General features: G+C 47.0%; 4 protein-coding genes and 1 long non-coding RNA gene across 29 annotated transcripts; 4 read left to right on the top strand and 1 right to left on the bottom strand.

The window, feature by feature from the left end:
* Positions 1-15,090: 15,090 nt before the first annotated feature.
* Positions 15,091-75,218, bottom strand: LOC106026894 (spidroin-1-like). 7 transcript variants are annotated; one of them, XR_002790297.2, is made up of 3 exons: positions 20,790-21,043; positions 18,969-19,422; positions 15,091-16,675 (listed from the first exon to the last, which is right to left on the bottom strand). XR_002790297.2 is itself a non-coding variant. In XM_063239470.1 (2 exons), the coding sequence occupies exon 1, from the start codon at positions 75,156-75,158 to the stop codon at positions 74,304-74,306; it is 855 nt and encodes a 284-aa protein (XP_063095540.1). In that variant the 5' UTR covers positions 75,159-75,218; the 3' UTR covers positions 15,091-16,675; positions 73,819-74,303. The 7 variants fall into 7 exon arrangements, 3 of the variants coding, with proteins under 3 accessions (XP_063095540.1, XP_063095538.1, XP_063095539.1); XR_010044271.1 differs by lacking the exons at positions 15,091-16,675; positions 18,969-19,422; positions 20,790-21,043 and adding exons at positions 36,615-46,611; positions 47,774-64,248; positions 73,819-73,921; XR_010044272.1 differs by lacking the exons at positions 15,091-16,675; positions 18,969-19,422; positions 20,790-21,043 and adding exons at positions 36,615-47,930; positions 49,341-64,248; positions 73,819-73,921.
* On the top strand, positions 20,334-43,100 carry LOC100713873 (class I histocompatibility antigen, Gogo-OKO alpha chain-like). 13 transcript variants are annotated; one of them, XR_010044259.1, is made up of 11 exons: positions 20,334-20,491; positions 20,569-20,838; positions 21,074-21,349; positions 21,927-22,114; positions 30,659-30,746; positions 31,685-31,795; positions 32,191-32,223; positions 32,354-32,395; positions 34,959-35,395; positions 39,650-39,790; positions 40,291-43,100. XR_010044259.1 is itself a non-coding variant. In XM_063239450.1 (9 exons), the coding sequence occupies exons 1-9, from the start codon at positions 20,419-20,421 to the stop codon at positions 32,741-32,743; spliced, it is 1,086 nt and encodes a 361-aa protein (XP_063095520.1). In that variant the 5' UTR covers positions 20,334-20,418; the 3' UTR covers positions 32,744-33,095. The 13 variants fall into 13 exon arrangements, 3 of the variants coding, with proteins under 3 accessions (XP_063095520.1, XP_063095519.1, XP_063095521.1); XR_010044257.1 differs by having other exon boundaries at positions 39,650-43,100; XR_010044256.1 differs by lacking the exons at positions 39,650-39,790; positions 40,291-43,100 and adding an exon at positions 35,779-36,546.
* On the top strand, positions 33,796-34,807 carry LOC134473815 (uncharacterized). Its single transcript, XR_010044274.1, has 2 exons — positions 33,796-34,018; positions 34,632-34,807. It is a non-coding gene; the product is annotated as an uncharacterized LOC134473815 (long non-coding RNA).
* On the top strand, positions 74,526-88,161 carry LOC100734293 (E3 ubiquitin-protein ligase TRIM39). Of its 4 annotated transcripts, none has more exons than XM_063239438.1 (9): positions 74,526-74,665; positions 76,443-76,901; positions 78,212-78,307; positions 81,232-81,462; positions 82,518-82,540; positions 83,007-83,122; positions 83,785-86,918; positions 87,765-87,890; positions 88,019-88,161. In XM_063239438.1, exons 2-7 carry the CDS (start codon positions 76,449-76,451, stop codon positions 84,330-84,332), a joined length of 1,467 nt encoding a protein of 488 aa, XP_063095508.1. In that variant the 5' UTR covers positions 74,526-74,665; positions 76,443-76,448; the 3' UTR covers positions 84,333-86,918; positions 87,765-87,890; positions 88,019-88,161. The 4 variants fall into 4 exon arrangements, with proteins under 4 accessions (XP_063095508.1, XP_063095510.1, XP_003461189.1 ...); XM_003461141.5 differs by lacking the exon at positions 74,526-74,665 and adding an exon at positions 74,852-75,038; XM_063239439.1 differs by lacking the exon at positions 74,526-74,665 and adding an exon at positions 75,524-75,663.
* Rpp21 (ribonuclease P/MRP subunit p21) lies at positions 86,778-103,822 on the top strand. Of its 4 annotated transcripts, XR_010044266.1 has the most exons (7): positions 86,778-86,918; positions 86,989-87,089; positions 87,185-87,267; positions 87,765-87,890; positions 91,006-91,193; positions 96,485-96,604; positions 98,986-103,822. XR_010044266.1 is itself a non-coding variant. In XM_004999379.4 (5 exons), the coding sequence occupies exons 1-5, from the start codon at positions 86,862-86,864 to the stop codon at positions 88,135-88,137; spliced, it is 486 nt and encodes a 161-aa protein (XP_004999436.2). In that variant the 5' UTR covers positions 86,778-86,861; the 3' UTR covers positions 88,138-88,161. The 4 variants fall into 4 exon arrangements, 3 of the variants coding, with proteins under 3 accessions (XP_004999436.2, XP_063095531.1, XP_063095532.1); XM_004999379.4 differs by lacking the exons at positions 91,006-91,193; positions 96,485-96,604; positions 98,986-103,822 and adding an exon at positions 88,019-88,161; XM_063239461.1 differs by lacking the exons at positions 86,778-86,918; positions 86,989-87,089; positions 87,185-87,267; positions 87,765-87,890; positions 91,006-91,193 and having other exon boundaries at positions 96,482-96,604.
* The last annotated feature ends 17,709 nt before the right edge of the window (positions 103,823-121,531 follow it).

The raw sequence follows: 121,531 nt of genomic DNA, 5'->3' as shown, positions 1-121,531 counted from the left end.
TTCAGGATACATAAAAGTCTTTCTCATACTTGCTAAAGTTCTGTTACAGCAAATCATTTCAAGGACTACAACCAGGTTACAGCGACCCATGCCTAAATCAAAGTTGCTAGACTGCCATTCTGGTTTCACATCGCTCAGGCTAGGTGCCCTTCCAGCCCTAAATCTGATCATTCTGAGTGGTCATCTCATCTTCTGTCACCTACCCGTCTCCGTCTCACAAAGGCCTCACAGCCACAGTTAACAGGCTAAGTCATGTTTTGTTATCAACTTTGGTTCCTAATTTCTTACATTCTATTAATGATCATTTTTACAGCAGGACTCTTGACAGTCTTTCCTAAAGACTCCCACATCATGCGTAAGATAATCTTCATAATGTTCTATATGATAACAGTTGCAGTTCTTTCTACCCTCAGCTGTCTGGTTAAACGTGACATCCCTAAAAGCCTAAGCCCTTACCTTCCCTATACGGGTACAGCCAGTGCCTTCCCTGCTCCCCCTATTCTTTCCAGTTCAACTCCTGGACCGGAGACAAGTTTTATACACCTACCGTCTTAACTTTTATGTTTTCAGATGGGCGAGTAATCACCTCTCATAACTCCACGCCTCCTAACCCCACGTTTAATTCTCAGAATTCTGCCTTACTATGGAAATGTTTCTACCTCAACATGGTCCTGATAGAATGATATGTCTAAATCAAAGGCACCTTTCCTTCTACCTCACCTGGGTCCTTAATATGACAGTGCCATGTCTCCTCATAACATCTTGTCTCTTTGTTTTTCCAGTCTGACATACATGCATTCATCAGTGAAGTTGTCCTGGCTAAAACACCTGGCACCAGTGTCTACCTGGGCATCAACTTTCATCCCGTCAACTCCCCTAGGCTCCAGTACAGTGCCCTTTGCCAGCAGGAAGTAGTTAAAGAGAGAAATCTTCGCCCCTTTTCATAATAATAATCATAAGACGGGATATGAAAGGGTTTTGTTCCAGATAGGACACTGTAGCCAGGAAAGCCACAACCGGAAGCAGGAAGCTCCATCTCCCCTGCCCCTAGGAAGTTACCTGTGACGCCATCTTCCCGCCCCTGGGAATTTACATATGGCGCCAAACCTAGGACCAATGGGCTACCTGTGTATCCCTAATGCCCGCCTTAGGTTCCACCCCAAACTGAGGCTATTTACAGGCCCCCACGCCACGTGTCAGCCAGAGAGATTGCCGGATGCCAGCGGTGGGGGTGCCGGTCATTTCTCTCCGTGTTCTCAGAATAAAGGCCGCTTTTTATTTTATATTTCTCATCTTTTGTTAATATTTTTCATCTTTTGGAAATAACTCTATCAATCTTTCCACCAACACCTCATTGTCTCTTTCCTGGTGAGTGAAGGCTAAAAGGGAAACTTCACCTTCTTTCTCCTTTCTTCTGTCTCTCCTCCACAAAATAAACATTTATTTAATTTTTTAAATCCTGAAGCACTATTCGATACAAAGTATTTCCTTCTTGTTTACTCCTCTAGAGATTCTCTATGGGTGTGCAAACGTGATTATTGTTTGTGTCTGCACAGGAATAGGAATTAATAATACAATTACACAGCTAGATGTGATTGTGTGCACCTGTATCCCAGAACTCTGGGAAGCTGAGTCAGGAAGATCCTAAGTGTAGCCCAGCCTGGGCAGGTTAGCAAGATATGTCTCAAAAGTTAAAGCTAAATAAATAAATAAAAATGGACTGGAACTGTACCAAAACACAAAGAACCCATACCACAAACACATACACATATGCGTGCATATATGTGCATAATTATGCACTGTGTGTATATTTATGTATATGTCTATATAATCAATCTATGTATCATTTTCTTTCTGTTTAGACTCCTCAAAGACAAAAACACCTATTTTGCCACTAACATGGTGGAAACCAGAATCCTAAACTACTCTGATCCAGCCACACAGGAGGCAGAGTGGATGCTGCCTCGTGTTGCTGCTTCCGTGAAATACTCTCTGACGCAGAGACTGGAACTGTCTGAGGCCCAGCTGCCCCGAGGCTGAGTTGCTTCCCCCACTTCCCGCCCGGTTCTCCCTTTTCCATGTGGGGTGCCAGAGGGGATGGCGTCCTAGGACAGTTCTAGGCGCTGTGGCTGCGGCCTCAGGGACTTAATTATGTTTCAGGTAAGCCAGGTTTTCTCAGTTTGTTGTTGCCTCAAATAACGTAGCCTGCAGCTGGGCATTAAACACTCAATTACGAAAGTCAGATGTGATTTTCACTTACACTTTACAGTTTCGTGTCATTGTCTTACTGAATCACTTTTCTGAGTATTTTGTCACCTTAATCTCAGAGGCCACCTAAGCTCAACTCTCTCTCTTTTTGTTTGATTTCTTTTTGTTTTTTTGAGACAGGATGTCACTATGCAGTTCAGGCTCCCTTGAGCTCACATTGTAGCCCAGGCTGATCTTGAACTCTCCAGGATCCTCCTGCCTCAGCCTCCTGAGTGCTGGGATTACAGGCATGAGCCACCACGCCCGGCTTTTTTGTCTGATTTTTTTCTTTGTTTTCTTTTTTTCAGTGTCTCTGATCAAATGCAGGGCCTCTGACATGCCAGGCAGGCGCTACCCTGGAGCTACAACTCTACCTCAACTTGTGTATCTTCTGTATTTTTAACTGAAGGAATATTCAAAGTATCTTTATTCCTTCTTAGGCACATGGCTACAGTAGAAGCAGAATATAACAGGGCACCAGCCTCAGGCCGATCTTTAAATGGTGACATTGCAGTTTTCGGACTTCAAGCTGTCACTTATCTTAGTAACAAACATGGTCTATCGTGGATTCAGCCTAATCTATAAACATTGCCCGATGCCGCAGTCTTTCCTCTTCCGTGAGGGACTGTGGGAGCACGACCCCGTCTGATCTCGCCTTTCCCGTCCTCTGGCTCTTAACAGCTCAGCTCACTGGTAGTAAAATGCAGACCACCGTTGCTCTCATGAGAGACTGTTACGGCAATGCGGGGCTCACTTTGCTCTCATTCCCCAGGAGCTGGTAGCTTTTTTCTGGAAAGGTCCAAAGAGTAACGGTTTGGAGGGCTCTGCAGACCATACAGTCTCGGTCACAGCTGCTCAGCTGTGTCACCAGGATGTAAAAGCACCCACAGAAAATAAAGATGTGGACGAGGGCAGCTGTGTTCCAGTACAGCTGCTCCTAACAGCAAGAGGCAGCTGAACTTGGGTTGCTGACCCCTATTGTAAAATAAACATTTTCATTATCTAATATTTGAACTGCAAAGCAAGTCTTACTGCTTTCCCTGTTGATGCTCTTTGTTTATTAAAGAAAGACTATGAAAGCCAAAGGCGGGTCTTCTCCCGTGGGAGCTGCACAAGGGGCTCTGACACATCCACCCCAGCAGAACGTGCTCCCATCATGCTCTGTGATCCTTGTCGGCATTCCTGTCCTTTATTTGTGGTTACTTCACCGACTTCTCCAAAATGTCTTGGTCAGATATGGTGAGTCTCCAATGGAGAACAAGTTCCACTCCAGAAGAACGTTCACAAGTTGAATTTGTTTCCAGCGTCTGACACAGTGAGCCTTACACAGCGCCCCTGCAAAAGTTTCAACTCAAATGCTCGTAAACCAGAATGTCACTGTTTTCATTCAGAATTAGTCTCGGGTCTGAAGACTTCAGTCTTCCAAGGAGATTCCTCAGTTTACATTACTTTGTAAGCAGTGGATTAAGTGGGCTTACATTTCCATACTCTTTTGTTAACGTCAGAATTTTCAAAAATGTTTGAAATTATTATCCTGGCCATCCTGTCCCTGGTGTTTTAACACTGATCAGTTCTTTGTATTTGGCCTTCTGCTCAATCCAAAATTATTTTAGCATGTATGTCATTGAGTGGGTGTCTTTAAAGGAGAAAAGATTGACCTCAAAATAATTTTCAATAGTACTAACCTTTGTACACAGTTCTAGCACTAAATACATTTAGTGGTTGCATAATAATTTGTATTAAGTTTATTGATACATTTTAGACATACACAGGGATCACATTCATCCTGGGGCTTTGCACCTGTGCATGGTGCATCTTGATTCCTCCTTTATTCCCCATCCCCTGCCCTCTCTCCAGCCCTCTTCCTCTCCTTGTTTACAAAGCAGTGCATCACTTCAGGGGCGGTTTCTGGGTCTGGGAACAGTGACCCGGTGAAATTATCAATGGTTACCTGAGTTTCAGTAAAAATTTACTCCAGGAAATGGAATTTTCTTTTGCAATTCTTTACTTTTTAAAAACCATGAAGCAAACATTCAAGGTGGGTGTGGTGGATTGTACCTGTAGTCCTGGTTGCCTGTGAGGCTGAGGCAGGAGGAATTCCTGAGCCTAGAATGCAAGGAGGCCAGCCTGGGTTTTTAAGTACCTTGTTAATTTCAGTGAATCATTTCTGGATCCTGCTATAGGATCCCATGCTTTGTTTTCCAAAACAAAACCCCCAAAATTAATTGTCTTATTAATGGAAAAGCCAGTAATTTCAGCTCAGTAAAACAAATGAATTTTTAGTTCTTGAAAGATAAACATTCAGATATGTGCTCCCAAAAGACAGTTCATTAGATGATCTCATAAAGTCCTGTTAAAGTAATAGAAATAATGACACAAATAAATAATAATCTGTTTATACTAGTAGCAAAAGCTTCTTTGATTCTGGTGAATTATACTTGGGAATGGTTTTTATATTTTTATTTTGAAGTAATGATCTCCTAAATCATCTGATATTTATGCATAAGATTTTGTTTACCTGCCGGGCACAGTGATGCACTCCTGTAACACAGTACTCAGGAGGCTGAGGCAGAAGGGTGACCCTGCGTTCAAAGCCAACATGAGCTGCATAGTTCAAGGGTGGCCTGAACTACATGGTAAGCCTTGGCTAAAAGACCAACTGGTTTTGTTTGCCCATGTTAATAAGAAACACATGTAGATGTATCTGTATAATGTATGAATGGGTACAGAGAGTTCTGAATTAGTCCAGATGTTTAAGAGTTGGCCCAGCTTTGGACAGCACTGCCCTCCACTGCCCTGAACAGTGGTTCTCAGAGTGAAATAGCGAGGTGCACAGACTTGGGGGCTCTGTGTAATTACCCAGGATGGGAACTGGAGGAATTGTTGGAGGTTTTGCCCTTGGCACCTGGCCTTTTCAGACCTCAACCTCCTTCTGAATTTGCAAAGAAACAGCCCAGTCATTTCATTTAACTAATTCTAAAAGACAGGGGTGATGCTCACATCGCACTCCTGACCTGTTCTCTGAGGTCCTGCAGCAATTCCCCCTCTCCTAGACAGTGTATTCACCCACACACGAGCTCCCTTCCTGGCATGATCAGATCACGGGCCCAAAGTGCAGGAAGACCTCTCCTCAGAGCAGGGTTTCCCAGAGACTTAAAATCATGTGTTAAAAGAATAATAGGTTCCGGGAGAACATGGCAGACAAATAACAGCAGCCACGGAGGCTCTCTGAGATTACCAGTTTACAATCCAGGAGTGGTGCCGTGTGAGGAGTCCTATGTGAGGGGAGATGTACCCTGCCGACCCAGGAACGAACTAAGCTGAGAGAAACCAACCGGAGATGCAATCCTGATGCTATAACAGGAACAGATAAATCTCAGCACGGAAGCTGGATCCCGTGCCATTGGAAGCCGCGATTTGAATTTCCTGCTGCCAATACTGCATCCCAATCCGCACGGCAGGGAGAGAGATGCACAAAAGCTTTGAGAGCTGGAATCGGCGAACCAAACGGCATTGAGAACGGGACTGGCAGGGATCCCTGCATTGACCTGCGGAGAGTGAGAGAAATGGGGATCCTTTCATAGTCTAGGAGGCTCCAACAGAGGACATTCTGGGAACGAGCAGACTAGCTGGAACAGGGCCCTGCAGTGACTTTAGTCGCATATTCCCCTCTCAAGCGGGAGTGGCGGGGAGCGCTTGGCCTGGTGATGCTGCAGACTAAGATCCAGTAGGCTAGTGCAAATCAGGTCCCTGTACCTGGCAATGCACCCTAGCAGCAAAGCATTCAGTAGATTGACCTGGAGGGGCGGGCCCAGCAGAGGCTCCCCAGGTCTGTGTCTCCCTAGTACACTGCAGTGGGCGGGAACACCTAGCCGACGGATTCAAACAAACTGTAACAGACAAAGAGAAAAAAAAAAAAAAAACCGGCCTCCTACATACGCTTGTATGGAAGGAACAAAAAGTATGGGAAAAGGGAGCAACAAGAAAGGGTCCTCAGTCCCCAATCCTGAGAACACTGATACAGGAAAGGTAAATGCAAAAGAGCACGAAGACAGAAAACATGCAATATCAGACACGGCACGTATAGACATAAAGTGGTATCTCCGGAGCCTCATAGATGAGTTCAAAAATTAAGTATTTAGTGAAATAAAGCAAGAAATAAGTAGAATAGTTAGAGAAATGCTAAGCACCACCCAAGAAAAACAGATGGTGGAATGGAAGAACAGAAAAAAAGGGGAGAATTGTTTGATGGAGAAAATAGAGAAAACATAGAATACGTGAAGCAGGTTCAAAGAGATTACCAGGAAACTAAAAACTCTATTGAAAGCTGACATAACAGCTTGAAAGAAACTAAGGATAGATTATCAGAATTGGAGGACAGATTTGTAAGGTGGGAGCATGAAATGAAAAACTTCTTAAAAATAAGAAAACAAACAGCACTAACACAAAGACTAGGAAATGATAAGAGGATCTATAACTTAAGAGTTAAGAACATGAAAGAAGAAATAGGGATTGAAACAAATGAACTACAAAAGCTATTCACAGAAATAATCCAGGAGAATTTCCCTAATTTAGCAAAAGGTAAAGATACTCAGATGTATGAGGCGTACTGGACCCCAGCCACCTACAACCCAAACAGAGCTACACCCAGGCATATAATAATCAAAATTCCAGAAACCCAATATAAGAACAGAATATTAAAAGCCATCAGAGACAAGAAACAGATCACTTACTAGGGAACACCCATCAGAATTACAGCAGACTTCTCAGCACAAACCATCAAATCACGAAGAGCATGGGGGGAAATAATTCAAGCTTTGAAAGATAATAACCTCCAGCCAAGATTGATATATCCTGCACAACTGTCCCTAGAAACTGATGGAAAAAGAAGGTGCTTCCAGGATAAAGAGGAACTAGGGGAATTTGCAACCACCAATTCAACTGTACAGAGATTACTGCAGGATATTCTAAAAATGAAAAATACCAAGATTCCAGAAACAGTGGCAGAGAGGCCACAATGAATGGAGCAGAAAGCGAAATGAAGAGGACAAACTGACAACTAATGACAGAAAAAGAGCTCAAAAGAAATGAGGCAGAGAAGGTTGGATGGTAGGAACAGCCATTTTGGAGAAAACAGGACATCATAATAGGTAGTGCTGATTTAATATCCTCTTGTTGTGAAATTCCATCAAGCTTTTGTTCTTCTGTCTCCACCGGTTTTAACATGTTGTATTTTATTGGATTTTATTATATGTGGTAATATAAACAAAAACTTTTATAGACAAGGAGATTATATAGAAACCATTGTTCATTTTCTGTTAGTTGATTCTAAATACCCCGTAATACTGTCATTCTCTTGAACGGTTTTACATTGTCTTGATATCTTTGATGCTACAGTATATGAAGTTATACCCAAAGATTTTAAGGTAAGAGACAATATGGTAACTACTATTATGTCAAGATTATCTTGTGGTGAAACATTATTTTGCTTAAATGGCTATGTTTTGACCTGCACTGTTTTGTTGTTATGCCCTCTTTTTTTTTTATCTCAATCTCCTTTTTATTATCTACTTTTTCATTTTGCCCTTTTAATTAAGGGAAATATAAATTAAAAAATAGCAGGATATATTATACTAACCCACTTTGATTTCCTATTAACTTGATTTGAAACTCTGTATTGCTCTCACCATCTTGTTTTGACTGATTTTTCTCTATTCTGTTATGCTTGATAGTACCAAGTTTGAAAGTATAGGCAACAACTATGAAGACAATAAGATTCATTGTGATGCCCATTCTGGTTGACTATTATCTTCTTTTGAAGATAATAGTTTTGGTTTTATTTACTCCAATGTTTTGGTTTTATTGGTCTTATTCTTTACTGTTTTGTTCAGTTTTATTATAACTGATGATTTAGGCAATTCTTTTTAAGATAGCAAGAGGCATTATGGTAACCATTGTTGATCACCTTGTATTTTGTTTTTACTTTATGTATTATGTCCATCCTTTTGATTTGACTGATTCTGTCCTGGTATGTCACATTTGGTCTTACTTTCTTCAAAAAAAAAAGTAATAAGAACTGTGGGAGTAATAAAACTGAAAATGTGTAATTGTCATTGTACAAAAGAAAGGAAAAGAAAGTTCTCTAAAAGATATAACTGCATATATATTTAAGTGTACAAGATAGATAACCATATTACTGTTTTGTTGGATCATTGAACAAAACTGTTTGCATTCTCACTGTTTGAAAGTCCCCTCTATATGCTTTAATTTTGTAACTTGAACAACTATTTCTAAGATGACAATATGTTCTGATCCCGCAGCTCCTCGCTGACCTGTCACCTCCCTCCTGGACAGAGCCCAGCTCTGCAGCCCAGGCTGCCTGGAACCAGGTGTGGGCAGCACCGTGCACAGCTCAGTGTCCTTCTCTGTGAACCTCGCCATCCTGGAAAGTGGTAAGCAACAGCTCATGATGTTTTCCTTCCCCCCAGGGGTGAAGTTTTTTTGTATTCTGTTTTGTTTGTGTTTGAAATGTGATCTCACCGTGTTGCCCCAGCTGGCATTGAAGTCTTGGGGTCAGGTGTTTCTCCTGCCTCAGCCTCCCAGCGAGCCTGGACTCCTAGGTGGGCCCCGCCCTGTCTGGCCTCATACTGGCTTTGATTTCTGTTTTCATGATGGTTAATGATGCCAGGTGTTTTTCCACGGCTTTAATGGACATTTGTGTATCTTGTTTGGAGAAATGTCTACTTACATCTTTTGCCAGCATTTAAACTGTGCTGTCTTTTATTGAATGTAATAGTTCAATAATAATTATTTTAGGAATAATTCTTTTATCAGATTTTCATTTACCAAAAACATAACAAGTGTTATATTAATCAGTTTATCTTTTCGTGCCTATGTAGTTCATATTTTTTTCTTGTCAAGACCAAATCTCTGTGTGTTGCCCAGGCTGCCTTGAATCCCTGCACTCAAGTGATCCTTCTGCCTCAGCTCCGGGTAGCTGGGACCACAGGGAAACGCTCCTGCACCTGTGTGTCCACCACCCAGGGCCTCCCCAGGCTGAGCCAGGTCTCTGGCACTGGATCACGTCCACCCTCAGACCTTTTTATCTTCTGAGGCAGGATCTAAGTTGCCCAGGTTGGCACTGAGCTCATGATCCTCCTTCTGAGCCTCCTGAGCAGCTGGGATTCCAGATGTGCTCCACATGCTCAGCTGTACCGATCAGATGTCACAGCAAGCCATTTCCTGAGCTAAGGTCACCAAATTCTATTCTCCTGTGGTTTCTAAGAAATTTTAGTATTTTACCCTGATATTTAGATGTTTGATCCATTTTGCATGAATTTTTACAATACCATGTAAGGTATAGGTCCAGCTTTTCCCTCTGCATGTAGCTGTGCTGTGTCCCATGACCAGTTGTTGAATATAAAAAACACTTTTTGCTTCCTTAAGGAGTGAAGTGAATGATTTGAATAATTTGCTAGTCTGGGCAGAAAAATAAAACTCAATATTTACAGAAACAGCTTGAAGCTAAGCGGAGGTAGGAGCTGCTGGAGCAGGGCTTGAGGGAGGAGAAGCGGGAGATTCAAACTCAAGGACAGAAGACCCTGCCTGGGGGAGGCTGCAGGGCGCTGATTCCACTGCAGGGCAAGAACAGGGAAGCACAGACGCTGCGGTGCTGGCGGGAGACGGAGAGAGCTGAGGACACAGAAGCAGGAGTCGGGTTCTCTTTGGGTAATGGGGTCCTGGGGGAGTGGTCATCCAGGATGTCTTTATTAGAAGCATCACTAGGACACCTCAGTGATGGGCTGGAGTCATGTGTGAAGTCACACCCCCAGCAGTTTGCCTGTAAATTCAGAAACCTGCCACCCTGTCCCCAGGCAGAATGGACAGGACTGTATTTTGCCATTTGAGTTAAGAGAATAAGTCATAAACTGCTGTGCTACCCACAGCGCCAAGCCTTGTGACCTCAGTGACCACTGGGCACATTGGTACGCGCTTACATTCTCACCTACTTGACAGGCTGAGGCAGGAGGTTTGAATGTTCAAGTGCAGCCCAAGGAAATTTCTAAGATCATGCCACAAATTAAAAAATTATAAGGGTTGTAGGACTACTCAGGGATATAACACTTCTGCACTCAATGTGTAATAATAAACTCAAAAGAAAACAGTAACAAAACACACACAGAAGCTCTCAAATTATTTGAAAAATCTCCCTTTGTTTTAGACCACGAAATAGAATAAGTTGACGTAATGCACCAGTTTGGTTGTGTGAGGAGCTTGGTCAGAACAGGGAAGTGGATTCTTAGTGAAAGCATCAAAAACTGCAGTCTTTCCACCAGTAAAACTCTTTGATTCTCCAAAAAAATACTTTAATTCTCATTTCTCATTGTGCTTAGCCAGCCTGGATGAATTTACAAGAGACCCTGCCAGGGGGACAGTCTGGGCAGAACAGGGTAAAGTCACAGGTGCGTCTGAAGGCATCTGTGGGATGTGACACTACTAGATTACACTTTTTTATTAAGGTATTAGAAATTCATACCTTTCTCTACTTTAAATGACATAATTATTCACTGATGTTAACTTGGGAAAACTTTTTTTGCCCATTGAGACAGTGTAGTGAAACTGGTACAAAACTTCACAGCAGGTTACCAGGACAGCAGCAACAGGTACCACAGTGTATCTCGTTATCTTCACAATAGTTGTTCTTTCAATCACATGTAGCAAAATAAAATGAAGTACAGAACATTATAGAACTTATCAAAGCAGAATATTGAATAGACCAGTATCAGTCAGAATAAAGCAAAACAGTATTAAAAATGTTTGCCTTCAAAAAGATGCTAGAAGGAAATCCCCCTTATTTGCTATGTTCAGCCTCCCAAGAGATGCTCAGATCTCCGGTTCCCATTTGCTAAAGGGGGCAGAGGAAGTGGGATGTTTGACCCTAAGCCCGTGCACTGGTAGGCTCACTACCGCTTAACAGGGAGCCAGGCTGCTTGTTTGGTTTCCCAGCATCCTAAGTTCCAATATGGCTCGAATTTCAGGGGAAGCTGGTGGTTCTCCCCCTTGGGCGGCCGCAACCCATGTAGTGTTGCTAAGGCTCTGTCCATGCTGTAGCGCCTGTCTGTGCTTCCCTCCTTTTTTATGGCATAATACTATTCCACTCATGGATCTACCACCTTGTGGTCTCCAACACTTGGTGCACATTTAGGGTGTCATCACTTTTTGGCTGTTATCAGTAAGGCTGCTCTGAGCATTCCTGTAACAAGATTTTGTATGGAGATGATTTAACTTCTCCAGGGTATGTACCTAGAAAAAGAATTGCTAGATCATGTGCTGACTCTGTTTTAACCTTGCAGTGGGGAGCCAGGCTGTTTCTCACGGTGGCTGCACCCCTTTAGATTCCCACCAGCAGTGCATCAGGGCTCCACGTCCTCACCGCACTTTATAACCATTTTAGCGGGTTCATATGTGTCCTGTCATAAGACTTATTTTTGTTTAATAGAGTAACGTGTGAACCTCTTACCAGGCACCGCGGCATCTGTCTGCAGACCCAGCTCATCACCCGGGCCAGGCACTTGAGGCCTCATCCAGGGAGGAAAATCACGGAGAGAGGGACCCTTCAGTTAGCCTGCTTTCATTAGTCCACCTGCTTTCATAGAAAATTAGCCTGAGGTTAGTTTTTGCCCTTTCCAACTTCTAACTGTAAATGTGACATCTTTTAAAAACTACAACATTGATCATCCTCAAAATCACATTAAACAGGCAGATCAACCAAATGTCTTTAAAAGTTTATTTTCCTGGGCCAAGGGTTTAGCTCAGCGGCACAAACACCTGCCTGGCAAGTGCAAGGTTTTAAGTTTCATCCTGGTACCAAAAAACAAAGTTTATTGTCCTGTATATTATGACTTTTAAATCACAGCTATGTGACTTCATAGAATGACATTAACAATGAGTGAAACGATGTTTTGTTCTCTCCTGTGTGCCTGACTCTTTGGCACAAAGATCCCGTGGTATGTCCAGCTAGGTATGTCCAGTTAACATGAGAATGTGAGACCTGAGAGGACCGGAGGTGTCCACAGGGGAGGAATTGCAGGGAGGCCTCCAGGTATTTCTACACTGTGAGAGAGGGGTCCAGTGAGGTTTCCTCACGCTGAGTTGCTTGAATCATTGTTTGGGTCTGTAAAAAGTGATCTGCAAGCTGCAACAACGCAAAGCAATTTAATAATCAATGGAAGAAACTGTGATTGTTCTGTGACCTTTAACATTCTTTTTCAAAATATGAAGAACTGTCAAGAGCCAGGCTTGGTGGTGGATGCCTGTCATCCTAGCGCTCAGGAGGCTGAAGCAGGAGGGTTGAGTTGGAGGCCAGACTGGGCTTCATAGTGAGCCCCTGTCTCAGTCAGACAGAACAAACCTCTGTGAGTACAAATGTACACGCTAATGGAAAACATGTGACACCACCACGGATTAAGGGAATGATTTTGTTTTTCATTCCCCGGGTGGCCGACCTGACAGATGGCCACTATGATTAGTAGGCTTTTAAAAATAATTCAGTTGTGAGCATTCAAGTTTTTTTTTAACGAATATTTATATTTCTTTAGGTTTATACTCTTGAGTGGATTTGCTGGCTCATACAGAAACTGTGTGTTTAACATTCAAAGAGCTGCCTAGGTGTCTGTGCCACTTTATGATCCAGCAGCTACACCCGAGGGTTCCAGGTTCACTGCAACCTCCTTGACACTGGTAATTACCAGGTTTTGTTTTTAGTCTCGCTGTTCTAGTGAGGTTGGAGTTCTGTGTCAGTTTTCATTTGCATAATTCTCGTGTCTGAGGATTTTATTTGCAGATTTATCACTTCTACATCTTTTTTGAAAAAGAAGTATTCAAAAATAAGTCATTTTCAATTGGAGTTTGTGTCTCCCTGTTAGCTGTAAGTGTTCTCTATGTAGTCTCGGTGCTGGACCCTTGCTGGGTAAATGATCTGAAACACAGGCTCCCACTGCGGGAACTGTCTTTCCCCTCCTGATGACATCCAGGGGCAAAAGCTTGTTAGTGTTTGTTCAGTCAGATTTTCTTGGTACCAGAGACGATACACAGTGATCAGGTTCATCGTGGAGAATCTGCACCTACACATGACTCTGGGTTCCCCCCACATTCCCCACCCACCCTCCCTCCTCCTCCCCCACATTCACAGAAGCTCTGTTTCCCTTTTTCCTTCTCTCCTCACTTGTTTTTACTTTCCTTGCTTTTCTAACCCCTCTCCTGTTCCCTGCTCCCATTTCCATCCGAGCACTTTCTTCCTATGTCACAATTCCTATTTTACGTTTGTTCCTTATTCACACTGTGAGTTTCTCACAGCAGAGAAGCAATGTGGTGTTTACACGTGTGTGTCTGATTTATCTCACGTAAGTGTGTGGTCCCGAGGTGCATCTGCTTACCTAGGAAGGTCTTTATGCCTGAGTAGCCTCCACTGTACTAAAAACCACATCTTCTTTATACATTCACCAGCAGGTGGGCATTTGGGCTGTTTATGAGACTCAGCTGTCACAATCTGTGCTGCTATAAACTTGGGTGTTCATCTGTCACTATGCCATGATGCTTTTAATTGCTTAAGGGAAATACCAAGAAGGGTAATTAGAGGTCCAGTGTTACCTCCCATCCTAGATGTTGAGGAAGCTCCACACTGATCTCCACAGTGGCTGCACAGTCTGTACTCCCACCAACAGTGGAGAAGGGCTCCTTTTCCCCACAGTCCTGCCAGCCTTCGTTATTGGCTGATTTCTTGATAATGCTGCTCTTTCTGGGGTGAGATGGAATCTCAGTGTCATTTTAATTTGCATCTCTCGAATGACCAGTGAATATTTTTTCATATATTTGTCAATTGTACTTCTTCATCTGAGGAGTGTGCATTCACCTCAGATGCCCGTTATGAATTGGGTTTTTTAATTTGGATGGTCAACCCCCGGATCCGAATACCTCTGCAAAAGAACCCTGAAGAGCCTACACTGCAAGGCCAAAGACTCCACGCCAGAAGGCTGCAGAGACCCAGGTGGGAACAAAATAGTCTGCACCAGACGCCAGGTGAGGAAGACCCACCTGAAGAGGAAGACCCGAGCAAGCCCAGCCCTGAAAATACAGAGGCTCAAAACAAGCCATGAAAACAAGCTGTTCCAGCACCAGGAGGGCCAGGGGCCAGGCCAGCCAGCAAACAGGTTGCCAGGCAGCAGGGTTGAAATGGACATTCTTCTTGGGAGTGTGTGGGGTGCAGGAGTTTATAAAGAAATGTGCTGCAGTGGTTGAGGGGTTCCTTTCTGCCCATCAGGAGGACAAGGGCTCCCCCTGACCCCAGCTTTGTCTCTATTTTCTCCTTCTCTCACAGTCCTTCACCCCAATAACCTCAAGAACTGCATGGGTTTCAGCATGTGGCACCTGAACATGGACAGGGGAAGAGATGGAGGCTGAGGGGACATTTCCCATTTGCTCACAACAATGCGAGAAGTCATTGGTACAGGTCAGGGGTCATCCCGGGAGTGTGTGATATTGATATTGGCTGCATCAGATATGAATGGGGCGTTTAAACAATCCCTTATTCTCTAGGACCAGTTATAAACAGGCTTGTGAGAAACCCTTCCCTGCAAAAAGAAAGAAAAAGAAACAAAAGAAAAATAAAAGAGTTATATTGACTATATCAGCTGCCTCACTCTGGGACAAACAAATTCTAAATGATTGCAAGTGTAAGTGGAACTGTGTGTTGTATGCTTGATTCTAGAATTTTCATTGTTTTGGTGGATCTGCATTAGACATGGTCTTAATAATCATCAACTTCTTGAGACAACCATAATGGAATTGGTTTCAGAAACTATTTTATTTTATTTAGAGAAAAAACAAAACAAAAAAGGGTAGAAATAATACAGAATTTTAAAAAGCAGTAAGAAATCACTAGTTAATAAATTACATAGTGTTCTCTTTGAAATAGTTGCTCAAGTCACAAAATCAAAGCATAAACATTGGACAATCAAAGAATGACAGTGCAAACAAATCTGATGACTAAAAAAAACTTAGTAGTACGGTTATCTGTCTTCCACACTTATACATGGAATTATATTCTTTACAGCAGTTTCTTTCCCTGTCATATCACAATATCTGTTATACTTTTTGGGTGTTATTACTTTTTCAGTTTTTTGTTACTATTTTTATACCAGAGAGACAATACGATATTTACACACGTGAGTGTGATTTATTTCACTTATGCGGATAGACTGAAGTTGCCTCCATTTACCTATAAAAGCCTCAAGAACATCCCTTTTCATAGCTGAGTAATATTCCATTGGGCAAAAATGCCACACCTTTTTCATCCATTCTGTGGTTGATGGGCATTTTGGTTGTTTCCAAGATTTAGCTAGTACAAATTGTGCTGCTATAAACCTGGGTGCACATATATCACTGAGACATGACCTTTTCAATTTTTCTGGGAAAATACGCAGGAGGGGAATAGATGGATTGAATGGAACTTGTAATCCTATGTTGTTGAGGAATCTCCATACTGATTTCCATCATAGCTGCACCGGTCTGCTCTCCCACCAATATTGGAGCAGTGTTCCGTTTTCCCGCAGTCTTGCCAACATTTGTCATCAATTGATTTTTTTCTTGTTTTGCTTTAATTTTGTCTTTTGCTTTTTATCAGTACCAGGGATCAAACTCTTGACCACACACTTGCAAGGCAGGCGCTTATGCCGCTGAGCTAAATCCCCAGCCATTATTAGTTGATTTCTTGATGGCAGGTATTCTTTCTGGAATGAGATGAAATCTCAACGCTGTTTTAAATTGCATTTCTTGAATGACCAGTAATGGTGAACATTTCTTCATGTATTTATTTGCCATTTGAATATCGTCCTCTGAGAACTGTGTGTTCATGTTGATGCCCATTTTTGGAGAGGGTGTTTGAATTTGGGGGCTTGATGATTTTGAATACTTTGTATGTTCCGGATATAAGTGCTTTGACTAAAGTACTTATAGCCAGGGGTTGCTGGCTGTCTTTCCCATTCTGTGGGTTTTCATTTCATTTCATTTGTTGTTGATTTGTTTTGACACACAAAAACTCTTTAAAAGAGTAGGTCCCCCAGGCACTATTTTAAAATCAAGTCCCAAGCAGGAAAAAGATGGTGGAATGACAGCCAGCTCAGTAACCTTAACTGAGCCACAATCAGCCATCTCCACCTTCTCAGCTCAGAGAAATTTTGCTGCATCACGGGTTGAAACTTTCGCCTCTAGGGAGCAGAGCGGTTTTCTCTGTCTCCCTTGCAACTGATGCTGAAAGAAGCCAGATGGGCGGGAGTGCGGGGAGGGTTTCCTCATGTCTACCCGGTTACTAAACTTCCGATCCCCGATAGTCCTGGACAAATTATAATCACTCAGGCCGTCAGGTCACAGCCTAAAGGAAAAAGAAAGAAGAAAGGTGTTTGTCTTCAATGTGGAGGGGAGGGCACATGTTGCCAGTAGCTGTGCTGCTGCACCTGTGGGGACAGCACAGCCACCATCTGTCCCTTCAACACAACCTGCTGCCCTCCGTCCACAGTGTAGATCGTGGTCTCGTTGGGCCACTTGATGTAAATGAAAAACTGACGTGGAAGGCCTTCCTGTTCCAGAAGAAACACTTCCAGGGGGGCCTGCAGCAGCTTAGGGGTGCTCGGGCTCGGACAGCTTCCCTGAGATGGACAGCCAGGATCCTCCTGGTGGTGGTGGTGGGGGGGGGGTAATGTGGTCCTGATTGGTGGTTTGCTGATTTTTATTTACCAAATATTCTCACAAAAGACAATTTCAAATAACCAATACAACAACCAGCATAAGAAACTTCTAAAAATCCAATAATTGGCTTTCACAGGCTGGCGAGAGGCTGCCTCCTGCATGTCACTGGCTCACTAAGGCTTTGCAGTGAGCCTCAGCATCTCATAGTGTAAATCCCAATAAGGGTACTTGCTTCAAAGTCACGATTAATATAATTCTACATTTATTTAGTTCTTTTTTGCTTTCTTGTCTCAACTTTCATTTCCAGCGCACTGGCACCAGACAGCTTGCTAACTTTCTTGAGTTTGTTTCCAAAGGAAGGAATTCTAAGTTTACATACATGGGAGGAAACGGGAAAACGGCTTGGAAAACGGCTTAGAGCACGGCTGATGAGAAAATGAGCAAACGTAAGTCTCCCTGGGCCTCCACAGACTTTAAAACTATTGTTTAACAGGAGAAACGGGCTGTCTGCTCCTTTCACCACTTCTCACAGCCCCCAGGCAGGGGAGGGACCCAAAGAGCTCCAGGAGCCTGGGGCTTGGCCCAGACATGGAGGGGAGAAACAATGTTGCCTGTGTCAGCTGTAAGGGAGAAATGTTGTGGTTCTAATGTAACATAATGTTGGAAGACTTAATATTGGTTCTTCAATCTGTGCTAAGTTGTTGAAGTTGTAAAACGTTAAAAATAAACATGCTAGCTACAAACTGATTGAAAGCAATGTGTCAGGCGCAGTGTTGGCTGGTAATGGCTGATACACTGTGTCAACCTGAAGTTTGGAAGCTGGCTGAGTGACTCCTGGAGGGACCCGGTTCTTCTGCTTCCCCTCCTGTGCTCTTGCTACCTTTGCTGTCTTCCCTGCCATGACCTGTTACTCTCTCAGACTCGTTCAACAGGCCTCTGTTTCCCCTGCCATGTTCCACAAAAACGCTTCTGCCTTATGCAAACAATTCCATTTAACCTGCATAAAGGCTCAAAATTGTTAAACTTGCTCAAAATTACTTACAAAAACAAAAGAGGACAGTTTTACCTAGACTTCATTGGGCAGTATGTACAGTTACAGTTTAAATCCTGCTAAGGAGGGAACCACAGCAGCAGCAAGACAATCAGTCAGGTAAATGGAAGAAGCCAGGAAGGGTCCTTCAGAGAGAGCTTCATCCTGGACAGTGCGAATTTGGGGTGGAGGGTGTGCTTCTGTTTTTCCAGGAAATGCTAAATGGGTGCCAGAGCATACTGCCTGGCTGTATCATGGACCCAAACCCAGAGAAGGAGGTGATTCCACCTCTCACAAAGCTGATGCTCAGTCCTGTGACAGTGATGCCTCAGAGACCACGCAAAAGCCCATAGAATAGCGTGAAGCTAGAACCAGCCTTAACTGACCCAGGATGCTCAGGAATGGTAACCAAAAATAAAACCAAAGGTCTAAATTTATGATAGGAGTGTATGCTCAGTGCTACATCAAAAATAGATGTGAATTATAGATAAGATTTTGTCCTTTCCAAATTCTTTTACAAGAGAGCTCTGCTAATTGACTTACCACAAATCTGACAAGCCTATTAATAGTTACAAATTCTACAATTGTAAAAGGCTAATGTGATTCAGTTTGGCTAACAGATATTTGAGTACCCTGTGATTGTGTAAGATGTCTGTCAGTCTGCCTGTGTATCTGTTTGTCCATTCTGTTAAGCTGTTGTTGGGAGTCCACTGAGCTAGTGATTGTTCACCCATGTAGAGCCAAGAGCACAAGTGCCCCTACAGGAGTGCTCACGGGCACAGAGTGCCTGAGAAGCTCCCTGAGGGCATGGGGTGCTGGAGGACACAGGGTGTAAGAAGCGAGCTAGTTCAGCACTAGGGCAGGATACAAGTGTGTATCAGCCCCTCCCCGGGAACTTATTTATAACACTGAGAAACTTGTTTCTATGTGTGTTCAAATCTGTACAGACCCTCTGTTCATGTTTGTCCATTTGTCCATCATATAAACAAGCTATTCGAGCACCAGGAACGCAATGGGCCCAGGCTAGCCAGGTAAACAACTTGCTAGGCAGCAGGCTGAAACTGATCTTCATCTTTGGAGTTGTATGGAGGGTATAAATAAAGGTGCTGCAGTGGTTGAGTGGTTCCTTTCCGCCCATCAGGACGATGAGGGCTCCACCTGACCCCAGCTTTTTCTGTTATTCATGTTGTCATTCCCTGGGGTCTCCCCCAACCAAGAACCTCAAGAGCCCCATGGGTCGCTGCCACAAGTCATCAACCATTCCAAGTGTCTATGATTAAAAGCAACTGAAGGCAGCACAAGGGTGACATTTCAGCCAGTAGAGAGGGACTGTCCCGTTCTCAGTTGCAAGGACTGAGCCAGTGTTCACATGCAGGGTCCAGTGACTGAAGAGCTGTCCATGCCTGTAGGAAGAAGATCCCAGAGACGATATCACAAATGCCCTATGTTCAGGGACCCCACAGCCACACCCTCAGGAGACCACACTGGGAAGGAGGAATTGGCAGGATGCTGAGGGTGGTGTGTGTGAGTTCACGTGGACACCTGATCCCCACAGCACCGCCCTGTCTCCCCCAACACAGTCGGCCAGGGGAGAACCTGGAAGGGGTCTGGGTCACCTTCAGTCTGCACACTGACCTCGGCTCATTTCTGACATGCACAGGGGGCAGTGACGACCTGGCAGGTGGAGGATACCACCCCAGACCCCCAGGGTACACAGAAAGGGCCTGGCTGTGCTGAAGGACAAAGGGAGCCTGCTGACCCCACCCCGTCCTGCCCTGTCATAAGGGATCCTCCCTCCTGTGTCCTGGACAAGAAAAACTGCTGGGAATTGCCACCCACGACCCCCTCCTTATAATAAATCTGAGAATGAAGATTTATTCACCCTTCTTAGGCTTGGCATGTGTTAGAGTTCTCTGTCAGAACCACACAGAAAACCCACTATTTGCGGAGGTCACAATGAATCACTGAAGCCTGTGAGTCCAGGCGTAGCTTTTCTGCATAACGGAATAAAAGCTAAGCGCGCTCCCAGCATGGGCTCCTGTGCACCTATTAGCTACACACGGTTATTTACACAGGTTTATGGCACAGACCTTCACCGTCCAGGGCACTTGCCACCTGTGCACGAGAAGGGTGAGCAAGGTCCGCGTTCTGGGCCTTGGCGGGCTGATGTGAAGCCCAAGGCAGCGCCCAGGGTGCACACAGCCCGCCCAGCTCAGGACTCCTCTGGTTTCACTTCTCCCTCTGCCAACCCGTGTCTGGCCCTTCTGCCTGGACACTGGTGACGCGAGGCCGCTTCTCACCCGCATTGGTTGGCGGCTCCTAACGCAGCCAATGAGAGTCGCCGAAGGTCCTTTTATAAGTCCTCACAGAGGGCCAGGAGCTCAGTCCTCTACCCCCGGATGGCGGAGGTGGCCCCCCGAACCCTCCTCCTGCTGCTGTCGGGGGCCCTGGTCCTGACCGAGACCCGGGCGGGTGAGTGCGGGCGCAGGGAGGCAGGAGCGGCGGGGCCGGCCGGGAGGAGGTCGCGGTCTCACCGCCCCGCCCCGCAGGCTCGCACTCCCTGCGCTACGTCTACACCGCGGTGTCCCGGCCCGGACGCGGGGACTCGCGCTTCTTCACTGTGGGCTACGTGGACGACACGCAGTTCGTGCGCTTCGACAGCGACGCCGAGAATCCCCGCGAGGAGCCGCGGGCGCCGTGGATGGAGCGGGAGGGTCAGGAGTATTGGGACGGACAGACACAGATCGCCAAGGACAGCGCACAGACTTACCGAGTGGACTTAAGGACTCTGCGCGGCTACTACAACCAGAGCGGGGACGGTGAGTGACCCCGGCCGGGTCAGGGGTGTGCCCGCCCCACAGAGAGTCCCAGTGGTCCCGGGTGTCCACGTCCGAGGTTCGTGCGGACACCCCGGCCTCGGGAAGCGCGGGGACCGCGACTCGGTTTCATTTTCAGTTTGGAAGGAAAATCCCGGGTGGGGGCGGGGCTGACGGCGGGGGCGGGGCTGACGGCGGGCTGACGGCGGGGGCGGGGCTGACGGCGGGGGCGGGGCAGCTTCTCACACCTTCCAGAGGATGTACGGCTGCGAGGTGGGGCCAGACGGGCGCTTCCTCAGCGAATACATGCAGGACGCCTACGACGGGAAAGATTACATCGCCCTGGCCGAGGACCTGAGCACCTGGGTGGCGGCGGACACTGCGGCTCAGATCACACAGCGCAAGTGGGTGCAGGCCGGTGAGGCAGAGCGATACAGGGCCTACCTGCAGGGGAAGTGCGTGGAGTGGCTCCTCAGATACCTGGAGCACGGGAAGGAGAAGCTGCAACGCGCAGGTACCGGCCCAGAGGACCTCCCCATCTGCGCTCTGGCTGGGCCGGTGTCTCCTGGGGATGAAACTGGACCCTTCCCCAGTACTGCTGCCCTCTCCTGTCCTGGGGAACAGCACCCCTGGGATTGCACAGCGGATAGCAGATTGCTTCTCTGAGCCCCCTTCTCTCAGGAGAGGAAGAGTCTGTCCCTCATGGGAGGGAAAGATCTCTGAGGTGTGCTCACCCTGTCCTTCAGGAGGCTGTGAACCTGAACTCTCTCAGGCTTGTGCTGTGCCCCACACCCAGTGTCTGTGGAGCTCTGACTATGCTTATTCTGGCCTCTCAATCTCCACCCACTCAGGACAAAGGTCCCCTTCCCTCCCCCAGAGACCTACAGCCTCCTCCCAAGGCCAACTCACCCTGATTCTAGAATTGTCTGACTAATAAATCATCCCAACCGCCACTGTCCAGCATGGTGTCCTAGGTTTGCAGCCACCCCAAGTACACTTGTCCTGTCTATTCTCAGGATGGTCACAGGACTGCTGCCTGGAGTGGCCCAGGAAGTATGCAAAGAGCCTGAATTTTCCTTTCTTACCCTCAGACCCTCCAGAGGCACACGTGACCCGCCACCCCACCTCCAAGGAACAGGTCACCCTACGGTGCTGGGCCCTGGGTTTCTACCCTGAGGAGATCTCCGTGACCTGGCAGCGGGATGGGCAGAAGCTGACCCAGGAGATGGAGCTGGTGGAGACCAGGCCTGATGGGGATGGAAACTTCCAGAAGTGGGTGTTGGGAGCCGCCGACACCGGTCCCCTTACTTGGCGGACGTAGGGCCTGTGGGTGGGGGCGGAGCCTGAGCTAGATTGCCCCTCCCATTGAGTGAGTCAAGTTGGCGCCTGCTTCCTGCCCCCTGATTGTGCTGGCGACTTAAACAACCCGCTCTGTAAGATAGTCTGCCTAGCAACAGCTGATGTTAGCCAGTCAGCCCGCATCGCGCGCTTTGAACTGATTGGCTACTGTTGCCCTATAAAAGTGAATGCCTTTCCCGCCACGAGAGGAAGCACAAAGAGAGATAGAGAAAGTCCACCGGCGAGAAAGGGCTGGTGACAGAGAGGAGGCCTCGCGGGGCCCACGTGGAGACAAATAAAGGCAAGGTTGCACACTGTCAGAATCTGTCGCGTGTTCTTCCTGCAGGCCAGGAGCGACATCGACATTTGGTGGCCCGCACGGGGACTGATCAACCCCGAGACACGGCGGTGGTGTGCAACGCTCCAGCGTGGTGCTGCCGGACAGGTGAGTTGGGGATAAGCCTGGGCTCTGGGTGGCGCGCACCTACAGGGCTTTTAGACTCCCCTCAGGCTCACGCGTAGGTGACGGGTTCTTTAAGTCACACGCGGTGAGTTACAGCCCTTAGAGGTTAGAGATGGGTAATTTACGGAGCGCGGAGGCGCGGCCCTTGGTAAAGGCCCTTAGAAAGCTTTTAAAAGCTAGAGACCTCAGGGTAGGTCAAAAAACACTGGAACTATTCATAGCAGAGGTAGATAGGGTAGCTCCCTGGTTTTTACCCACGGGGCATTTAAACCTGCCGTCATGGGAGAAGTTAGGCGGGGACCTCGCCTCGGCGGAACTGGAAGGGGATATTTCGCCGGCTATTCGCCCCCTGTGGGAAATGATACATGCGTGCCTTGAAGGGGAGGGGAAGGGGTTCCCGTCAGCAGTTAGAGACGCGGAAATCATAGACGCACGCAAGGCTTTTGAGCAGGCAAAGTCGGAATGCTCTCGGGAGGGATCTGTCCAGGGGGAAAAAATCCAGGGAAAGATAGAGGACACCCAAGCTCTAGAGTCCTCCGACTTAGATAGCGAGGAGGAACCAGAAGGTGGGGCAGGAAGCCGAGAGGCCAAAAACCCCTATGCCGAGTTGCGTCGTGAATTGGAATTGTGTGCGTGCGCCGCCCGGGAAAAGCAGAGAGAGGAGAAAGGGCCCCTGAGCGCTCTCTGGCGGGGAGGAGACAGAGAGCCATCCGCCCCGCCCTGGAGCTCTTTTCCAGAAGCGGCTCCCCGCCGAGAGGCCGCTACAGGGAACCCTCCCTTCTCTCAGCCGGCACAGGAAGTGACGCCCCGTTCCACTCTGTCGCGACCGCCGTCTTATGACGCTGCGCCGCGGGTCGGACGATATTTTCATGGGCGGTTATGGAGGGGTGAACGATGGCCCGGAGGGGATCCACCGATGCAAGGAATGGATTACGGTCTTTATGGAGTATATCCTGTGCAAATGGCCCCAGGCCAAGGGCGCAATGTTTGGGAACCGTTTGAAATAAAACAGATTAGAGAATTAAAAAGCGCTGTCACAACCTTCGGGCCCACAGCTCCTTATACTATAGCTATGCTAGAGAATCTTGCCTCTCAGCCTCTTACACCAGGTGATTGGATGCAGCTGGCCAAGGCATGCCTTCCTTCGGGTAGTTATCTTGATTGGCGAGCCTGGTATGCCAAGTTTGCCATCGAGCAAGCAGAAAAGAATGTTAGCAGGGGGCATGCAAGGTGGAACGAAGATATGCTCCAGGGCTCAGGTAAATATAGGGATGACCAAACTCAGTTCCCCAATGAGGTGTATGACCAAATCTCTAATATTGGGCTCTGCGCATGGAAACAGGTGAACGGTGCGGGGGCGGCCTCATTATGCCTTTCAAAGATAGTGCAGGGTGCCACAGAGCCATTTGTTGATTTCGTGGCTAGGATGCAAGACGCGGGCGATAAAGTTTTTTCAGACCAAGAGGTGGCAAAGCCCCTGATCAAACAACTCATTTTTGAACAATGCACAACAGAGTGCAAAGCGGCTCTTGCCCCGCATAAAAACAAGGATCTCAATGCTTGGATTAGGATTTGTAGGGAGATTGGAGGGCAGATGACTGCAGCAAAGCTTGCGGCGGCCTTTGTAGCCGCGACAGCACAAGCTAAGGATGCTTCTGGACCTAAGCGAGATCGTAAGCCCAAAGGATGTTTTGGCTGCGGGGAACCAGGGCATATTAGGAGAGACTGTCCGCACAGTGTTAATACACGGGAAGGGCCAATAGGCGTGTGCGAACGATGCAGGAAGGGAACACACAAAGCGAAAGATTGCAGATCAGTTTTTGATGCCCAGGGAAACCGTATTAGTGGCAGGGGGATTCAGGAGCCAAAAAACGGCCAGAGGGGGCCCTCCTTACGGACGGGCCCCCGCCCCCTAGACAGGACAACACAAGGTGGCAGCCCTCCACAAGGGCTACCCCTGGGTCAGCAGGCGTGGACCTCTGTGTCGCCTCCAGACTCCTATTAGCGCCCGATATGGGCGTTCAGGTGGTCGGGACCACCTTCAAAGGACCGCTACCTGAAAAGTCAGTTGGTTTAGTGATTGGACGGTCCTCCACAGCCCTCCGGGGCCTTACCGTGCTCCCTGGGGTTATAGACTCAGACTACACAGGAAACATTAAGATTATGGTCCAATCTCATGTAGGGACCATGGTGATTAATGAGGGGGATAAGATAGCACAACTTTTATTGCTCCCCAGTCTCCATGAGAGATTCCAGTCTAGACAACGGGTTAGAGGGGATCAGGGTTTTGGCTCCTCTGGAGAAATTTTTGAAGGACTTCATATGACTCTTGATAAAAGACCCATGCTCTCGCTCAGGGTTAATGGTAGAAATATAACAGGACTCCTGGATACAGGGGCAGACCGCTCCATTGTCTCCAAGAGGGACTGGCCTTCTAGCTGGCCCACCAATACAGCTGATAACACACTCCAAGGGTTGGGGATGGTGGCTGCCCCCCAGGTTAGTGCCGTGACCCTGCCTTGGTGTGATGAGGAGGGTCACCAAGGACATTTTCAACCTTTTGTTCTACAGCTGCCGGTATCTTTGTGGGGAAGAGACATCCTCACTCAGATGGATGTCACTCTTACATCCACCTGCTCTCCCCAAGCCAAGGGTATACTTAAGAATCAGGGATATGTCCCCGGCAAGGGCCTGGGCTCTGCCCTGCAGGGCCGGACATCTCCCGTACCTGTAGAAAAAAGGGAAGGTAGACACGGGCTGGGTTTTTCCTAGGGGCCGCTGAGGAAGTTCTCCTGCCTACTCCAATTAAGATCACTTGGAAGTCCCTGAATCCGGTTTGGGTACCTCAGTGGCCCCTACCCAAGGAGAAGCTTTTAGCATTAACCGAGATAGTCAAAACCCAGCTTCAGGCAGGGCACATAAAGCCATCAACCTCCCCTTGGAATACCCCTGTTTTTGTTATTAGAAAGAAATCAGGTAAGTGGAGGCTGCTCCATGATCTAAGGGCGGTCAACGCGCAGATGCAGCCCCTGGGGGCGGTCCAGAGGGGGCTGCCAGCTCTCTCAGCCATCCCTCAGTCCTGGCCAGTTTATGTTATAGATCTTAGAGACTGTTTCTTCTCAATCCCCCTGCATCCAGAGGACACCCATAGGTTCGCCTTTACCTTACCCACCATTAACCAAGAAAGCCCTGATCTCAGATACGAGTGGATAACGCTGTCCCAAGGTATGGCCAACAGTCCCACTATGTGTCAGATTTACCTTGATTCCCTACTGGCCCCCCTACGCAAAGCCTTCCCCAGAGTTAGGTGCATTCATTACATGGATGATCTGCTGATCAGTGCGAAGGACATAAATAGGTTAGAGGATATGCTAGGCCAACTGGTCAAGGCCCTGAGAAAGGCTAATTTACATATTGCCCCTGACAAGATTCAAGGAGGAGACATAGTGACTTACTTGGGTACCAAAGTCTCCCCTACATCGATTTCTCCACAGAAGGTAACCATCAGAACAGATAATCTTACAACCCTAAATGACATGCAAAAGTTACTGGGAGATATAAATTGGATCAGACCTTACTTGCACATCCCTAATTCGGACTTAAAGCCCCTGTTTGATCTCCTGAGAGGGGATCCGGATATTGCCTCCCCTAGAGAGTTCACCCCAGAGGCCAGAGTTGCTCTAAAGAAGATAGAAGAGGCCCTAAGCAAAGCTACATTACAGAGAATTGACCCAGAACAGCCTTTTGAGGTCTGCTTGTTGCAGACCAGTTCCCAGCCCACGGCAGTGATTTGGCAGAAAGGACCACTTCTGTGGGTGCACCCTAAGGTTTCACCTGCCAAGATTATTGAACATTACCCGGAAGCAGTTGCTTCTCTGGCTCTGGAGGCACATAGTAGAGCCATCCAGCATTTTGGCTCCACGCCTCACGCTATTCGGGTGCCTTATACCGCTTCTCAAATAAAAACTCTGACTGCTTGCATAGATACTTGGGCCATCCTGAGATGTGTATTTCTTGGGGAGATAGACAATCAGTTCCCTAAGGACTCTATACTACAGTTTATTACTCAACATCCGGTGATATTTCCAAAAATCACCGCCCCTACACCCCTTACTCCTGCAACAACAGTCTATACTGATGGGTCAAAAACCGGGATAGGGGCCTATGTGGTCTCAGGCATGCCTCCAGTTAACATACAGTTTGAACCAGATCAACCACAGGTGGTGGAGTTACAAATTGTACAAACCATCCTCGAGAAGTTCCCAGGGGCCCTTAATATTGTTTCTGATTCAAAATATGTTGTCAATGCCATGCAGGTCCTTGAGACTGCAGGCCCAATTAAACCAACCTCCAAAGTAACTAACTTGTTTTTGTCTATCCAGACATTGCTCATAAATAGACACAACAAAATATACATCACTCACATAAGAGCACATACACACCTACCAGGGCCCATGGTACAGGGCAATGCGGCTGCTGACGCGGCCACTCGCCCGTTATGGATTTTCAATATGTTATCTCCAATAGAGCAAGCCCGTCAGTTCCATGACAAATTCCATGTCAATGCCAGGATGCTAGCCAACCAGTACCGCATCTCCAGGGCTGACGCGCGGGACATCGTGCGACTGTGCGGCTCATGCGCCACACACACGCCTGCCATATCAATGGGGGTTAACCCCAGAGGGTTGATCCCTGGCGATATTTGGCAAATGGATGTCACACACATGACAGAATTTGGATCTCTTAAGTATGTCCATGTCTCCACGGACACCTGTTCTCATATTATATTCGCAACTGCAGAGACAGGTGAAAAGGTATCTAATGTGATCAATCACTGCTTAGCGGCTTGGGCCGCGTGGGGCAAGCCCAAAATATTAAAGACAGACAACGGACCAGCCTATACAGGAAAAGCCTTCAATGAGTTCTGTAAGACTATGGAAGTACACTTAAAACATGGTATCCCATATAATCCTCAAGGCCAAGGAATTATTGAAAGAGCTCATAAAAGCCTCAAAGAAATCTTATGTAAACAAAAAGGGGGAGTAGGCCAGGGCCTGCCCCCAAAGGCACGGCTATCCATGGCACTATTCACATACAATTTTTTAAACCTGAACAATAACAACCACCCCCCGGCTATGGAGCATTGTAATCCATCTCCTAGCAATAAGGGATGGGTAAAATGGAAAGATGTCCTGACGGGACAATGGATGGGCCCGGATCCGGTAGTCAGCTGGAACCGAGGTGCGGTTTGTGTTTTCCCGCAGGAACCGGGACGAGAACCATTGTGGGTCCCAGAAAGACTGACGCGTGCGACAAGCCCTTCGACTGAAGACTAATCCTGTCCTGCCGGAGACCAGCAGCAGGCCTGACAGCCAGATGAACCCGAAAAAGGCTGCTTTTTTCGTTGGGGGCGTTGTCCTAGCACTCCTCAGGATAAGTATGGTACATGCGGGGCTGGGGGGCCCCGCTTCTGGAATAGATCTTCGCACGAGCCTTCTTGGCAGTCCGTGCGATTGCGGAGGTGGCACGGTAAGCAGTATACCACCTAGCGCCAAAAAAGGACCAGGGACCGATTGTGGGGATAAAACAGCATTCTCAGTTGTGTACCCCTCCACTGCAGGAGGATTTAGTCAACCATCCTATCAGTGCATACTTAAGCCTAAGGTGAGTCCCTCAGGGCCTGGTGATCTCGCCACATGTCCCTGCACTAAGTTTGAGGAATCCATGCATGTTACATGCTATACAGAGACAAAACAATGCAAACTTAAGAGTACAACCTATTGGATGGCAACGCTAACTACAACTAAAAGCCCTGTTGCCCCTAACCATATTCCCGCTGCTGTAGGCAGTTCTCCATTCATGCAGTCGGGTTGTAATGGAGAGGTTGGAGAAACGGTCTGTTGGTCTATGACCGCTCCCGTTCACATCTCTGACGGTGGAGGGGTCCAAGACCAGTACCGGCAGGAACAGGTCATTGAGCGATGAGAACAATTAAATCCGTTCCCTGAAGTCAATTACCATCCACTCCTACGCCCAAAATCCCGAGGCATTAACCTTGACCCCGCTACTGAATCCATATTAGAGGCTACCCACAAAGCACTCAATCTTACTGACCCAGGGCTGGCCTCCGATTGTTGGCTGTGTATGATGATGGGAGAATCATGGCCGCTGGCCATGCCGTTTAGAGACTATGAAAGTGAACCTTACAATTATAGCACACCCTATAATTGCTCACATGGGCCTCCATTTCGGGTCCAGTTTATGGGACAGTTTAATGCATCCTGTTTCCAAAAGTACCCACAAAATAATAGTTATGATATTGTTGTTGGAGCGCTGGCAGTCGCCTCGTGTGAGTCCATAACCAATGTAAGTAGTAGCTCGCCGCTATGTGCCCCCTTTGGCAAAGTATTTGCTTGCGGCAATGGTCATGCTTATACCTACCTGCCCAGTAATTGGACCGGCCTATGTGGCCTAGCTTACTTGTTGCCTGACATTGGTATTGTCCCTGGGGACCAACCCATGCCCATCCCAGCTGTGGACACCTTTATAAAAAGACATAAGAGAGATGTACTGATTTTACCTCTCTTGGCTGGTCTGGGGATAACTGGAGCCCTGGCCGCCGGGACTGCGGGCCTAGGAGTTTCATTAACCAAATATACTCAGTTATCCAAGCAATTGATAGAAGACATGTCTATAGTTGAGAGAACCCTTCAGGAGATACAAGATCAAATTGATTCCCTTGCAGAGGTTGTTCTGCAGAATAGAAGGGGCCTAGATCTACTCACTGTAGAGAGGGGAGGTATCTGTATTGCCTTACAGGAAAGATGCTGCTTTTATGCCAACAAGTCCGGAATCGTTCGAGACCGATTAAAGAAACTGCAAGAAGACCTAGAAAAGAGAAGAAAAGAACTACAAGACAACCCCTTTTGGGGAGCCTGGAATGGCTTGCTCCCCTATATTTTACCATTGTTAGGTCCCCTGTGCTCCTTGCTTCTGCTCTTACTTATAGGACCATGCTTGCTCCGATGGGTCACATCATTTATTAATGGGCGCCTTGCGGCGGCCCGGCGTCAAGTACGCCTGGTTGCCCATGCGGCCCTGGCAGCAGCCCGTGATGGGCACAATGACCCCCAGGCTTACGCATGGCTCGCTCGACTGGCCTACGACCGGGTCTAGATGTGGCGGGTCTTCCGCACTCCTTCCCTATTGACACTACACAGCAGGGTAGGTGAGTCAATGACGGGTAAGAGCGTGCCTCCCCAGCACGACTCGACCTAAGCCAGGCCCTACCCCATACTGCACAAAAGCCACTGGATTACTAGAATCTGCCCAGATCTAGATGTCTCTCCGAGGGGATCGCACGGAGGGGCATGAGTGCATGCCTATGTGCATCCAGGTTCCGTCCAGTTCACTCCTGGCCCTGGAAAAAGGACGAGGGTCTCAAGGCCTTGGTGGACCCGGGGACGGCCGACCAGGGTCCAAGCCAAGGGCCTACGGTGGGCCTCAACACAGGGCATAAGCCTCTGCACTCGATCCAGGGCGGGCTGCGATGCATACATTCATTCAAAGTAAATAAAATAGGGGGAGATGTTGGGAGCCGCCGACACCGGTCGCCTTACTTGGCGGACGTAGGGCCTGTGGGTGGGGGCGGAGCCTGAGCTAGATTGCCCCTCCCATTGAGTGAGTCAAGTTGGCGCCTGCTTCCTGCCCCCTGATTGTGCTGGCGACTTAAACAACCCGCTCTGTAAGATAGTCTGCCTAGCAACAGCTGATGTTAGCCAGTCAGCCCGCATCGCGCGCTTTGAACTGATTGGCTACTGTTGCCCTATAAAAGTGAATGCCTTTCCCGCCACGAGAGGAAGCACAAAGAGAGATAGAGAAAGTCCACTGGCGAGAAAGGGCTGGTGACAGAGAGGAGGCCTCGCGGGGCCCACGTGGAGACAAATAAAGGCAAGGTTGCACACTGTCAGAATCTGTCGCGTGTTCTTCCTGCAGGCCAGGAGCGACATCGACAAGTGGGTGGCTGTGGTGGTGCCTTCTGGAGAAGAGCAGAATTACACGTGCCACGTGCAGCATGAGGGGCTGTCTGAGCCCCTCGCCCTGAGATGGGGTAAGGGGGGGTGTTATGTCCTGTTTCTAGATGATGCCCCAAATCCTCGTGCTCATAGGTGAGGTTCATCAGAGGTGGCTGTATACAGGTGTGTGACCCTGGGTGCAGGGTGTGATGACTGGGTCACACTGCTGTTTTGGGTGTGGCTGAGTGGATTAGGGAAGACAGCAGACCCAGCCTGGCTGTGAGTGGGATCCACCAACAGCCTCACAGCCTGAGTGCAGTGAAGAGGGGGAAGCTGCCTGCTTGCTGCTTCCTGCCTGCCGTGCTGTGGGCTGTTTCTCCTCTGTGATGGCCCTGCCGGGCTCCCTGCCTTAAAGTCTCCTGACTGTGGACTGAAACCTCTACAAACTGAACAGAAATGAATCTTATCTCCTTTAACATAGAGGTGTAGGGTTGTTTGTCTCAGCAACAAGAAAGTGATTAAGTCAGATGCGGGAGCTCACAGGAGCTCTTGTGTTTGAAGGCAGGAGTCTTTCTAGAGACCCCCCCTGCAGGCTGGACTGGAGAGCTGGGCCAGGGTCCCTGTTGGTCATTGCTAGGACACAATACCTGGTGCCCAAAAATTAAAGGAGAAAGGATTTATTTTGGCTCCCAGTTTGTAGACATTTCAGTTAAAACTCAGCTTGTTCCCAGGCAGCACTGCAGGGCACAGGGTCTTGGCCATGGAGAGCTGCTCAGGGCAGTGCAGACAGGAAGCAGAGAGAGTAATGAGGGAGCTGAGGAAGGAGAAAAACTCTACCGAGTCACACCCTCAGAGCCCCCCTCTCCCTCCAGACCCTACCTCCTAACAGCAAGTCAGCTCTGAGACCCACACTGCAGTCAGCTTCCAAATGCCTCCATTTGCATGAGGCTGTGGGTTCCACTTAGATACAAGTAAAGCCCCTCACCTCCTCTTTACTTCCTTTGTCTTCCTTTCCTTCCCCTTCTCTCTCCAGAGTCGTCTCAGCCCTCCATCCCCATCCTGGGGGTTGTTGCTGCTGTGATTGTCCTTGTAGCTGTGCTCACTGGAGTAGTTGGCTTTGTGATATGGAGGAGGAGTAGAGCAGGTAGGGGTGGGGTCAGCGTCTTCCTGTTTCACCCCAGGAAGAAATACACCCCATCACCCTGTGGGGCGCCCCCTCCCCACACACATGCTTGCCCAGCCTGGAGTCCTGGACACGGAGCCTGTTGTGAAACAGGGACAATGAGGGACAGATTGGTCACCCAGAGGGCTGTGGTGATGGGGCCCTGATTCCCAGCAGGAAGGTCCCTGCTAGGACAGAGCCTCAGGAGGGCAGTTGGTGCAGGTCCTGACCATGTCCTCCCCTCCTGCCTCTGATCCTTCCCTGAGTCTGCATCCCAGTTCTGGAAACTTCCCTGAGGTCCTGGCCTGGGCAGATCTTCCTGGCTGTCAAGGCCCTGCCTCCTCCCTGGCTTCTCACAGGACATTTGCTTCCCACAGGTGCAAAAGGAGGGAACTACACTCAGGCTGCCAGTAAGTATGGGGGGCTGATTCCTGAGAGCCTTGCGGTTCTGTAGCCAGGAGCCATGGGATCCCCACCTCATGATTCCCCTTCCCCATGTCTGCTGGGCTCTGACCATGTCGTGTTACATTTTCTCCCCAGGGGGTGACAGTGCCCAGGGCTCTGATTCCTCTCTCATGGCTGGTAAGGGTGAGACCCCGGGGGGCCTGAAGTGGGAGAGATGGGCTGAGGCAGAGGGGACACAGCAGGGTCCCTGTCTGACTGTGAGCCCTGTGTGTGAGCAGCGGGCTCCTCTGTTAGTGTTTATCAGGACCTGGGTGCTGTGCCCGGTGTTTGTGTTCACCCTGGGGAGCTGGTGCTCATGTGTAACTCATCTCTGCTTTTTGCTTCTCTGTGCCCCCCATTCCATCCCCTGCCTCCATGTCTAGATCCCCTCCTGTGTGCAGAGAGCCTCTCTCTCAGTGAGCTCCTCAGGATGGTGCCACGTGGAGCCATGGCCCTGACTTTATAACCCTTTTGTCCATAGCGTGAGACAGCTGCCTTGTGGGTGACTGAGCCACTCCACGCTTCTCCAGCCCACGCTCTGTAACCTCAAGATCACCCGAGTCACCTCCCTGCAAACGGCTTCTGAGTGTGTCCATGTTCCTGTGGGCAACGGGGAGGACTATGAGCAGAGCAGTCAGCCCTGGGCAGCAGGACTCCGGTCCCCATGCTGACCCGTGTTCCCTCCTGCTCAGCTCCTGTTCCAGCAGGTGTGGGCTGGGGCAGCTCCTCACAGGGATGAGATGGAGCACAGTGCACACAGCTTCCCCCAGGAATCCTCTTGCTTCTGATTCTGCCTTTATTTTAACAGCCCCACAATAAATCCAGTAGCTTAGAAAAATAGTTTTACTTTGTAACAAGAGGGTATCTGAGTCGTGCCTTGGACAGCTCGTCCTTTTCAGAGGCAGAGGTTTCTTTACATGTTTCCAGGAAATTCACATAGCACATCCTGAATGTAAGGCTCAGAATATACATTTGGGTTTCCTCAAGTTAATGACACCAGTGGTTGACCTGTTCACTAAAGAACATTTCCAGTGTGTGAGGGCAGCAATAAATGGGAGCACTGAGACCGAGTCTCTTTTGCTGTGCTCTGAATCCTCTGCAGGGAAACAGGAGAAGGGGAGGTGAGGTCCAGGGTGGGTCTCCTGTCTGTAGTGAATCCCTCAGCCACACCCAGAACTGTGCTGACCAAGGCAGTCGGGCATTTCTTACTCAAGTTGATACAGCCAATTAACTGTCACATCTACCCCGTGACAACTTGACCACAAACACATTTCCTTGAACTCTGTGCGCTCTGGATACAAAGACAAGTCCACAGTCACAGCTGTCGGGGTGCAGCTCTCCTGGGTGCAGACAGACTCACTGATTCCCTCCCCAGAAGCCAGGGCAAGTTCTCAGGGTGATGCTTCCCCCTAACATTTTATGACAACATTATAACACGGGTTTAACCATATATAACCAGTAACACTAAGCCTATCACCATCATTTTACACAGGAAGCCTGTTAGGTGAGCGCTGTGGAAATTCCTCATTTCTGTAAGTGCTCAGGAGGTTGGAGCTGGTGTCTATCACTACCTTCTTACACTGTGACTTCTGTATCCCCTTGGTGTTTGCAGGCCCCTCAGCAAGTCTCGGTCCTCTTCCTGGGGCAGTGACCCACAGCCTCATTCCTGGAGGTTCTGGACCATTTATCACCTATGTTGATTGGGTTGTACTTTTCCATTGACCTTAGCAATGTCAGGGTAGTACCAGGAGGTGCCCTAAGGTATCAGCTGCACTCTGAATATTTTATTCCTTTCCTCTGTTATGAAGTACTGGCCCAGTTTCCCCTTGATGGTCTGATCCATCATCCCTGCCCACACTGTAACTCCTTTGCTGCTTGGTTGGACGTGAGATACACAAAACCCCCAGGGGGTGTGTCAGCTTCCAGTTCCAGGGATTCCTGTGCCTCCTGGTAGGAGCCTCCCCCCACCCCTGGGGAGCGAGACCTTCAGGCCAGCAGCACATAAAGCTGTGGGATGGGGAAGCAAAGCTGCTGCTGGTGGGTCACTAGGGTAATGAATGGTGTCATTCCCTTGCCACCCCTGATTTCTGCACCCCTGTATCCTGGCTGTATGAGACGCAATGCCATAGAGTAGATGATGACTCAAAGCATACAAAGCCTTGGAAGAGCCTCGCCCCAGCCCTGCAGTCCAGGGCCACTTAGCTAGAGTTGTAACTCCATCATCAAAAGGACGTGCAACCTCTCTGTTGAGAGGTTCTGCCAGCCTGGCCCTTAGCTACCTCTACCATGAGGTCCTCCTGACTTGGCACAGGGCCCTGAAAAACAACAGGGAATCTCTCCAAAAGTAACTTCCGCATTCTTCTTCTCCTTCCAGAAATAAACCTCCTGGTCTCACACATGCACCAAGCTTTCTCCAGTCCCAAGACTCCACAACCACCTAAGCGCTGCGCCCCCAGCCCAAGTCCAGAAAAGCCGTTCCCAGCTCTCCATTTTGGGGCTCCTTGCTCTCTCTTGCACCCCTCCCACACCAGCAATAAATGCTTTTTCTTACCTCTGTCTTTGTCTCTCAACTGCCCCAAACCCTCACATCTACAGTTGAGGTGCTTCTCTTTTGTGAGGAACTTGGTGAGACCCGTGCATTTCATGAGCATGAGCCAATTGCCTCATGTGTGTGGTCATAGAACGTGTTCCTTGCCCGCAGGCCATTCTGTCTGGAATACCACGAGGGTGGGAAAGGCACTGTGCGCGTCCATGGATGGGAGCATTGGCAGAAGCGTTCCATGCAGGGAAGGCAAACCCAAAGCCACAATCAGTGTCCACACCAGCAAGGACAAAGTGCTGCCCTCTCCACGATGGAAGGATCCAATCTAATCGACGTGCCATCAGGTTGAAGCCTGATCACTTCAGGAAATGGAGCCGTGTCAGAACCCACAGTTGGTCTCTGCTGCTGGTGTGTGGGGCATCGAGCACATCAGCCTTGTGAGGGGAGTTCCTGTGGCTCGGCCCATGCACAACCTTCATCACTGCTACCGTGGCTACTTTGCTCATGAGCCCATTGGACAATGACAGTGGCAGCAGAGGAAAAGAGTCTCCTGTCACATACAGATGAGCCTGTCCTACCCAGCCGAGTCACCTTTGGTAAGTGTTCACATAGAATACACACACCACTGCATCCACTGTCCATGTGGACAGGTCCATCCACGTACCTCTTCCCCAAATAACTTTCTCACCAATTTTACAGTCATGTTCCTTCTATGTTGCTGATCTTTGGTCCAGAGCATTAGCTCCAGCCCGTGAATCAGTACAGAGTCCCACATCTGCCCATGTCACCTTCCAGGGAAAATGTGCACCAGGCGCACTGCCCAACATTTCCCCCACTGGGAGGATTTCCCTTCACCACTGACCTCCAGGGATGTCCTGGAAGGGACTGCAGCACTGCAGCTGTCACGTGCAGGTGTGAGATGTGTAACACACAGAACCGTCCATAACCCAGGCCCTGCCTTTCCTTCCTCTGACAGCAGATCACATGGTCCACCACATGGGGCACAGGTGCATGCTGGGAGACAGAAGGCAGCACTGCAGCATTGGGGGCCGTGGCCATCTGGGCGTCTTCTTCCTGTGACTCACTTGTCACCTCTGGACATGCCCTGGCTCATTCATCTTGTATCAGACAGGGCTTTACTAGAGAAACAGATATAACACATATAAAATGTGTAAGGAACACAAGATTGGCTTACAATGGTCAGCCACACATTCGGATGAGGGCACGGGCAGAGGGTGTCTGTGTGATGGGGGTGAAGGGCACAGCCCAAGGGCTCTTCCTCACTGCAATGTCCATGCAAGCCCATATCACAAGCCAATGGGTTCATAATGGAAGGCTGAAGAATCCAGGACAGAAGGCTGAGAAGTCCCAGGTGGAAGCCGAGCAGTCTGTGCCAGAAGCCAGGAGACTCCAAGCTGGGTGAAGACTGGAGCTCCTCTGAGGAGGCAGCCATCAGCCCCCTCCTGTGCCTTTCACTGTGTGCAGGCTGCTCCTGGGGGCGGTGCAGCCCCACACCAGCTGCCTGCCCTCCTCCTGCACAGGCTGAGGGTGTTACAGCAGGGACCCTGGCCCCCGCTGAGTCACTTGGTGAAAATCCCCCCTTCCCCAAATAACACAGTGAACAACATCCTAGGACGTTAACTATTGTTCGTCTGCACCCCAGGACGTGGAGCTGCTGGGTCACTCTAAAAGCTTCTAGACTTTTCAAGTTGATACAGTGTATCAGCCATACAGCATCTGTATACCACTTCTTTTATTTGGTTCTTTATTTGAATTTTGGGTTCCTCATTCCTAAATGTACTAAATCCGACTAAGCTTAAACTAGAAGGAAATCAGAGAAGTAGAATTTAAGAAAGAAAATTTGGAAGTTTCAGGGCAATCATATTGTGTTGAACTAATGATTCCTACACCTGTGAAAGAGAAAGGGAAATGAAATTAACTTGGAGCTGGGCGGGGCAGAGTCTTTCACACATAAAAAAATCTCACACCCTCGTAACAGTAATGCATTCAGGATATATTTTCTCACCCATCATTTATGGGGAGGAAGTGGAGAGTCACAAAGGTTAATTAATAGGCTCAGCTCACACAGCCTGTGCCCCGCTCACCAGGACCCCAGGCCTGGCTTCCTTTGGTTTCTGTTCTGTGCACCTTTCCCTCCATGATGCTGCCTCTGCAGCCCTGTAGCCCAGGTCGGAGCCGGACCAGCACAGCAGCCTGGGGATGGGTGTCCAGGGGAGAGGTGGCTCCTGTCCGTGGTTAGCACACTGTTCCTTCTATCCAGAAAGACACTTGCCCCTGGGTGGCTTCCTTCTCTGCTCCGCTCTTCTCCGAGTGCCATCTGAGGTCAGTAAGGGGCTGATGTGGATGCAGACTCAGGGCTCCTGACTTCTCCAGTGTGGTTTGCACTAAGCCACAAGGGTAAACAAAGGCTGAGAGTCCTGGGAGAGGGCTTCATCTCTGCCTGCTCCTGTAACTCACAGGAAATACAGGGTTCACACGGGGTCACCTGCACCACCAGGGTATTTCCGTGTGGGAACCATCTAGACACAGGGAGTGTGCAGTAACTGTGGACTAAGATTCAGAATGGTGCCTGCATGGGGCCCTGACCGTGAGTGGAGCTCGCAGGACAGGAAGCTGCTCTGGGTCACTCAGTGAGTGGTGGTCAGTGAACACCGAGGCCCACAGCACTGCTGTCCATTACTGCAGACGTTACACACACTCTCCACTGAGGCTACACTCGGGTTATGGAAACAACTTCCTGTTTGCATGAGCTTTACCTTACTGTAGCTTTTAAATTCATAAACTTTTCATTTTTAAACTCTGGTACTGTTGTAATGACACTGAGTTTACAGCACACTGCAGGCTGTGTGTGTTTCCGGGTCCATCATAATCTCTCACCCACTCTGTGGTTCATCGTGGACTGAAACATCATTTGTTGCATGACTGTGTGTTCTGCTGTTGCCAAGTGTTTTGGTGCCAGAGATTGGTTTTTTTTTTTTTCGTTTTGTTTTTTGTCTTTCTCATTTTTATCGGTACCAGGGATCGAACTCATGACTGCCTGCTTGCATGACAGGCGCTTATCTCGCTGAGCTAAATCCCCAGCCCGCAGGGATTGGTTTCTAAGACAGTTTTCCATGTATGGGTATTTTCCAAATGATTCCAATGCACTGCACATTTTGAGTACTTTATTTCTAGTATTATTGTGCTGTCGTATGTAATGAAATGGTTATGCAACTCCCCACAATGCAGAACCAGTGAGAGCCCTGAGCCTAGAGGGGTGGACAGTGACCCGTACGTGTGTTGCCTGTGTTCCGTCTGCTCCATAGTCTCACTTTGGCTACTGGTCACTTTTGGAAACACTGTTCAACAAAGATAGGACAGGGGACAGGGATTTAGCTCAGCAGCAGAAGTGCCTGCCTGCCAAGCGTGCAGTCCCGAGTTCCATCCCCAGAACAAAACAAACAAACAAACAAACAAAAAGGACGGTGGAAATGCACACAGCCTCTTCAGTGTTTTTGTGGCAGTCTCAGGATATTCACCCTTGACTTTTATGCAGAATCCAGGGAGATGTGACATTATCTCAGACACACTTTAAGGCCATCATCATTGTAATCTCCAGCAGCTGATCCTCTTCTATCTCAGAGGAAGTCGGTACACCTGAAGCATTCACAAATAATGGAAGATCTGCTCCTCTTGAGGTTGGCATTTCTGAGGTCAGCAAATAATACTCAAATTGTTTTGAAAGCTGAGGTAGGTGAGCAGAAACCAACTGGAGAAATAAGGCCCTGGCTCAGTGTCTTTCAGAATCTCTGCTAATGATTGGGACCCATCAGACTCCCAGTGTTCACGCTCTGCCCCACAATTCCAGTGTGGCTTGGAATGCAGCCACTTTATCTGCCAACCTGGACACAGTTGACCTCTGCCCTTGCGTTCACTGAGCAGGGTGATTATGTCACAGGAATAAGCAGGCTTGATGACCCATCCTGTGTCACTTCAATATGCAGCCAGGCTGAACTGTTTTCCTAACAGAAATCTTGGGTGCAGCTCTCTTGACTAAAGAACTCTGGCCAAGAATCTACTTTTTGAAAACTATCCCACCCGAGTAGCAGAGAAGCCAGTTGTGCTGTGCCCTCTTCACAGATGTGTGAACAGATGTGAGGGAAGGGCGTGGCTTTTCTCATTCATAATTTTAATCAGATGCTGCAAAATGTTGTTCCATTCAGGTGTTGCTTTTCAGCTGCCCAAATGTCTATGTGGATGATTCAGTGCAGACTCACTTTAGAATTCACATCTATGACCTGAGAGAGCAGAAAGCGATGCAGTCAGTGTGACCACCCATGTGTGCACACACGGACACAGCTGACCGATTCAGTCATCTTGTTTGTAATCATTCTAACAGATCTCTGGAGCTGCCCATTGGTTGGCAGAAAAGGTGCACAGAACTCACCCCATGCATATCCTCCTGAAAACACTTCCCACAGAACAGCACTGCTGCCTTGGAGTCGGCTCCGGTTCTCTTGCAACATGGATTTTGTAACATGGTAGCCCAGTTATTCTGTCTGAATGTGGTGCTGCTTCTTCCTTGGAGCCACACACTGAAATGGGAGCCAAAACCCGCCTCCCCTCCCTTCACTAGCAAGGGTCAGGTGTTGGGTGTTAGCCAGGGCAAAAGTAATTGAGGCACTTTTCAAAGTCATACTTTTGGTTTTCTGGAATGAAGCCTGGTGGCTGTGTCTCCCATGTTGGCCATGGCCTCTCCTCCTGAATAGCCACGACCTAGAGCGCAGCCCAACACACACACCTGCACCTTCTTAGGATCCAGAGTAGAGAGGAAGGAAACTTTCTTTCAGGTCCTCTGTGCACGAAGGCAGGCCAGACACCCACAAGGATCAATGGCGGCCTCACCATTGATGCTGCTGCTGCCCAGACCACAGCTGAGGCCTCCATGGAGCAGAGGAGGATATTCCCTGGAGGTCTCCCGAGGACCTGCGGTGAGAACGGGGTGAATTCCACAGTGTAGGGGTCCAGTGCTGAGTCTGAGGCTGAGGAGGCAGAGACCCTCACGGGCCTGGTGCCCTCCAGCGCCTGCCTGGCTGTCAGATGATGACTCCTGGCTGCCTGCAGCCCACAGACTCTGTCAGCCACAGCAATACTCGCTGTGCCCTGGAGCTCAGAGACAGCTGGGCAAGAGCTTCCTCTCTGAGGAGCCCAGTCCACTGGGAGGAACTCGTCTGGCTGCCTCTGCCCTCCACAGAGGAGGCGGAGAAGCATCTCCCGAGAGCGGGGAGGAGAAGGACAGGTGATGCTGAGAAGGAGCAGTGACTCCGTCACCTGGTGCCCTCCCGTCCTGGCTGTTCCTGCTGAGCTCTGACCTTCTGCTGAAGGCAGAGTGACAGCATAGCTTCCCCTGTGTCCTGACTGCTCTGTGCATCGCTCAGTGTCTGGGTGACTTTTGCGCCTCTCTTCCTCCTTTTTCCCTTTTCTTGTCCAGGCTCTAGCTTGCTGTTGCTCACAGCCTGAGCAGAAAGAAAGGGAAGCACACAGTGAGAATGCAACCACCATCACTGGTGCCCTGGCCTTGGCCACCACACAGGACAGCTGCTTCCCTCTGTGAGACTTGGAGGCTACAATTTTGCCATTATTATTGTGCAGTGCACAGAATCTATCAGGAGTGACATTTCTTAGGAAGTGTGGCCCAAGTTGGGCAGCTGTGTATATTGGAAATATGTGTGTATGTGTGTATGTGGCTATTAGAAGGTAAATATGCTCCACTTTCTCAACAGCTTTTTGCACCCTGTTTAGAGTCTCTGGCAGGCTCCCCTGGGGAATTACAGTGGAGGCCTTTAGGATTTGGGGTAAGGCTCTGCCATCATCTGCAGATAACTACTCTCCTTTTGAGAAACAGCTGTTGGCCTGCTACTGGCCCCTAGTGGAAACTGAATGCTTGACGATAGGATACCAGGTCACCATGCGACCTGAGCTGCCTGTCACGGCCTGGGTATTAAATGCCCCTTCAAGTCACGAAGTTGGACATGCACAGTAACAGTCTATCATTAAACGGAAGTGGTATTCATGATCGAGCCACAGAAAGACCAGAAGGTACAAGTAAGTTACACGAGGAAGTTGCCCAGATACCTACGGCTCCTATTCCCGCTATGTTGCCTTCAGCTTCCCAGCATGCGCCTACAGCCTTGTGGGGTGTGCAATCAGCTGTCAGAGGACGAGAAGCTGGGGCCTGGTTTAGGGATGGCTCTGCACATTATGCAGGCATCACCCACAAGTGGACAGCTGCAGTATTACAGATCCTTTCTGGGACATCCTTAAAAGACAGTGGTGAAGAGAAATTGTCACAGCGGGCAGAACTTCGAGCAGTGCATTTGGCAGTACATTTTGCCTGGAAGAAGAAATGGCAGATGCGAGACTGTATACTAATTCATGGGCTGTAGCCAATGGTCTAGCTGGATGGTCAAGAACTTGGGAGCAACATAATTGGAAAATTGGTGACAAAGATATTTGGGAAAGAGGTATGTGGATAGACCTCTCTATATGGGCAAAGAATGTAAAACTATTTGTTTCCATGTAAATGCTCACCAAAAGGTAACATCAGCAGAAAACAACTTTAATAATCAAGTGGATAAGATGACTCGTTCTCTGGATAGTGGCCAATCTCCTTCTTCAGCCACCCAGTCATTGCCCAATGGGCCCATGAACAGAGTGGCCATGGTGGCAGGGATGGAGGGTATGCCTGGGCTCAGCAACATGGACTCCCACTCGCCAAGGCTGATCTGGCTACCGCCACTGCTGAATGCCCAGTATGCCAGCAGCAGAGGCCAACACTGAGTCCCCGAAATGGCAGCATCTCCCGAGGTGATCAACCTGTAATTAGGTGGCAGTTTGATTATATTGGACCACTTCCATCATGGAAGGGACAGTGCTTTTTTTCCTTACTGACATAGACATATGTTCTGTATATGGATTTACCTTCACTGCACATAAAGCTTCCATGAAAACTACCATCAGTGGACTCACAGAATGCCTTATCCACTGTCATGGAATTCCACACAGCATTGCCTCTGACCAAGGAACACATTTTACAGCTAAAGAAGTGAGACAGTGGGCTCATGCTCATGGAATTCCCTGGTCCTGCCATGTCCCTCTCCATGCAGAAGCAGCTGGATTGATAGAAAGGTGGAATGGCCTTTTGAAGACAGTTACAACGCCAGCTAGGTGGCAACAGTTTGCACGGCTGGGGTTAGGTACTTCAACAGGGTGTATATGCTTTAAACCAATGTCAATTATGTGGCACTGTGTCTCCCACAGCCAGGATTCATGGGTCCAGGAATCAAGGGGTGGAAGTTGGAATGAAGTCACTCGCCATCACCCCTAGTGATCCACTAGAAAGATTTTTGCTTCCTGTCCCATGACTTCATGTAGAAACTGGCCTGGAAGTTTTGGTTCCAGAGAGGGGAAGGCTTATACCAGGAAGCACGACAATGGTACCATTTCCACATCTATTTTTCCCCCTAAGGCTAAGACAAAAGATCTTGGACGCAGAAAATATACTATCTCTCTGCTTGGTGCCTGAAGTTGTGGCAGCACAGGTGCTGTTTTGAAAGTGACTTAAACAGAAAATTCTTCTGTTTTAATCTTGAATGAAACATTAAGAACTTGGGTTGGAGGATAAGACCATGGGCCCCAGAAGAAGCAGAACCACACTTCCTGTGAACCAGCCTCTGCCATGGGGATCGGGAAGAGACTCAGCAAGGAGCAGAACCACGCCTTCCCGTGAGCAGCCAGAGTGGGCTGGGAAACCAGGAGAGCATCCCCACGCCCACCCGTGAGCACCTGGTGATGCAGAGGACTCAGGAGACATGATAGCACCTGAGGGAGGGGACAGCTGGATGCTGGCGTTGTTTGTTCGGCTCTGCAGGCTGGGGGCTGGTGGTCTGGGCATCTATTTGGAGGACAGCAGTGTGCATTGTGGGGAATTTTCTTCTGTCTCACTTTTGAAATCCAGTGTTTTGTTCCATTTTCCTGTTTCGTTTCATTCCTGTATCTGGTAACCTGCGCAAGTATTCTGAAGAGAACAGTGTGCAGGATCACAACCACTATCATCTTCTCTTGAAAATCTATGTAGGTGTTTTTGTTGTTGTTGTTTTGCATTTGTTATCGTTGAATTTTTACGTTTTCTTCTAGATTTTTTTCAATTAGAAAAGAAAAAACCATGAGCTCCAAACTGCTACCATAGTTACTTTAATCTTCATTGCAGAAAACAAGCAAATAAACTAGCAGTTAAAAATATCCTTGTTGAAGTCCATAAAATTACTCATTTCGTCGAATCTCCAGTCCAGAGGTCACAGTTTTCACATATTGCTGAGACTGAAAGGGAAACGCACGTGAAGCCTTCTGCTGTGCCCCGCGGTGGGGTGTTTGTGTCCATCACCACCATGCTGGGCGCCGGCCTAACCCTTTGGACTACAACACTATTTCTCTGGAAAGTGAGCGGCAGAGAAGCCCTGATGGTTTACACTTGGGAGTTAACCAGCACCTTCTCTAACGTGACCTGCGCCTGTCTCTTCAGGATGGGTGCTGAGAGTATTTTTGTCAACGACAGAATGAGGGATTTTAAAAGAATATTAGAACTTTGGAGAACTTGTGTCCAACACTGTAAGTTAGTCAGTTTGTGCTTATTTACAACCTTTTCTATTAAACTGTGTGGTACTGTGAAGATTTGCGATTTTTTGATAATTTGTGATGAAATGCATCAGCATTGGAAGATCTATGTGACTCGGTTGATCTAATTTTTCTAAGTCTTGTGTTACCCAGCATCCTTCAGTGAGCCAGGCAGACCTGGGGGTGCTCGTGCAACAGCACACGGACTATGGATTGATGCTGGTTTGTGATAAAGATGAAGATGCACAAGTATCTGACCGAGTATTAAATATATTTCTCATACATGTGTGTGAGGCTAAATTTGTTTTCATGTACTTTGATCAAAATAACTGGCTAAACGCAGAACTAGATAAGAAAACCCAGCACACAATCTTCTAATGAGACAGACAAGAAAAGAATTTGTAAAAATGTAAAAGTGTGAAAAGATTCATTTTCACTATACTGTATATTTTTGGAAAATGTTTCTCACAAAATTGTATTTTTGTTATTTACAGTGAGTTACCAATAATATATTGGTTACCAATATACCAATAATACCAATGTATCAATAATACTAAAGTTACCAATAATAAATATTTTTATTCATTTTAATTTATAAGATTTAGAGCTGCAACTCATATAAACATGTTTGCTTTTGTGATCTTCAGTAATTCCTCACAGCAGATCAACATCTTCAACACAAAATGTCTAAACCATGCGTGGTGGCACAGGCCTGTGATGTGAGGACTCAAGAGGCTGAAGCAGGAGGATCGCCATAACTTCAAGGCCAACCTGGGCTACACTGTGAGTTCAAGGTCAGGGTGAGCTACACACTGAGACTCTAACACACACACACACACACACACACACACACACACACACACACACACACACACACAAAGAAAGAGACCAAGACATATAACAGCAGCCGACATAGGCCCCCAAGAATAAGAGAAACTACAGAGACCAAGCTCGCGGGGTAGCAGGTGAGTGATCAGAGCACAGTTCCGGGTCCCCACAGGGCTCTCCTGGACTTGCCCAGGGCGGCCTCTGGGATAGAAAACCTCCCCGGGTCAGTCCCCACCTCCTTGGAGTTTCACTTCTCCCTATCAACCTGCAAGGAGGCTTTCTCCTTGGACACTGATGACGCAAATGAAAAGCTCCATCCCATTGGGTGGAGGTTCCCAGAAGAGCCAATCACATTCACGGCGGATTGGGGCTGTTCAGTCCTCACCACAGGACCCGGGGAAGCTCTCCAGGCTCCGCTCCCCGCGCTCTCCATCCCGGCGCGCGGCTCTTCTGGGGAGCTGCCCTGGCCGGGCCCGCGGTTCTGCTCCCACCCGCGGCCCTGGGTCCCGGCTCCTGGGTCCTGCCCTGCTCCCCGGTGCTGACCTTGCTCCCCGGGACGCCCTGGGGGCGCAGACCGGGCCCCGGGGGCGCAGGCTTCTCCGAGCCCTTCGGAGCCCGCGCTCAGGGCGCTGACCCCACCGCTCCTGCTCTCACGCGTGGGCAGCCGCTGTGTGGCGGGGCCGCGCGTGGGCTCAGGTCCTCCTTCTCCCGCGGTGACCTCCGCAGCCCCGGCTTCTCTCTCTTCCCGGCTTCTGCCTGTGTCGTGTCTGCGACCTCAGCACGGGGACACGGGACCCCGCTGCCGGTCCTTGTTCTTTCCACTCCCCGGGGCAGGGCCGGCACCTCCATCCGGGTCTGAACTTGGTGTCCGCAGAGCGGCCCCTTTTACCGTGTTGGCAGCCAGGTGGAGCAGCAGCCGGCTCCAGCGCTCTGGGCTGTAGGCGTCCAGTGCTGAGCCCTCTGCTCCTGTCCCCAGGAACAACTTCTCTAGGTCGCCGCCACCGAGGAACATGGTGCTGTGGGTTTCTCTTCTTAAAGCAAAGTCTTTCACCTTTGCAGCTAAGGCTGCACGGGCTAGAGTCCTGTGGGTCTCCTGATGCCCTCAGGCCATCTCTGTGGTCCTCTTGTGGGGTACTTGGCTTCTTCTTGCTAACCTGTACAGTGACCAATTTCATGACTGTTGCATTTGCAGCCCACAGTTTTACTTGTGCGTCCTGCCACAACTCACGTGGCTCTTGAGGGTCCTGGAGTGAAGGGTGGACCTCCAGAGGATGAGAAAATGAAGAGACGAAAATGCGGTCAGCTGGAGCCCTCACTCTCCTCACGGGAGGGAAGGAACTGCTCAACACCACAGGACCTTTGTTTATGCACTCACAAGGCTTTGGTCGATTTCAATTTGTTTGCTGGCTGGCCTGGCCCCCTTGCCTTCCTGGAGCTGGAACAGCTTGCTTACTTGGCTTGTTTTGGACTCAGTGTTTTCCAGCTGGCCTTGCTTTATCCCCACTCATGTGATCATTCGCTTGGCTCTCTAATGTTGATTCTCAACATAAATCTCAGTACAACCCCCAACAAATAGCCATACCACTGCCTCAACATTCCACTACCTTGAAATTCCTTTTACAAGATTAGTGGGTGGTGGTGGCCCCTGCCTGTAGTCCCAGCACTTGGGAGGCTGAGGCAGGAGGATCACTGTGAGTTTGAGACTCACCTTGTAGCCTGGGTTACAATGTGAGCTCAAGGCCAGCCTGAAATGCATAGTGAGTCTCAAGAACAACAAAAAGAAAAAAAGAAAGGAAAAGAAAGAAAGAAAGAAAGAAGGGATTAAAAGAAAAAAAGAAAGGAAAAGAAAGAAAGAAAGAAAGAAAGAAAGAAAGAAAGAAAGAAAGAAGGGATTAATTAGTTCACCAGCCTTAACCTCAGTCTCAGGCAGTCTTTGGACACAAGCAAAATGCAGGCAAACTTCCTGCCAAGCCGTAACACACATTGTCTGGGGTCCAGCAGCTCGGGGGTCCTTCCCAGCAGGAACTTCTTGAGCCTGGTCTTCCAAGCGGGATTGCTTGCAGCCTTCTGGGCTCTTGAGCTCTGACCAGAATCTCATGTGGAGTTCAGTTGAAGATGTTCCTGCTGTGTTTGTCCAAAATTTCTGAATCTTTTCTAACTTGTCACAAGCCAGCCTCAAAGGCTCCCGAATCACATGCCCTGGTGCACTCAAAGCAAGAACCCCATTTGTCTGGTACCAAATTCTTACTGTTCTCATGGCTGAGACAGAATACCTGACACTGCCAGAGGCTGATCGGATGCCTGGATATACCTGTAGGGGGAAGATTGGGGAATAAAGCAAAAGACAATATTCAAGGTTCAAGGGGGTCTGGGGGTCTGGGATTCACATTGGACAAAGACCAAGAGCTCTTTGGCTGGGCCACTTTTATTAGCTAGTGACAAGCTCAGGGAACACGTTTTTGGAACAGGGACTGATGTGAGAGTAAGATAATAAACGGGACCAAGTGTAGCACAGCAAAGGGAGCAAGTTAAAGTCCTAACCCACACCTGGGGGCTGCCTTTTGTGTGAGGTCTCCAGGCTTCTGCAGATAGTATCCTGTCTCAGAGGCTGTGAATGCAGGCTCTCCCCACACAGTCAGAGAGCAGGCAGCTATTTCCAGACTCTCCTGTCTCTGAGGCAAGTCACACTGCCTGGGACCTCACACTCTGCTCCCGAACATAGTAAAGTATTACTTCATACACCCTGGTCCCTAACAGGACACCGAAGTTAAAGGAGCAGAGTTTATTTGGCTCCAAGGCAGCGTGGCATGGGAGAAGAGAAGCAGGCCATGATGGGCACAAGGAAGCAAAGCAGCAAGAGACGACCAGGGCTCCTTCTCTCCCTTATACCCTGTCCAGGCTGTTTAGGGTGGGCAGCACCACGCCCTCAATCCTGGTGCCCTTGAGCCCAGCATTGCACATGAATCAGTCCCAGCATCTCACACTCTAGAACCTGCCACCTCTGAAGAAGCCACATTAGGACTCAATGAGGCTTTGGAGGGACATCTAGACACAGCTGGGACACCCGGGACCCCCCTTCTGACAGTGGTATACTCGAGCTCGGCCAGGAGGAGGCTGTGCTGTGAGTCGTGAGGATTCGGGAGCAGAAGCTGTGGGACACGGACCACCCACCGCAGCAGGCAGGCATCTGGTTTCTACTCTTTGTGGGTTACAGTATTTCATAGTCTGAAAGTATGTGACAACTTTTTTTTTTATCGGTACCAGGGATTGAACTGATGACCACACTCTTGCAAGGCAGGCGCTTATGCCGCTGAGCTAAATCACCAGCCTTAATGTGACAACTTTCCACTGGACAATTCTAGTCAGGGTTATTTTTATGATGCTATGTGCATATTTCATGACTCTTATCTCACGGTGCACATAGCATCAGAAAGTATTCTGGAATTATTTGAACCTCTTCATCATTATTTTACCTGGCATCTGACCTGTGGTCAGTGATCCCCGCTATTACTATTATAATTGTTGTGGGGGACGGGGGTCCCAGGCTCCATCTGTATTAGAAACATCACGTGTCCTGAGTGCTCCACTGACTGGCCTTTTCCCAGCTCTTCCTGTCTTCAGCTCTGACCACTGCAAGGAGCAAACACACAAAACCTGAGGTTAGACCCATTAGTGACCCCACAGTGGCCTCCAAACACTCAAGAGTGGAAGAGTGGCACAGCTGTCACTTCACGTCCAAAGCTAGGAGTCGTGAAGCTTAGTGGGGAAAACAGGCCGAAAGCCGGGACGCGCAGGAGCCAGGCCTCTTTCACCACTCAGCCAAACTCTCAGCGCTCAGGAAAAGCCCTTCCAGAGATGAAAGCGGCTCCTCGAGTAAACACACAGCGGTAAGAGAGGAAACAGCCCCGCTGCCGATGGAGCGAGCGTTCATGGTGTGGACAGGAGGACAGGGCAGCCACCACGTCCCCCACAGCAAACCCTCACTTCAGTGTTCAGGGCTGGAGAGGTCGGGTCTGCGGGAGTCTGGAGCGGGCAGGGCTGTTTATGGGGTGAACAGAATAAGCCGTCTCCATGACGAGAAGCTGGAAGGTGAGCAGCACAGTGCTGATGGAGAAGCCACATTAGTGAGACTGGAAGCTGCCACATAAAGGTGGAGGAAACAGCTTGTACCCAGAGAAGATGCCCCCAGAGCTCCCAACCCTGGGCAGTCAGGGCCTGGCTTCAGTTTCAGGGAACAGGCGGGGCTGTGGGTGTAGCTCAGGGGTGCGGTGTTCCCCTCACATGTGTGACCTGGGTTCAGTCACCATACACATGTATTTTTTTAAACAGAAGAATACATTTATTGGGGAAAGAAAGATTCTGAGAGATAGTAGGGGTCCCAACAGGGTGAGGAGGACTCTGCCTTTTTAAGAGATTTTTATAGAGTGAAACCACGAAGTGAGGTGCTCCAAGGTGGAGAAAAATGGGAAATGACAAGGTGGGCAGGAGGTGGGAGAAAACTGTGGTCAGCCAATAAGATTGTGTGAATAATCAGTTAGTACGGATTGTCAGGCTCAAACGGGAAAGCAAGTCACAGAGTAAGCACATGACACAGAACAGGGGCTATGACCGCAGTGGAAGACCCCAGATGATACAGCAGAACTCCCTGCCTGCTAGACGTCTGATATGAGTGCGTGTTCTCTAAAATCAAAGAACGAAGGTTAATAGCATACATTCATTGGGGAAGGAAAGCGTCTGAGTCCCAAGCAGGATGGCCCCCTGCAGCTTTAGAGCAGACAGGCTCAGTCCTTGGCTCCTGCAGCTGTGACTGTACCCTGAAGCCTGTGCTCAGCACTGAGCTGTGGGTCCTGGGCCCTTAGTGGCCACCCTGGAGCTGCTTTCCTGTGCTTGGTAAACAGAGCAGAACCTCAGCACAGGGGTCACTGGACACTGGTCAGTGGAGACCACTGCTCAGGGAGGAGTCTTCCCAACACCACCACTCAGGACAGCGCTGGCCACGTGAGGGGTCTGACGGAGATGCACAGTGAGGGTTGTTCTCACCTGCTGACTCCACATTCTGCAGTGGTGGAGTCGCTGTGACTCTGGTCTTGTTGTTTAGGGAACATGTGTCCTCCAGCTACAGCTGCCACAGCTGGTTCCTCTCACTGAGCTAGATGACGTGCACTGACCGCCTGCTGGAGAGAGCTCACTACTCCAGATGGCATTAGGAACACAGGTTTGTGGGAGGTCAGTGGATCAGAAGGACTTTGGATGCCGATTTAACACTGCTGGATGACGCTGAGGTACTGGAGACATCAGTGGGGGAAGTGACTGCAGACGTGGAAGAGGACTGGGGTTACACACAGGGTTGAAGACACCCTTGAACGGCTGCCAGGTCAGGATAAAACTTCAGCACACGAGGAATTGCTTCTAATGGATAAACACAGAAAGTGGCTTTTGGAGATAGAATTTCCTTGTGGCAAAGATGTACTATTTAAAGAAAAATGGAGTGAAGCTTTTTTGAAAAAAACTTTGGAGTTTGAGAGGACTTACTCCAATTCTGAGCGTTCTCCTGTGGACAAAATGTGATCAACCAGAGACTGCAGGGAAATGTTTTTTTTTTTTTTTTTTTGTCTTTTTCATTTTCATTTTTTTCATTTTTACCGGTACCAGGGATCGAACTCATGACCGCCTGCTTGCAAGGCAGGTGCTTATGCCGCTGAGCTAAATCCCCAGCCCCTGCAGGGAAATGTTTTATGAAAGGAAGAGTTGGTTGGGGCAGCAAACTTCCTCACCATCTTTTTTAAAATGCCACCCTCCTCAGGACCTGCCACAAGGAAGGTTGGGTGACAACACCAAGGAACCCTGCCCTCGAGCAGTGGTATCACAGCTCCCTACTGGCGCAGGCGACTGTCAGCAATAAAGTGCCATTTATTAAAAGTGTATTTTCTTAGATATAAAGCTATTGCACACTTCACAGACTACAGTAATAGTGAATTACATGTTTGAAACATACTAATAAACCCCCCAAAATGTGACCCAGTTTATTGTGATATTCTTCATGGCAATGATCTAGAACTAAACCCACACTATCCCCACAGTAGGCCCACATTTGCACACTCACTTTGACACACTTGTGGTTGCATCTAGGGTACACCGGGAAGTGAAATACAGGTAAAACCCCAACTTTGGGAATGCCCCGCAGAAAAAAGCAGACGATACTGTCTTCACAGTCAGCATTTAGGAAGGAGATGGTTAGTGCTCTAGCAAAGGTGAATCCAGAGGTGGGCATCTGAGGGCAGATGACAAGCCCATTTTACTATGGCAGTGAGCGTGCACCTCAGTGGGAGGCAGCCTTTGAGAGGCTGGAAGGGATTCGTCATGAGGATGTCTGGAGGCTTTTTCCAAGCAGGGAGACAGATCTTCAACACCAGTGCACTAGGTCAGGGTTCTATCTGTGTGTTCTGAGGGCAGCGAGGCATCAGGATGCCCTGGGCTGCCACTGAGAGGAAGAGCCGCCAGTTCTTATAGGGCATGAGGATGCTGTGTTTGTACTTGGCATTAGGTGGTTCTGAGTAGATGGGGTTACAACTTCTCTTTTGAAAGGACTGCACTGGTGGCTGACCACAGAATTGAGGTAGAAGGACCAGCGTGATGGTAGGGATGACTACTCTGTCTCTGGGCTGCAGAGGCCAGTGCCCTCACCTGGGCATGTTCAAGGAACAGTCACGGTGACTGGGTTCTACACACAATGCTGAGGAACTTTACAGCACTTCCTACTGGAGGAAATCTGGGGTAAGAGAAAGGAAAAGGGTCACCAGACTTTACAGTAGCAGGATGAGATGGAATTGCCATCACTGGGGAAGGGGAGGTGCCAGCAGGGTGCATGTGAACATGGGCTGTGGGAGCTGGGGCAGGAGATGCTGAGCTGAGGGCTGTCCTAGAAAGGCGATGAGGTGGCCTGGTTGGCAGCAGGACAGGAGAGAATGTGAAGGCCTGTGCCCAGAACACTCCAGTTTAAGAATTTGGAGGAGCCTACATACAATAGCTTGGAAGGCTCGAGCACATCCCGAAGACACAGGCACCACAGAGCCTCAGGCTTTCCTGTGCTCCAGAATCTCTGGAATCACCTGTATCTCACCTTGATGCACAGGTGTGGTCAGGTGTGACTCCAGGTCACAGGCCAGGAGTTCTGTTATGGTTTATACACTGTGTCAACTTGAGAAGTTTAAGACTCAGCAGGGAGCCAAGATCCTTACTCTGTAAATATCCTTATCCTGTGAAAGAGGAGGGCACAGAGATTGAGTGCTGTACACCCTACTGAGGGGCGTGGCCTGTGGACAATATAAGAGAGGAAAAGAGGCTTCCTCCCCCTTAGCACAGGGGGAACATTTTTGCTCTGGCTGCTGCTTTGAAGTGTTGTCCCTGTGCTATGCCACCCTGCCTTGGGGCCAGCTGATTATGGATTGAAACTTCCACAAACAGTGAGCTAAATAAACCTTGCCTTCCGTCATTTTGAGTGTTGGGTGGTTTTGTCTCAGCAACAAGACAAAACTAACCAAGATGATTTCCCAGCTGTGTCTCAGTCTCTTGCAAAGTTTATTTCACAAGATTCCAAGACTCTGCACAAATTTTGGCACAGGAGGTCTGGAAGAGGCCCGAGTGTTTTGTAAGCAGCCTGCCAGCAATTCCAGTGCTCAACCAAATGCAAGCTGCTGGTGTCAGCAGTCACAGTGCCCAGAGAAGTGCCTGAAGCCACAGTCAAAGGCACCTTTTCCTCGCTTGGGAAAGGAGGGCAGAGTCAGTCATGAGAGAAACATCAAGAGATAAATCTCACTTTTGCTTCAGGGGGAGCCACCACACGGAAGACCCAGGAAGTGGCTCTTAGCTCAGGATAATGTAAATCTCACATGCTGCTCCCTGAAACCACTCCCCAGCCTATTTCTTACCCATGTCTTGCCATGAACAGTGGAATGCAATATGATGACTTGAATTCTTTAGAAAATGTGGAATTTATACACAATGGAGAGCTATTCTGCCATCAAAAAAAGAAAACTTGAGGACTTCAAGAGAAAATAGAGACAACTTGAGAATATAATGTTAAGTAACATAAGGCAGGCACACAAGATAAAATGTGAGAAATTCAGTATGTATGCACATGTATAGACAAAACAGTGTGAATAGGAAGTGGGGAGAAATTCAAATGACTCCCCAAATTATGTTGTTTCAAAACTATTTTAAGATAAATGCTATTTTGTTTCATTTACACAGCTAGTTTGTTTGTCTCACTGGAAAAAAGTTTTGCCCTTTTGTTTCTTCTATGTAGTAGGGTATCATTTCTATTAGTTGTACTCTTAGTAACATTTTAGATTCTGGCTGTTCTTTTAAGATCATGACACACAGTATATTAACCATTAGTTATTCTTTAATTATTTTGTTATGAAAAGAAATCTAGAGACTCAGGGTTTAGCTCAGTCGCATAAGCACCTTACCAGCAAGCACAAATTCATGAGTTCAATCCCCAGTACCAAAAAATAAAAAGAAATCTGAACAAAACAATGGAATGCAAGTTTTTCTAAATTAAACATAAAGGAATACACACACACATACACATATGGTATTGGGACTCATTTTATTTTGGGGAGAGGCACAGAACCAACCTTGAGGCTGGCCATGCAGCCAGGGACAGAATCCAAAACCTCACTCCAAGTGGAGTCCCAAAGAAGATCCACCTACCCTTGTTGGGAGGTGCTGAGGCTGGAGATAAATCACAGGATCACACATGCAGGGCAGGAGTAAGGCCATCTGGAGAACAAAGAGCACCTGGGGTGAGCCACATGAAACCGCCCAGAGAACACCAAGCCCCAAGACAATCCAAGCAATGGGGTGCCACGGCTACATTAGCTTGCTGCATGTATAAATGAACGCCCTTTCCTTTCCTTCCATCTGGAGAGGAGGGGCTCCCCTGACCCCAGCTTTCTGTGTCTTTATCTTTCACTTCTTCACCTTCTCGCCACCCTTCACAGCCCTCACCCTGGGGAGTTTGAGCACTGCATGGGTCGCAGACCCTGTTGCTGGCACAGGTAAAGCCGATGCCCAGAAGCTGGAGAAGGAACCTGCAGCAGGGACTGCTGTCACAGCTGCTCCTGATAGTGGGCACCATTACTGCCTCTCGTCCCGCCCTTGCCCAACCGGTCTGCACAGCCCCAGCCTCTGTCACTGTCTCGTGGCCAAAGGCTGACATGTGGTCACCTGATTCGCAGAACCCAAGCCTTTTGCGATGTTACAGAAAGTAAACTTCATTTATGGAAGGAAGTGGCCTCTGCCTCCCACCCAGCCTCATTCTGGCTCACAGTCTCACTGGCTGCAGTCCACTGCTGACCAGCCCTGCTGCTTGGCCCCAACAGCAAGCAGCACATCACCCTGCTTGAATGCATGGCAGAGCAAAACCACATGCCTCACTGCCGGGAAGCAAGAGTGCAAGGAGGAATCCAGGGCCCCCAGCTCCCTAAAGGACCTCCCACCTCTCAAAGGCGGTACCACCTGCCAGAGGCTCCACCCTCATGACACCTTCTCAGGGGGACCCTGGACATCCAAACAGCAGCAAACGAGGCTGCTCAGATAAGGGTACACAGGAGACATTGGCACCCCACAAGCCCGGGAAAGGAAGATTCACCCCCCAGGATAATGAGTGAGTATCCATTGCACTCCATGACATAAGAGAATACTTAGGAAACTGGCTTTGAACCAGCACCCCCCCCCAAAAAAAAGGAACAAAAAATGATCTTGAGAACTTGTAATCACTACCTAGCACTCCTATTTCTTGCCCTGAATGTCTTTTTTTTTTTTTTTTTTTGAGCCAAATAACATTAAGCAATGATTTTACTTTGTAATTGTCCAGGAGTAGAACTTACCCAAAATTTGAAGGAAATAAAAATTCCCATAGGAATCTGCATTTAACTTGTCTGAAGAATTTACATAGTTCATTTTAAGACAGAAAAAAGCAGCTCAGAGGGGGAAAATGCATAAGTTAAATACAAGTGGGAGAACATCAACAGGATTGAGAACTAGCACAAAAAACAGATAGCAAAGAGAAGCTTGTGAAACTTCAATATTTGAGCCAGGTGTGGAGGCGCATGCCTGCAATCCAAGCATTTGAGAGGCTGAGGCAGGAGGATCACTGTTCAAGTCCAGGCTGGCAACATAGCTAGCCAGAACTACACAGCAAGACCCTGTCTCAAAAAATAAATAAAAATAAAAAATAGAACTTCAGCATTTGAATTACAGAACACAAAAGAATATATAACCAGTGTAAAGAAAAACCTGAAAATGCCTGTAAATGTAAGAAACTAAAAGTGGCTAAGCTTGTTTTAAAAAATTAGTTTTCAGAAGACAAAATAAGCATTTTATTTTAAAATTAAGTTCATAACTTTTGCTTTGAGTTATGAAGGAATAACAGCCAGATTCACTCTTGTATCAGATGTTAGAAATTCAAGCCAGGTGCGGTAGTACACACCTGTAATCTCAGCACTCAGGGGGCCGAGGTAAGAGCATCACCACATGTGAGAAGCCAGCTGAGCTACATAGTGAGTTCAAGGATGGCTGCACTAAAAGGAAAAGCCTGTCTTTGACCGGCGTAGCCCCTCAATGAGACAGAGGACGCTCTTGTGGGTAACAGGTAACTGCCGCTTTATTTACGCGGGCTCTGGTTTATATATTCGGCCGTGACCAATCACAGGCTGCCACGAGGAAGCCGGGCTGGAATGGGACGCAGGCTCTGGCTAATATACCCAGCTGTGGCCAATCAGGGGTTGCCACAGAGTCAGCACGGGGCGAATACGGAGTGAGCACGAGGTGCGCATGGGGTGGCTAATTTGGAGAGGGACGTAGCGCATTGCGGAAGCTGGCGTGGTCCTTAGTCCCGGGTGGGGTATGGTATGTTGAGCGCCTGCGCCCAACATGTCTTGAAAAACTAAGGACAAAAAAAAAAAAAGAAAAGAAATTCAGATACGTATGAAAAATAGACAGATCTCTGAACCAAAAGCATTACCGTGACGGCAATGTCTGAGAGGAGCGAGTGAAGGCAGTGAAGCCCACAGCTGTGACACCCTCCTGGGCCAGCCCCAGGACACCGGCAGGGAGAAGCCCACACAGCCCCACAGAGGGGACACAGCTGCCCATCCGGAGGTAGAATACGACATTAGTGAAGGTCACCGGAAATATGATCCTGGAAGGCTGAAGAGGGTCCTGTGGGCCGTGAGCTCATCAGCACATACTGAGGTGAAAACAGGCTGGTGGGAACAAAGGTGACAGAGCCAGAAGCGCTGTCCCCACTGAAAGCCTTGTATTTTGCTAGAGACTGAATATAGTACTCAGCAGGGCTGTGTGTCACATCAGTGAGTCACCAGCCTTGGATAAACACATTCTGGCTTTGCCCAGCAAATATTAAAAGGCAGATCCAAAAGGGTCAAACAGGTCCTGAATAACTTAATTTTTCTCAGGAATAAAACATGAAAACTTGTGGTATGCTTTTGTTGATACGCAGGACGGTCGGCCAGCTGAAGCTGGAGAAGCTGTGTTAGAACTCACAGTTTACACTTCACACAGTCCATCCACAGTAGTCAGGTGCCAGAGTAGCCAGCAACTGTCAGAGCAGGGAAGTGACCCCAGCTTCCCCCACGGCCAACATTTCACACTGCATTACACCATACGTTTCTGCAGGAGGTTCAAGACAAGCTAAGACCTGCATTCAACACAACCAGTTTCCTGCTTCCCATCAAGGTCAGTTAGGGCTCCTCAGGAGCTATTCTAGAACCACGCACAGTACCTCTAGGATCTTCTGTAGGTGTCAGCCATCTGGATGAGTCACAGCCACTGCCTGACCATGCTGCTTTCCGTGAAAGCTTGGGAGAATTTTCTCCTGGTGACTCTCCTTAGGCACACCTTACATTAAAGGTTACTTTCCTCTGTGGTCTCATAATCTTGATCAGAAGACTAGGAACTCACTGAGTAGAGAATGACACAGCAGAGGTTCTTTTACGTCCTGGGTCCCCACTGACCTTGAAGGGCTAGGGCCAAAATATTGGCTGTCCTTTAGCCCATTCGTCTAATTTTTGGTTTCTAAATCTTAGTTGTTGATCACCCAGAAGAAAAGATTGATAACAACACAGTATATTAGAGGCAGTAAGTTTAACATTACTGTCTTGTCTTAAATTTGAAGCACCTTAGAATATTAAATGAGAGGGCTGGGGATTTAGCTCAGCAGCATAAGCACCTGCCTTGTAAGCAGGCGTGAGTTTGATCCTCAGTACCGATTTAAAAAAAAAAAGAATATTAAATGAAACCTATTTCCTACTACCCATGGATATTTTAACATCTGCATACCTACAGTGTTCACAGTTACATATTTTACACAGTATATCAGGAATCAAAGCCGTACATATTATTATGTCATGACAATCAGGACACTCTCACAGTAATCCACATTTCCGTTTTGAAATGAAATATCTCTTTTAGCCAATCACTCTTATCTAATACACAAGAAACTTCTGACTTACTGACCTTTAGTGGAATGTGAATTTCACAAGTCTTGGATACCAGCAGAGATTTGAACATGAAAAAGAAGTCTATACCCTAAGCAATCCCTGTTTTACAACCTGGGACACCCATGCATCCAAAACCATGAATATATCCAATATATCACAAAGTTGGTATCAATCAACTGTCATGGCTATATGAAACTTTTGCACAGGCATTTTCAAAACAAAAAACTTTTTGTGTTGTTTCTTTTGGGTAATGACCAATGTGAATATATAACAATAATATATTTTATAACTTTTAGCTGGAGTGTCTCCTACAAGGCTATGGAGTTTCAAGGATTGGTTAAAAATGTTACCAGCCAGTTGATTTCTTATTTATCAATCACAGTCCTGTCCAACAACCACAACCCCAAGGGATTTTGTTTATTCATCCTAATATTATTTCTAAATAATGGGACTCTCAGGTCCAAAACAACATATTACACTTATTGCATCATTTGGACCAGCTGGCAACCAAGGTGAAAACATGCTTTGTAAATTTGTAACCCAAACAAATTTTTGATCAAACGATCTAAAACAGAAAAAGAGAAAACTTACTGAGCTCAAAAGGAACAGGTTTCACACAGCAGGCAAATGGACAAACATGGACAGATGATCTGTACAGATTCAAGTACAGAAATAAGCATACAGCCCATCGGGGTCCGTGAGAACTCTCCAAGTCCTCAAGGGGCCACTTATGTACTCGTACCGTACCGCTATGCTGAACCAGCTCACTTCTCCATGCTCTCAGTGCTGGAACACCTGTTCACCTCCAGCACCCCACGCCCTCGGGGTATTTCCCAGGTGCTCTGTGCCCCATGGGCACTCCTGTATGGGCATTTTTGCTCTCTGCTTTACACATGTAAACAATCACTAGCTCAGCAACTCCTAACACTGCTTGCAAACAGACTGGACAAATAGACAACAGATACACAGACAGACTGACAAACATCCTACAAAATCAGAGTGCACGCAAACACATCCTTAACCAAACTGAACTACAACTTGCAAATTTAGAATCTACAACTACAAATCAACCAGTCAGATTTTTATAGGCCAATTAGCAGAGATCTAGTATAAAAGGGTCCGGGTCAGCCAGGCTCAATTCACAGGGAGGCCAAACTGTGGATTTAGGTTGAGTGGCCTCCGGTTGGGGATCACATGAAACCATACCCTCCTCCCCAGGTCAGCAGCAGGGGTGCTGGTCCCTGCCCATCTGGATCTGGGGGCGCTTTGTTAGGGAGACCTAACAGTGGAAGGTAAGTGTAGGACAACATTCGTGCATATAAAAAGTCAGGAAGTTAAGGGCTTGGGATGAAAAACCTGCAAAGCAAGGATAACAGCAGACAGCACACCACACTGAGCAGAGGTTTGCGGCAGAGAATACAGGTGTTTCCAGGTGTTGTCAACTCAGTACGTTACAGCACCACAGCGGAGGGATCCATCAGTGAAGACGGTGAGGGCACCCTTTTAAAGGGGTGCAAACCAAACAAGTTTGAAGAGAGAAGGGAAGTAGGGTAAACAGGGACAAATGAGGAACACGGGGCATACTGAAAGAAATGGAACCAACATAGTCAGCCAAGGCTACCTGCAGAGAACAGCAGAAAGGAAAAGGCAGCCTTGGTGAGTGGTGTGACAATATCAAGTAAATCAGTTCCAAGTGCTCAAGTGCGTCCTTGAGAAATAGGAGAGGAAAGAGCATTGACAATGGGAAGTAAAGTACCGCCAGGTGGTGGGGCAAAACAAAAGCACCAGCTCCAGGGTCTAGCAAGCCTGGAAAGGAAATGTTGTCAATAGTTAGAGAGGGGCTTGGGCGCTCCTCTCCCAGGGGAACAGCAACAGCCACCACAGAGGAGCCAAATCCTTCATTTCCACAAGTGACATCATGAGCTTTAGAGGAGATGTAAGGCAAGACAATTAGCTGAGCTACAGATTCAGAAACATCTAGCTGAATGGGTAAGAGAAACCACAACTGAACCAGCAATACTCCAGTATAATCAGCACCAATGACACGGGAACCTCAAAAGTGCCTCTTTCTGATGCAAGTGAACGGGGAAAAACTAGGCCAGCTGTCCCGGGAGGTAAAGGACCAGAAAAGCAGTGGGAACCTTATAAACCATACCAGGAATTTCTGAGATAGTAGCAGGTTTCAAATACTTACCTTTTAAAGCATTTTTAGAGTCCTTGTTTGCATTTTCATATGCTAATTGCTTTAACAAAATAGAGGCTGCTGCCATATCCTTAACCAAACTGGGCATCCAGCAGCTTTAATCTATCTATAACAGTAAAGAAAGATTCAGTGGCCTCCTGTTTTAACAGCTCTAAAGGAACCTTGTGCATCCGCTGCTTCAGGGATTCTTTTGCGAGCTTTTAAAGCAGTTTGAGCCATTTGAGGATAAGCTTAGAGATGGCAGTGAACTTGTTGGCGAATATCTGGAAAAGCTCCCTCCCCTGTAATTCAGTAGCTCCTACAGGAGTATTGTGATCTAAATCATCTATAGCTTGTGTCTGCAGCGTCATTGTGTTCTTGGAGCCACACCTGATACTGGGCTGGAGTAACAAGAGTACGCAGTAAGGCTTTCCAGTCAAAAGGGGTCACCTCATAGCTGTGACCGACACCCTCAGTAACACCAATTACAAAAGTACTTTTAAATCCGTGTTCTCTGACAGCCTTTTAAAACTCTCTAAACAGAGCACTGCAAACTTTCAAAGCGGGCTCTTGTTCCTGTTGATGCAAAACAGGACAAGCAATTAACTCCCCATGTGTCTAGCTTCCTGGGCTACCTGTGTCATGGGAGTTAGGACGGGGAGTCACCCAGGGGTTTTACAAGGCTCGTGTCTTGCGGGGGGGGGGGGAGGGGGGATGAGGGAGGTGTAGAAGCAGCAGAGGCTGGCGCAGTTAGGAAACCAGGAAGCCAACCATGCGGTGTTCCACCTGCCTGCCTGCCAAATGCTGCCACAGCATCCCAGCAAAGATACCTGCTGTGCAAGAGAGAGACAGGAGTGCGAGACTCCTCATGCAGCAGTTTGCCTATCTTGTCACAGTCCTCCACAACGAGCATAGCCCCTCAGGATACCAGGGACAATGATCCTGAGTTTCCAGCAAGAGTTACATCACACTATCCTCAGAGGTGACACGGCCTGCCTTCCTGAAAAGGAAAAGCAGTTCTGCTTTATGCTTCTGCTGCACTACAGACAGAGAATTCCCCATGACCTACCCGATGAAGTTATGAAAGGGATACACACGACTAGGCAGGGCTTATCTTTCAAAATCAAAGCAGTTCAACCCTTGAAAGTTAATCAATACCACTTGTAAAGAAAAACCATGTTTACATCAATTGATACGCATAAAGAGCACTTGACAAAATATTTACTCATTCTAAAGCTTATCAGCAAACCAGAAAGGAACTTTCTAAACCAGATAAATCTATAAAAAAAGAAAAAAGTGTCTCAAGCCTCCTCCCAGGGCCAAGGAGCTAAGAATGTTTCCTCTTAAGCACCCCGGTCCTGTTCAACACTGAATTGGGGTACAGCTCACAGAGCCAAGGAGAAAGAAACACCAGCCACTCAGACTGGAAAAGAGAAAATATAATTCCCTGCAGAGGAATCCTCACAGAACCTACTAAAAAAGCTATTGGAATGTGTGAGTTTATCAAGCTACAAATAAAATAAATAAAATAAAGGCCAGCGAATAAAATTCAACTGCATTTGAATTTACTGACAATGAGCAATCAAAAAAATTTTTTTAAGAACCACTGATAAAATATGTGTAGTATCTGTAGACTGAAACTGTTAAAAAAGAGGTGGGGGAAATCAAGGACAGCCAAATAAACAGTGAGGTAACTGCGGTCATAGGTCAGAAGGCACAATTGTGCATAGCTGACAGTTCTCTCCAAACTGATTGACAGGTTCTCAGCAGAATGTTCTGTGGATACCTTTAGATTCCAGCAGTACTTTTTTTCCTCCAGGTTTTCCTCTTTATTCCTCGCCCCCCACCCCAATTTTTTGTTTGTTTTTGAGACAGGGTCCCACTATGTAGCCCAGGCTGACCTCAAACTCGTGGCAAGCCTCCTGCCTCAGTGCTGTTTTTCTTGGGTGCGGCTCACCAAGCCTCATAGTCAGGGAGGTGGATGAACCTAGCATTTGTGATAGGTTTGTTGCCTAGCGCTGGGATTGGCAGTGTGAGTGCTGCACCCACCCAGGGCAGGTAGCTGGCACACAATATAAGGGAGGGAGGGAGGCCTTTTTCCTTTTGCCCTTTAGCCACGACACCCTGCCTTGGAAACAGCTGAGTATGGACTGAAACCTCCCAAAACTGTAAGTTAAACAACCCTCTCCTTCCTTCATTTTGGGTGTCAAGTATTTTACCTCAGCAACGAGAGAAAAGTAACCAGAATTTGGTACCACGAGTGGAGCCACTAATGTGGCTATTCCTGACCACGTGGTCCAAAAGCCTTTGGGAATGGTCTGTGCGAAATTTGGAAAGGTTCAGAGATGTCACCAGAAAGCACAGAGCTGGAACAGCTTAGGTTGTTCTGTATGGGAGAGTCTGGTCAGGCTCAGAAGACCAGAAAACCAGTACAGTTGGCTTCAGGCTTGAGAAGTTTCTGCTAGGAAGTACTGCACTGGTTGTTGGACTCCAGACAACATGTGTTATGACTTGGCAGAAATGTCTGCAGTTTGCTCATGTCCAGAGACTTTGCCTGAGACTCTGGATGGTGGACTAATTATTCTGGCAGAAAAAATTTCAAAGTAGTCAAATTTGAGGCTGTGGCATGGCCGGTGTTGGGGGCTTTTAGTCAGATTTATGTTGCAAATCAAAAGCAAAGAGCCCAGCAGGGTCATTTGAAATGCTGTCAGTTTGGCCAGGAGAAAAGTTTCTATAACGCCGCAGACCGCAAAGATAGAACTGAGATCTGTATTGCTGAGAAGGAACAGGCGAATAGAAAAGATGTCTTTGGGCATCACAAGCAGTAGCGGGTCCCCATGCTTTGTAGCCTCAAAACTACAGAAGTAACTTTGCTTTGAGGAGAAAGCCAGAGTGCCATGTTCCACACTCAGCAGCAGCCACACCAGGTTCCAGAGTGGCAGTGACAGAAAATTTGTTCTTCAGAACTGGATTCAGAGTACCCAGCAATCCAGGTACTTGATCATTACAGGGCAAAGCCTAGTCATTGCTCCAACTGGCAGCAGATCTTATTAGCATCATCCATGTGGTGCTGGATTTAGGTACAAGCAGACTGCAAGAGTTCTGAGGTTAAAAAGGCTTCCACCCCAATTTCAGGAGGCCTGGGAGGCCAGCCATTGTACTGCGAGGACAGTGTGTGAAGCCAAAGGTGCAATGGAGAAGTTTGGAAAAGCCAGGCGTGTAGATTGTCTGAGGAAACCTGCAAGGAGGGAGCAAAGCCAGCCAGAGAGAAGTCATCGGAGCTACAACCACCAGAAGTGCCATCGGGTGGAGTCACTCAAGCCTTTTGGAGCTTACAGCCCCATTGCTTCAGATGCTGAATGTGGAACTCCAGGACTTAGTTTGCCCTGCTGGATTTGATCCCATTTCTTTGTATCATGTTTGTACTCTTTGGAATGGTAATGCTGGTCTTGTGTGATTGAACATTGGAAGTGTTTAACTTTGTTTTGATTTGTACAAGAAGTACAGCTAAGACTTTGCCTTTGAGCTCAGGGGAGACTTGGGACTTGGACTTTTCAGCAACGCTGAACCTAAGACTCAAAGTCTCATGCAGCATAGAGGCAGACAAATTTAGCATCTGTAAAGCACTGGTATTGGCAGTGTGAGTGTTGTACCTGCCAGGGGCGCATAACTGGCAAACCACACAAGGGAAGGAAGGAGGCCCTTTTCCCTTTCTGCTCTTGTTACTTGTGGTCACCATGAACGGGGTGCCCTTTAGCCAAGTCACTCTGCCTTAGAACCAGCTGAGTGTGGACAGAAACCTCCAAAGACTGTAAGCTAAATAAACCTTCCCCTCCTTCATTTTGGGTGTCAAGTATTTCGTCTCAGCAACAAGAGAAAAGTAACCTGACCAAGACATTCAGCCTCCCAAATGCTGGGACTACAGGTGCATACCACCATATCCTGCTAAGAATATTTTATTTTTTTAGAACAGTATTTTAAGTGTGTACTCATTCTTTTTTAAGAATTACCTTTCCTTAGATTACTACAATTCATTTTTTCACATTCTTACATTGGAAATCTCTTGGTATAAATCAAAACTCAGCGTTAGTCCATCTTTCCTGAACCTCAGACCCTTCTGAAACAAACATTAGTCTTATTTAGAAGAATATACTTCTATCACCACATGCACAGAGCTCAGTTCTACAAATGTTGAGGAATGAGGTCACAAACCAAAAGAGGTATGGTGACTTTTACTGGAGTTAAGAATCGTTCCTGGGGTTCCTGGGGCACCTCGGCCTGTGCCCAGCCACGCCTGGCCATCGGTGTGCGGAGGAGGAGCTGCGCAGATCCGGAGCGCCTGCAGAGGCCCCTTCCTTTGTCTGGAGGAGGAGGGATCCCGGGTTCCTGAGGCACCTCGGCCTGTGCCCAGCCGCGCCTGGCCATCGGGGTGCGGAGGAGGAGCTGCGCGGATCCGGAGCGCCTGCAGAGGCCCCTTCCTTTGTCGGGAGGAGGAGGGATCCCGAGTTACTGAGGCACCTCGGCCTGTGCCCAGCCGCGCCTGGCCATCGGTGTGCGGAGGAGGAGCTGCGCGGATCCGGAGCGTCTGCAGAAGCCCCTTCTTTTGTCTGGAGGAGGAGGGATCACGGGTTCCTGAGGCACCTCGGCCTGTGCCCAGCCGCGCCTAGCCATCGGTGTGCAGAGGAGGAGCTGCACGGAACCCGAGCGCCTGCAGAGGCCCCTTCCTTTGTCTGGAGGAGGAGGGATCCCGGGTTCCTAAGGCACCTCGGCCTGTGCCCAGCCGCGCCTAGCCATCGGTGTGCAGAGGAGGAGCTGCGCGGGTCCGGAGCGCCTGCAGAGGCCCCTTCCTTTGTCTGGAGGAGGAGGGATCCCAGGTTCCTGAGGTACCTCGGCCTGTGCCCGGCCGCGCCTAGCCATCGGTGTGCAGAGGAGGAGCTGCGCGGATCTGGAGTGCCTGCGGAAGCCCCTTCCTTTGTCTGGAGGAGGAGGGATCCCGGGTTCCTGGGGCACCTCGGCCTGTGCCCAGCCGCGCCTAGCCGTCGGTGTGCAGAGGAGGAGCTGCGCGGATCCGGAGCGCCTGCAGAAGCCCCTTCCTTTGTCTGGAGGAGGAGGGATCCCAGGTTCCTGAGGCACCTCGGCCTGTGCCCAGCCGCGCATAGCCATCGGTGTGCAGAGGAGGAGCTGGGTGGATCCGGAGTGCCCGCAGGAGGCCCTTCCTTTGTCTGGAGGACTGTGGATATCTCTGCAAGCAGGGAGGGATCACAGGCTCCTGAGGCACTGCGGTCTGTGGTGAGTACCCTAACCCGGCTGCGATCCAAGAGCTGTGGATCTACCAAGGGGCAGGTGGGCGCACAGTGTCCCTGAGGCCCAGCTTGTCTGGAACCGCGGAGTTCTGAACAAGCAGAGAAGGGTCATTGGTTCTGCAGGCCCAATGGCCTGGGGTAGAGTGGTGCCAGAGTCTCAGTAGCTGCAAACATAGAAGGGGATTTTCAACAGATCCTGAGGAGGCTTTCAAATAACACTTGAAACACAGAAATATAGGAAAATGACAAAACAAAAGACCAAATTACAACCTCAAACCTCCAGCCCATCTCAGGAAACACTAGGAGAAGTGTATTTAGAAGAAAATATATCCCATCCTCCTCATATATCAGACACAATAGCTACTGAAGTTGACAAGCAACTCCAGGAAGCTTTAAAGAAATTCAAACTCGAAATAATATCCCAGATAAAAGAAGAAATGATAAAAGAAATGAAAGAGATTCTAAATATATCTAAAGAAAACACAGATAAAAAATTGGAGGAACTAAACAAAAAGATAGAATCCCTAGATGAGCAATATAAGAAACAAACAGAATACATAATGCAGATGCACAGAGATATACAGGAAATAAAAAACTCCACTGAAAGTTGTAAAAACCGCCTTAATGAAAGTGAAGATAGAATTTCAGACCTTGAAGACAGGATTGCAGCTAGTGAACAGGAAAGGAAAGATCTTTTAAAAATAACAAGGAATCAGGAAACAACAATTCAACAACTGCAAGATGATGCAAAGAAGAATAACATAAGAATGATAGGGATTAATGAAAAAGAAGGAGACAACATAAAGGATATCAAGAGGATATTTAAAGAAGCAATAGCTGAAAACTTCCCAAGCATGAGATCAGAAACTGACATCAGGATCAGTGAAGCATATAGAACTCCAAATAGTCATAACCAAAATAAAACTACACCCAGACATATAATAATCACCATCCCAGAAATCCAACACAAGAATAGATTATTAAAAGCTGTCAGAGAGAAAAGACAGATCACTTATAAAGGAAAACCTATCAGAATCACAGCAGACTTCTCAGCACAAACAATAAAGTCAAGAAGAGCATGGAGTGAAGTATTCCAGATCCTAAAGCAAAATGATTTCCAACCTAGACTGATATATCCTGCAAAACTATCATTTAAAATAGATGGTGAAATACGATACTTCCATGACAAAGAACAGCTGAAGAACTTCATGAACACCAAACCAACCCTGCAAAAAATATTGAAAGACAGTTTAGATACACAAAGGAAAAAACCACTAAGCAAAGCAAATAATTAAACAGAGCAGAAAGATAAAGATGCAACAGCAGAGAGATAAGAATCCTACAATTAACCAACATTTAACAGTAATAACCATTAATGTAAATGGTCTCAATGCACCAATCAAAAGAAACAGACTAGCAGAATGGATGAAGAAACAAAATCCAACCATATGCTGTTTACAGGAAACCCATCTAACCCAGAAGGATACTCACAGACTGAAAGTCAAAGGATGGAAAACAATTCTTCATGCAGCAGGAATCCAAAAAAAGGCAGGAGTAGCCATTCTGTTTGCAGACAACGTGAACTTTAAACCAACAATGACCATAAAGGATAAAGAAGGTCACTACATACTCGTAAGGGGAAAACTCCAAGAGGATGAGATAACTATCTTAAATATATACGCACCAAACTCCAGAGCGCCCAGTTATATAAAACAATTATTAACAGAAATGAAAACTCAAATTATCAGTAACACAATTGTAACAGGAGACCTTAATACGCCATTGACACCAAGGGACAGATCGACCAGACAGAAAATGAGTAAAGAAATAACAGAACTGAATCATACCTGTGAACAAATGGGTTTGATAGACATATACAGAATGTTCCACCCAACAACATCAGAATACACATTCTTCTCAGCAGTACATGGATCATTTTCTAAAATAGACCATATATTAGCTCATAGAACATATTTAAACAAGTGCAAAAGAGCTGAAATCATCCCTTGCATGTTATCGGATCACAGCGCTCTGAAATTAGAAATTAACGATCAAAGATACTGCAAAAATCCCACAAACACATGGAAACTGAATAACACACTCTTGAGTAATCAGTGGGTCACAGAAGAAATTAAAGAAGAAATCAAACAATACCTAAAAGAAAATGAAAATGCAGATACAACTTACCGGAATCTGTGGGATGCAATGAAAGCCGTCCTGAGAGGAAAATTTATTGCACTGAGTTCCCACATCAGGAAAACAGAACGAATACAAATAAATAACTTGATGCTACACCTCAAACAGCTAGAAAAAGAAGAGCAAGTCAAGCCCAAAGCCAAAAGAGAGGAAATTATAAAAATCAGAGCAGAAATCAATGCAATAGAGACTAAGAAAACAATCCAAAGGATCAACAAATCAAAGAGTTGGTTCTTTGAAAGAATAAATAAAATCGATAAGCCCCTAGCCAACCTTATTTAAAAAAAGGAAGAAAAAGCTCAAATTCATGCAATAAGAAATGAAAAAGGAGAAGTCGCTACAGATCCAATAGAAATACAGAAGATCATCAACACCTATTTCGAAAACCTCTACTCTCAAAAGTTTGATAACACAGAAGAAATAGACAGTTTCTTAGAAGCATATGAAGTGCCAAAGCTAGATCAAGAGGATGTAAAATTGTTGAATAACCCAATCTCGGTTACTGAAATTGAAAATGTAATTAAGTCCTTACCCACCAAGAAGAGCCCAGGCCCAGATGGATTCACTGCAGAATTCTACAAGAAATACAAAGAAGACCTAATGCTGACACTCCTCAAACTATTCAATGAAATTGAAAGGGAAGCAATCCTTCCTAAGTCATTCCTGGAAGCAAATATCACTCTAGTACCAAAACCTGAGAAAGACCCAACTAAAAAAGAGAACTATAGACTGATCTCCCTAATGAACACAGATGCAAAAATCCTCAATAAAATATTGGCAAATAGGATCCAGCAAATCATCAAGAAGATTATACACCATGACCAAGTGGGATTCATCCCAGGAATGCAAGGATGGTTCAACATACACAAATCAATAAATGTAATCCACCATATCAATAAAGCCAAAAATAAGAATCACATGATCATTTCTATAGATGCAGAAAAAGCCTTCGATAAGGTCCAACATTTATTCATGATAAAAACTCTACAGAAAATTGGAATAGATGGTCTTTACCTCAATATAATAAAGGCCATCTATGACAAACCAACAGCCAGCATCATACTAAATGGCCAAAAATTGAAAGCCTTTACTTTAAAATCAGGCACAAGACAAGGATGTCCTTTATCACCACTCCTATTTAATATAGTACTGGAAGTACTAGCCAGAGCAATTAGGCAAGAAAGAGAAATAAAAGGGGTAAAGATAGGAAAAGAAGAAGTTGTCATTGTTTGCAGATGACATGATACTCTACATAGAAGACCCCCTAAGCTCCATTGAAAGACTCTTAGATACAATAAATAAATTCAGTAATGTGGCTGGATACAAAATCAATACTCAGAAATCAATAGCATTCCTATACACAAACAACAAAACCACAGAGAGGGAAATAAGGGAAACTGGACTATTCACATTAGCAAGCAAAAAAATGAAATATTTAGGAATTACTCTTACGAAAGAAGTGAAAGACTTATACAGTGAAAACTATATTACACTGAAAAAGGAAATTGAAGATGATCTCAGAAAATGGAAAGACATCCCTTGCTCATGGATAGGAAGAACAAACATTGTGAAGATGGCCATTCTCCCAAAACTCTTATACAGATTCAATGCAATCCCAATAGAAATACCATCAACATACCTTATAGATCTAGAGAAATCACTCCTAAATTTCATCTGGAACCAGAAGAGACCTAGAATCGCAAAAGCAATTCTAAGCAGCAAAGACAAAGCAGGAGGCATCACAATCCCTGACTTGAAATTATACTACAAAGCAACAGTAGTAAAATCAACATGGTATTGGAATCAAAACAGAGCTGAAGATCAATGGAATAGATTAGAAGATACAACCACAACTACAAACACACTCAACCACCTTATCTTTGATAAAGGAGCCAAGCAGGTTCACTGGAAGAACGACAGTCTCTTTAATAAATGGTGCTGGAAAAACTGGCTCTCCATTTGCCGAAAACTAAAGCTAGACCCATGTCTATCACCATGTACTAAATTAAAATTTAAATGGGTCAAAGATCTGAATATTAAAACAGAAACGCTAAATCTATTGGAAGACAAATTGGGTAGAAACCTTGGAGACATAGGAGTAGGTACAGAATTCATGAATAGGACTCAAACTGCACGGGAAATACTTCCCAGAATCAATAACTGGGACCACTTCTTATTAAAAAGTTTTTGCATGTCAAAAGAAATCTCCAGCATAGTGAAAAGAAAACCCACAAACTGGGAAAAGATTTTAGTGAACTCTCTCTCAGACAAGGACTCTTGTCTAAAACATATAAAGAATTAAAAAAACTCAGACCTCCAAAATTCAAAGATCCAATCCAAAAATGGGCATCTGAGATGAATACGCAATTCTCAGATGAAGAAATGCAAATGGCAAATAAATACATGAAAAAATGCTCATCATCATTGGTCATTAGAGAAATGCAAATTAAAACCACACTGAGATACCATCTCACTCCTGAAAGAATGGCCAGGATCAAGAAAACCAACAACAACAAATGCTGGAGAGGCTGTGGGGAAAAAGGAACTCTCCTGCACTGCTGGTGGGAGTGTAGACTGGTACAGCCTTTGTGGAGGTCTGTCTGGAGGTTTCTCAAAAAGTTGGGATTGGAAATCCCATTTATTCCAGCTATTCCACTTCTAGGCATATTCCCAGAAGAACTGAAAGCATCATACCACAGGGATATATGTGCACCTATGTTTATAGCAGCACAATTTGTAATTGCCAGATCTTGGAAACAACCCAAGTGTCCATCAACTGAGGAATGGATAAAAAAGTTGTGGTATTTCTATACAATGGAGTATTATTCAGCTATAAAGAAGGATCGCATTGAGATATTTATCAATAAATGGGCGCAGCTTGAGACCATACTCATAAGTGAAATAAATCAATCTCGCATGTATGAATACCGAATAGTTTCCCTAATGTAAGTAATGATTCAAATATATAAAAATATGTGATAATCATGATTCCCCATTATGTGGCCTTGAAGCCTTATAAAATTTTCACTTATTAATTAGAAAGAAGGCTTTATTCTGGGCTTTTTGATATGGAAATATTTGAAGCTATAGTATATGAAGTTTTATCCAAATATTTTAAGGAAAAAGACAGACACTATGGTAACTACTATTCTTTAAAAAAAATTATTTAGCTATTTCTTATGTTTATTTTAATTAAGGGAAAAATTTAAAAAATTAGGATATATAGTAGTAACTCTTTTTGATCTCCTATTAACTTGTTTTGAAGTCCTGTAATACTCCCAAGATCTTGTTTTGACTGATTAGACTCCGTTCCATTCTGTGCGATAGTAGCAAGTCTGAAGGTATAGGCAACTAATTTGAAGGCAGTAAGATTCACAAAGATGCCCATTCTGGTTTGACTATTGTCTCCTTTGGAAGTCCTGTAATGTTCACAATGCCTAAGTTTTATTGGTCTTGTTCTCCACTGTTTTGTCCGGCTTTATAATATCTAATGAGATGGACAATTCCTTTTAAGGAAACAAGAGACAATGTTGATAACCATTGTTGATGACCTTGTACTCTGTTCTACATCATGTGCTATGTCTATCCTTGGTTTTGACTTACAGCTTTGTTTTGCCATATTTGACTTTATTCTCTACCCCCCAAAAAAGTAATAAGAACTAAGGAGTAATAAAATCCAAAATGTGTAAATTTTGTTGTAAAAAAGAGAGGGAGGGGAAAAAAAAAGAGCTCTAACGGATATAACAGCAAGTGTGTTTAGGGATGTTAAATAGCTGACTATATTAATGTTTTTGGATCATTGAACACAGCTGTTTGCAGTCTCTCTGTTTGAATGTCTACTTTGTATTCTTTGATACTGTGATTTGAGCAACTATTTCCAAGATGATAATATGTAATCTATTAACAGGTGATTTCTTACTGTTATGTTTTTTTTTTTGTAGTTCTGTATTATGTGTAACCTTACACTGCTTTGTTTTGTTTTGTGTTTTTCTCTTTTTCCTCTTAAATAAAAAAAAAAAAAAAAAAAAGAATCGTTCCTGGGCTTCCAGAAGGGGTCCTGAGCGGAGTGGTGGCCAAATGGCCCCTGGGTCCAGAGTTAATTATAGATGAACAGAGCACAGGAGCTGCTCAGTTGTTCAGTGGGCTCCTACCACAGGGCCGCTCTGTGGATTTAAAATGATCCTTTGGGACTTAGGCTTCTAACCCACACGTAAGATTTAAAGAAACTGAGATGTTAGAGAAAAAAAACGTAAGTGTTTTTAATTTTAATAATCTCAGAGCTCGGGAGCTCAGTAAGGAGCAGGCTACATTCCTCATGGACGAAGTTCACTGCATTTAAATCCTCAGAACTAGCTTAGTACGGGTGTGCATCTTAAGTTGCCTGAGCAAGGTCTTTCTCTGCCCAAGGTCCTCGCTGGCTGGCTGTTCTTGATTCTTGTCAACATGGCTGACCACTCAACTCTAACTCAGGCCCTTTCCTAGCTAGCTGCCTTAGTACTAAGCTAACTAAACTATTTTCTATACTTATATCCTAGTACATTTATGAATCCAGTGTATCAAAGAACAAAATAAAAAACCTGTGGCAGGATCTCAAAATCCCCTTCATTATAGATAGCTAATAGGAGGAAACATTGCGGGCAGTCAGACTGGGCTGGGCTCCGAAGGAAGACAGTACAGAGGACCCATGAAGACGGGCTAGAGGCATCTGCGGAGTAAGGTCCCAATGGCCAGATTTACACTTCCCTTGGCATAAAGGGAGGCATCATCCCTTTTAGACATTCCATTATTTCCCTAAGGTGGGCCATTCTCTCCCACCAAGACTACAGACCAAACCAGATTATCAACTAAAGTTAACGATGCCATCCATATGCCCTGGCTACCACTGGATCAGTATTACCTCAGTGACTGTATTTGTAATCTTATTGGTTGATCTTAATCTTGAGCCATGATGCGCCTCTCTCATGATTTTGCTCTGTAAGACTTCCTTTGAGAAGTGTGCTCATTGGCCACCCCTTGGGACTCCTCCTCCTCTCTCTCAGGAGCTATTCCTATTCCCTGTTCCTAGTCTCCAACAGGTTTTCATACTCTTGTTCCTCAGAATTCATTCTTTGACTTCAGGAACACAAACTCAGCCCGTGTGATATCTAGCCCTTCCCTTACATCACCTTTATCATTTTCTGTATTAAATAAATATAAAACTAACAGATCACAGCACTGTGCTAACGAGAGGGGGTGTTGTTTTGCATTTAGAGGCACTGGAGGTTGAGTCCACGGCTTTCACACCGAGCTACATCTCCAGCCACCCACCCCCAACTTAGTTTAAATTTTGAGACAGTCTGCTAAGACAGGAAAGCTGGCCTGAACTTGAGATCCTGCTGCCTCCCTCCCATAGGGCTGGGATTACTCTCTTTCCAATTATTTTTCTTTGAAACCTACTGGGGGTACTTTTACTATTGTTCAGAGAGGTCAGCAAACTGGTCCACTCTCTACATCTACATTATGGCCTGAAAGCTAAGCTAGATTTAACTGTTTTAAATCACTGGAGAGAACTCAAAGGGCAATATTTCATGACACACAAAAACACGAAATTAAGTTCAGCACCAGAAAGCTTTAATGAAATACAACTGTACTCATTCATTCCTACTACTCAATGATGTCTTCACACTATCAAGTCTGGGTTGAAAATTTTGCAATGCCAAAAAGACAGGCTCTTTAGCTCTTCATCAAAACTGCTTATTTAGTTGGCTTATGAATGAAGCAGCTAGTAAGCTCTTAGCTAAAGGAAGGGCCTCAGAGTTGGGGACCAAACATATCAATAATTAACATAAAAAGAGACAGAAGTAGGATTTAAAACCAGGGTTAAACGTCCTCAGGTAGCCAGGAAGGCAGCCCAGCCCCTACTGAAGGGAGGTGCAGCCACTGCTGATTAAGGTCCCAAGTTCTGAGGAAATTAAAATACAAATAACCAGGCTAGACAGCCGTTGTTTCAACTGAGCATTTTAAATGTACACAGTCATCTGTGGCAGGAGGTCACTAAGATGAACAACTCCTGTGCTCTGCTTATCTCTGAACGGCTCTGGAGAGGGGCTATCAAGCCTCTGGACCTGCCAGGAAGGCCAGGAGCTGTTCTTATTTCTAATAAAAACCCTTACCCTTCTGGTTCATGACTTCATTCCTCAATGTTCAGAGACCACAAGCTCAGTACTGACAGCAATATCGCTTTGCTCTTCATAATTTTACCTAAACATTCTCCCCCTTTTCCTTTCACAGAAAGTATAAACTTCCCTTAATAATCTACTAATTTTCAGTCTAGCACATTCTCAATGGTCATTAAAAATGTATTTCCTCCTAGTAATTTTTTAAATGACGTTCCTGATCATCTATAAGCAGAAAGCCAGAAAGCATTTGACATCTTAAACGCTACAAAATTAACAAATCAAAAGCAGAAGCAAATTTCATCATCATTACTCTGCTCCCACAGTCTAAAGAGGCTGTTAGCAGCTTTCAGACTACCTCATCTTAGAATGGAGGTTAGGTGTCTGTGGAATGTAACAAATGCTTCTGCCAAAATCTCTACTGATCACTAGCAGTGAATGGAAACACAGCTAACACTGTATGTGTAGTTTTCTCAAGTTTAACCTCCCAGTTATTGGTTACCAAGAAAAAGTGAACAAAAGCCAAGGGAACAGTAAAAACAGGAAATCAACAGGACTATCGTAATCGGCAAGTCTGACCCTAAATCTTGGTCATCTGACTGTGTTTAATGCAAGCAAATAGTTTCTGGCTCCCAGGATGAAAAGTTAAACACTGCACAATTTGTAAATAGAATCACAAAAGGTACACAAGTCCAACTCCTTCCTCTGAGAAAACCGTTGGGAGCCGCTAAGCTAGTGATAGTTCACATGTGTGGAGCAAGTGCCTGTACAGGAGCGCCTGAGACACTCTGAAAGCATGAGGTGCTGGAGGGGAACAGTATTCCAGCCCCAAGAACAGGGGAGAACAAAGGGTGGAAGAAGCCAGCTAGTTCAGCAAGGGGGCGTGGTGTGCTAAGTGCGTAAATAAACACATCGCAGTGGTTGAGCAGTCTCTTCTTCCTATCCCGTGAAGGCTCCACCTGACCCCAGCTGTCTCTTATTTTCTTCATCCTCTCGGCGTTCTATCCTCGACCCCCCACCCCGCAACTTTGCTCTCGCAAACACCGAAAGAAAAGGACGACACATTAACATGTGCTCATCAACGTTGCAGCACCCCCAGAGCCGACGCGGGTAGTGCGCGACAAGCTTTTGCCCCGGCAGTGACACACATACACTCACCTCGCCAACACCAACTCCTCCTGGGCCACACCACAGCTGCACCGCTTTCCTCCAAAAGCTCGTAGCCGCAAACCTCCCAGCAGCAGGAGAGCAGACCGGGGAGTAGACTCAGAGTGCAACCGCGCGGGTGCCCACCCCGTGCACGCCGAGCACCTCTGCTCTCGCGGAGACACTTAAGTCGCAGCCCCCGGCGAGCACCACCGGGCCCGGCGCACCCCTCGGTGTAGCGCAGCCGTGCGCCAGCGCCGCAGGCTCAGCACGGCCGTACGCGAGTGAGCGGTGCATGCGGCTGCTCCGCCGCCCTGGACGCAGCGCGGGGAGCGCCGACCCCGGCCTGGACGCGAGACAGTCGGAAGTGACGTGCGGCTGGTGCTCCGAGCCGCCACGTAATTGGCCGTCGCCGCCGCTGCCGCCTCGCCGGGCGCCGGGGAAAGGGAAAGTGGCTGGAAGCCCACGCCCGCTGCCGCCCCTCACCGCGACCCCCGTCAGCACCGCGCCCGCCGGCAATGGGCCTCGGCGCCGCATACGCGCATGCGCGGCGCGCGACCCCGGCGGAGCACTGGATTTTCCCGGACGCCGGCGCCTCGACCACCTGCCCCGGCGCGACCTGACGCGCGCCTGACCCGGACTGCCCGCCGCCACCACCGTCTCCGCCTCGGCCGTCTCTGCCTCCGCCTCCTCCGACAAGGCGGACTCGCCAGGCCCCGCCGGTGCCCGTCGCCCGAGCTGCGCGGCGCGGCTTCCGCTTCCGGCGCATTGTGTGTCGCGCCGCGGGCGGGCGGGGGCGCGGAGGAGGAGGAGGAGCGGGCAGCGCCGCGGCCGAGCCGCTCCGACCGCGGCCGGGAAGGTAGGTCCCCGCCGCCGCCCCGGGCCGCCGTCCCGCGCTCCCCCGCCGCGCCCACATCAGCCGCCCGCACGCAGCACGCCCCCCGCGCGGCCGAGGACGCGGGCGCCCCGGCGACGTCAGCGCGTCCGCGTTGCTTGGCTACCCCGCCGCCGGGCCGCGTCGCGGAGAGCTGCCGCCTGCGCCCCGCCTTCGCGCCCTGCCCGCCCCGCGCCGGCCCTCGCTTCCTCCTGCGTCCGCTCGCGTCCTGGCCCGGCCACGGTGGGACGACGGCCCGGGCTGCACCGCGCGGACCCTCGGGAGGTTGGAACCTGAGTGGTGATGGAGACGAAACAGGGACGCCCCGAAGTTCGCCCTCCAGAGACAGGAACCAAGGGTGAGGCAGGACCGAGCCCGAGCTCCCGGGCCTCAACTTGACCGGCCAACGAGTCCGCGCCGTTCTGCACGGAGCCTCCCCACCTCTCCCCGCGCCACCTTTGTGGCACTCCAGACCCATCCTGGTCCCTAGATGTGCGCACCGTTTAGAGCATCTTGGGCAAGGAGGCCGCCAAAGCCTAGGAGACTGGGAAAGGGACCCAGCCAGGCTCCAGTCAAAGTAGGGTTCACGTGGGAGAGGCAAATCATCTGACTGCACTTCTTCCCTGACAGTGAGCGAAGAAACTGGGGTCCAAATAATTTACCACCTCCTACTCCAAATTGAACACTTCCACAGTTCCACCAATACAGATAATCGTCGTTACTGGCTCATCGCAGGGCCAGTTCTCTGTCAATGCATAGACCTACCAGCCTTCTTTTGGTCCGGTTCCATGCCAGGGGAAGCAAAAGGGAATACCAGAATAGAGAAACAGACTTATTCCTGGATTAAAGTATGATGTTTTCAGGATGGAGTGGAGGAGAGCAGCCTTCTCTTTTATAAATCAGTCCGATGTCACAGTGAGGCTTCACCTGAGGGAGATTGCCTGTTATAATTCCCAACTGCTCCTGAACCTGTTAAAGACACAGTATGTCCAAAGAAATTAGTTTTCAGTAGCTATTTTGAAAGACTCCAGTCCCTGCTGAATATTTAGAATAAGCAGACTTGCCAGTGCTCTTCAGAAAGTCACTGTCCCTAAATTAGGCTTAGTAGTGTGTTCTCTAGCAGAACTGCTGTGTATTTATCAGTGTTCAGCAATTCCAACTGTCAGGACGCACACAAGTACAAAGGAGATGTGTGAAGCATTTCAGATTTTCCAGAGAAGAGATTGTTACCTTTGCTTAACTCATTGTGTGTAGTACCCTCTGAGAGAAAGGAGTAGCAGAGAATCAAGCTTCGGTTCCAGTGGGCTATAATGATCTCTAATATGACGTGGGACTTTAAGGAATCCATACTTGCTTTAAATGGCTTTAAATGCCTCATCTCACTTCCCATGCTCTGTTTTTGTTTATTATTTTTTAAAATATGTGAAACTAGGCTACAGTGGCCTAGAACCATTGGGTGTAAGAGGTGGAATGAGGCTGGGCCAGGAGAAGTATCTGAGGCTAGAGCCAGAAAATGCCTGCTTCTAATATAGCAAGCAGAAGAAAGAAGAGACCGAGGGCTGTGTGTCATTTTGCTGAAGGAAAAAAAAGAATTGATGGTTGAAGTCCTAAGTTTGAAAAATGGAGACACAACCGATGAATTTAGAGGAAGAAAAGGTGGAAAATAGGAAGTTGGGCTAGATCTGTAGTTAATCTTTAACATGGGGGCAGCTGTCAGCCTACCACTAATACTTCTTTCTCTGTCTCCTTCCCCACCATCAAGTAAATAATGGAAGAGACAAGTCTGTTAGAGGCTGGAGCCTCTGCAGCCTCCACAGCTGCAGCTCTGGAGAACTTACAGGTGGAGGCCAGCTGCTCGGTGTGCCTGGAATACCTGAAGGAGCCTGTCATCATTGAGTGTGGCCACAATTTCTGCAAAGCTTGCATCACGCGCTGGTGGGAGGACCTGGAGAGGGATTTTCCTTGTCCTGTCTGTCGGAAGACATCCCGATACCGCAGCCTCCGGCCCAACCGGCAGCTGGGCAGCATGGTTGAGATTGCCAAGCAGCTGCAGGCTGTCAAGAGGAAAATCCGGGATGAGAGCCTCTGCCCCCAGCACCATGAGGCGCTCAGCCTGTTCTGCTATGAGGACCAGGAAGCTGTGTGTTTGATCTGTGCCATTTCCCATACCCACCGGGCCCACACCGTCGTGCCACTGGATGATGCGACGCAGGAATACAAGGTGGGCAGCCAGATGCATGATGCCCAAGGAGGAAGGAGGGATGAGCAGTGGTGTGGCAGGCATCCCGGGCTGAGGGGTTCAAGTTCCTGAGGGCAAGGCCATTTGGTCCTCATTCTGTAGTTCCAGAGCAGTGTCGAGGGATACTCTGTGCTCAGTCTTCAGTCCTGCTGGTCAGTTGTCCTCTGCATGGGGTGGGGGTGGGTGGCCCACCAGAATTTTTGCAACATGTTTGAATCTTATGGGTGAATGTTGGTGTGTGTGGTCTTGGGATAGATCATGTTTCATAAATGAATGAATCCATATAGAGAAGATCAAACTTAGGAAGAGCTGAAAAGTATTAAGGCTTTTCATTCCATCTCCCTGCTAGGGGTGCTGCTTGTTTTCCTACTGGTACCATACTGGAATAGGTGACGTCACCTCAGACTTCCCGCTAGACTGAGCGGGACCTGTTGGTTTGCGTCTTCCTCAGATAACGGGTGATGGGGTATTTCGCTTAACTTACTGCTAGGACACCACATAAATGTCTGAGTAATAGAAACTGGAGAATTTTTTTTTTTTTTTTTTTTTTTTTTTTTGTCTTTTTATCGGTACCGGGGATCAAACTCACGACTGCCTGCTTGCAAGGCAGGCACTTATGCCACTGAGCTAAACCCCCAGCCCCGAAACTGGAGAATTTACGTTTATTATATACTGTGTTCAATTGTATCAACAAAATCTCAAAGTAAGGTTTAAGATAACTTACGGTATGAGGAATCGAGTTTACATTTTATTTATAGGTGGTAAGAGTTGGATGTGATGTCCTTGAAGAAGAATATACTATAAGGGTATAAAAAGTAGTTTTGAGCTGGAGACTTAGCTCAGTGGAAAAGCATGTGATCACATGAACAGGACTGTGGGTTCAGTCTCTCGCATCATCACCAAAAACTGGCTGTGATGGAGTTTTGCCGGTTCTGCGTGAGAAATGGGGAGAGCTGGGGAAGGACACTGACTGGTAGCAGCTTGACAGCTGTCAGGTTCAAAGCAAGGAAGTCAGTGAGCAGGGGAGCTCACAGTGGGGAGAGGAAGCCGCGACATCCCAGATTAATAGAGAAGTGAGGAAAGGGTAGGATCACAGGGTAGTAGACTGGGTGGGATGGAGACGAATGGTTCAAACAATGAGTGGAAGTCAGAGACAAAGTTAATGGTATAGCACCTGCCTGGCATGCCCGGTCCCATCCCCAGTGCTACACAATGATAATAACAATGTCTGAGCAACAGACTTGCTGGCCATCTGGGATACACCTCGCCTCTCCCGCTCCCTGTCACCACAGGAGAAGCTGCAGAAGTGCCTGGAGCCACTTGAGCAGAAGCTGCAGGAAGTCACCCGCTGCAAGTCCTCTGAGGAGAAGAAGCCCGCGGAGCTCAAGGTAAAGCCAGGGCCCTGTTCGGGCTGCTCTGTGGCGTGTGTGCCTGTGAGGGAATTAGCCACACTGTGTTCTGTCCACCAATTTAAGGAATCCGGTTCTGGTTTTTAGAAAATAGTGGTCTTTAAAGTGAGAGCATTTTATTAGGCTTGGTTGTTAGTAAATACTGTACCAAATTACTTGTCATGAATTAAGTATTGAGAATAAGGACATAAGAGCTGAAGGACACATAAAATACTTTATCTCTGGTAAGTTGAGAGAGATCTTGCTCCTCGGTCTCTGCTAGAATGCAAAGATAGGCCAGGGATAGTGCAGGACTGTAATCTTGGTACTCCAGAGGCTGAGACAGGAGGATTGCTGCAAGTTCAAGGCCAGCCTGAGCTGCATATCAAAGACTGTATCACAAAAACAAAAGAGCAGGGTTAGGAGTTTCTCAGGTTAAAGAGAGGAGAATTATCTAGAAAGTTCACAAGGAAGAGCAAGGTTGGGGACTCACCAAGAGCTTCAAGAACTGCCTAGTCATGTGGGGCCACATTCTTATCACTCATATAAGTAAGGTTATGTTCCTTCATTCCTGGAGTGTTCTTCCCATTCCTGTCTCTACCTATACATCTATCTTTCACCTGGGCTCAGTCCTGGGATAAAAATTCGTTATGCAACATATCCTGGTCCTTTAGAAATTAACTTTCAGGCTGGGGATGTAGCTTAGTGGCACAAGCATCTTCCTAGCTAGCACAAGGTCCTGAGTTCGATTCTTAGTAACAAAAAAAAAAAAAAATAGAAATGAACTTTCTTAAATTTGATATATTTTTATCTGTTTCATAGCATTACCTTATTTGGCGGGGATTTAGCTCAGAAGCATAAGTACCTCCCTGGCAAGCATGAGGTTGTGAGTTCAGTCCCCTATAGCAAAAAACAAAACAAAACAAAACAAAAAAAAAAAGCATTACCTTATTTGTAGCTTGGTATTTGGGTATCTAAATTATTTTTTCTGGGGCTGGGGATTTAGCTCAGCGGCATAAGCGTCTGCCTTGTAAGCGCGCAGTTGTGAGTTCGATCCCTGGTACTAATAAAAAAAAAAAAGTAGAAATACTAATATTTTAAACAATAAATGGCAGTATTTCAACAGAAAGCAAGTGCAGTGTTATCATTTTAGTGCTTTTTTTTTTTTTAACCAAGGCAAATGTTTGAATTTTTTAAAATGTGAACTAACTTTCAGCATAAAGATAAACTTTTTTAAACAAAAGTTCTTTATCCTTTTGGAGGACACTTGAGAAACTTAAAATGTGTACAATGGAGCTTATTCCCAGCCACTGATTTTCCTTTTTCTATTCATCACTTCCTTGAAGGTAAAGTATAGAAGGGAAGCTGGGCATAGTGGCACAAACCTGTAATCCCAGCATTCAGGAGGCTGAGGCAGGAGGATCATTGTGAGTTTGAGGCCAGCCAGAACTACACAGCAAGACTATGTCTTAAAACAGCAATAGTCTGGCATGGTGGCACACACCTGTCATCCCAGCATTCCAGAGGCTGAGGCAGGAGGAGTGCTACGAGTTTGAGGCCCACCTGGGCTACAAAGTGAGTTCAAGGCCAGCCTGAACTGCATAGAGACCCTGTCTCAAAAAGACAAAAAAAAGAAAAAGAAAAAAAAAGAAATGAGGGTTTATGGAAGCTCTGCTTTTTATTTTAAGTTACCATTGCAGTGGTCTCAGAAACATTCCTTTCGTAACCATTTGAATTCTTCCTCCTCCCGGCTGTCATCCCTACTACCAGAATCAGATGGAGAGCCCCTTTAAAACAGCGTGCAGGTGCTGGGCTGCAGGTGCTGGGCTGCAGGAGCTAGATGTGCAGCTCAGTAGCAGAGCATTTTCCTAGTCCAACCATGCAGCCCAGCACAGAAAAGTACAAAAACTGTAATTAACTATGCCAAAGTGAAAATTACAGATACCTAACCTACGTGACTGTAAAGAGATTAGCATGACCACCGCATATTACCATAGAAGAAATTTATATTAAAATCTAGAATATAAGTACTGGGCCATGACTACCCTGAAAGTGTAGTTATAGGGTTATCCCTGTCTACATGGACATAATCCATGGTGCTGTCGGATTTGGGCTGAGGATCAGATGAAGGCAACTCACCGCTTGGTATCATGATTTAAGAGAATACAGCCTTAGCTGGGCATAGTGCCTCGTGCTTGTATCCACTACTAGGAAGACTGAGGCAGGAGGTTAGCAAATTTGAGTACAATCTGAGCAACTTAGACCCTATCTCAAAATATTAAAACAATTAAAAAGCTCTGTGGCTGCAGCTCATGGCAAAAGCTTGGGTTCAATCCCCAGTCTGCCCCTCCCCACCAAAAAAGGTGTTGGAGGTTTAAGACTATGGGCAGCATAGACAAAATGTATTTCAAATTTCAAACAACTAATTGATTAACAGAATCTGTTCCTGAAATGGGAACTGCCAATTTTTTGAAGTGACCTGAAATTGTTTAACAGATTTGGCCCTGACATCAACATCTATACCTTGTAACCACCCATTACAAGCTTATTGATTCTGATAATATTCCAGTTCTGGTTTTTACCAGTTTCTAGTCTGATACAAATATCGACAGTCTTATCGTTACCTTTCCAGTATTAACAGATTGTGTAAGCTCAACTTCGGATTTGGGAATAGCAGAGATATCTCCATAACCGTAGCTGTCACGTTGATGAGTTCTGTATCTTCCGTATATTGTATTAAAACATAAAAGGAAAACACTTTGAGAATTTACTGAAGCAAAAATGTCTTTTAAAAGACTGATGTTTCACTGCCTCCGCCAGGCTGTCCTGGGGCGTGGGGAAGGCATCCGGTGAGAGAAGGGTGCTCCCCAGAGCTCTGCGCAGCCTTGCACTGGGCCCAGCTGACCCCAGCACTCTCTCCCCAGAGACTGGTGGAGAGTCGCCGGCAGCAGATCTTGAAGGAGTTCGAAGAGCTTCACAGACGGCTGGATGAGGAGCAGCAGGTTTTGCTTTCGCGGCTGGAGGAGGAGGAACAGGACATCCTGCAGCGCCTTCGAGAGAATGCCGCCCTGCTTGGGGACAAGCGCCGGGACCTGGCCCACCTGGCTGCTGAGGTGGAGGGCAAGTGCTTGCAGTCAGGCTTCGAGATGCTTAAGGTTCGCCCCGGGTCACGCGTGCGTGGTGTAGCTTTGCCCAGGGCGCCCGCTTGCTCTGCTTCCCAGAGCACGGTGCAGACAGTGGATGCAGAGAATCTTCTCTTGCACAGAAAGGTTTCTCTGGTTTCTCCCATAACGTTCTAATCATTTCGTGGTTACTGTGTCTGTCAGCGATTGTGTCTTTCCAAAGGAATTTGCACCTGAAGGAGAATGGGCTCCTTTGAGACATGTCTGATCTGCCTACTGCACACTGCACTCTGAATGTGTAAAGGCAGCTACCACTGCTTCCCAGTCCTAGGACCTGCGCTGTCTGGTGCTTACACAGAGCCTCTAGGGACACCTGGCCTTCTGTGTTGATCATCCTGTTTTGGTTGTGTCAGTGATGCCTCTAGGACATTCCTCCTGAGCAGATGCCTGGTGTAGGGGCGGGTGGCAGGGTGCAGTCCCTTAGCTTAGAGACCAGCTTTGCGGTCAGCGGGTCAGCGAGTCAGCAAGAGACGGCTTGGGGTGTTTACTCCTTTGTCCTTTCATTACTTGTGTTCCGCTTTCTACATTAAACTGGGAAATCCACAGGGGGCGGAGATTCGTCTTTGTCTTCTGAACCCCACGTATCCTCAAGTCAGGACTGGCACACCACGTTCACTAATGTTTACTAACCAGTGCCAGAGGGGCCACCGAAGTGTGGCTCGTTCCTCTCCTGCCGCTCTGGAATGATCTGTGCCATCCTTGAGGAAACTGAGTGTGAGGTTGACACTAGGGGACAGAGTGAAGAGCAGACACAACTCCTGTCCTTTGCAGGAAGCGTAGACAGATACACAAGAAACCACTGGGACAAGATATAAATGACAAAGCTTCCTGAGGACCAGCAGTGGAAAGTGAGCATAGGTCAGAAGAAACACACTGAGCTCCCTCCAGAGCTCTCACCCTGCTTTGTGACTTTCCGTCTGCCCTGCGCCCATGTTATAGAACTAGAACTTTGGGGAGGAAGGGGAACGTTTGTCTTCAGGACCCTTGAATACCAGGACCAATCTTCTTTTTTTTCTCATTCCCTCTAGGACGTCAAAAGTACCCTGGAAAAGTAAGTAATTCTTATATCTTTGGAGTGAGTTAGGCCATGGGTTAGAGACTAGGGAATCCAGCCCCGAGTTGGGGGAGTAAGGATGGGAAAGTCAGGCAGAGTATAGGAAAGGGCCCTGTCACCCACGAGGCCAGGCAGACAGCAGATCATTAGAGTAACCTTTCCCGATCCTGTCCCGTGGCTGGCGAGGGAATGATGAGACAGAACCAGTCTGTTTCTATTCTAACAGGATAGCAAGAGACAGGGGTCCAGAGAGGGAGGGGGCGATCCTTGTGCGGAAAGGATAAGAAGGACCCTGGAAAGTCGTGAGGCTCATTTCCAAGATAAAGGTCCCGTCCTGGGGGTGGAGGTAGTTGTCTTCTGGAGGAAGTGGGAAGTGGAAGGTTTTGGTTTTGCCCTAAAGATACTCGCTGGGCTGGACCGCCCCTCACCCCACCCTTTCTTCCCCACCTCCTCTCCCTCCTAGATGTGAGAAAGTGAAGACCATGGAGGTGAGCACAGTGTCCATAGAGCTGGAAAAGAACTTCAGCAGTTTCCCCCGACAGTACTTTGCCCTAAGGAAAATTCTTAAACAGCTAATTGGTGAGTTGTTCCCAGAAGAAAACTAGAAAAGCAAATCACTGAGAAGAAAACCCTTAGCCTCCTCCCTACAGGTGCTCATGCCCACCGCTGCCCCTGCCTGGCTTTAGTCTCACCCTGGGCCCCAGGGCCCTCAGATGTCACCTGCTCTTAGGTCAGCACTTCTTAACTAAGCACACAGAGGGGGCATAATGTACCCGAGTCACCTGGGGTGTGACCGCCTCATTTTCCATGCCAGCTGGGACGCCTGGAGAGTGGGAGGGAGTCTAGCCTGACATTCATGAAGGGAAAGGAGTCCTAACCCAGGGCGATTCCAAGGGGACCGGCGCCTGTCCCCAGCCCAGACTGCTAATTCGCTCTGGACCTTCCTCCTCCCCACTCTTTGCAGCCCTCAGACTGCCTTACTCGCCAGGCAGTGAGATGAGTGATGGGTCACTGGGGAGAAGGTGACCCGGAGCCAGGACCCCCAGCCCTGCAGAGTCCCGAGAGCACTGTGCAGTGTAGGGTCAGTGGGACATAAAGCCTACGTTCCCTCCCTTAACCACCCACCCGGTGTTCTGGGACCTCACGGGAACCAGGCTCTGCCAGGCAGGCTGGAGAGGTGAGGCAGGGGCTTTAGCTGTTCCCATCCTCATCTAGCTCCCCACTCTGGCTTCTCCCGCCAGCGGATGTGACCCTGGACCCGGAGACCGCGCACCCCAACCTCGTCCTGTCCGAGGATCGTAAGAGCGTCAAGTTTGTGGAGACCAGACTCCGAGACCTCCCCGACACGCCCCGGAGATTCACCTTCTACCCTTGCGTCCTGGCTACTGAAGGCTTCACCTCCGGCCGGCACTACTGGGAGGTAGAAGTGGGCGACAAGACCCACTGGGCGGTGGGCGTGTGCCGGGACTCCGTGAGCCGCAAAGGCGAACTGACGCCACTTCCTGAGACTGGCTACTGGCGGGTGCGGCTGTGGAACGGGGACAAGTACGCGGCCACCACAACGCCGTTCACCCCTTTGCACATCAAGGTGAAACCCAAGCGGGTGGGCATATTTCTAGACTACGAGGCTGGCACACTGTCTTTTTATAACGTCACAGACCGCTCCCATATCTACACGTTCACGGATACGTTTACTGAGAAGCTGTGGCCTCTCTTCTACCCGGGCATCAGGGCTGGTCGGAAGAACGCTGCGCCGCTGACCATCAGGCCTCCCACAGACTGGGAGTGACGGGTGGGATGTGGGGCCGAGTGGGTAAGGCAGGGTCCAGAGCTGTGGGCTGTCGCGGGCTCCAGTGCTGGGTCATCTTGAAGCAACACTGTCTCTAGGATGCTTTCCGGGGAGAAGGTTGTGGCCTGGGCTGCATGACAGAGCACGGCCGAGTCTCTCTCCTCGCTGTCAGGTGGGGAGCTCGTCCCCAGCAGGTGACGGCCACAGTCCATCAGGTTTTCTAATTGCACAGGACAGGTAGGGGTATAAGTAGAGGCCTGTCCAGAAACAAAGGCCGTGGCGGGTCTCATTGTGCTGAAGCCAGAGGCTTCCTAGACACAGGGTGATCTTGTCTCTTGAGGGAAACAACAGGGATGTTTGCGCCCCAAGATAGGAAAGGATGAATGACAGTTGCTGTCCTCAGTCTACAAGTTGAGTTTTCTGGGGACAGAGTCCGTGCATTAGACAGGTTAGGAGAAGATCGGAGAAGTGAGCTAAAGGAACAGACTCCTAGAAACTAACGAAGGGAGGGAGGTTTAGTCTTCTGTTCCCAGGGTAAGGTTGCCATAATGAGTAGGATTGACCAGAGATAATGTGGGGAGAAGGACAGGGCAGAAGAAAGAAGCCAGGCCTCAGCCTTCAGCAGAGCTGGCTCATTCTCTTGCTCCTCACAGTTGTCTCCAAGGGAGCGGTCACCTTGCTCCTCTCAGAGATGAGTGAGACCCTGCAAGGCACACCCACTACCCAGTATGAGTCAGGAATTAGAGGATAGGAAAGGTTATCTACCGGAAGCTCCGGCCTAAAAACTTGTTACCCAGCTGCTGCTCCTAAACTGTCAGCTTTGCCACCTGGCTCGGGTGTGCACCGCAAAGGGAAGAAAGTGGAGCCTTACCCTGAGGACAGGGTAGAAGAGGGTGTGCGTGTCGGAAGGGCCAGACGGCAACTTCTTTCACCTGTGCATCTCACCCACAGCTGATGTTCATAACAGCCTTCTACCTGAGTGGCCACCTTTCACCCTTCGTCATCGCCTTTCAGAGAATGTGTGTCATTCTAATGTCAGGCCAAATCAGGCCTGTAAGGTACATTCATATGTGGTCAAGGTTAAGCGATGCATGCAAACCAAACTAAAACTAGCTGGATTGTCTGCTGCTTGAGTAAGTAAGCTTCACAGAAGACAAGAAACTGCAGTGAACAGCCGGCATTTCGGTTCCTCCCACCACCTCAGCAGGACTGTCCTCTCCTCTTCTAACCTTTGTGCCTTGACTGTGGTTCTTTGTGGCAGGAGACTTCGGCCGGTAAAAGTAATATGGAGCAAAGGATCCACTGACGTGACCTCGGTGTCGTGTGGTGATTTGTGATGATCGTCCTTAGGTCGATGTGCAGAATCACTGAGTGCGAAAAATCCATGTTCCCAGGGTCTCACCTCTACTTGATTCAGGTCTTGGTGGGCCTGCAAAAAATGTTTTTAAACACTCTCCTGGCTGAGTGTGAGGACCTTCGTGCAGCTTAACCCAGAGGCTGTATCTGCTCATTCCTCAGAGCTTAAAGCCTGGTTCTCTGCCTAGCCTGGCAGGGGTCTGGAGGGGGGTCACTCCCTGGTCCGGATTTAGGCTGCCCTCCCCGTCTCAAGGTTTAGTCTTATTTTGCCCTCTGCTTCTGACCTCTTGTCATTAGCAGAGTTAGACAAACTGCCAGACAGAAGAAAGAGGAGAGGAGAGGTCAGGGGAGAGACGCGTGGACGTCGTGGAGTGGGCAGTAGCCAGGAGCAGGGCTTACAGTTGACAGGGTTCTGTCTGTACCTAGGATTAGGAGTGGGAGACCATTCACTTAGCAAGGTGAAGCATGGCCTGCTGGGTGTTTAGCACTAAGGGCCAGCGGTGTGTGTGTCTGATAAGCGGAAAGGTGGGCGTGAACACTGCTGAGCTCAATTAGCCACCTACCTCTGCCACCCTAAAGCCCTTCCCCCTCACCCATGGGCAGCAGTCTTTTCCGCTTTCTTTTATTGCATACTGACTGTTATTTCGGTCTGTAGCTCCTGGCCATCTGCCTTTGGCCTTAGGAGAGGAGCCAGAAGGTCTGCCTGAATGTAAATTGGGATCCGCTGCCTCCCCAACTTACCTGCTTTTTTTCCTGAGAATGCTTAGCCGTTTTAAGATCCATTTCTCTACTAGCCTCTCCAGTCTTTACATAGTTTGTATGATTATGGATTTAAGGACAAAAGGAAGGAATTCAAAACTCATACACATGCCGAGGGGCGGGGTTTGCAAACAGTCGTAGGTGAGGCCACGGGCCCAGGCACTACACTTCCCAGGAAGCCCTGTGCGGGGGCGGGGTTTGCAAGCCAGTGGGCCGGTGAGGCCGCGGGCTCAGACCTTACATTTTCCTTGAAGCTTTACGCTGCGGCGGGGCTTATAAGCAGACGTGCCAGCGAGCCTCCCCTTGGAGGGCAGGCTTTACAAACGAAAGTCGGCGAGGTTTCGGACCCAGATACTACACTTCCCAGGAGGCCTTGCGCGGGCCGGGGCGTGGCCTTGTAGACGGGCGGCGTCCATGGCGGGCCCGGTGAAGGACCGCGAGGCGTTCCAGAGGCTCAGCTTCCTCTACCAGGTGAGCGCTCGGGGTCGCTTGGGGAAGGGAGCCGGGGCTGCCGGCCCGAGTGACCACTGCCCGCCTGCAGGCCGCGCACTGCGTCCTCGCCCAGGACCCTGAGAACCAGGCGCTGGCGAGGTTTTACTGCCACACCGAGAGGACCATAGCGAAGCGACTCGTGCTGCGACAGTGAGGCGGCGGGCGCGGGCGGCGGGCGGCGGGCGGCGGGCGGCGGGCTGGGAGCGGGTGTGGGCGCTCCGCTACCTCCGCTCCTCCGCCCCCAGGGACCCCTCGGTGAAGAGGACGCTGTGTCGCGGCTGCTCGTCCCTCCTCATCCCGGGCCTCACCTGCACCCAGCGCCAGAGACGTAGGTGCCCGGCGGCGCCCCAAGGCGGGTGCAGGCGGCCTTGGCTTCGGGGCGCCTTCACCCACCCCCGGGCTGGCAGGCTGGGATGTGGCCTTGGCTTTTGTTCCCTACCTGGGCGGTGGGAAAAGCACATCACTATGAGAAACAACCTCGTCCCTGCATAATAGATACCGTGTGGTGTCGCGCAGGGCGTGATCGCCAAGGCTGAGTCAGTCACCCACGCAAGAAGTATATTCTAACGCGTGTCAAGAGCCAGATTCATCATTCTTTCTGTGAAATTACAGCCAATGAGACAGACTGAGAAAAAAATAATTACAACGGTGGAGAAAAAAGGTTTAATCGAAGTGGGACGCTGAGTTTCCTGTGGGGAGAGGTTCATGATAAAGGAATGCGCAGAGGATTCTGTGCTGAAAAGCAGAGGGAACAAAGCCTGGTACTGAAGACCTTTTCCTCCCATAAGCCTGAGCAATCTCTTCCTTTTTACGACTTTATCACAGGCCGCAGGGGACAGCGCTGGACAGTTCAGACCTGCCTGACGTGCCAGCGCAGCCAGCGGTTTCTCAATGATCCCAAGCATACACTCTGGGGGGACCGGCCTGAGGCCCAGCTGGGGAACCAAGCAGGTGAGGATGAAGGCTAAGCCAGAGGGCTGGGATGATGGGGCGCAGAGCTGAACGGGATGCAGCGGCAGGTTCTGCTCAATGCCAGGGGTGCCACAGTCTTAGGAAACTAATTCTACTCCTCTAACCAGACTCCAAACCACAGCCGCTGCCGAACACAGCCCACCCCATTGCAGCCCACCTTCCTAGGGAGAAAGTGCAGCCTCAGGCTCCAGTTACCGGCCAGGAATGTAACTCGTCTTCCAGATGAATAAACTTTAACTGTTGCACTTTGCTTGCTGTTGTTCTGTGGGCGTTTTCACTCTTAATTCCATTTTGCTCTGCTTCTGTGTCACTGTGTAACATCTCATTTTTCCGTACCACCGCCTACTCTACAGGAAGACCCCAAATTCTGTAGTGAGATCAGGAAGTCCCAAGGCCATGGCTCCAGTGCCCTGGTCACTGCAGCTTCCTCAGTGTGACCCAGTGTTTGGGACTTGAGCTCCACAGTGTCCTGTAAGGTTCTTGAGCCTCCTTGGGCATCACATGTTTGGGTAGCTCTGGCTGTTGGCCAAAGGGCTGGGCAGAATTTGGATCCTGCTGCTGCTATGTTTATAAAAGGGGAGAGTGGGGAGGTGTGAGGATTCCTATCCTCTAGCAGATGCAATGAAGCAAGAAAAAAATTGAAAGCCAGATTGGAAAGGAATGAATAAAGTGGGGTTTTTTTGTTTGTTTGTTTGTTTGTTTTTTTGTCTTTTTCCTTTTTATCGGTACCAGGGATCGAACTCACGACTGCCTGCTTGCAAGGCAGGTGCTTATGCCGCTGAGCTAAATCCCCAGCCCAAAGTTGTTTTTATTTAAGGAAGTTATAGTCCGTGTGGATAATTTTATGACATGTATTTTTAAAAGCTTTTATAACCATTCAGTGAATTGAGTAAAAATGCAGGATACAAAAGAAATATACAAAAGTCAATTGTATTTTAGATACTAAAATTGTTATTTCTATGTACAATAGGAAATTTAAATTAAAATCAGTGCTATTTACAAAAGTAGCCAGATACAAAATATTTTGGGATGAGTCTTACAAAACAACGATAGCGTTAAAAACAGGAAAGTATTTCTCTAAATCCCAAGTACAGCGATATCTTGGTTGACAGACAGCTCCAAGCTTGAACGTTCCACCACTCTAACAGCAAAGTTTGAAAAATCTACTCAACGTTCATAACTGCATGATAGTTGAACTGAGAATCCGACTTGAAAAGCCTCGTCAGTGTCTGGCCGACAGTGACCTGTGTCTTGGCTCACTGCAGACACCGTGAGGCACTAGTGTGGGCCTCCCTCAGTCCTCGCCCAGACGTCGAGGCGTGCTTGTGTCAGTGTGCTCAGTCATCACACTGCTGATTTTGTTTTGATTTTGGTTTTTTTGCACATTAACATAAAATATCATAACCATGGTTCCAAAGAAAGTGATACCAGCAGTCAGGCTAAGAGGAAAACTGAGAATCACCATAGTTAAAGAAATCCTTGTTAAATTCTCTGAAGTCCTGGAAGAGTGAATTTATAAGTGTAATTTATGGGCTTCAGAACCAATGATTTGGTTTTCCATTATTTTGGGGAAAATATGTTCGGTTCTTGAACTTTTCAGCATTTAAACATGAAGGGAATGAATTGAGTTTGACACGTATGATTGTAAATGGAGAGAGATGTCGTGCTCGTGAATTGGAAGATGAAATATTAAGGTTATTGCTTGCCTGATGCAGAGCCAGTGCAATGCCAGTAAAAGTCCTAACTTTCAGGGTGATTCCGAAAGTCAGACACGTATAGCCAAAACAATTACAGGACTTGAGAGACTTGAATTCAGGACCTATGAAGGTGATAGCAGACAGTGTGGTTGTAGAACAAATCTACATAGAGCGATTGAGTAGAGTCCAGAAATCCGCACAGTATGGATAACTCATTTTTGGCAAAGCTAATTAATAAAGGCGTCTTCAATAAATGGTGGGGAAATGATTGGAAATGAGCTTCAGTCCAGCTGTTCCTCCCCGAACCCCTGGGTCCTGGCCTTTCTTCACCCTGCCCCATCTGCCCTGCCCTGGGAATTGAGGGGTCTCTGCGCCTCCTCCCCAGGCTCCCACTGCCAGTGCTTCAGGCTGCAGTCCCAGCAGGGTCCACTAGGTGGACACAGCGTGCGCCAGAGGCCGCGTCCAGTGCCCCGCACCAGGAGAGCCCAAAGCCAGGCAATCCTGGCCAGAAGGTGACACCACCGTATGCCTCACACACCGTAAAACGCAGGATTCCGGTTCTGTTTTCTTCCAAGGTTTGCTGTCAGGCCGAACCGTCGCTAAGTGCTTCAGGCCCTTGCAGCATCTCTAGGGGGAGAGGGGGCCGTCGTGGCAGGCCCGGACTGGGACTGACAGGTGCCCTTGAGGCCACAGTCAGGGCGCCACGAAGCAGGGCTGAGCTCCTGAGCCACAGCTGCAGCCATGCGCCGCCCTGCAGAAGGGTCTCTGGGGTCCACCGGCCCCCAGCAGTTCTTATTGGCCACTGCCTGGGAGTCAAGAGGTGCAGGGACGATCTTGTCTCAAACCCGACCTCTGGCCCCACCCAGGCGGCCTTGAGGAGCCTGACTGGGTCAGGCCCCAAGCCTGCTTTGCTCTTCCCAGACGCAGAGCTCCGCAGCCTGGGCCAGCTTCCTTGTCCCAGCCCCTGAACAGGACCAGTAGACTGTAGCAGGTCTCCCTGCATCCAGGCTGGTGGGTAGGTTTTGTGGGCCTTTCAACCAGACCAACATGCTCAGTTCACTTGCGTCACATGACTCCTGCACAAATGCTGCGTGGGAGAAGACCACCCCCTGCCTCAAATTGTCTCTGACCGTTTCCCTCAGACCTCCTAAACACACACACACACACACACACACACACACACACACACACACGTGGCTGGTATGATGGTACGCACCTGTAATCCTAGCACTCACAAGGCTGAGGCAGGAGGATCGCTGTGAGTTTGAGGCCAGCCTGAGCTATATAGTGAGATTCTGCCTCAAGAAAAAACACCAAAATTTAAAAAATACATGAACAATGATACCATCTCCAGTGAGGTCACCCTGAGGTGCTGGGCCCTGGGCTTCTACCCTCAGGAGATCTCCCTGATCTGTCAACTAGATGGGCAGGAGCTGACCCAAGACATGGAGCTGGTGGACACCAGGACTGCAGGGCATGGAACCTTCCAGAAGTGGGTGACTGTGGTGGTGCCTTCAAGAGAAGAGCAGAATTACACTGCTGTGTGGAACATGAGGAGCTGCAGAGCCCCGCACCCTGAGATGGGGTAAGGGGTGTGGGGGCACAGGGCCCCCTGCCAAGGAATAGGGGAGCTGTCCTGAGACCCTCAGCAGGTCAAGGGTAAGAGCTCGGGGTCAGGACCCCTCCGTTTCCCTTCCCAGAGCCGCCCCCGAGCCCACTGTCCCCAGCATGAGCATCCTCCTGGGTGGTTCTCCCTGTCCTCTCTGGCCACTGTAATGTTCTGGGGGAACAAGAAGAATGCAGTGTGGCCCTGAAAACCCCCTGAAACTTCCTCACCTTAACGCCTGCCATGTCTGTTTTCCCCTCTAAATGGCTGGACAGACAGTGGCCCTGCTCACGCCCACCTCTCACTTGTGTGGGAAGAAGGCCTGGGAAGTTCCCTTCTTGCCCTTTGCTCTTTGATTGATTTGTATGATGTTTTAATTCTGCCACTTATTTCCAGGAAATAGTTTATATTTCAGGTTACTTTCCTTAAATTTTTGTAGCTGTGTTGGGTGACTTGCAGAATGAAGATATTAAAATCTGGAAGACCCATGAGCCTTTTAGAACCCAGTGTTTGCTGTGTGCAATCAGCTGGGGCAGGGGGAGATGGGGGAGCACAGTTCAGAAGGTTCCAATGCAGTTGGTCCTGGAATCATTGTTAGCTTTGGTTCTGTCACCGCCCAGCTGTGTTGTCTCTGCAGCTTCCTGGTCCCTGAGCCTGAGGCAAGGCCTTGTCACACCAGGACCCATAGTGATTGCAAGACAACTCAGGCCTGACCCAGGCTGGGCACTGTCTCCAGAACCACAGCGGGAGGGTGTGGACAGAAGTGGACAGTCTCGGATCGGACCCAGATCATGCCTAGGACCATTCACCAGGCAGCACTTTCCAGCTTCCCCTCTGTATTAGACAAAGTCAAGTTTGGCCAACAGCAAAATGACAGTGTTGTAGCCAGCATTTTGCAAGGGACAAGAATTAATACAGGACATTATGTATAGAATCATTTTATAGTAGTCACCCAGAGCGTCAAATGCAAAAAGAGTGTGGGAGACCTGTCCACACACTAGAAACCCAAAAACTCCAGCCAAGGGTCAGGATCCCACAGCAGTGTCCTGCACAAGTCCAGCTGAAGACCTGGAGCAGTGCTCCCTACAAGTCCAGCTGGAGGCCCAGAGCCCATGACAATGATTTGTGCAATCTGCTTCACAGGTCTGTGCTAGGAAGGTGCAAAGGTCAGTGGTGGGAGCTAGAAAGTCTGTACCAGTGAGATGAAAGGTCTGTGTTAGTAGGTTGAGGGTTCTGCACTGGAAACAGGAAGTGATGCTCAAAGTAAGGACCAGCACTCCCACAGAGTGACCCACAGTCATCCTCAGGGACAGCGAGGACCCAAGCTCCTCCAGTGATAACAGCAGAGTTCATACCAGGGAAACCAGAGTGACACGGTTCTCCAGTACCCCATCTGCCCTCCAGGTCTCCTTCCATGCTTGGCAACAGTCCTCAGGCATCCACACCCAGCACTTGCTGGTTCAGTTCAGCTGGGTGTTACAAGCTGACCACCAGTTGTCAGTGTGCTGCAGACAGGGTCCAGTGTCTTGTGGATGTGATACTGCATTGCATGCTGTGCCATGCTTTGCTTTCTCTGACACTAACTGATGTTCGTGTGGACCGTGTGCAACATTTCGCCACTAGGAGCAATACTGTGATGGATAACCCTGGTTCTAGGCCCAGTTCCTTCACTGACTACCTTTGCAGTGAGAACCATTTGAGCTCTTCAACAGTGTTTTGAAGTCCTATCTGTAAACTATAAATGACTAGTTCAAAGCTTCAGTAGGTTGCACTTAGAAGACATTTATTTTTCCATTTTCTTATCATCACCTAGTGTCTTGGCCACTTTCTCATCACTGAGACACAATCACCAACATCGAAACCTAAAGGAGGGAAGGTTTATCTTGGATCACAGTTTGGAGAAGTTTCAGTCCATAGTTAGCAGGCTCCAGTACCGGATAGCATGGCACAGACAAGGGGCAGGGCAGAGGACAGCTGCTCGTGGCATGGTGCCCAGGATGCAGAGGGCATCAAGGGAGCAGCTGAGAGGGAGATGAACCCTTCCGGGCCACATTCTCCGTAGCCCACCTTGCCAACAAGACCCCACCTCCTGGTATCAAGCCAGCAGCACCAGCCCCGCACTCCAATCCAGAGGTCCTGGCCACGATTACATGAGGCTTTAGGAAGGCAGCTAGACATAAACCCCAGCACCTGCTTTGCTCTAACTACACGCTGCTGTTATATCCGAGTGTGTTTATTTCCATCACCATAATAAATACCTGAGAAAATCGACCTATAAAGGTGCAAGGTGTATTTTGGTTCACAGTTTTGGACATCCCAGTCCGTGGCTGGATGCTCTGTCACTGTGGGGACAGGAAGGCAGCTCATCACTGCAGGAATCCATGGCAGAGCAAACCAAAATATCACTTAAAAACTTTCGAGGCCACATAATCATCTCAACTGATACAGAAAAACAATTGTCAAAATTCAATGCCCTTTCATGATGTTTTTAAAAAGCTAAGAAAAAAAAAGAATAAAACATTTCCATAAAATAAAAACCGTGAGAAGTTCACAGCTGACATCGTTCTCCTCTGTGGGAGACTGGACACTCCTCCCACAGCAGGGGAGAGACAGGCGCCACCCTGGGAGTGTGCTGAAATGCTACAGCGCAGGCGAGCAGCAGAAATGAAAGCATGGGGAAGGGGAAGGAGGAAGTCAAGTCATCTCGGCAGATACAGGATGAGTACGTAAATAGGAAACCCGAAAGATCCCAGATCCAGAAACTATTACAGGTACAAATCAGCTGCATTTGTACGTAGGTCCTCACAGTGTGAAATTTTCTGTAGTCCTAGGAAGATGAAAGCCACTAAAAGAATCTGAAAAGTCCCATGTATGAACCCTGTGTGAACCATGATGTGTGTTAGGTTAGTGCAATACACTTTCCCATAAAGGGTGCTTCTGCCCCAGCCTGAGGATGGAGAAAAGTTCCTCAGTTATTTGAAAAATTTGGCAGTTATAATAGATGCTTTTTTTAAATACTTTGTCTCGTGAGAGAACCAGAAGCAAAGTTTTGATTCCATTTTCAGGGAAATAAGGCCACCAGCGTTTTAAATTCTAGCAAAGTTTGCACAAGGTGTGAGGGCCTGGAAATCGGGGATTGTTGCCTTGGTTCCTTCCTTGTGTTGTCTTTAGTTACATGATGTCTGATTGGGGGCTCCATTGTTTTGTGAGTCTGCAGGAAGCAGAGCCCCAGTGCACCCAGTCTTGAATACAAATCCATTAAAAGCAATCAGCATATTACAATGATAGCTAAAAAACTTTAACTGGAAAATACATCCTAAAAAGCACATTAAAGAACACTGCCCCGCACACTATAGGATATAAATAAACTGCTTCTCCATCATAAGTTTACTGACAAATCCCCACCAGCAGTGGGCTGGCCATCGGCTCCGGTCACATAGTAATCCCCAGACACTGGAAGCTGCTGACTCACAAGGTTCTGCAGATGTGATCAGTCAAGGCCGCCGAGGTGGGAGGCTGACTCGGGGATGGTCCCAGCGCAGTCACAGAGCTGCTTACAAAGAGCGCAGGAGGCAGAGGAGGAGTCCTGAGACACAGGGAGAGGGAAGCGGTGGAGGACAGGGTTAGAACCAGAGAACAGGAGCAGCTGGCGAGGGATGAAGGAAGACCTAGCTCTGGGCGGCACCTCCAGAAGGAGCCAGCTCGGCATTTGACATCAGCCCACTGCAGCTCGTGTTCGGCTTCTGGCCTCAAAGCCTGTGAGAAAGCCAGTTCACTTTGTTTTAATCCACTGCCTCTGCAGGGAACTAATGTCTGGGCAGGCTGAAAGGCCACCTCACCGAGTCAGACCCAGGCCCTCAGTGTTACTTTGTGAACTTAGGTGGCAAATGGTGTGACCGAGCGGAGGACTTTGAGAAGTGCTGGCCTGGGTTATCTGATGGACGGCGATCAGAGATGTCCTCAGAAGGGGGAGGCAGGGGCCGGGGTGCGGGCCTGTGATCACGGCACTCTGAAAGGCCATGGCAGGAGACTGCAAGTCTGAGCCCTGCCTGGGAAATTTCCTGACTTAGCAAGACCCCATCTCAAACTAAAAATGAAAAACGGGATGGGGTGCAGCTCAGCATAAAAGCTCTGGGTCCGACCCCCAGCAGGGCAAAAAGAAAGGCAGTTCCGATGCACAGAGAAGAGGTGAAGGGAGAGTCAGAGTGGGAAGAGGGGAGGAATGGACCCAGGTCCCTGAAGCGCACCTTAATTTCTGCCTTCAGATCTCCAGGGTGAGAAAGAATGGATTTATGGTGGAGGTTTTCTGTGTGTGGAAATTTGTTACTGCAGTTGTAGGAAACTTGTGCAGCTGCATAATCTAATGTTTAATTAAACTATTGTGTGGCAAGATCAGTTTACCTAGACTCAAAAGTTGATGTATATCTGCAAGAATCTCAGTAAGTGTACAGAGAAGTAGATTCAGACCACTTCTTTAACTGCAAAAGCATTTATTTTCACTTAACAAAGTAAATCACACTCTGTCTTCAAGTCATCTTATAGGGTATGACCAGAGAAAATGCAAATAATTCATTGTTTTATATACTTTAAAAACATTAATAATGCTGGAGGTGCTGGTACAAACCTGTAATCTCAGCACTCAGGAGGCTGAAGCAGGCGGGAAAATCAGTCCAAGGCCGGCCTGGGCTACACAGTGGGTTTAAGACAACCCTACAAACAGAGTGAGACCCTGTCTCAAAAATCTAAAGACCACAAGTTATTAGCAGTAATATTTTGTGGGGGATGAGGTGTCACTTTGTAGGCCCAACCCCCTCTAACCTGCAATTTACAATAGCCGCCCTGGTATGCGAGAAGGAGGTAGAACGGGAATGCCTGTTCTCAGTGAGCCCTCACCCTCTGGAATCCATACTGTGAGCTGGCTTTGTTTTGCAGAAGTCTTGAGGAAGTGGCTGGCCACCCTTTGTGACACTAACAGCAGACAAATTAACAACATTCTTGAGCTAATGAATTTCTTCCTGGGCTAGAGAAGTTGTGAGAACTGGTTGTGATTATTTACTTCACTTAGATAGTTTTAGAATAAACATTGTAGTCTGTCACGTTGTAGCTTGCCACAAAGAATGCCTTTTCACTACTTAATTATCTGGGCTCTGTGAATTGATCGGGTTTACTATATATGAATCCTAAAATAAAGATTGTGCGTACAGTGCAGTGCAGTGCAATGTAACGCGGTGCAGACAGCAAAGGTGTCTCTCCTGTCTTTCTTTTCCAAGCGCTGTACCCCCCGTGTCCCGACAAGGCGTGCGTGTTTACCTTGCCCGGAGTTCAGAGTGCTCTAGACACTCACGACAAGTGGCGCCCGAATTCAGGGACTCCGAAGGTCGCTTAGGAAGGTAAGTATAATTTTATTACGGGGAAATGGGACAATCTGCTTCCTCTCCTTTCTTAAAAATTCTTAAACATTTATTATCTATATATGGCATATCGCTCAGGTCAGCTGACTTGGATATGTGTATTGATACAATTAAAGAATATAATCCTTGGTTTCCAGATGAAGGAACTTTGGATGTAGAAGTATGGAGGAAGGCAAGGGTTAGTATAGAAAGGGCTATGCAACAGGAGGAAAAGATTCCTTTACGTTTTTGGGCTATTTGGTCGGTTGTGTACTCTTTATTAAAAGCTATGGAAGATGAACATATTGTAGAAAATCTTCAACTAGAAATTAAGCCAGTTATTCAGGAATTGCCCCTCACAGAGGAGGAGCAGAATGTAGTTCAAAATGACGCTATCGCTTTAAGTAGTGAAAAGGCGTCCAAACCAAAAGTAAAATCCGCTACAGCCGACTCAGCTTTAGCTGCCGCAGCAATATCAAATTATGACAATCGCCCAATTTTACAGGCTATACAGCATTTAACACAAGAGGTGAAACAACTCTCCGTTAAGCAGAACCCGCCTGTAGTTCCCTCTGCACCTCCTCCATCTAACCCTAATTGGAGTAAAGCCAAGCTAGCTTTGGCTGATTTACCAAAATTAGGGGATTCTGATGAGGAAAAGCCTGCCTTTGCTTTCCCTGTAATCAGGCCTCAGCCAATAGATGGAGAGGCAGTTCCCCCTAGATGGGAAGCATTTAATATGGATGATTTAGCAAAATTAAAAAAGGCTGTAACCCTTTATGGCCCTCAGGCTCATTACACTAAAGAATTAATAACATCGGTAGCAGATCACTATGGTAATCTTGCTCCTTATGATTGGAAAGCCTTGGCCAAAATTCTTTTAAAGGAGCCAGAATATTTACAGTGGCACATGTGGTTTATGGAAGGTTGTGCGGAAAAGGCAAGACAAAATGCTGACGATCGAGATCCGAATATTAGACTCCTTTCTTATCCCATGCTCTCTGGTACAGGTTTCTTTGATACTGTTGAGCATCAGGCAGGAGCTCCAAGAGAGATTCATGCTCAATTAAAAGATATTGCTTTAAAAGCTTGGGATAAAATACGGCCTAAAGGATCAGAATATGGATCTTGGGCTAAAGTTCTGCAAGGAGCCAATGAACCGTATGTTGAGTTCGTTGCAAGACTTCAAAATGTTATAGAAAAAACAGTAGTGGGACAAGACTTACAAGAGCATCTCTTAAAAATGTTAGCTTTTGAAAATGCTAATGATGAATGCAAAAGGGTTTTAATTCCAATAAAAGATACTGGAACGATTGACAATTTTATAAAACAATGTAAAGATTTAAATTCAGAATCTAGGAAAATGCAACTGTTTGCTGAGACCATGGCAACCACGTGGACTAATTGGCAATCTAAAAAGGAACAGTCTTTAAAATGTTTTAATTGTGGTCAGATAGGACATGTAAAGAGGGCCTGTCCAAAACTTGTAGGCAATGATCAAAAAAAGAGATCTAGAGCTCCTGGCTTATGTCCAAAATGCAAGAAGGGAAATCATTGGGCTCGTGAATGCAGGAGTAAACAAGTTAATTCAGCTGAACAAAAGGGAAACGGGAGAACGGGCCCTACCCCGGGCCCCGGACAAATCAATGGGGTAACTCTACCGTATTCTCCCTACAGCCAGCCACCCAACACAGTGCCGCAGTGGACATACCAGCCTTAAAAGATGTAGAATTAAGAGGAGGACAATCTCCCGTGAGAATTCCTACAGGAATTTTTGGTCCTCTGCCTGCGGGAACTTTTGGCTTGCTCACGGGTAGATCTAGTTTAAATCAAAAAGGCATTACTGTTCACTTAGGAATTATAGATGCAGATTATACTGGAGAAATTCAGATTCTGATGTCCTCACTTACAGATTATAAATTATTAAAGGGAAAACGTATAGCTCAACTCATTTTACTGCCTTATATCCCAATAGGATCCTCTGTTGTTCAGCGAACAGGAGGGTTCGGCAGCACTAACCCTATTAATGTAATGTGGACAGCTAAATTATCTCAACAACAACCTCTTATTAATATTTTTATTGAGCATAAGAAAATTCAGGCTCTTATAGATACAGGCTCGGATATTACTATTGTTAAACCTACTGATTGGCCTTCTCATATTACTTATACTATTATTCCATGTAATATAAAAGGAGTAAGTAAAACTCCAGTAAATACAATTGGACAAGCCACAATGCATATACATATAAAAAATGAAGAGGGTCAAGTTGCTGTTATTAAACCTTATATCTTAGAGGTACCAGTTTCTATTTTAGGAAGAGATGTATTAAAACAATGGGGAGCTTATATACATTTTTAATATTTTGCATGTTTCTACAGCCTAGGGAAATGAATCCTTTAAAGCTTAATTGGAAAAATGATGACCCAATTTGGATAGATCAGTGGCCTATGACTACTCAAAAGTTACAGGCAGCGCAGGAATTGATTGATCAACAGCTTTTTCTACATCACATAGAACCATCCACATCTCCTTGGAATTCTCCAATATTTGTGATAAAAAAGAAATCAGGCAAGTGGAGACTTTTAACGGACTTACGTGCTGTAAATTCATCCTTAATTCAAATGGGAGCCCTTCAGCCCGGTATTCCTTTACCCTCAGCGCTCCCTGCTGGTTGGTTTGTATATGTTATAGATTTGCAAGATTGTTTTTTTAACATCCCATTACATCCAGAAGATAGAAAACGGTTTGCTTTTTCAATTCCTCAAACAAATTATCAAAGACCTTATCAAAGATATCAATGGAGGACTTTACCCCAAGGAATGAAAAATTCCCCAACTATATGTCAAATTTATGTTGATGCAGCATTAAAACCAGTGCGTGCACGATGGCCTCAGGTTTATACGGCTCATTTCATGGATGATATTTTATTCTCATATAGTGATAGAAATGTTTTAGAAGATATTTTAAAAACTTTACCTCAATATTTTTCTCCGTTTGGACTTGTAATAGCACAGGATAAAATTCAAAAGGAAGAAGTTAGTCATTATTTGGGATATATTCTTACTAGACAAAAGGTGATTCCACAAAAAATGTCTATTAGGAGAGATAAGTTATCCACTTTAAATGATTTTCAAAAATTATTAGGGGATATTAATTGGCTTCGTCCCACACTAGGTATTCCTACCCATGCATTACAGCATTTGTTTGCTACTCTACAGGGCTCTTCAGATCCATCCAGCCCTCGTTCTTTAACAACAAAAGCCGAGCAAAAATTACAGTTTGTAGAACAACGAATTAAGGATGCATTTTTAATTAGGATTGATCCTAAATTGCCTCTAACTTTATATATTATTAATACTTTTCAATATCCCTCTGCAGTTTTAGGTCAAAATGCTATGCCAGTAGAATGGGTATTCACTAAAACTAAGCAATCTAAAAATGTTATGCCTTATATTGACATGGTTGCAGCTTTAATTATAAATGGTAGAGCTCGTTCTATAACTTTGATAGGAAAAGATATAAACAATATAGTTATCCCTTTAACTAAGGAACAATGGGAATATTTGTTGTCAATTACTGAAACCTTACAAATTGCTTTAGCAGATTTCATGGGAACTTTTTCATATCATTTTCCTAAAAGTAAATTATGGGATTTTTTTAGACGTCAACAATTTGTGGTTAATACCTTATTAGCTGTACAGCCAATTCCACAAGCTTTGACTATATTTACAGATGGATCTAAAAATAAAGCTGCATATTGGACTCAAAAATCTTACTGGGTACGTCAGACAAATTTTAACTCTGTACAACAAAATGAACTTTTTGCTATATTACAAGTGTTTTTAGATTTTCATAACCAACCTATTAATATTATAGCCGATTCGGCCTATTCTGTTGGAGTAGTGACAAATATCTATTCAGCTGTGTTATATTCTAATAAGCCTGCTTTATTGTCTTTATTTCAAAATTTACAAATACATGTTCAAAAAAGAAATCATTCTTATTTTATTACTCATTTACGTTCTCATTCTCAGTTACCCGGACCATTAGTATCAGGTAACAATGCAGTGGATTCCTTAGTTATGTTCACCACACCCGTTGAAGAACATCAATTTAATCATGCAAATGCAGGACATTTGCATCTTAAATATAAGATACCTTTTACAAAAGCTAAACAAATTGTAAAAGCCTGCCCTATTTGTAGACCATTACATTTAAGAATTATTCCCGCAGGTGTCAACCCTCGAGGAACTCAACCTAATAAATTATGGCAAATGGATATTACACATGTACCTTCTTTTGGTCGGCTTTCTTATGTACATGTAGTTATTGATACCTATTCTTCATTTCTATGGGCTACTGCTCAACAGGGAGAATCCACTAAAAATGTTATTGTACATTTATTGGAGACTTTTGCAGTTATGGGAATTCCTTCTAAAATCAAAACAGATAATGGACCTGCTTATACTAGCAGAACATTTAAACAATTTTGTGATCTCCATAATATTATTCATATTACAGGGATTGAATATAACCCCCAGGGTCAAGCTATTGTTGAAAGAGCACATGGCACTCTTAAGTTACAAATTAAAAAATTAAAAAGGAGGAGTCAGGAGGATATTCAGATACCAATACTGTTTAAATTGCAAAACAGTCCAAAAACATTACTGCATCAAGCATTGTTTATTTTAAATTTTCTCAATTTACCACAAGGTGAAATATTAACAAGAGCTGAAAAACATTTTGAACAGCAACAACAGCCTTTTGTGATTAATGAACCTATTTGGACTAAAACAGCTCCAGAGGCTGAATGGGAGAGGGGCACATTGCTCTATAGGGGGAAAGGTTTTGGTTATATCTCCACAGAAAATGGAATTCAGCAGTGGGTCCCTGGACGATGGATCAGGACCCGCGTCTCCAGATCCTGTTCACCAGCCCCGGAGACAACTCCCCAAGGAACCGGAACCGTGCCTTCAGAAGCGAGCGCAAAACCAGCTAGAAGCTGAGGATGCTGAGCTTGTTCCTATCGCAGCCATGGCCAGATTACAGCTAAGAAAATCCCGCCGCTCACAGCGACCAAATTTAAATCCCCTCCCTACATGGGGACAATTAAAGAAATTGACCATAGAAGGGCAACGGCTTGTCCTTCAAGCAGGAAAGCCTTTAAACCCTGAAAACTTGTTTTTAGCTTTATGTGCCTTGCTCACCGTTGCATCGGGGACTGAGGTACCTCCGCATTCGTACTGGGCATATATTCCAAACCCCCCTTTATTAGAACCTGTAAAATGGGGAACTAGTGATATTTTACTTTATACCACACCTAGAGAAATTTTGTCAGCACCGTGGGCTGATTTAACCCCCCACAATCAAGATGATGGGACACTATTCAATTTTACTTATTATGGTAATCAAAGGCCTATTTGCATTGGGGAACCGCCTTGCATCCCTCTGGGATGGCAGTATTGGATTCAACATGGAATAAAAGCAGGCAACAAAAGGACAAGGCTTCAAGCCTTGGCTGCTCAAACCTTTAATGTTACCTGGAGAAATTTAACAGCACCTGATACAAATACATTTCCTGTATGCCCTGAATTCACTTATAAAAATATTTCTTATAATCCCATAATTTGGCAACTATGTATGGGAAAATTTGCTAAAAATATTGATGGGTATATTATTTGGGGACCATTTGGAAAATTCGTTAATGGATGTGCTGAATGGAATGAGACAAGATGTAATCTCTCTGTTGTGTATAGTCTTCCAGATCCAAAGAAAATAACTGACGGAGCTCCTATATTTCAACAAAAGACGGCTCTCTTGTGGTGGGGAGATGGTGGAATCGCTAACCCTGCTGTTGCAGCCGAAGAATACCCTCATCACCTTCAAAATCATATTTGAAAGATCCCAGCCGCTATGCAACCTGTAACCTTGTACAATGTTTCATATTCAGGGACTAGTCGATCTGTATCTACTACTTATAATTTTACTAGGTTTAAAATGTATAATATTACTGTTTGTGCACCTCTACCTTATGTCTTTTTAGTGGGAACTTTTAATTTTACACATTTTTCTTGTACTTGTTTAAATTGTCAATTGTTTACATGCTTAAATAACACACTAAATTTCACTAAGCCTTATACAGTTATGCTGTTACAACAAAAAACTCATATTTGGTTGCCTGTAAATTTAACTCGACCTTGGTCTCAAGACCCGGTAATTTCTGTTACTACTGAATTTTTTAAACATCTGTTAAAACGTACAAAAAGATTTATTGGAATAGTGGTTGCTGTACTGTTAAGTCTGATAACTGTAGCCTCGTAGAAAAATATTGGCTCTTCAGCATCAAGTGTTTTTAAAATGTGATTGGAATTCAACTACTTTCTGTATAACCCAACGACCTTATAATCAGACAGAACATGAATGGGAAATGATTAGAATGTATTTAAATGGAAACACCTCTGCCCAGGAGAAAATAGAATCTTTACATAATCAAATTGACAAGGATTTTGCAAAGCAAAATGATGATGAATCTCTAGCACAATTCGCGCAATTGCTTGCTCAATCTTTGAAAGGATTAGATTCCAAAGGAATCTGGCAGAGCATTACCCACACTTTTAGTGGCATGGGACTTAGTTTAATTATAGTTCTCATTGCCATAGTTCTTGTGTATTTTTACTGCATAAGACGAAATGCTATTAATAACCTGATCTTATGGAAATTGTTGTTAAAAAATAAAAAGGAAGGAAGTGTGGGGGATGAGGTGTCACTTTGTAGGCCCAACCCCCTCTAACCTGCAATTTACAATAGCCGCCCTGGTATGCGAGAAGGAGGTAGAACGGGAATGCCTGTTCTCAGTGAGCCCTCACCCTCTGGAATCCATACTGTGAGCTGGCTTTGTTTTGCAGAAGTCTTGAGGAAGTGGCTGGCCACCCTTTGTGACACTAACAGCAGACAAATTAACAACATTCTTGAGCTAATGAATTTCTTCCTGGGCTAGAGAAGTTGTGAGAACTGGTTGTGATTATTTACTTCACTTAGATAGTTTTAGAATAAACATTGTAGTCTGTCACGTTGTAGCTTGCCACAAAGAATGCCTTTTCACTACTTAATTATCTGGGCTCTGTGAATTGATCGGGTTTACTATATATGAATCCTAAAATAAAGATTGTGCGTACAGTGCAGTGCAGTGCAATGTAACGCGGTGCAGACAGCAAAGGTGTCTCTCCTGTCTTTCTTTTCCAAGCGCTGTACCCCCCGTGTCCCGACAAGGCGTGCGTGTTTACCTTGCCCGGAGTTCAGAGTGCTCTAGACACTCACGACAATATTTCTGTGATTCAGGGCTTCAATGACTTTTGATTTCATTTCTCTTTTGATTTTCAATATCTACATTGTTATTAGAAATTATAAATTCATTTTATGATTCAAAAACTTTAATAGATTGATTTCCTTTTTTGCTTTTAAAACTTCATTTCAACAGAACTATGCTTATAGAAATATACATATTGGTTAATAGAATACAATTTAACTTATCCCACACAATTTGGTGCATGGTTTAAGATTTTTAAAAAGATTTTCAATCTGATGAAGTACTATCTTTTCTTGTGTTGAATTTCTTGGTATCTTGATTATTATATGCCTCATGGTAGACTTTTTTGACCACGGCTAATTGGAGTTCTATATGTCTCACTTCTCTGTATGTCAAATTCTTTTTCCCTACCAGGGCGGTTTTCTGCCACAACACCTGTAAAAGGGTTTTTCATGTCATCTGTGCTCTCTCCTGCTTTTTCATTGACTCCGATAAATCTGATGTTATTCTTTGCATCATCTAGCAGCTGCTGGGTTGATTTCTCATGGTCCCTTGCTACTTGTAAGAAATCTTTCTTTCCATGGTTGCTCTCCACAACTCTGTCTTCTGTATCTGAGAGTCTGTCCTCACATTGGTTTATTCTGCTGCAGATAGTTTCAATGGAATTTTTAGTCTGTCTTATGAATCCCATTTCTTTCCTATGTTGGGCATTCGTGACTCCCATCGATCTCCTAAGCTCCTGCTCTATTCTTTCATCTGTACCTGCTCTGGAATCTCTAATCATGTTTTGCATTATGGTCACCATCTCTGAAGTCATCTGAGGAATTACTTCTGACTTGGTTTTTCTGGGGCTTCGTCCCTTTGCTATGTTGTTTCCACTTCAGAGAGGCCAGGGGCGGGGGGTGGAGTGTGGCTCTCACATTGTCCCACCTCGTTGCCCTCTGGGTTTTCTTTCCTTTGGTGAACTGGATGTCTGGATTGCATCCTGCTTAAGTATTTTCACATTTCCTTTGCTGTAATTGTTTTGTTTTTGTTATAATCCCCCCAGAAAAACAAGGCCCCATGATGGAAAACGGGACAATGTCTTTTTAAAAGAAGCGCTTTTATTTTAGCTGGCCCAGCAACACAGTGCAGATGGAATTTGCAAAGCTGTGCAACTAAGTTAGAATTTTGACTGATTTTTATAGTTCATTTATGATTAGCTCATTGATCATTAAGTACATAGTGATGAGAAACAGAAACAAGGTGGGCCTTTGTTCCCCTTTGCGTGAGGGCAGAGGCATTTCACAGTGGGTGGTTAGCCAATTCATAGCCCTTGGACTGCCAATTCCAGGAACATTTGTCTCTCATAAAGGGAACAATGGTTGACCCAGCATCATTTGTCTCTTACAAGGGGAACAAATGTTGACACAACAAACAGGTTACTGGGGTGAGGGGAATGATGCATACAGAACAGCATGATGACGTGATCAGTTAATCTATAACTGTGTAGTTGGTGCCTGGTTACTAGGGCGATAAGCATAGAGCATAACAGTTCTGTTTAATTCCTGGGCTGATGGTTGTAAATTGCCATGGTGAGTGGCTTTGTTGCCTGTATTTAGAAGCCTTAGGAAATGACTGTTTCTTAGAAGTAGGTGTAGCCAGGCTTTGGATTTTGAGTCTCTTGCAAGATCCTTCCTCTTCAGTTTGTTAGGGATAAAAGTTGCTGCCTGCTTGGCCCAGCTTCTGGTTCTTCAGCACTGTGTCACTCTATTTTCTAGACCCCTTAGGCAATCTAAGTCTCACTATCCAAGGAAAACAGCTGTTTAGAATAATTATGTCACTTTGGCTAAATCAGCAGTAAAGACAGCATCAAACAAAGCCTCAGAAGTGACAAACAGGTAACCATTAATTTATCACTTTAACCAAGTGAGCCAGATTTGTGGTATATAACAAAGCTAAAACAAACCAGAAAATTGTATGCAGTAACTACCCCCCAATATCCCACTTTTACACTCAGGGAAGAAAGTTTTAACTGGGGTAGGGTGACTGAGGATTTAGCGCAGTGTCATAAGCGCCTGCCTGGCAAGTGCAAGGTCCTGAGTTCGATCCCCAGTACCAAAAATTTTAAAAAAGTGGGTGGATGATTGGGGGGAAAGTACAGAAATAAACCTTAGAAGCAAGGCTTGAAGGACAAAGGAAGATCAGGAAACAGATGCAGAAGACAGGAGAGAAGGAGAAAAGGAAGAAATAAAGGACAAGCAGAACAGAACAACAACTACAAAAAACCCTAAAAACACGTTCACACTCATATAAAACAAGATCAAACAATTAAGAGAAAACAATAAAAATCAAAACACAAGAGAGAGAGAAAAAAAGATTTCTTTCTGCTGTCGTGGGTAGACAGTGTGTGGAGACAGCGTCCAGATCTGTGTGGATTTATTCCAGCAGCCGTCAGTAGCTCTATGGTGAGGAAGTGGGTCCCCTCAGGGAGCCTGCACCTTTACTGCCCTGAAGTTCAGGCTGGCTTCTGGCCACAAGGCTGAAACCAGACTCTTTCAACCTGTAGCAGCCGGCACACTTTCTGCAGGCTTGAACTCAGCCGGAAACCACTAGATGGACCCAACAGCTGTGCCAAGCTCTCCAGGCTGGCTCCCATCAGTCACCCTCTTCCTCAGGGTGTCCACTCTTGAAGCACTCTCCACTGGCCAGCACAGTGCTCCACGCCCTCTGCTCACTTCTGTAGCAGAAAATGGCCCTCCCACCGGTGTACTTCAGTTGCCCAGGTGACAGCTCCTGTTGCAGTTTCAGGTGCTTCTGTCTCTTAAACACCCAGCCACTGTGATAGACAGCTGTCACTGTGAAGCACATGGTAAGAACCAATTAAAGACAGCCAAGTACTCTACCTCTGGCCCCCACCTTGCAACCCCATAAAATCCTCCTGCCCTGGGCATTTGGGGCCTGATGTTTTAAGAAACAATTGGTTCTTTGTCAGTGCCTGTCTGATGTTAAATAACTCTGCCTCTAAGTTCTGGGTGCTGTCTGGTGTTTCTATTTGCCATTGTGCTTCCCTAGTGAGTTTGAGGCTGGCCTATGCTATGTAGTGTGTTCAAGGCCAGACAGAACTACATATGGAGACCCTGTCAAAAACCTGAAAACTAGAAAATAAATAAATTGCATTCCAGTGTTTATTCCTACTGAAAGGGAAAAGTCTAGCTTTAATTCTACTGGAAGAGGAGGAAGTAGAAAATAAAAAGATCCAAAAGTCCCATACAGACATTCTTTAAGTGGAAGGACTCTCAGCAGGACCAATAGGCCTGTCAATCAAATCCTTATTTTCTAGAAGAAAGGCTTCAAATCTAAATCAATTTCTTTAACAGTATTCTTACAGGGCAGTTTAAGAAGGCTTTTGTTGTTGTTGTTGGTGGTGGTTTTTGTTTTTTTTTTTTTTTTTTTGAGTCAGGATCTCACTTTGTAGTTCAGGCTGGCCTTGAGATCATGGTGATCCTCCTGCCTCAACCTCCCAAGTGATGGAGTTATAGGCATGTGCTACCACTCCGAGCTTAATAAGAGGTTTTAATTTGCCTTATAGATTTTATCATAGTGCTGGTCTTGAAGACTAGATTAAGAATTAGCTCAATTCACCACAAAGCAATTTTCTTTCCTTTGTACTATGAAATAATCCAAAGACCTCACCCCAAACAGATCCTGGTGTCCAATCTGTGCTTAAGATGAATCTTCTCCTATGTAATGTAAAAGATATGTTAGGTAAAATGTGTTCATAAACATCAAAAATAGTCATTAAAATATTTAGCTAGATTTATAAATATTTGCACCTTGATCTGCTGACAGTGGTTGTGAAAACCTCCAATTCAACATTTACAGACCCCCACTCATGCACACACCACCCTCCCCACTGTACTCCTTGTGAGCTGAGAGAACCTCTGCTCCTTCAAGCCCTCAGCCTCCCCATCCGTTCCCAGTTCAGACGCCTTCTCGCTGGGGCGTCACTCTCGGATGTTTAATGTTTATGCCCATACATTGACGCTTGTCCTAAACTTTGGTGCTGCACTGCCAAAGTCTGAACCTGCCTCAAAGACAAGAAAGTGGTGATCTCAAGACACTGGCGATCAGGACTCAAGGGAATCATACTATTTTACTACAACAAACAACACCTAACAGTAAGAAAAATCCTTTGTTGGATTCTTTCATACACTTTGGCTAAAGAACGTACAAAAGCTTCAGAGCACTCACCCTTTCCACACAGCATTCCCACAGGGACACCAGGATCCCTGAGGCTCTCTCAGCCCTCAGGGGTGGGAAGGGGCTGTCACGGCCACACCCGGGACCCAGTAAAACTTGAATCCACATGTGCAGACCTCAGCTCTCAGCTCTTCATTCAGCTGAGCAGCAATGACAGCGGGCATCCAGGGGACAAGTTCTCCACGAAGGTCCGATTTCATACTACAGTAAGAAGTAGTTGTATCAGGACAGGAAGAGCAAGCAAACAAAAGCCACGAAGCAGCCCCAACACCAGAACACCTGGTGAGTGGTACGTGAGATAAAAATTTGCTCAGATCGGAACCTAGGGATTTATTTACTACAAAATCAAAACAGGCCTGTGAACTTACCACATTCATTCAAAATAAATATGTATGTGAAATACAGATCCTGGCACAGATGTGTGAAAGTCAAAATCAGTGGCTGGCACCTGCATGTTTTATTTGCTCACCAACTTGTGCACGTTCTGAGTCCACAAAGGACAATTACAGCAGAGAAGAGAAAGTTGCCCTTTCCGGGCCAACGGCATCCTCCAAAGAGCGCAAAAGAAAAACAAAAAACAGTGTGCAACATCTTAAGCCATTACAGCGTCAAAATAATAAACACACCAAATCACTGTTTTATTACAATTGTCGTATTGACAAAAAAAAAGATCAGGAAGTAAACAGCCAGACTGATGCAATGTACATCACTGGGAGAATTCTTATCTGTAAAGAACTCAAGTTATCAAACTTATATAGCAGGCAAATTCAAGGTATTTGATGTTAAGTCACTTTCTGTAGAGCTAAACAAGGAATTGGGGACAAACTGAAGTGAAAAGAGGACAGATGTGGGGAGAAACCTGATGAGCTGCCGCAGGACAGAGCTCCTACAGCCCTGGCCTCTCCTGTCACATGAGGGAACACACAGACCAGCAGACTCCAGCTTCTGCTGGGTTTATACACTGACTCCGTCGGTTCGGGGCTTAGTAAAATGTAGACATCAATAGGCACAGAAAGTCCCGAGAGGGCAGAGTGCCACCTCCACACATCAACGTAGGACGCTAACTAAAGCATTCTTTGAAGGTTTACTACTGCAGACAAATACAAAGAGCAGAGCAGGGGCCCTTACAAGTTAAAACTGTAGCATGGCCCAAAGTTCAGCTGCTCCTGCCCTTTAGCCGCTCTTTTCAAGGAAGTCCAGGTTAACAGAGTGCTGGTGGAGTGTTGGCTGTAATCTCCCTCCTTCACGGAAGACGCAAACAATCCTTCCGTTGGCTGGAGTGGACCGCCAGGGCTTCCTTTGCACTAGTTTCCTGGGGAACCAGTGGAGCCGCAGGTGGTCCAGAGTCATCACCACTCTCTGACCGGATGTCACTTCCCTTGTGACTGTGGACACTTCGTCTCCGTCAGTGTCTGAGAGCTGAAGGAGGGCACGCTGGGACGCTGTGTCACCTTCTCCTACTGCAGAGGGGAGAGGGTGGCTCCTAGCTGGCTGCCGGGTCTCCCCTGGGAGCCCCTCTGCTGTGCTCTGATCAGCGACACTTCCGTTCCACAGAGCATCTCGAGTTAGTCCCACACTCCTCAGCTGGTTTCGCCTTCTTGCACACTCAGGCTCGGGACAGAAGCTGAACTGCTGGTGGGTGCCTTGGGGCGGCTGGACCAGCTGGACTCTTCCCACCCCTACTTTCTGAAGGGGGCCTTGTTTACTCCCTTCGCCTTGGAGGTAACTGCGGCCCTTGGACCCCCTCCCTTTGCTCTGGCGGCGGTGGTGGTGGTGGTACCCATGCTGTATGCTTTGCTTTCCTGTCTTCACCTGGCACCGCCCCCGCTTCAGTAAGGACTTGCGCCCGGTGAACCCTGCCACTGTGCACAGTGACTTTTCCTGTCTGATCTTTTCAGGGAGGGACTTTGGGAGGTCAGCTCCCCGTGAAGAGGAGGCTCTGTGGGAGGGGCCAGGCCTCTGAGCAGCCTGTGCTAGCAGCTCTCTCCCAGGCGGCTCCTTCTGAACAACATTTTTTCACATGATTTGCTTTTCAGAGTTTTCTTTGTAGTTTGCTTCCTCCTGCAGGCATCTGCTTTTTATTCTCCTCCCTCTCCTGTACTGTGCTGTCACCCTTTGGCACCCGGACCAAAGCTGGATTTGCTGCTTTCTTTATCATCACAGCTTCCTCGTCATGCACGGAGTGTAAGGAACGGGCTTCAGCTTCCAGCTTCCCCTTGCTCTCCTTGTTTTACGGGATTTCTCTGAATTATTTCCTGTACACACATCTCCTGTCTCCACTGCACAGTTGTGAGTGCTGGTGGTCCCCGGGTCTCTGAGACAAAGCTTTTCCTCTTTTGAAAGTTCGCTTTTCTCCACCTTTACCAAAGGCTCATCTTCCTTCCCAGCATGCCTCCCTTTGTTTCCGTCCATTCCGTTTCTGTTTCTCCACTGCTATTACTGTTATCGGGGACGTCAGCCTCTAGCTTTTGGGTTCCCCTCTTGAGACACCCACAGCTTCAGTAGGACAAGCCAGGGGCTCCAACTTGTGTTGATACTGGCGGTTACACAGTTTAGAAGCTGTGTGGTCACGAACAGAGCGATTGATTGATTGAACGGCCATAGGTCTGGCATATTTTTTGAAATTGCTTCTACCTGCTGTTTTATAGTCACAGAGAAGACATTTAGGAAGCTCAGGGCCGCTGTGAGGTTGTCTCGCAGGGCAAGTTACTTCATCCTGATCACAAGCCAAGCTGACCAAGGTGCCCACATGTCTGGTCAGGTGAGGCCTCCCAGACTCAAGTGAGAATGGAGTTCAAGTTTCTGTTCTCCTGGGAGAGCTGGGACACGCTGGGCTGACAGTGGCCCATCTGCTGTGTGTACTCACCGTCCTTGGAAGACGGTCTGCAAGTGTTTCCTTTGGGGATGTCCACAGTTGTCTGCAGCACAAGCTGCTGTCACCCTGCTCTGGGGTGGTGCTTGCTGTGTAACAGTCACGGGACGGAACCACAGACACTGGGCCACAGCAAACTGGGCTCTTAAAGAAGCCGCCTCTCCCACAGCAGGAGGGGATATCCCGGCCCCAGCTGGCATCTCTGCATGTCCTCCAATACAGGAGCGGGTCCTCAGACTGCGTCCTGATGGCACCCCTTACGGTGGAAGGGCTTGGCCCTCAGTGCCCACATTTGTCTTCTGCTCTGAGTGTCCAGGAGGAGGATCTTTACAGAGCTGTTGATCTGTCAAATGCAGGCTGCGGCTCTGCAACACTGAATTCCAAGTTTCTCAGCTCTGTGTGCACTGGGGTCACCTATCCTAGAGGATTCAAGTCGTGCCCTATCACTGCTATAAACTGAGGCACTGCTGGCTCAACTTTGGAGAATTACACAAGGCATGCTGTGGTCAGTCAGGGGCCTGGTGAACAGCTCACTCCTCAGAGGACCTCGCATCACCCAAGGGTAGCAGTGGGGAGCAGCTGGGGCCAGGACTGCAGGGTGAGGGTGAGGACGAGGGCGAGAGCTTGGCCTGGACGGCAGGCCACTGGGTCTGGCCTGGCCTCAGCAGCTACACAGTCAGCTTGGGAGCTGCACTCACCCCCTCTGTTGCCCCCATGGCCCTCAGTGGAGAGAAGGTGACCAGGGTGCAGCAGCTCACCTGCCCGCTCCTCACTCAGGACCTGAGGTCAGAAAAGGAACCCAGGTCCATTTGTTCTCAAAAGCTAATTTCTAGACTTTGAAGCTGCCATGAATTTTTCCTCCCAGATCCTGCAGTGTGTGATGAAAACCTCGGGCGTTCTGTGGGGCCTGACTGGGCCACAGCTGCCCCCGGAGAGTCACACTGCAGCTCTGCAGAGCCCACCTTAGTCCCAACTCAGTCCCGAGGCCGAAGGAAACCCCGAGGTGAGTCCAGACCTTCTGAACCTGCGTCCAAGCTTTGTACCCCGTTCCTTCCCACCCCACGCTGTGTGCTGTACCCCACATTGTGGCTCCGGGTTTCCGAGGTGGCCCCCACTCCATTTGGTGCTGCTCTCTCTGCGATTCCTGGCTGAGGTTGCACAATGATGACAGGGTGCCAGAGTCTGGGGGTGCTTGGATGGAGGGGGTGCTGGGATCGGCTGCTTGTGTTCATAGTCTGTGCTGGACAGAACTCAGCTCCACAATCATATGCGTCTCTCCCTGAGCATCTAGAAGAGAGAATAATAGATTATAAGAAAACTAAGCACAAGCCCGGCGTGGTGGCTCACGCTTGTAATCCCAGCACTCGGGAGGCTGAGGCAGGAGGATCATTGCAAGTTTAAGACCAGCCTGGGCTACAAAGTGAGCTCTAGGCCAGCCTGAACTGCATAGCGAGACCCTGTCTCAAAAAGACAGAAAAAATAAAAAATAAAAAATAATCAGCACACATGAAAAATATTTATGGGTTTGATTAATTAACCCGGAAGAGGAGCAGCTCTCTCACCGTCGTTGCCATCGTTTACCACTCATGGGAATTTTATTCCTTCAATTTGAACTCACTTGGAGCCTCCAGCTTAGCTAGGATTTGCTGTAACCAAGAAAGCATACGCTGTGCGCGGTGAGGCCGGAGAGTCTGGAGAATACAGCACAGCTCTTTCCCATCAGGTAAGGAGCCCTGGATGAATCAATCAGCTTCCGGTGCTTTCCTTCAGTAATACTGAGGCAAACAGCACAAACCCTGAGCCCTCTCTTTTGACAATCCTGGATGCACCCCAGCTAACGCAAATACTTTCGGGTTTAAAATGGATCTCTTAAATATATCACTGGCTTACATCAGCTTCTCGATCCTTTGTTTCTCAGTCCAGAATCGGCGAGCCCATCTGTATTTGCTATTTATTAATTAATGTGTGAGTTTTGTCTGATCCAATCTGAACCCTCTGATGTTCAATCCTGGAGTTAGGAAGTGAGTTAATGTCTCATGTTCTGGGTCACCAAGGGTAACCTGAAAATATAGAGGAAGAAATAGTTACAGGGAACTGTAATGAAGACACAAGGCTAAGAGCAGCTTTCAAATCTGATAGTCAGAATTCAAATCTTGGCTTCACCATTTAATATAAATTTATGCACCCCAGACTTCAACTTCATCTTTTTAATTGGGTGTGCCGCATGATAAAATGAACAGATACTTTGAAGAAAAAGAGACACTAAAATACCCAGTGCTGATCCTGGAGTGTCGTAATGTGAAACCCAGCAATAGTATTATTCTTTGTTCAGAGTGATATTAGCCTGCTTGGGTTTATTCAATCTCAACATAATTGAAGATATGGATAGCTGCATGTATGTTTAAGTGTATAGGATTGAGAATCATATTTCTAAGTTTTTGTTGGATGGTTGAATAGAACTATTTGCCATCTCACTGTTTGAATTCCCACTTTATATGCTCCACTTTTGTATCTTGAACAACTATTTGTAAAAGGACAGTATGTAAACATCAATTAGTGATTTCTTACTGTTTATTTTTTCTTTGAACTTATGTGTTATTTCTACCCATTTTCTGTCTTGTTTAGTCTTTCTTTAAATAAAATTTTTTAAAAATCTGCAAAAAAAAGTTGGGTGTGCCAGTTCTACATTGATTTTATTAATTTGCATAACAAATTACCCCAAAACTAAATAGCCTGAGACAACCAGCTATTGTGGGCATGGATTCTGGACAGAGCCCAGCATGTGGCTTAGTTCTGTGCCAGGCAGGGACCCATCTGGTGACTTGTCACCACCTGTGATCTTTGGAGCCTCTGGTAAAGGACTTGCAGTTGCTGCTGGCTGTTGGTTGGGGCGTCAGTCCCTCTCCACACAGGCATAGGTGGAGGGGCTCCTGTGGATGCTTTGTGCCCTGATGACTGGTTTCTGCAGAGTGTCCCCCTGGCAGCTGCCTCTCCTCTCACCCCAGCTCAAGTCCCACAGTGACACTCCTGCTGCACAGGGCTCTGTAGAATGAGTCATCCATGATAACCCATATTTAAGGAGGGAGAAGCAGAGTCTACCACACATGGGAGGAGAGCTAAAGAATTACCAGGGTGCAGGGGCTCTGACTATGTGATCGCCCACATTTCCCAGGTTGCACAGAAGCAAAAGTCATCATAACAGGAAAAGAGCTGACATTTCCCACCCCCCCCAACCTTGCCAAGAGCTCTTCCTTGATAGAACTGAGGGCTCTCTGTGGGCACCAAGCCATACACGGCAAAGTCTTTACCGGTCACCCCCTCCGTGACAGTCCAGTGTCAGGAACTGATAACACACAACATAAGACATTTGCAAAGCATTACTGCAAGCCCTGCAAAAAGACAGGCATCTCATAAACCATTTTAAAAGGATATAAAGAAGTGGTTATAGTCATAGCCAAAGCTACTGGAAAATGTGGACATGATGGAGTTAGATTTGTAAACACCCAGAAAAGGGAAAAATCAATAAGATGTAATAGACAACCCAACAAAGGGGATGTGCAGAGTAAAGTACATCCAAGCGGCAGTCACCTGGATCTGTAAATAAGATGAAGAAGAGGGGGGTATCTGAGTGGCAGAGCGCTTGCCCAGCACAGCCAAGGCCTGGGTTCCATGCCCAGCACTGAAGAAAACTAAAAGAAAAAATAAACTCAGGCATGTAAGAGGCAGGATGGTGTTCACAGTGGCTAAAAAGCTATTTGCAGAATCCTGTCACTAGATGTTTTTATTTGATATAAACTATCTATCATGGGAGTCCCGTCAGTTCCACATTTTAAGTACTATCCAATACCAACAAGATAGAGCACCGACTGCCTAGGCCAAGAGGCACTTGGTTTCCAGTCTCAGAGGTTCTCTATCTGGCTCCGATTTGCCCCTTGTAGTCCAGCCCAAGAGCTGTTCTGGGCCTGCAGCTGTGATGACGAAACTCACAGCAAAGCGGTTTGGGGTCTAGAGTGGGGTGAGAAGGCAGAGTCTGAGGCTGTGAGTGCTGTGTGAGGATGCAGCTCTGGCTGGGGAGAGAGGTCAGGGGCTGAGTATCCGCCTAGCTTGTGCAGTGCGCTGTGTTCAACCCACAACCTCCCCTACACACACACACACACAGACACACGAAGAGCACAATGCCTTTAGACTTCTCGTAAAATTTTTTTTAAAAAATTTTATTTAAGGAGAAAAAGAAAAAAAAAAAACAGAAAAAAGGTACAGGTTATACAGAATTTCAGAAAGAATAAACAGTAGGAAATCACTAGTTAATAGACTACATACTGTTATCTTAGAAATAGTCGTTCAAGTTACAAAATCAAAGCATATAAAGTGGACCCTCAAACAGTGAGATTGCAAACAGCTTTCCTCAACAATCCAACAAAACTCAACAATATGGTTATCCATCTCACACACTCAAATATACATGCAGTTATATCCTTTAGAGCACTTTCTTTTCCTTTCTTTTGTACAATGACAATTACACATTTTGGGTTTTATTACTCCTACAGTTCTTATTACTTTTTTTGAAGAGAATAAAACCAAACGTGACATAACAGAACAGAGTCAGTCAAATCAAAAGGATGGACATAATACATAATGTAAAAACAAAATACAAGGTGATCAACAATGGTTACCATAATGCCTCTTGCTATCTTAAAAAGAATTGCCTATATCATCAGTTATAATAAAATTGAACAAAACAGTAAAGAATAAAACCAAAACATTGGAGACATTACAGGACTTTAAAAGAAGATAATAGTCAACCAGAATGGGCATCATAGTGAATCTTATTGTCTTCACAGTTGTTGCCTATACTTTCGAACTTGGTGCTGTCAAGCAAAGCAGAATAGGGGAAAATCAGTCAAAACAAGATGGTCAAGGCAATACAGGGTTTCAAATCAAGTTAATAGGAAATCAAAGTGGGTTACTATAATGTATCCTGCTATTTTTTATTTTTCCCTTAATTAAAAAGATAAAAATAAAAAAGTAAATAATTAAAAAAGGAGATTGAGATAAAAGAGGGCATAACAATAAAACAGCACAGGTCAAGCATAACTATTTAAGCAAAATAATGTCTCACCACAAGATATCCTGACATAAAAGTAGTTACCATAGTGTCTCTTTCCTTGAAATCTTTGAGTATAACTTCGTATACTGTAGCACCAAATATATCAAGACAATGTAAGACCATTCAAGAAAATGACAGTATTACAGGGTATTTAGAACCAACTATCAGAAAATGAACAATGGTTACTGGATAATCTCCTTGTCTATAAGTTTTTGCTTATATTATCACACACAATAAAATCCAATAAGATACAACCTGTTAAGACTGATGGAGACAGAAGAATAAAAGCTTGATGGGACTTCAAAACAAGATGATACTAAATCAGGACTAGCTATTAAAATGTCTTGTTTTCCTCCAAAATAGCTGTTCCTACCATCCAATCTTCTCTGCCTCATTTCTGTTGAGATCTTTTTCTGTCGTTTGTTGTCAGTTTGTCTTCTTCATTTTGCTTTCTGCTCCATTCATTGTGGACTCTCTGCCATTGTTTCTGGAATGTTGGTAATTTCCTTTTTTAGAATATCCTGCAGTATTCTCCGTAGAGTTGAACTGGTGGTTGCAAATTCCCCTAGTTCCTCTTTATCCTGGAAGCACCTTGTTTTTCCATTAATTTCTAGGGACAGTTGTGCAGGATATATCAATCTTGGCTGGAGGTTATTATCTTTCAAAGCTTGAATTATTTCCCCCCATGCTCTTCGTGATTTGATGGTTTGTGCCGAGAAGTCTGCTGTAATTCTGATGGGTGTTCCCTTGTAAGTGATCTGTTTCTTGTCTCTGACGGCTTTTAATATTCTGTTCTTATATTGGATTTCAGGAATTTTGATTATTATATGCCTTGGTGTAGCTCTGTTTGGGTTGTAGGTGGCTGGGGTCCTGTACGCCTCATACATATGAGTATCTTTATCTTTTGCTAAATTAGGGAAATTCTCTTGCATTATTTCTGTGAATAGCTTTTGTAGTTCATTTGTTTATGTCCCTACTTCTTCTTTTATGTTCTTAATTCTTAAGTTTAGATCCTCTTATCATCTTCTAGCCTTTGTATTATTGTTGTTTGTTTTCTTGTTTTTTTAAGAAGTTTTTTATACGGCGCCGCGGGCAACGAAAGACGTAACTGTGTTTGGATCAGCTCTCAATATTTATTGTGTACAGCGAAACCAGATCTGACAAGATCTGCCACCCTCAAGTTTCTTCCTCTTCTGCCCGTTGGGGGCAGAAACACACACTTATATAGGATCTGAGTAACCAATCAATACAAAGCAGAAGTCGCATGCTGATAGGCCACAGTCACCGGTAGCTAGGTAGACACTCATTTTGACAGGGCTGTTTGCACGGCAACAGGGACCCGGAAGCAGGAAACGGGCGCCACCTTAGGGGAGCGGCTCGAGCAACCCCCAACATCTCCCTCTTTTTTATTTAAATTTGATACACAAATCACATGGGTCTTTTCCCCTCCGCCCGTATACTGTGGCCAGTGCCAAAAGAAAAGGGGAAGGCCCAAGACAGGCCGGGACAAGAGAGAGTGCAGAGGTCTATACCCCGCTGTGCACCATCTCATTCTATGCATATCTTTGCGCTAAGACCATGCTTGAGATGGGGTGCTCATTTTTCGCAGGGCCAGGCATTATTGAGCGGAACCTGGATGCATATAGACATGCATTCCTATCACCCCCTGTTCAGCTCAACCAGGGTGGATGATACTGCAGTACCCTTGGTCTCGCATCTCATTGCCCCTGTTATTCGTACTCCCCAACACATCCGAGGAGGAAGAGGAAGAGGAGGAGGACCCATGGGTGCAAACAGCCAATTTAAATCTGATGTTCTGCCAGGCGCAACAAATAGGCCACAGCCGGTCCCCCTGTCGGGCCCTGTTCTATAAGTTGCATAGCGGCCAGCGCTGTAAGCCTAACTTGTTGTTGAGTCTGCATTAATCGATCAAGCAAACACTTAATGACCACTAAGCCTACTAGTATGGCTACAGCTATGAGGACCCAAGTGGTGAGGTTAGGCCACGAGAACCATGACATTACACGATCCCACAAGGATTTCAGGACTGTCCCCAGACTATCAAGGTCATAGGTTACTGGCTTTAGGCGGATATTGTCCATGCGATCAATGGCACTGAACACCTCTGCGGAGATGTTTTTAAAAGTAGGAAGGTAGGTGTTTTGGAGCCAGTGAGTCACCTTTTTGGTAGTGCCAGTTAAATTAGTGCGAGCGGGGGTCACGCAGAGGCGGGCAGCCAGCCATCTTTGATCGCATAGCTGCGTGGCTACATTCCAAAGGTTGTCAATCTCTTGTCCGATTTCGTCAGTCTCCTTTTGGATCTCTAAGATGGTCTGGCTGTTAAGTTCAATGAGGAGCTGTTGTCTCCTCAAGGCGTAGGCGGTCTCATTGGCAAGATTGTTGACTGCTTCCATGGTCAAGGCTATCTGATTCATGGTCCACGCTTGCAACACCGTTTGGCCTGTGGCTGGGACAAAAACAGAAGCAGCAACTCCGAGAGCATTAATAAGCCAATCTTTAACACTTCTAGTCTGTCTGGAGGGTAACTGAGAAGCTGAAATCTGTTGGACTACCGGACCCACCCAAGAATTTGTCTCTACTGGTACCCAAAGAAAGCTTGGGCGATATACCAAGACAGCGAAGGACGAGTGTCCATTCCAGCAGTTAGATAAACTGCAGAGAGAGTCGGTTTCATTGCAAAGTTGGAAGTTATGTGTGGTGGCAAGGAGAAATAAGAAGGGTGGGTCCACACAAACATAATTATGAAGGGGGGTAGTGCTATTGCTTTCACTATTGCTCGTGGATGTACTATGGAGCGTTCCATTAAGGGTGAGAAATGGCCTCTGGTCGAGACAAGCCTTTAACGGTCGCATATCTGATGTCCTGTAAATACCTGTGGCCCTTGAAATGCTCTATATCACAATGTCCAGTATAATTCATGAAGGAATTATGGTGTGGCTGTGGGCAAGCAATGGCGCCAGAAAAGATTTTGCATAATATCACCTCTCAATAAGGCAGGATGATGAGAGGGAACACAAGGGTCCATCCATGGATGTTCCAACGGATGAGGGGACCGATTGCAATCTTTAAGATCTATAGAGGGCCATCTTACCTCCATCTTGAGGCAGCGTGTTACATTAACTTGCTGGCTTACAGAATCAAGACATTCTCTGCGTGTCCAATTGAGGAAGTTAATGAACGGGCGAGAATCATTATATAATGCATAGGACTCATTGCAGGTGAAGTTAGCATAGGAGAAAACAAGGGTATCTTCTTTCAGCGGAAAGGAAGCATTAAAGGGGAAAAGGCTTGGGGAAGTTCGCTTATAGGGGAGCAATATAGAAGAGTCATTAGGCACAAATACCGTGGGAGCACTAGGAGACAGCGCAGAAAAAGGGGCTAGAGTAGGGGGATGCCTCCAGAGTCCCCACAGATATGTGGTCGGCTCTGGGTGCGCCACGGCAGAATGGAGCACATACAACAGACAGAGGACAAGATTACTTATCCAGATCCCTGGGTGTTTGTCCTCCCAGCGATGCTTTTCCTCCATCTTTTGATGAGTCATCTTGGATTTCCCGGTATGCTGGCTGAGGGTTCACCGTTCGTACCAACCGCTCGGGGATCCACAGGGGTTCGCAGCCTGGTTCCTGTGGGAAGACACATACCGCACCTCGGGTCCAGCTGACTACTGGATCCGGGCCCATCCATTGTCCTGTGAGGACATCCTTCCATCTCACTAGGCCTTTATCAGAAGGAGATGGATTGCAATGCTCCGCGGCAGGAGAATGATTATCATTATTGAGGTTCAAAAAATTTATGGTAAATAATGCAAGGGATAACCTCCCTCTGGGTGGTAGGCCATGGCCTATTCCCTCCTTTTGTTTTTGTAGAACGTCTTTGAGTGTTCTATGAGATCTCTCGATTATACCTTGTCCCTGAGGATTATAAGGTATGCCATGTTTAAGAAGGACTTCCATCTGCTGACAAAATGTTTGAAATGTTTTACTAGTGTAAGCAGGACCATTATCTGTCTTTAATATAGCTGGTTTGCCCCAAGCAGCCCAAGCTACGAGACAATGACTAATAACTTGAGTTACCTTTTCTCCAGTCTCCGCTGAGGCAAACATGATCTGTGAACAGGTATCAACTGATGCATGGACATATTTTAAGGTTCCAAAGTCTGGGATGTGGGTGACATCCATCTGCCAAATATGATTGGGGCGCAGGCCTCGTGGGTTGACACCAACTGAGTGTATAGGGTGAGAGATTACACAGGCTGAACAATGGCGAACGATGTCTCACGCCTGAGCTCTTGAGATGTTAAAGCGCGCCGCCAAAGTACGAGCGTTAACATGGAATTGAGAATGGAAGCGTTGAGCTGACTCAATCACACTGGGAAAGGCAAAAATCCATGTCAGGCGCGTAGCCATGTCAGCAAGGGCGTTCCCTTCGGAGAGGGGTCCCGGCAATTGAGTGTGTGCCCTAATATGTGATATAAAAACCTTAGAAGTCCTGCTTAATATTAGCCTCTGAATTTTTATAAATAGGGAGGCGACAGTGGAAGATGGTTTAATAGGGCCTGCTGTTTCCAAAATCTGTAGAGCATTGACAACATATTTAGAGTCTGAGATGAGATTGACATCACCGGGAAAACGTTGTAGGACTACATGTATAATTTGAAGCTCCACCACCTGAGGCTGTTCCGGCGTAAACTGGACAGCCACCGGTGACTGGCCCATCACCACATAGGCGCCCACACCTGATTTGGATCCATCAGTAAATATAATAGTAGCTCCATCGATGGGCTTGGGAGATGTGACTTTTGGGAAAATCACGGGATGAACAGTTATAAACTGTACCAGGGGATCTTTGGGTAATTGATTATCAATAATTCCTTGGAAGGAACACCGGAGGATGGCCCAGGAATCTAAACAGGCTGTCAAAACCTCAATTTGATCTCTGGTGTAAGGCACATGCAAAGCAGTGGGAGGCGCTCCAAAATGCTGAATGGCGCGTAGAATCGCCTCTGTGGATAGGGATGCTACAGCTTCAGGATAATGTTCTATGGCTTTAGCAGGTGACATCTTCGGGTGGACCCATAACAAGGGACCTTGCTGCCATGCGACAGCCGTTGGCTGTCTCTCGGTCCTGAGAACACATACAACAAAGGGCTTTTCAAGAACAATACGTCTCAATGCAGCGTTAGCTAGCGCCTGCTCAACTGTCTGTAATGCTCTTTCAGCCTCGGAAGTAAGTATTCTTGGAGAAGTAAGTTCAGGATCTCCCTTAAGCATGTCAAATAGGGGTTTAAGCTGACTGTTAGGCAAGGAAAGATATGGCCTGATCCAATTTATGTCACCTATCAACCTCTGCATATCATGCAGGGTACGAATAGTA

Source organism: Cavia porcellus, unplaced genomic scaffold (assembly GCF_034190915.1).
Source record: "Cavia porcellus strain 051 isolate PalLab524CR breed Dunkin Hartley unplaced genomic scaffold, mCavPor4.1 scaffold_28, whole genome shotgun sequence".
NCBI lineage: Eukaryota > Metazoa > Chordata > Mammalia > Rodentia > Caviidae > Cavia > Cavia porcellus.
The sequence above is the reverse complement of the archived record's forward strand: the minus strand, read 5'-3'. Positions and strand labels throughout refer to the sequence as shown.

Bases quoted from the DNA above. Each gene is read 5' to 3' on its own strand.
- LOC100713873 (XM_063239449.1), top strand. From the start codon at position 20,419: ATGGCGGAGGTGGCCCCCCGAACCCTCCTCCTGCTGCTGTCGGGGGCC. The intron at 31,796-32,190 runs GTAGGGGTGGGG...TGCTTCCCACAG, and splicing joins ATGGAGGAGGAGTAGAGCAG to GTGCAAAAGGAGGGAACTAC. The intron at 32,224-32,353 runs GTAAGTATGGGG...TTTTCTCCCCAG, and splicing joins GAACTACACTCAGGCTGCCA to GGGGTGACAGTGCCCAGGGC.
- LOC106026894 (XM_063239470.1), bottom strand. From the start codon at position 75,158: ATGGGTCTGGAGTGCCACAAAGGTGGCGCGGGGAGAGGTGGGGAGGCT.
- LOC100734293 (XM_063239438.1), top strand. From the start codon at position 76,449: ATGGAAGAGACAAGTCTGTTAGAGGCTGGAGCCTCTGCAGCCTCCACA. The intron at 81,463-82,517 runs GTTCGCCCCGGG...CATTCCCTCTAG, and splicing joins CAGGCTTCGAGATGCTTAAG to GACGTCAAAAGTACCCTGGA. The intron at 83,123-83,784 runs GTGAGTTGTTCC...TTCTCCCGCCAG, and splicing joins AATTCTTAAACAGCTAATTG to CGGATGTGACCCTGGACCCG.
- Rpp21 (XM_063239461.1), top strand. From the start codon at position 101,381: ATGAACCTATTTGGACTAAAACAGCTCCAGAGGCTGAATGGGAGAGGG.